Genomic DNA, 144,179 nt, shown 5'->3' with positions numbered 1-144,179 from the left:
CCATAGCTCCAGGGCTCCATAGCTCCATAGCTCCAGGGCTCCATAGCTCCATAGCTCCAGGGCTCCATAGCTCCATAGCTCCATACCTCCAGAGCTCCATACCTCCAGAGCTCCATACCTCCATAGCACCAGAGCTCCATAGCTCCATAGCTCCATACCTCCAGAGCTCCATACCTCCAGAGCTCCATAGCTCCATACTTCCAGAGCTCCATAGCTCCATAGCTCCATACTTCCATAGCTCCATAGCTCCATACTTCCATAGCACCTGAGCTCCATACCTCCAGAGCTCCATAGCTCCAGCCTGGGTGGCTGGTGGCTCCATAGCTCCATACTTCCATAGCTCTAAGTCAGAGAGTTGGCGAAAATTGCACTAAGTGCGAAAGCCCATTCATTTACAACGGCGTGTCCGCCAGGCGGCGACATTTCCCCGTTACCGGTGGCTGCGCGGCGGGTGAGTGACAGAGCTTATCCGAGCGGCTGGAACTCTGCGCCGGCGTGGTCGAGCGTGAGGCCTCGGCCCTTTGGCTGCCTGGTACCTAAAACACTTCCATTGATCCAGCCACGGAGGGTGCTGGCTGGTGGCTCCATACCTCCATAGCTCCATAGCACCAGAGCTCCATAGCTCCATAGCACCAGAGCTCCATGGCTTCAGAGCTCCATAGCACCATAGCTCCATACCTCCAGAGCTCCAGGGCTCCATAGCTCCATACCTCCAGAGCTCCATACCTCCAGAGCTCCATACCTCCAGAGCTCCATAGCACCAGAGCTCCATGGCTTCAGAGCTCCATAGCACCATAGCTCCATACCTCCAGAGCTCCAGGGCTCCATAGCTCCATACCTCCAGAGCTCCATACCTCCAGAGCTCCATACCTCCAGAGCTCCATAGCACCAGAGCTCCATGGCTTCAGAGCTCCATAGCACCATAGCTCCATACCTCCAGAGCTCCAGGGCTCCATAGCTCCATACCTCCAGAGCTCCATACCTCCAGAGCTCCATACCTCCAGAGCTCCAGAGCTCCATAGCACCAGAGCTCCATGGCTTCAGAGCTCCATAGCACCATAGCTCCATACCTCCAGAGCTCCAGGGCTCCATAGCTCCATACCTCCAGAGCTCCATACCTCCAGAGCTCCAGAGCTCCATAGCACCAGAGCTCCATGGCTTCAGAGCTCCATAGCACCATAGCTCCATACCTCCAGAGCTCCAGGGCTCCATAGCTCCATACCTCCAGAGCTCCATACCTCCAGAGCTCCATACCTCCAGAGCTCCATAGCTCCATAGCACCAGAGCTCCATAGCTCCATAGCACCAGAGCTCCATAGCACCAGAGCTCCATAGCACCAGAGCTCCATAGCTCCATAGCACCAGAGCTCCATAGCTCCATAGCACCAGAGCTCCATAGCTCCATAGCACCAGAGCTCCATACTTCCAGAGCTCCATAGCTCCATAGCTCCATAGCACCAGAGCTCCATAGCTCCATAGCACCAGAGCTCCATGGCTTCAGAGCTCCATAGCACCATAGCTCCATACCTCCAGAGCTCCAGGGCTCCATAGCTCCATACCTCCAGAGCTCCATACCTCCAGAGCTCCATACCTCCAGAGCTCCATAGCACCAGAGCTCCATAGCTCCATAGCACCAGAGCTCCATAGCACCAGAGCTCCATAGCACCAGAGCTCCATAGCTCCATAGCACCAGAGCTCCATAGCTCCATAGCACCAGAGCTCCATACTTCCAGAGCTCCATAGCTCCATAGCTCCATAGCACCAGAGCTCCATAGCTCCATAGCACCAGAGCTCCATAGCTCCATAGCACCAGAGCTCCATACTTCCATAGCTCCATAGCTCCATACCTCCAGAGCTCCATAGCTCCATAGCTCCATACCTCCAGAGCTCCATAGCTCCAGAGCTCCAGAGCTCCATAGCTCCATAGCACCAGAGCTCCATAGCTCCATAGCACCAGAGCTCCATACTTCCATAGCTCCAGGGCTCCATAGCTCCAGGGCTCCATACCTCCAGAGCTCCATAGCTCCATACTTCCAGAGCTCCATAGCTCCATACTTCCATAGCTCCATACTTCCATACCTCCATAGCTCCATACTTCCATAGCACCAGAGCTCCATACTTCCATAGCACCAGAGCTCCATACCTCCAGAGCTCCAGAGCTCCAGCCTGGGTGGCTGGTGGCTCCATAGCTCCATACTTCCATAGCTCTAAGTCAGAGAGTTGGCGAAAATTGCACTAAGTGCGAAAGCCCATTCATTTACAACGGCGTGTCCACAAGGCGGCGACATTTCCCCGTTACCGGTGGCTGCGCGGCGGGTGAGTGACAGAGCTTATCCGAGCGGCTGGAACTCTGCGCCGGCGTGGTCGAGCGTGAGGCCTCGGCCCTTTGGCTGCCTGGTACCTAAAACACTTCCATTGATCCAGCCACGGAGGGTGCTGGCTGGTGGCTCCATACCTCCATAGCTCCATAGCACCAGAGCTCCATAGCTCCATAGCACCAGAGCTCCATGGCTTCAGAGCTCCATAGCACCATAGCTCCATACCTCCAGAGCTCCAGGGCTCCATAGCTCCATACCTCCAGAGCTCCATACCTCCAGAGCTCCATACCTCCAGAGCTCCATAGCACCAGAGCTCCATGGCTTCAGAGCTCCATAGCACCATAGCTCCATACCTCCAGAGCTCCAGGGCTCCATAGCTCCATACCTCCAGAGCTCCATACCTCCAGAGCTCCATACCTCCAGAGCTCCAGAGCTCCATAGCACCAGAGCTCCATGGCTTCAGAGCTCCATAGCACCATAGCTCCATACCTCCAGAGCTCCAGGGCTCCATAGCTCCATACCTCCAGAGCTCCATACCTCCAGAGCTCCAGAGCTCCATAGCACCAGAGCTCCATGGCTTCAGAGCTCCATAGCACCATAGCTCCATACCTCCAGAGCTCCAGGGCTCCATAGCTCCATACCTCCAGAGCTCCATACCTCCAGAGCTCCAGAGCTCCATAGCACCAGAGCTCCATGGCTTCAGAGCTCCATAGCACCATAGCTCCATACCTCCAGAGCTCCAGGGTTTCAAAGCTCCATACCTCCAGAGCTCCATACCTCCAGAGCTCCATACCTCCAGAGCTCCATAGCTCCATAGCACCAGAGCTCCATAGCTCCATAGCACCAGAGCTCCATAGCACCAGAGCTCCATAGCACCAGAGCTCCATAGCTCCATAGCACCAGAGCTCCATAGCTCCATAGCACCAGAGCTCCATAGCTCCATAGCACCAGAGCTCCATACTTCCAGAGCTCCATAGCTCCATAGCTCCATAGCACCAGAGCTCCATAGCTCCATAGCACCAGAGCTCCATAGCTCCATAGCACCAGAGCTCCATACTTCCATAGCTCCATAGCTCCATACCTCCAGAGCTCCATAGCTCCATAGCTCCATACCTCCAGAGCTCCATAGCTCCAGAGCTCCATAGCTCCATAGCACCAGAGCTCCATAGCTCCATAGCACCAGAGCTCCATACTTCCATAGCTCCAGGGCTCCATAGCTCCAGGGCTCCATAGCTCCATACCTCCAGAGCTCCATAGCTCCATACTTCCAGAGCTCCATAGCTCCATAGCACCAGAGCTCCATAGCTCCATAGCACCAGAGCTCCATAGCTCCATAGCACCAGAGCTCCATAGCTCCATAGCACCAGAGCTCCATAGCTCCATAGCTCCAGGGCTCCATAGCTCCATAGCTCCAGGGCTCCATAGCTCCATAGCTCCAGGGCTCCATAGCTCCATAGCTCCATACCTCCAGAGCTCCATACCTCCAGAGCTCCATACCTCCATAGCACCAGAGCTCCATAGCTCCAGGGCTCCAGGGCTCCATAGCTCCATACCTCCAGAGCTCCATAGCTCCATACTTCCAGAGCTCCATAGCTCCATAGCTCCATACTTCCATAGCTCCATAGCTCCATACTTCCATAGCACCTGAGCTCCATACCTCCAGAGCTCCATAGCTCCAGCCTGGGTGGCTGGTGGCTCCATAGCTCCATACTTCCATAGCTCTAAGTCAGAGAGTTGGCGAAAATTGCACTAAGTGCGAAAGCCCATTCATTTACAACGGCGTGTCCGCCAGGCGGCGACATTTCCCCGTTACCGGTGGCTGCGCGGCGGGTGAGTGACAGAGCTTATCCGAGCGGCTGGAACTCTGCGCCGGCGTGGTCGAGCGTGAGGCCTCAGCCCTTTGGCTGCCTGGTACCTAAAACACTTCCATTGATCCAGCCACGGAGGGTGCTGGCTGGTGGCTCCATACCTCCATAGCTCCATAGCACCAAAGCTCCATAGCTCCATAGCACCAGAGCTCCATGGCTTCAGAGCTCCATAGCACCATAGCTCCATACCTCCAGAGCTCCAGGGCTCCATAGCTCCATACCTCCAGAACTCCATACCTCCAGAGCTCCATACCTCCAGAGCTCCATAGCACCAGAGCTCCATGGCTTCAGAGCTCCATAGCACCATAGCTCCATACCTCCAGAGCTCCAGGGCTCCATAGCTCCATACCTCCAGAGCTCCATACCTCCAGAGCTCCATACCTCCAGAGCTCCATAGCACCAGAGCTCCATGGCTTCAGAGCTCCATAGCACCATAGCTCCATACCTCCAGAGCTCCAGGGCTCCATAGCTCCATACCTCCAGAGCTCCATACCTCCAGAGCTCCATACCTCCAGAGCTCCAGAGCTCCATAGCACCAGAGCTCCATGGCTTCAGAGCTCCATAGCTCCATACCTCCAGAGCTCCAGGGCTCCATAGCTCCATACCTCCAGAGCTCCATACCTCCAGAGCTCCAGAGCTCCATAGCACCAGAGCTCCATGGCTTCAGAGCTCCATAGCACCATAGCTCCATACCTCCAGAGCTCCAGGGCTCCATAGCTCCATACCTCCAGAGCTCCATACCTCCAGAGCTCCATACCTCCAGAGCTCCATAGCTCCATAGCACCAGAGCTCCATAGCTCCATAGCACCAGAGCTCCATAGCACCAGAGCTCCATAGCACCAGAGCTCCATAGCTCCATAGCACCAGAGCTCCATAGCTCCATAGCACCAGAGCTCCATAGCTCCATAGCACCAGAGCTCCATAGCTCCATAGCACCAGAGCTCCATAGCTCCATAGCACCAGAGCTCCATAGCTCCATAGCACCAGAGCTCCATACTTCCATAGCTCCATAGCTCCATAGCTCCATACCTCCAGAGCTCCATAGCTCCATAGCTGCATACCTCCAGAGCTCCATAGCTCCAGAGCTCCATAGCTCCATAGCTCCATAGCACCAGAGCTCCATAGCTCCATAGCACCAGAGCTCCATACTTCCATAGCTCCAGGGCTCCATAGCTCCAGGGCTCCATACCTCCAGAGCTCCATAGCTCCATACTTCCAGAGCTCCATAGCTCCATACTTCCATAGCTCCATACTTCCATACCTCCATAGCTCCATACTTCCATAGCACCAGAGCTCCATACTTCCATAGCACCAGAGCTCCATACCTCCAGAGCTCCAGAGCTCCAGCCTGGGTGGCTGGTGGCTCCATAGCTCCATACTTCCATAGCTCTAAGTCAGAGAGTTGGCGAAAATTGCACTAAGTGCGAAAGCCCATTCATTTACAACGGCGTGTCCACAAGGCGGCGACATTTCCCCGTTACCGGTGGCTGCGCGGCGGGTGAGTGACAGAGCTTATCCGAGCGGCTGGAACTCTGCGCCGGCGTGGTCGAGCGTGAGGCCTCGGCCCTTTGGCTGCCTGGTACCTAAAACACTTCCATTGATCCAGCCACGGAGGGTGCTGGCTGGTGGCTCCATACCTCCATAGCTCCATAGCACCAGAGCTCCATAGCTCCATAGCACCAGAGCTCCATGGCTTCAGAGCTCCATAGCACCATAGCTCCATACCTCCAGAGCTCCAGGGCTCCATAGCTCCATAGCTCCATACCTCCAGAGCTCCAGGGCTCCATAGCTCCATACCTCCAGAGCTCCATACCTCCAGAGCTCCATACCTCCAGAGCTCCAGAGCTCCATAGCACCAGAGCTCCATGGCTTCAGAGCTCCATAGCACCATAGCTTCAGAGCTCCATAGCACCATAGCTCCATACCTCCAGAGCTCCAGGGCTCCAAAGCTCCATACCTCCAGAGCTCCATACCTCCAGAGCTCCATACCTCCAGAGCTCCATAGCTCCATAGCACCAGAGCTCCATAGCTCCATAGCACCAGAGCTCCATAGCACCAGAGCTCCATAGCTCCATAGCTCCATAGCTCCATAGCACCAGAGCTCCATAGCTCCATAGCACCAGAGCTCCATAGCTCCATAGCACCAGAGCTCCATACTTCCAGAGCTCCATAGCTCCATAGCTCCATAGCACCAGAGCTCCATAGCTCCATAGCACCAGAGCTCCATAGCTCCATAGCACCAGAGCTCCATACTTCCATAGCTCCATAGCTCCATACCTCCAGAGCTCCATAGCTCCATACCTCCAGAGCTCCATAGCTCCAGAGCTCCATAGCTCCATAGCACCAGAGCTCCATAGCTCCATAGCACCAGAGCTCCATACTTCCATAGCTCCAGGGCTCCATAGCTCCAGGGCTCCATAGCTCCATACCTCCAGAGCTCCATAGCTCCATACCTCCAGAGCTCCATAGCTCCATACTTCCAGAGCTCCATAGCTCCATAGCACCAGAGCTCCATAGCTCCATAGCACCAGAGCTCCATAGCTCCATAGCACCAGAGCTCCATAGCTCCATAGCACCAGAGCTCCATAGCTCCATAGCTCCAGGGCTCCATAGCTCCATAGCTCCAGGGCTCCATAGCTCCATAGCTCCAGGGCTCCATAGCTCCAGGGCTCCAGGGCTCCATAGCTCCATACCTCCAGAGCTCCATAGCTCCATACTTCCAGAGCTCCATAGCTCCATAGCTCCATACTTCCATAGCTCCATAGCTCCATACTTCCATAGCACCAGAGCTCCATACCTCCAGAGCTCCATAGCTCCAGCCTGGGTGGCTGGTGGCTCCATAGCTCCATACTTCCATAGCTCCAGTCAGAGAGTTGGCAAAAATTGCACTAAGTGCGAAAGCCCATTCATTTACAACGGCGTGTCCACAAGGCGGCGACATTTCCCCGTTACCGGTGGCTGCGCGGCGGGTGAGTGACAGAGCTTATCCGAGCGGCTGGAACTCTGCGCCGGCGTGGTCGAGCGTGAGGCCTAGGCCCTTTGGCTGCCTGGTACCTAAAACACTTCCATTGATCCAGCCACGGAGGGTGCTGGCTGGTGGCTCCATACCTCCATAGCTCCATAGCACCAGAGCTCCATAGCTCCATAGCACCAGAGCTCCATGGCTTCAGAGCTCCATAGCACCATAGCTCCATACCTCCAGAGCTCCAGGGCTCCATAGCTCCATACCTCCAGAGCTCCATACCTCCAGAGCTCCATACCTCCAGAGCTCCATAGCACCAGAGCTCCATGGCTTCAGAGCTCCATAGCACCATAGCTCCATACCTCCAGAGCTCCAGGGCTCCATAGCTCCATACCTCCAGAGCTCCATACCTCCAGAGCTCCATACCTCCAGAGCTCCATAGCACCAGAGCTCCATGGCTTCAGAGCTCCATAGCACCATAGCTCCATACCTCCAGAGCTCCAGGGCTCCATAGCTCCATACCTCCAGAGCTCCATACCTCCAGAGCTCCATACCTCCAGAGCTCCAGAGCTCCATAGCACCAGAGCTCCATGGCTTCAGAGCTCCATAGCACCATAGCTCCATACCTCCAGAGCTCCAGGGCTCCATAGCTCCATACCTCCAGAGCTCCATACCTCCAGAGCTCCAGAGCTCCATAGCACCAGAGCTCCATGGCTTCAGAGCTCCATAGCACCATAGCTCCATACCTCCAGAGCTCCAGGGCTCCATAGCTCCATACCTCCAGAGCTCCATACCTCCAGAGCTCCATACCTCCAGAGCTCCATAGCTCCATAGCACCAGAGCTCCATAGCTCCATAGCACCAGAGCTCCATAGCACCAGAGCTCCATAGCACCAGAGCTCCATAGCTCCATAGCACCAGAGCTCCATAGCTCCATAGCACCAGAGCTCCATACTTCCAGAGCTCCATAGCTCCATAGCTCCATAGCACCAGAGCTCCATAGCTCCATAGCACCAGAGCTCCATGGCTTCAGAGCTCCATAGCACCATAGCTCCATACCTCCAGAGCTCCAGGGCTCCATAGCTCCATACCTCCAGAGCTCCATACCTCCAGAGCTCCATACCTCCAGAGCTCCATAGCACCAGAGCTCCATAGCTCCATAGCACCAGAGCTCCATAGCACCAGAGCTCCATAGCACCAGAGCTCCATAGCTCCATAGCACCAGAGCTCCATAGCTCCATAGCACCAGAGCTCCATACTTCCAGAGCTCCATAGCTCCATAGCTCCATAGCACCAGAGCTCCATAGCTCCATAGCACCAGAGCTCCATAGCTCCATAGCACCAGAGCTCCATACTTCCATAGCTCCATAGCTCCATACCTCCAGAGCTCCATAGCTCCATAGCTCCATACCTCCAGAGCTCCATAGCTCCAGAGCTCCATAGCTCCATAGCACCAGAGCTCCATAGCTCCATAGCACCAGAGCTCCATACTTCCATAGCTCCAGGGCTCCATAGCTCCAGGGCTCCATAGCTCCATACCTCCAGAGCTCCATAGCTCCATACTTCCAGAGCTCCATAGCTCCATAGCACCAGAGCTCCATAGCTCCATAGCACCAGAGCTCCATAGCTCCATAGCACCAGAGCTCCATAGCTCCATAGCACCAGAGCTCCATAGCTCCATAGCTCCAGGGCTCCATAGCTCCATAGCTCCAGGGCTCCATAGCTCCATAGCTCCAGGGCTCCATAGCTCCATAGCTCCATACCTCCAGAGCTCCATACCTCCAGAGCTCCATACCTCCATAGCACCAGAGCTCCATAGCTCCAGGGCTCCAGGGCTCCATAGCTCCATACCTCCAGAGCTCCATAGCTCCATACTTCCAGAGCTCCATAGCTCCATAGCTCCATACTTCCATAGCTCCATAGCTCCATACTTCCATAGCACCTGAGCTCCATACCTCCAGAGCTCCATAGCTCCAGCCTGGGTGGCTGGTGGCTCCATAGCTCCATACTTCCATAGCTCTAAGTCAGAGAGTTGGCGAAAATTGCACTAAGTGCGAAAGCCCATTCATTTACAACGGCGTGTCCGCCAGGCGGCGACATTTCCCCGTTACCGGTGGCTGCGCGGCGGGTGAGTGACAGAGCTTATCCGAGCGGCTGGAACTCTGCGCCGGCGTGGTCGAGCGTGAGGCCTCGGCCCTTTGGCTGCCTGGTACCTAAAACACTTCCATTGATCCAGCCACGGAGGGTGCTGGCTGGTGGCTCCATACCTCCAGAGCTCCATAGCACCAGAGCTCCATAGCTCCATAGCACCAGAGCTCCATGGCTTCAGAGCTCCATAGCACCATAGCTCCATACCTCCAGAGCTCCAGGGCTCCATAGCTCCATACCTCCAGAGCTCCATACCTCCAGAGCTCCATACCTCCAGAGCTCCATAGCACCAGAGCTCCATAGCACCAGAGCTCCATGGCTTCAGAGCTCCATAACACCATAGCTCCATACCTCCAGAGCTCCAGGGCTCCATAGCTCCATACCTCCAGAGCTCCATACCTCCAGAGCTCCATACCTCCAGAGCTCCATAGCACCAGAGCTCCATGGCTTCAGAGCTCCATAGCACCATAGCTCCATACCTCCAGAGCTCCAGGGCTCCATAGCTCCATACCTCCAGAGCTCCATACCTCCAGAGCTCCATACCTCCAGAGCTCCAGAGCTCCATAGCACCAGAGCTCCATACTTCCAGAGCTCCATAGCTCCATAGCTCCATAGCACCAGAGCTCCATAGCTCCATAGCACCAGAGCTCCATGGCTTCAGAGCTCCATAGCACCATAGCTCCATACCTCCAGAGCTCCAGGGCTCCATAGCTCCATACCTCCAGAGCTCCATACCTCCAGAGCTCCATACCTCCAGAGCTCCATAGCACCAGAGCTCCATAGCTCCATAGCACCAGAGCTCCATAGCACCAGAGCTCCATAGCTCCATAGCACCAGAGCTCCATAGCTCCATAGCACCAGAGCTCCATACTTCCAGAGCTCCATAGCTCCATAGCTCCATAGCACCAGAGCTCCATAGCTCCATAGCACCAGAGCTCCATAGCTCCATAGCACCAGAGCTCCATACTTCCATAGCTCCATAGCTCCATACCTCCAGAGCTCCATAGCTCCATAGCTCCATACCTCCAGAGCTCCATAGCTCCAGAGCTCCATAGCTCCATAGCTCCATAGCACCAGAGCTCCATAGCTCCATAGCACCAGAGCTCCATACTTCCATAGCTCCAGGGCTCCATAGCTCCAGGGCTCCATACCTCCAGAGCTCCATAGCTCCATACTTCCAGAGCTCCATAGCTCCATACTTCCATAGCTCCATACTTCCATACCTCCATAGCTCCATACTTCCATAGCACCAGAGCTCCATACTTCCATAGCACCAGAGCTCCATACCTCCAGAGCTCCAGAGCTCCAGCCTGGGTGGCTGGTGGCTCCATAGCTCCATACTTCCATAGCTCTAAGTCAGAGAGTTGGCGAAAATTGCACTAAGTGCGAAAGCCCATTCATTTACAACGGCGTGTCCACAAGGCGGCGACATTTCCCCGTTACCGGTGGCTGCGCGGCGGGTGAGTGACAGAGCTTATCCGAGCGGCTGGAACTCTGCGCCGGCGTGGTCGAGCGTGAGGCCTCGGCCCTTTGGCTGCCTGGTACCTAAAACACTTCCATTGATCCAGCCACGGAGGGTGCTGGCTGGTGGCTCCATACCTCCATAGCTCCATAGCACCAGAGCTCCATAGCTCCATAGCACCAGAGCTCCATGGCTTCAGAGCTCCATAGCACCATAGCTCCATACCTCCAGAGCTCCAGGGCTCCATAGCTCCATACCTCCAGAGCTCCATACCTCCAGAGCTCCATACCTCCAGAGCTCCATAGCACCAGAGCTCCATGGCTTCAGAGCTCCATAGCACCATAGCTCCATACCTCCAGAGCTCCAGGGCTCCATAGCTCCATACCTCCAGAGCTCCATACCTCCAGAGCTCCATACCTCCAGAGCTCCAGAGCTCCATAGCACCAGAGCTCCATGGCTTCAGAGCTCCATAGCACCATAGCTTCAGAGCTCCATAGCACCATAGCTCCATACCTCCAGAGCTCCAGGGCTCCAAAGCTCCATACCTCCAGAGCTCCATACCTCCAGAGCTCCATACCTCCAGAGCTCCATAGCTCCATAGCACCAGAGCTCCATAGCTCCATAGCACCAGAGCTCCATAGCACCAGAGCTCCATAGCTCCATAGCTCCATAGCTCCATAGCACCAGAGCTCCATAGCTCCATAGCACCAGAGCTCCATAGCTCCATAGCACCAGAGCTCCATACTTCCAGAGCTCCATAGCTCCATAGCTCCATAGCACCAGAGCTCCATAGCTCCATAGCACCAGAGCTCCATAGCTCCATAGCACCAGAGCTCCATACTTCCATAGCTCCATAGCTCCATACCTCCAGAGCTCCATAGCTCCATACCTCCAGAGCTCCATAGCTCCAGAGCTCCATAGCTCCATAGCACCAGAGCTCCATAGCTCCATAGCACCAGAGCTCCATACTTCCATAGCTCCAGGGCTCCATAGCTCCAGGGCTCCATAGCTCCATACCTCCAGAGCTCCATAGCTCCATACCTCCAGAGCTCCATAGCTCCATACTTCCAGAGCTCCATAGCTCCATAGCACCAGAGCTCCATAGCTCCATAGCACCAGAGCTCCATAGCTCCATAGCACCAGAGCTCCATAGCTCCATAGCACCAGAGCTCCATAGCTCCATAGCTCCAGGGCTCCATAGCTCCATAGCTCCAGGGCTCCATAGCTCCATAGCTCCAGGGCTCCATAGCTCCAGGGCTCCAGGGCTCCATAGCTCCATACCTCCAGAGCTCCATAGCTCCATACTTCCAGAGCTCCATAGCTCCATAGCTCCATACTTCCATAGCTCCATAGCTCCATACTTCCATAGCACCAGAGCTCCATACCTCCAGAGCTCCATAGCTCCAGCCTGGGTGGCTGGTGGCTCCATAGCTCCATACTTCCATAGCTCCAGTCAGAGAGTTGGCAAAAATTGCACTAAGTGCGAAAGCCCATTCATTTACAACGGCGTGTCCACAAGGCGGCGACATTTCCCCGTTACCGGTGGCTGCGCGGCGGGTGAGTGACAGAGCTTATCCGAGCGGCTGGAACTCTGCGCCGGCGTGGTCGAGCGTGAGGCCTAGGCCCTTTGGCTGCCTGGTACCTAAAACACTTCCATTGATCCAGCCACGGAGGGTGCTGGCTGGTGGCTCCATACCTCCATAGCTCCATAGCACCAGAGCTCCATAGCTCCATAGCACCAGAGCTCCATGGCTTCAGAGCTCCATAGCACCATAGCTCCATACCTCCAGAGCTCCAGGGCTCCATAGCTCCATACCTCCAGAGCTCCATACCTCCAGAGCTCCATACCTCCAGAGCTCCATAGCACCAGAGCTCCATGGCTTCAGAGCTCCATAGCACCATAGCTCCATACCTCCAGAGCTCCAGGGCTCCATAGCTCCATACCTCCAGAGCTCCATACCTCCAGAGCTCCATACCTCCAGAGCTCCATAGCACCAGAGCTCCATGGCTTCAGAGCTCCATAGCACCATAGCTCCATACCTCCAGAGCTCCAGGGCTCCATAGCTCCATACCTCCAGAGCTCCATACCTCCAGAGCTCCATACCTCCAGAGCTCCAGAGCTCCATAGCACCAGAGCTCCATGGCTTCAGAGCTCCATAGCACCATAGCTCCATACCTCCAGAGCTCCAGGGCTCCATAGCTCCATACCTCCAGAGCTCCATACCTCCAGAGCTCCAGAGCTCCATAGCACCAGAGCTCCATGGCTTCAGAGCTCCATAGCACCATAGCTCCATACCTCCAGAGCTCCAGGGCTCCATAGCTCCATACCTCCAGAGCTCCATACCTCCAGAGCTCCATACCTCCAGAGCTCCATAGCTCCATAGCACCAGAGCTCCATAGCTCCATAGCACCAGAGCTCCATAGCACCAGAGCTCCATAGCACCAGAGCTCCATAGCTCCATAGCACCAGAGCTCCATAGCTCCATAGCACCAGAGCTCCATACTTCCAGAGCTCCATAGCTCCATAGCTCCATAGCACCAGAGCTCCATAGCTCCATAGCACCAGAGCTCCATGGCTTCAGAGCTCCATAGCACCATAGCTCCATACCTCCAGAGCTCCAGGGCTCCATAGCTCCATACCTCCAGAGCTCCATACCTCCAGAGCTCCATACCTCCAGAGCTCCATAGCACCAGAGCTCCATAGCTCCATAGCACCAGAGCTCCATAGCACCAGAGCTCCATAGCACCAGAGCTCCATAGCTCCATAGCACCAGAGCTCCATAGCTCCATAGCACCAGAGCTCCATACTTCCAGAGCTCCATAGCTCCATAGCTCCATAGCACCAGAGCTCCATAGCTCCATAGCACCAGAGCTCCATAGCTCCATAGCACCAGAGCTCCATACTTCCATAGCTCCATAGCTCCATACCTCCAGAGCTCCATAGCTCCATAGCTCCATACCTCCAGAGCTCCATAGCTCCAGAGCTCCATAGCTCCATAGCACCAGAGCTCCATAGCTCCATAGCACCAGAGCTCCATACTTCCATAGCTCCAGGGCTCCATAGCTCCAGGGCTCCATAGCTCCATACCTCCAGAGCTCCATAGCTCCATACTTCCAGAGCTCCATAGCTCCATAGCACCAGAGCTCCATAGCTCCATAGCACCAGAGCTCCATAGCTCCATAGCACCAGAGCTCCATAGCTCCATAGCACCAGAGCTCCATAGCTCCATAGCTCCAGGGCTCCATAGCTCCATAGCTCCAGGGCTCCATAGCTCCATAGCTCCAGGGCTCCATAGCTCCATAGCTCCATACCTCCAGAGCTCCATACCTCCAGAGCTCCATACCTCCATAGCACCAGAGCTCCATAGCTCCAGGGCTCCAGGGCTCCATAGCTCCATACCTCCAGAGCTCCATAGCTCCATACTTCCAGAGCTCCATAGCTCCATAGCTCCATACTTCCATAGCTCCATAGCTCCATACTTCCATAGCACCTGAGCTCCATACCTCCAGAGCTCCATAGCTCCAGCCTGGGTGGCTGGTGGCTCCATAGCTCCATACTTCCATAGCTCTAAGTCAGAGAGTTGGCGAAAATTGCACTAAGTGCGAAAGCCCATTCATTTACAACGGCGTGTCCGCCAGGCGGCGACATTTCCCCGTTACCGGTGGCTGCGCGGCGGGTGAGTGACAGAGCTTATCCGAGCGGCTGGAACTCTGCGCCGGCGTGGTCGAGCGTGAGGCCTCGGCCCTTTGGCTGCCTGGTACCTAAAACACTTCCATTGATCCAGCCACGGAGGGTGCTGGCTGGTGGCTCCATACCTCCAGAGCTCCATAGCACCAGAGCTCCATAGCTCCATAGCACCAGAGCTCCATGGCTTCAGAGCTCCATAGCACCATAGCTCCATACCTCCAGAGCTCCAGGGCTCCATAGCTCCATACCTCCAGAGCTCCATACCTCCAGAGCTCCATACCTCCAGAGCTCCATAGCACCAGAGCTCCATAGCACCAGAGCTCCATGGCTTCAGAGCTCCATAACACCATAGCTCCATACCTCCAGAGCTCCAGGGCTCCATAGCTCCATACCTCCAGAGCTCCATACCTCCAGAGCTCCATACCTCCAGAGCTCCATAGCACCAGAGCTCCATGGCTTCAGAGCTCCATAGCACCATAGCTCCATACCTCCAGAGCTCCAGGGCTCCATAGCTCCATACCTCCAGAGCTCCATACCTCCAGAGCTCCATACCTCCAGAGCTCCAGAGCTCCATAGCACCAGAGCTCCATACTTCCAGAGCTCCATAGCTCCATAGCTCCATAGCACCAGAGCTCCATAGCTCCATAGCACCAGAGCTCCATGGCTTCAGAGCTCCATAGCACCATAGCTCCATACCTCCAGAGCTCCAGGGCTCCATAGCTCCATACCTCCAGAGCTCCATACCTCCAGAGCTCCATACCTCCAGAGCTCCATAGCACCAGAGCTCCATAGCTCCATAGCACCAGAGCTCCATAGCACCAGAGCTCCATAGCTCCATAGCACCAGAGCTCCATAGCTCCATAGCACCAGAGCTCCATACTTCCAGAGCTCCATAGCTCCATAGCTCCATAGCACCAGAGCTCCATAGCTCCATAGCACCAGAGCTCCATAGCTCCATAGCACCAGAGCTCCATACTTCCATAGCTCCATAGCTCCATACCTCCAGAGCTCCATAGCTCCATAGCTCCATACCTCCAGAGCTCCATAGCTCCAGAGCTCCATAGCTCCATAGCTCCATAGCACCAGAGCTCCATAGCTCCATAGCACCAGAGCTCCATACTTCCATAGCTCCAGGGCTCCATAGCTCCAGGGCTCCATACCTCCAGAGCTCCATAGCTCCATACTTCCAGAGCTCCATAGCTCCATACTTCCATAGCTCCATACTTCCATACCTCCATAGCTCCATACTTCCATAGCACCAGAGCTCCATACTTCCATAGCACCAGAGCTCCATACCTCCAGAGCTCCAGAGCTCCAGCCTGGGTGGCTGGTGGCTCCATAGCTCCATACTTCCATAGCTCTAAGTCAGAGAGTTGGCGAAAATTGCACTAAGTGCGAAAGCCCATTCATTTACAACGGCGTGTCCACAAGGCGGCGACATTTCCCCGTTACCGGTGGCTGCGCGGCGGGTGAGTGACAGAGCTTATCCGAGCGGCTGGAACTCTGCGCCGGCGTGGTCGAGCGTGAGGCCTCGGCCCTTTGGCTGCCTGGTACCTAAAACACTTCCATTGATCCAGCCACGGAGGGTGCTGGCTGGTGGCTCCATACCTCCATAGCTCCATAGCACCAGAGCTCCATAGCTCCATAGCACCAGAGCTCCATGGCTTCAGAGCTCCATAGCACCATAGCTCCATACCTCCAGAGCTCCAGGGCTCCATAGCTCCATACCTCCAGAGCTCCATACCTCCAGAGCTCCATACCTCCAGAGCTCCATAGCACCAGAGCTCCATGGCTTCAGAGCTCCATAGCACCATAGCTCCATACCTCCAGAGCTCCAGGGCTCCATAGCTCCATACCTCCAGAGCTCCATACCTCCAGAGCTCCATACCTCCAGAGCTCCAGAGCTCCATAGCACCAGAGCTCCATGGCTTCAGAGCTCCATAGCACCATAGCTCCATACCTCCAGAGCTCCAGGGCTCCATAGCTCCATACCTCCAGAGCTCCATACCTCCAGAGCTCCAGAGCTCCATAGCACCAGAGCTCCATGGCTTCAGAGCTCCATAGCACCATAGCTCCATACCTCCAGAGCTCCAGGGCTCCATAGCTCCATACCTCCAGAGCTCCATACCTCCAGAGCTCCATACCTCCAGAGCTCCATAGCTCCATAGCACCAGAGCTCCATAGCTCCATAGCACCAGAGCTCCATAGCACCAGAGTTCCATAGCACCAGAGCTCCATAGCTCCATAGCACCAGAGCTCCATAGCTCCATAGCACCAGAGCTCCATAGCTCCATAGCACCAGAGCTCCATACTTCCAGAGCTCCATAGCTCCATAGCTCCATAGCACCAGAGCTCCATAGCTCCATAGCACCAGAGCTCCATGGCTTCAGAGCTCCATAGCACCATAGCTCCATACCTCCAGAGCTCCAGGGCTCCATAGCTCCATACCTCCAGAGCTCCATACCTCCAGAGCTCCATACCTCCAGAGCTCCATAGCACCAGAGCTCCATAGCTCCATAGCACCAGAGCTCCATAGCACCAGAGCTCCATAGCACCAGAGCTCCATAGCTCCATAGCACCAGAGCTCCATAGCTCCATAGCACCAGAGCTCCATACTTCCAGAGCTCCATAGCTCCATAGCTCCATAGCACCAGAGCTCCATAGCTCCATAGCACCAGAGCTCCATAGCTCCATAGCACCAGAGCTCCATACTTCCATAGCTCCATAGCTCCATACCTCCAGAGCTCCATAGCTCCATAGCTCCATACCTCCAGAGCTCCATAGCTCCAGAGCTCCATAGCTCCATAGCTCCATAGCTCCATAGCACCAGAGCTCCATAGCTCCATAGCACCAGAGCTCCATACTTCCATAGCTCCAGGGCTCCATAGCTCCAGGGCTCCATACCTCCAGAGCTCCATAGCTCCATACTTCCAGAGCTCCATAGCTCCATACTTCCATAGCTCCATACTTCCATACCTCCATAGCTCCATACTTCCATAGCACCAGAGCTCCATACTTCCATAGCACCAGAGCTCCATACCTCCAGAGCTCCAGAGCTCCAGCCTGGGTGGCTGGTGGCTCCATAGCTCCATACTTCCATAGCTCTAAGTCAGAGAGTTGGCGAAAATTGCACTAAGTGCGAAAGCCCATTCATTTACAACGGCGTGTCCACAAGGCGGCGACATTTCCCCGTTACCGGTGGCTGCGCGGCGGGTGAGTGACAGAGCTTATCCGAGCGGCTGGAACTCTGCGCCGCCGTAGTCGAGCGTGAGGCCTCGGCCCTTTGGCTGCCTGGTACCTAAAACACTTCCATTGATCCAGCCACGGAGGGTGCTGGCTGGTGGCTCCATACCTCCATAGCTCCATAGCACCAGAGCTCCATAGCTCCATAGCACCAGAGCTCCATGGCTTCAGAGCTCCATAGCACCATAGCTCCATACCTCCAGAGCTCCAGGGCTCCATAGCTCCATACCTCCAGAGCTCCATACCTCCAGAGCTCCATACCTCCAGAGCTCCATAGCACCAGAGCTCCATGGTTTCAGAGCTCCATAGCACCATAGCTCCATACCTCCAGAGCTCCAGGGCTCCATAGCTCCATACCTCCAGAGCTCCATACCTCCAGAGCTCCATACCTCCAGAGCTCCAGAGCTCCATATCACCAGAGCTCCATGGCTTCAGAGCTCCATAGCACCATAGCTCCATACCTCCAGAGCTCCAGGGCTCCATAGCTCCATACCTCCAGAGCTCCATACCTCCAGAGCTCCAGAGCTCCATAGCACCAGAGCTCCATGGCTTCAGAGCTCCATAGCACCATAGCTCCATACCTCCAGAGCTCCAGGGCTCCATAGCTCCATACCTCCAGAGCTCCATACCTCCAGAGCTCCAGAGCTCCATAGCACCAGAGCTCCATGGCTTCAGAGCTCCATAGCACCATAGCTCAATATCCTCCAGAGCTCCAGGGCTCCAAAGCTCCATACCTCCAGAGCTCCATACCTCCAGAGCTCCATACCTCCAGAGCTCCATAGCTCCATAGCACCAGAGCTCCATAGCTCCATAGCACCAGAGCTCCATAGCACCAGAGCTCCATAGCACCAGAGCTCCATAGCTCCATAGCACCAGAGCTCCATAGCTCCATAGCACCAGAGCTCCATAGCTCCATAGCACCAGAGCTCCATACTTCCAGAGCTCCATAGCTCCATAGCTCCATAGCACCAGAGCTCCATAGCTCCATAGCACCAGAGCTCCATAGCTCCATAGCACCAGAGCTCCATACTTCCATAGCTCCATAGCTCCATACCTCCAGAGCTCCATAGCTCCATAGCTCCATACCTCCAGAGCTCCATAGCTCCAGAGCTCCATAGCTCCATAGCACCAGAGCTCCATAGCTCCATAGCACCAGAGCTCCATACTTCCATAGCTCCAGGGCTCCATAGCTCCAGGGCTCCATAGCTCCATACCTCCAGAGCTCCATAGCTCCATACTTCCAGAGCTCCATAGCTCCATAGCACCAGAGCTCCATAGCTCCATAGCACCAGAGCTCCATAGCTCCATAGCACCAGAGCTCCATAGCTCCATAGCACCAGAGCTCCATAGCTCCATAGCTCCAGGGCTCCATAGCTCCATAGCTCCAGGGCTCCATAGCTCCATAGCTCCAGGGCTCCATAGCTCCATAGCTCCATACCTCCAGAGCTCCATACCTCCAGAGCTCCATACCTCCATAGCACCAGAGCTCCATAGCTCCAGGGCTCCAGGGCTCCATAGCTCCATACCTCCAGAGCTCCATAGCTCCATACTTCCAGAGCTCCATAGCTCCATAGCTCCATACTTCCATAGCTCCATAGCTCCATACTTCCATAGCACCTGAGCTCCATACCTCCAGAGCTCCATAGCTCCAGCCTGGGTGGCTGGTGGCTCCATAGCTCCATACTTCCATAGCTCTAAGTCAGAGAGTTGGCGAAAATTGCACTAAGTGCGAAAGCCCATTCATTTACAACGGCGTGTCCGCCAGGCGGCGACATTTCCCCGTTACCGGTGGCTGCGCGGCGGGTGAGTGACAGAGCTTATCCGAGCGGCTGGAACTCTGCGCCGGCGTGGTCGAGCGTGAGGCCTCGGCCCTTTGGCTGCCTGGTACCTAAAACACTTCCATTGATCCAGCCACGGAGGGTGCTGGCTGGTGGCTCCATACCTCCATAGCTCCATAGCACCAGAGCTCCATAGCTCCATAGCACCAGAGCTCCATGGCTTCAGAGCTCCATAGCACCATAGCTCCATACCTCCAGAGCTCCAGGGCTCCATAGCTCCATACCTCCAGAGCTCCATACCTCCAGAGCTCCATACCTCCAGAGCTCCATAGCACCAGAGCTCCATGGCTTCAGAGCTCCATAGCACCATAGCTCCATACCTCCAGAGCTCCAGGGCTCCATAGCTCCATACCTCCAGAGCTCCATACCTCCAGAGCTCCATACCTCCAGAGCTCCATAGCACCAGAGCTCCATGGCTTCAGAGCTCCATAGCACCATAGCTCCATACCTCCAGAGCTCCAGGGCTCCATAGTTTTATACCTCCAGAGCTCCATACCTCCAGAGCTCCATACCTCCAGAGCTCCAGAGCTCCATAGCACCAGAGCTCCATGGCTTCAGAGCTCCATAGCTCCATACCTCCAGAGCTCCAGGGCTCCATAGCTCCATACCTCCAGAGCTCCATACCTCCAGAGCTCCAGAGCTCCATAGCACCAGAGCTCCATGGCTTCAGAGCTCCATAGCACCATAGCTCCATACCTCCAGAGCTCCAGGGCTCCATAGCTCCATACCTCCAGAGCTCCATACCTCCAGAGCTCCATACCTCCAGAGCTCCATAGCTCCATAGCACCAGAGCTCCATAGCTCCATAGCACCAGAGCTCCATAGCACCAGAGCTCCATAGCTCCATAGCACCAGAGCTCCATAGCTCCATAGCACCAGAGCTCCATAGCTCCATAGCACCAGAGCTCCATACTTCCAGAGCTCCATAGCTCCATAGCTCCATAGCACCAGAGCTCCATAGCTCCATAGCACCAGAGCTCCATAGCTCCATAGCACCAGAGCTCCATACTTCCATAGCTCCATAGCTCCATACCTCCAGAGCTCCATAGCTCCATAGCTGCATACCTCCAGAGCTCCATAGCTCCAGAGCTCCATAGCTCCATAGCTCCATAGCACCAGAGCTCCATAGCTCCATAGCACCAGAGCTCCATACTTCCATAGCTCCAGGGCTCCATAGCTCCAGGGCTCCATACCTCCAGAGCTCCATAGCTCCATACTTCCAGAGCTCCATAGCTCCATACTTCCATAGCTCCATACTTCCATACCTCCATAGCTCCATACTTCCATAGCACCAGAGCTCCATACTTCCATAGCACCAGAGCTCCATACCTCCAGAGCTCCAGAGCTCCAGCCTGGGTGGCTGGTGGCTCCATAGCTCCATACTTCCATAGCTCTAAGTCAGAGAGTTGGCGAAAATTGCACTAAGTGCGAAAGCCCATTCATTTACAACGGCGTGTCCACAAGGCGGCGACATTTCCCCGTTACCGGTGGCTGCGCGGCGGGTGAGTGACAGAGCTTATCCGAGCGGCTGGAACTCTGCGCCGGCGTGGTCGAGCGTGAGGCCTCGGCCCTTTGGCTGCCTGGTACCTAAAACACTTCCATTGATCCAGCCACGGAGGGTGCTGGCTGGTGGCTCCATACCTCCATAGCTCCATAGCACCAGAGCTCCATAGCTCCATAGCACCAGAGCTCCATGGCTTCAGAGCTCCATAGCACCATAGCTCCATACCTCCAGAGCTCCAGGGCTCCATAGCTCCATACCTCCAGAGCTCCATACCTCCAGAGCTCCATACCTCCAGAGCTCCATAGCACCAGAGCTCCATGGCTTCAGAGCTCCATAGCACCATAGCTCCATACCTCCAGAGCTCCAGGGCTCCATAGCTCCATACCTCCAGAGCTCCATACCTCCAGAGCTCCATACCTCCAGAGCTCCATAGCACCAGAGCTCCATGGCTTCAGAGCTCCATAGCACCATAGCTCCATACCTCCAGAGCTCCAGGGCTCCATAGCTCCATACCTCCAGAGCTCCATACCTCCAGAGCTCCATACCTCCAGAGCTCCATAGCACCAGAGCTCCATGGCTTCAGAGCTCCATAGCACCATAGCTCCATACCTCCAGAGCTCCAGGGCTCCATAGCTCCATACCTCCAGAGCTCCATACCTCCAGAGCTCCATACCTCCAGAGCTCCAGAGCTCCATAGCACCAGAGCTCCATGGCTTCAGAGCTCCATAGCACCATAGCTCCATACCTCCAGAGCTCCAGGGCTCCATAGCTCCATACCTCCAGAGCTCCATACCTCCAGAGCTCCAGAGCTCCATAGCACCAGAGCTCCATGGCTTCAGAGCTCCATAGCACCATAGCTCCATACCTCCAGAGCTCCAGGGCTCCATAGCTCCATACCTCCAGAGCTCCATACCTCCAGAGCTCCAGAGCTCCATAGCACCAGAGCTCCATGGCTTCAGAGCTCCATAGCACCATAGCTCCATACCTCCAGAGCTCCAGGGCTCCAAAGCTCCATACCTCCAGAGCTCCATACCTCCAGAGCTCCATACCTCCAGAGCTCCATAGCTCCATAGCACCAGAGCTCCATAGCTCCATAGCACCAGAGCTCCATAGCACCAGAGCTCCATAGCTCCATAGCACCAGAGCTCCATAGCTCCATAGCACCAGAGCTCCATAGCTCCATAGCACCAGAGCTCCATACTTCCATAGCTCCATAGCTCCATAGCTCCATAGCACCAGAGCTCCATAGCTCCATAGCACCAGAGCTCCATAGCTCCATAGCACCAGAGCTCCATACTTCCATAGCTCCATAGCTCCATACCTCCAGAGCTCCATAGCTCCATAGCTCCATACCTCCAGAGCTCCATAGCTCCATAGCTCCATAGCACCAGAGCTCCATAGCTCCATAGCACCAGAGCTCCATACTTCCATAGCTCCAGGGCTCCATAGTTCCAGGGCTCCATAGCTCCATACCTCCAGAGCTCCATAGCTCCATACTTCCAGAGCTCCATAGCTCCATAGCACCAGAGCTCCATAGCTCCATAGCACCAGAGCTCCATAGCTCCATAGCACCAGAGCTCCATAGCTCCATAGCACCAGAGCTCCATAGCTCCATAGCTCCAGGGCTCCATAGCTCCATAGCTCCAGGGCTCCATAGCTCCATAGCTCCAGGGCTCCATAGCTCCATAGCTCCATACCTCCAGAGCTCCATACCTCCAGAGCTCCATACCTCCATAGCACCAGAGCTCCATAGCTCCAGGGCTCCATAGCACCATAGCTCCATACCTCCAGAGCTCCAGGGCTCCATAGCTCCATACCTCCAGAGCTCCATACCTCCAGAGCTCCAGAGCTCCATAGCACCAGAGCTCCATGGCTTCAGAGCTCCATAGCACCATAGCTCCATACCTCCAGAGCTCCAGGGCTCCAAAGCTCCATACCTCCAGAGCTCCATACCTCCAGAGCTCCATACCTCCAGAGCTCCATAGCTCCATAGCACCAGAGCTCCATAGCTCCATAGCACCAGAGCTCCATAGCACCAGAGCTCCATAGCTCCATAGCACCAGAGCTCCATAGCTCCATAGCACCAGAGCTCCATAGCTCCATAGCACCAGAGCTCCATACTTCCATAGCTCCATAGCTCCATAGCTCCATAGCACCAGAGCTCCATAGCTCCATAGCACCAGAGCTCCATAGCTCCATAGCACCAGAGCTCCATACTTCCATAGCTCCATAGCTCCATACCTCCAGAGCTCCATAGCTCCATAGCTCCATACCTCCAGAGCTCCATAGCTCCATAGCTCCATAGCACCAGAGCTCCATAGCTCCATAGCACCAGAGCTCCATACTTCCATAGCTCCAGGGCTCCATAGTTCCAGGGCTCCATAGCTCCATACCTCCAGAGCTCCATAGCTCCATACTTCCAGAGCTCCATAGCTCCATAGCACCAGAGCTCCATAGCTCCATAGCACCAGAGCTCCATAGCTCCATAGCACCAGAGCTCCATAGCTCCATAGCACCAGAGCTCCATAGCTCCATAGCTCCAGGGCTCCATAGCTCCATAGCTCCAGGGCTCCATAGCTCCATAGCTCCAGGGCTCCATAGCTCCATAGCTCCATACCTCCAGAGCTCCATACCTCCAGAGCTCCATACCTCCATAGCACCAGAGCTCCATAGCTCCAGGGCTCCAGGGCTCCATAGCTCCATACCTCCAGAGCTCCATAGCTCCATACTTCCAGAGCTCCATAGCTCCATAGCTCCATACTTCCATAGCTCCATAGCTCCATACTTCCATAGCACCTGAGCTCCATACCTCCAGAGCTCCATAGCTCCAGCCTGGGTGGCTGGTGGCTCCATAGCTCCATACTTCCATAGCTCTAAGTCAGAGAGTTGGCGAAAATTGCACTAAGTGCGAAAGCCCATTCATTTACAACGGCGTGTCCGCCAGGCGGCGACATTTCCCCGTTACCGGTGGCTGCGCGGCGGGTGAGTGACAGAGCTTATCCGAGCGGCTGGAACTCTGCGCCGGCGTGGTCGAGCGTGAGGCCTCGGCCCTTTGGCTGCCTGGTACCTAAAACACTTCCATTGATCCAGCCACGGAGGGTGCTGGCTGGTGGCTCCATACCTCCATAGCTCCATAGCACCAGAGCTCCATAGCTCCATAGCACCAGAGCTCCATGGCTTCAGAGCTCCATAGCACCATAGCTCCATACCTCCAGAGCTCCAGGGCTCCATAGCTCCATACCTCCAGAGCTCCATACCTCCAGAGCTCCATACCTCCAGAGCTCCATAGCACCAGAGCTCCATAGCACCAGAGCTCCATGGCTTCAGAGCTCCATAGCACCATAGCTCCATACCTCCAGAGCTCCAGGGCTCCATAGCTCCATACCTCCAGAGCTCCATACCTCCAGAGCTCCATACCTCCAGAGCTCCATAGCACCAGAGCTCCATGGCTTCAGAGCTCCATAGCACCATAGCTCCATACCTCCAGAGCTCCAGGGCTCCATAGCTCCATACCTCCAGAGCTCCATACCTCCAGAGCTCCATACCTCCAGAGCTCCAGAGCTCCATAGCACCAGAGCTCCATGGCTTCAGAGCTCCATAGCACCATAGCTCCATACCTCCAGAGCTCCAGGGCTCCATAGCTCCATACCTCCAGAGCTCCATACCTCCAGAGCTCCAGAGCTCCATAGCACCAGAGCTCCATGGCTTCAGAGCTCCATAGCACCATAGCTCCATACCTCCAGAGCTCCAGGGCTCCATAGCTCCATACCTCCAGAGCTCCATACCTCCAGAGCTCCATACCTCCAGAGCTCCATAGCTCCATAGCACCAGAGCTCCATAGCACCAGAGCTCCATAGCACCAGAGCTCCATAGCTCCATAGCACCAGAGCTCCATAGCTCCATAGCACCAGAGCTCCATAGCTCCATAGCACCAGAGCTCCATACTTCCAGAGCTCCATAGCTCCATAGCTTCATAGCACCAGAGCTCCATAGCTCCATAGCACCAGAGATCCATGGCTTCAGAGCTCCATAGCACCATAGCTCCATACCTCCAGAGCTCCAGGGCTCCATAGCTCCATACCTCCAGAGCTCCATACCTCCAGAGCTCCATAGCACCAGAGCTCCATAGCTACATAGCACCAGAGCTCCATAGCACCAGAGCTCCATAGCACCAGAGCTCCATAGCTCCATAGCACCAGAGCTCCATAGCTCCATAGCACCAGAGCTCCATACTTCCAGAGCTCCATAGCTCCATAGCTCCATAGCACCAGAGTTCCATAGCTCCATAGCACCAGAGCTCCATAGCTCCATAGCACCAGAGCTCCATACTTCCATAGCTCCATAGCTCCATACCTCCAGAGCTCCATAGCTCCATAGCTCCATACCTCCAGAGCTCCATAGCTCCAGAGCTCCATAGCTCCATAGCTCCATAGCACCAGAGCTCCATAGCTCCATAGCACCAGAGCTCCATACTTCCATAGCTCCAGGGCTCCATAGCTCCAGGGCTCCATACCTCCAGAGCTCCATAGCTCCATACTTCCAGAGCTCCATAGCTCCATACTTCCATAGCTCCATACTTCCATACCTCCATAGCTCCATACTTCCATAGCACCAGAGCTCCATACTTCCATAGCACCAGAGCTCCATACCTCCAGAGCTCCAGAGCTCCAGCCTGGGTGGCTGGTGGCTCCATAGCTCCATACTTCCATAGCTCTAAGTCAGAGAGTTGGCGAAAATTGCACTAAGTGCGAAAGCCCATTCATTTACAACGGCGTGTCCACAAGGCGGCGACATTTCCCCGTTACCGGTGGCTGCGCGGCGGGTGAGTGACAGAGCTTATCCGAGCGGCTGGAACTCTGCGCCGGCGTGGTCGAGCGTGAGGCCTCGGCCCTTTGGCTGCCTGGTACCTAAAACACTTCCATTGATCCAGCCACGGAGGGTGCTGGCTGGTGGCTCCATACCTCCATAGCTCCATAGCACCAGAGCTCCATAGCTCCATAGCACCAGAGCTCCATGGCTTCAGAGCTCCATAGCACCATAGCTCCATACCTCCAGAGCTCCAGGGCTCCATAGCTCCATACCTCCAGAGCTCCATACCTCCAGAGCTCCATACCTCCAGAGCTCCATAGCACCAGAGCTCCATGGCTTCAGAGCTCCATAGCACCATAGCTCCATACCTCCAGAGCTCCAGGGCTCCATAGCTCCATACCTCCAGAGCTCCATACCTCCAGAGCTCCATACCTCCAGAGCTCCATAGCACCAGAGCTCCATGGCTTCAGAGCTCCATAGCACCATAGCTCCATACCTCCAGAGCTCCAGGGCTCCATAGCTCCATACCTCCAGAGCTCCATACCTCCAGAGCTCCATACCTCCAGAGCTCCATAGCACCAGAGCTCCATGGCTTCAGAGCTCCATAGCACCATAGCTCCATACCTCCAGAGCTCCAGGGCTCCATAGCTCCATACCTCCAGAGCTCCATACCTCCAGAGCTCCATACCTCCAGAGCTCCAGAGCTCCATAGCACCAGAGCTCCATGGCTTCAGAGCTCCATAGCACCATAGCTCCATACCTCCAGAGCTCCAGGGCTCCATAGCTCCATACCTCCAGAGCTCCATACCTCCAGAGCTCCAGAGCTCCATAGCACCAGAGCTCCATGGCTTCAGAGCTCCATAGCACCATAGCTCCATACCTCCAGAGCTCCAGGGCTCCATAGCTCCATACCTCCAGAGCTCCATACCTCCAGAGCTCCAGAGCTCCATAGCACCAGAGCTCCATGGCTTCAGAGCTCCATAGCACCATAGCTCCATACCTCCAGAGCTCCAGGGCTCCAAAGCTCCATACCTCCAGAGCTCCATACCTCCAGAGCTCCATACCTCCAGAGCTCCATAGCTCCATAGCACCAGAGCTCCATAGCTCCATAGCACCAGAGCTCCATAGCACCAGAGCTCCATAGCTCCATAGCACCAGAGCTCCATAGCTCCATAGCACCAGAGCTCCATAGCTCCATAGCACCAGAGCTCCATACTTCCAGAGCTCCATAGCTCCATAGCTCCATAGCACCAGAGCTCCATAGCTCCATAGCACCAGAGCTCCATAGCTCCATAGCACCAGAGCTCCATACTTCCATAGCTCCATAGCTCCATACCTCCAGAGCTCCATAGCTCCATAGCTCCATACCTCCAGAGCTCCATAGCTCCAGAGCTCCATAGCTCCATAGCACCAGAGCTCCATAGCTCCATAGCACCAGAGCTCCATACTTTCATAGCTCCAGGGCTCCATAGCTCCAGGGCTCCATAGCTCCATACCTCCAGAGCTCCATAGCTCCATACTTCCAGAGCTCCATAGCTCCATAGCACCAGAGCTCCATAGCTCCATAGCACCAGAGCTCCATAGCTCCATAGCACCAGAGCTCCATAGCTCCTTAGCACCAGAGCTCCATAGCTCCATAGCTCCAGGGCTCCATAGCTCCATAGCTCCAGGGCTCCATAGCTCCATAGCTCCAGGGCTCCATAGCTCCATAGCTCCATACCTCCAGAGCTCCATACCTCCAGAGCTCCATACCTCCATAGCACCAGAGCTCCATAGCTCCATAGCTCCATACCTCCAGAGCTCCATACCTCCAGAGCTCCATAGCTCCATACTTCCAGAGCTCCATAGCTCCATAGCTCCATACTTCCATAGCTCCATAGCTCCATACTTCCATAGCACCTGAGCTCCATACCTCCAGAGCTCCATAGCTCCAGCCTGGGTGGCTGGTGGCTCCATAGCTCCATACTTCCATAGCTCTAAGTCAGAGAGTTGGCGAAAATTGCACTAAGTGCGAAAGCCCATTCATTTACAACGGCGTGTCCGCCAGGCGGCGACATTTCCCCGTTACCGGTGGCTGCGCGGCGGGTGAGTGACAGAGCTTATCCGAGCGGCTGGAACTCTGCGCCGGCGTGGTCGAGCGTGAGGCCTCGGCCCTTTGGCTGCCTGGTACCTAAAACACTTCCATTGATCCAGCCACGGAGGGTGCTGGCTGGTGGCTCCATACCTCCATAGCTCCATAGCACCAGAGCTCCATAGCTCCATAGCACCAGAGCTCCATGGCTTCAGAGCTCCATAGCACCATAGCTCCATACCTCCAGAGCTCCAGGGCTCCATAGCTCCATACCTCCAGAGCTCCATACCTCCAGAGCTCCATACCTCCAGAGCTCCATAGCACCAGAGCTCCATGGCTTCAGAGCTCCATAGCACCATAGCTCCATACCTCCAGAGCTCCAGGGCTCCATAGCTCCATACCTCCAGAGCTCCATACCTCCAGAGCTCCATACCTCCAGAGCTCCATAGCACCAGAGCTCCATGGCTTCAGAGCTCCATAGCACCATAGCTCCATACCTCCAGAGCTCCAGGGCTCCATAGCTCCATACCTCCAGAGCTCCATACCTCCAGAGCTCCATACCTCCAGAGCTCCAGAGCTCCATAGCACCAGAGCTCCATGGCTTCAGAGCTCCATAGCACCATAGCTCCATACCTCCAGAGCTCCAGGGCTCCATAGCTCCATACCTCCAGAGCTCCATACCTCCAGAGCTCCAGAGCTCCATAGCACCAGAGCTCCATGGCTTCAGAGCTCCATAGCACCATAGCTCCATACCTCCAGAGCTCCAGGGCTCCATAGCTCCATAGCTCCATACCTCCAGAGCTCCATACCTCCAGAGCTCCATACCTCCAGAGCTCCATAGCTCCATAGCACCAGAGCTCCATAGCTCCATAGCACCAGAGCTCCATAGCACCAGAGCTCCATAGCACCAGAGCTCCATAGCTCCATAGCACCAGAGCTCCATAGCTCCATAGCACCAGAGCTCCATAGCTCCATAGCACCAGAGCTCCATACTTCCAGAGCTCCATAGCTCCATAGCTCCATAGCACCAGAGCTCCATAGCTCCATAGCACCAGAGCTCCATGGCTTCAGAGCTCCATAGCACCATAGCTCCATACCTCCAGAGCTCCAGGGCTCCATAGCTCCATACCTCCAGAGCTCCATACCTCCAGAGCTCCATACCTCCAGAGCTCCATAGCACCAGAGCTCCATAGCTCCATAGCACCAGAGCTCCATAGCACCAGAGCTCCATAGCACCAGAGCTCCATAGCTCCATAGCACCAGAGCTCCGTAGCTCCATAGCACCAGAGCTCCATACTTCCAGAGCTCCATAGCTCCATAGCTCCATAGCACCAGAGCTCCATAGCTCCATAGCACCAGAGCTCCATAGCTCCATAGCACCAGAGCTCCATACTTCCATAGCTCCATAGCTCCATACCTCCAGAGCTCCATAGCTCCATAGCTCCATACCTCCAGAGCTCCATAGCTCCAGAGCTCCATAGCTCCATAGCTCCATAGCACCAGAGCTCCATAGCTCCATAGCACCAGAGCTCCATACTTCCATAGCTCCAGGGCTCCATAGCTCCAGGGCTCCATACCTCCAGAGCTCCATAGCTCCATACTTCCAGAGCTCCATAGCTCCATACTTCCATAGCTCCATACTTCCATACCTCCATAGCTCCATACTTCCATAGCACCAGAGCTCCATACTTCCATAGCACCTGAGCTCCATACCTCCAGAGCTCCATAGCTCCAGCCTGGGTGGCTGGTGGCTCCATAGCTCCATACTTCCATAGCTCTAAGTCAGAGAGTTGGCGAAAATTGCACTAAGTGCGAAAGCCCATTCATTTACAACGGCGTGTCCGCCAGGCGGCGACATTTCCCCGTTACCGGTGGCTGCGCGGCGGGTGAGTGACAGAGCTTATCCGAGCGGCTGGAACTCTGCGCCGGCGTGGTCGAGCGTGAGGCCTCGGCCCTTTGGCTGCCTGGTACCTAAAACACTTCCATTGATCCAGCCACGGAGGGTGCTGGCTGGTGGCTCCATACCTCCATAGCTCCATAGCACCAGAGCTCCATAGCTCCATAGCACCAGAGCTCCATGGCTTCAGAGCTCCATAGCACCATAGCTCCATACCTCCAGAGCTCCAGGGCTCCATAGCTCCATACCTCCAGAGCTCCATACCTCCAGAGCTCCATACCTCCAGAGCTCCATAGCACCAGAGCTCCATGGCTTCAGAGCTCCATAGCACCATAGCTCCATACCTCCAGAGCTCCAGGGCTCCATAGCTCCATACCTCCAGAGCTCCATACCTCCAGAGCTCCATACCTCCAGAGCTCCAGAGCTCCATATCACCAGAGCTCCATGGCTTCAGAGCTCCATAGCACCATAGCTCCATACCTCCAGAGCTCCAGGGCTCCATAGCTCCATACCTCCAGAGCTCCATACCTCCAGAGCTCCAGAGCTCCATAGCACCAGAGCTCCATGGCTTCAGAGCTCCATAGCACCATAGCTCCATACCTCCAGAGCTCCAGGGCTCCATAGCTCCATACCTCCAGAGCTCCATACCTCCAGAGCTCCAGAGCTCCATAGCACCAGAGCTCCATGGCTTCAGAGCTCCATAGCACCATAGCTCCATACCTCCAGAGCTCCAGGGTTTCAAAGCTCCATACCTCCAGAGCTCCATACCTCCAGAGCTCCATACCTCCAGAGCTCCATAGCTCCATAGCACCAGAGCTCCATAGCTCCATAGCACCAGAGCTCCATAGCACCAGAGCTCCATAGCACCAGAGCTCCATAGCTCCATAGCACCAGAGCTCCATAGCTCCATAGCACCAGAGCTCCATAGCTCCATAGCACCAGAGCTCCATACTTCCAGAGCTCCATAGCTCCATAGCTCCATAGCACCAGAGCTCCATAGCTCCATAGCACCAGAGCTCCATAGCTCCATAGCACCAGAGCTCCATACTTCCATAGCTCCATAGCTCCATACCTCCAGAGCTCCATAGCTCCATAGCTCCATACCTCCAGAGCTCCATAGCTCCAGAGCTCCATAGCTCCATAGCACCAGAGCTCCATAGCTCCATAGCACCAGAGCTCCATACTTCCATAGCTCCAGGGCTCCATAGCTCCAGGGCTCCATAGCTCCATACCTCCAGAGCTCCATAGCTCCATACTTCCAGAGCTCCATAGCTCCATAGCACCAGAGCTCCATAGCTCCATAGCACCAGAGCTCCATAGCTCCATAGCACCAGAGCTCCATAGCTCCATAGCACCAGAGCTCCATAGCTCCATAGCTCCAGGGCTCCATAGCTCCATAGCTCCAGGGCTCCATAGCTCCATAGCTCCAGGGCTCCATAGCTCCATAGCTCCATACCTCCAGAGCTCCATACCTCCAGAGCTCCATACCTCCATAGCACCAGAGCTCCATAGCTCCAGGGCTCCAGGGCTCCATAGCTCCATACCTCCAGAGCTCCATAGCTCCATACTTCCAGAGCTCCATAGCTCCATAGCTCCATACTTCCATAGCTCCATAGCTCCATACTTCCATAGCACCTGAGCTCCATACCTCCAGAGCTCCATAGCTCCAGCCTGGGTGGCTGGTGGCTCCATAGCTCCATACTTCCATAGCTCTAAGTCAGAGAGTTGGCGAAAATTGCACTAAGTGCGAAAGCCCATTCATTTACAACGGCGTGTCCGCCAGGCGGCGACATTTCCCCGTTACCGGTGGCTGCGCGGCGGGTGAGTGACAGAGCTTATCCGAGCGGCTGGAACTCTGCGCCGGCGTGGTCGAGCGTGAGGCCTCGGCCCTTTGGCTGCCTGGTACCTAAAACACTTCCATTGATCCAGCCACGGAGGGTGCTGGCTGGTGGCTCCATACCTCCATAGCTCCATAGCACCAAAGCTCCATAGCTCCATAGCACCAGAGCTCCATGGCTTCAGAGCTCCATAGCACCATAGCTCCATACCTCCAGAGCTCCAGGGCTCCATAGCTCCATACCTCCAGAGCTCCATACCTCCAGAGCTCCATACCTCCAGAGCTCCATAGCACCAGAGCTCCATGGCTTCAGAGCTCCATAGCACCATAGCTCCATACCTCCAGAGCTCCAGGGCTCCATAGCTCCATACCTCCAGAGCTCCATACCTCCAGAGCTCCATACCTCCAGAGCTCCATAGCACCAGAGCTCCATGGCTTCAGAGCTCCATAGCACCATAGCTCCATACCTCCAGAGCTCCAGGGCTCCATAGCTCCATACCTCCAGAGCTCCATACCTCCAGAGCTCCATACCTCCAGAGCTCCATAGCACCAGAGCTCCATGGCTTCAGAGCTCCATAGCACCATAGCTCCATACCTCCAGAGCTCCAGGGCTCCATAGCTCCATACCTCCAGAGCTCCATACCTCCAGAGCTCCATACCTCCAGAGCTCCAGAGCTCCATAGCACCAGAGCTCCATGGCTTCAGAGCTCCATAGCACCATAGCTCCATACCTCCAGAGCTCCAGGGCTCCATAGCTCCATACCTCCAGAGCTCCATACCTCCAGAGCTCCAGAGCTCCATAGCACCAGAGCTCCATGGCTTCAGAGCTCCATAGCACCATAGCTCCATACCTCCAGAGCTCCAGGGCTCCATAGCTCCATACCTCCAGAGCTCCATACCTCCAGAGCTCCAGAGCTCCATAGCACCAGAGCTCCATGGCTTCAGAGCTCCATAGCACCATAGCTCCATACCTCCAGAGCTCCAGGGCTCCAAAGCTCCATACCTCCAGAGCTCCATACCTCCAGAGCTCCATACCTCCAGAGCTCCATAGCTCCATAGCACCAGAGCTCCATAGCTCCATAGCACCAGAGCTCCATAGCACCAGAGCTCCATAGCTCCATAGCACCAGAGCTCCATAGCTCCATAGCACCAGAGCTCCATAGCTCCATAGCACCAGAGCTCCATACTTCCATAGCTCCATAGCTCCATAGCTCCATAGCACCAGAGCTCCATAGCTCCATAGCACCAGAGCTCCATAGCTCCATAGCACCAGAGCTCCATACTTCCATAGCTCCATAGCTCCATACCTCCAGAGCTCCATAGCTCCATAGCTCCATACCTCCAGAGCTCCATAGCTCCATAGCTCCATAGCACCAGAGCTCCATAGCTCCATAGCACCAGAGCTCCATACTTCCATAGCTCCAGGGCTCCATAGTTCCAGGGCTCCATAGCTCCATACCTCCAGAGCTCCATAGCTCCATACTTCCAGAGCTCCATAGCTCCATAGCACCAGAGCTCCATAGCTCCATAGCACCAGAGCTCCATAGCTCCATAGCACCAGAGCTCCATAGCTCCATAGCACCAGAGCTCCATAGCTCCATAGCTCCAGGGCTCCATAGCTCCATAGCTCCAGGGCTCCATAGCTCCATAGCTCCAGGGCTCCATAGCTCCATAGCTCCATACCTCCAGAGCTCCATACCTCCAGAGCTCCATACCTCCATAGCACCAGAGCTCCATAGCTCCAGGGCTCCAGGGCTCCATAGCTCCATACCTCCAGAGCTCCATAGCTCCATACTTCCAGAGCTCCATAGCTCCATAGCTCCATACTTCCATAGCTCCATAGCTCCATACTTCCATAGCACCTGAGCTCCATACCTCCAGAGCTCCATAGCTCCAGCCTGGGTGGCTGGTGGCTCCATAGCTCCATACTTCCATAGCTCTAAGTCAGAGAGTTGGCGAAAATTGCACTAAGTGCGAAAGCCCATTCATTTACAACGGCGTGTCCGCCAGGCGGCGACATTTCCCCGTTACCGGTGGCTGCGCGGCGGGTGAGTGACAGAGCTTATCCGAGCGGCTGGAACTCTGCGCCGGCGTGGTCGAGCGTGAGGCCTCGGCCCTTTGGCTGCCTGGTACCTAAAACACTTCCATTGATCCAGCCACGGAGGGTGCTGGCTGGTGGCTCCATACCTCCATAGCTCCATAGCACCAGAGCTCCATAGCTCCATAGCACCAGAGCTCCATGGCTTCAGAGCTCCATAGCACCATAGCTCCATACCTCCAGAGCTCCAGGGCTCCATAGCTCCATACCTCCAGAGCTCCATACCTCCAGAGCTCCATACCTCCAGAGCTCCATAGCACCAGAGCTCCATAGCACCAGAGCTCCATGGCTTCAGAGCTCCATAGCACCATAGCTCCATACCTCCAGAGCTCCAGGGCTCCATAGCTCCATACCTCCAGAGCTCCATACCTCCAGAGCTCCATACCTCCAGAGCTCCATAGCACCAGAGCTCCATGGCTTCAGAGCTCCATAGCACCATAGCTCCATACCTCCAGAGCTCCAGGGCTCCATAGCTCCATACCTCCAGAGCTCCATACCTCCAGAGCTCCATACCTCCAGAGCTCCAGAGCTCCATAGCACCAGAGCTCCATGGCTTCAGAGCTCCATAGCACCATAGCTCCATACCTCCAGAGCTCCAGGGCTCCATAGCTCCATACCTCCAGAGCTCCATACCTCCAGAGCTCCAGAGCTCCATAGCACCAGAGCTCCATGGCTTCAGAGCTCCATAGCACCATAGCTCCATACCTCCAGAGCTCCAGGGCTCCATAGCTCCATACCTCCAGAGCTCCATACCTCCAGAGCTCCATACCTCCAGAGCTCCATAGCTCCATAGCACCAGAGCTCCATAGCACCAGAGCTCCATAGCACCAGAGCTCCATAGCTCCATAGCACCAGAGCTCCATAGCTCCATAGCACCAGAGCTCCATAGCTCCATAGCACCAGAGCTCCATACTTCCAGAGCTCCATAGCTCCATAGCTCCATAGCACCAGAGCTCCATAGCTCCATAGCACCAGAGATCCATGGCTTCAGAGCTCCATAGCACCATAGCTCCATACCTCCAGAGCTCCAGGGCTCCATAGCTCCATACCTCCAGAGCTCCATACCTCCAGAGCTCCATAGCACCAGAGCTCCATAGCTACATAGCACCAGAGCTCCATAGCACCAGAGCTCCATAGCACCAGAGCTCCATAGCTCCATAGCACCAGAGCTCCATAGCTCCATAGCACCAGAGCTCCATACTTCCAGAGCTCCATAGCTCCATAGCTCCATAGCACCAGAGTTCCATAGCTCCATAGCACCAGAGCTCCATAGCTCCATAGCACCAGAGCTCCATACTTCCATAGCTCCATAGCTCCATACCTCCAGAGCTCCATAGCTCCATAGCTCCATACCTCCAGAGCTCCATAGCTCCAGAGCTCCATAGCTCCATAGCTCCATAGCACCAGAGCTCCATAGCTCCATAGCACCAGAGCTCCATACTTCCATAGCTCCAGGGCTCCATAGCTCCAGGGCTCCATACCTCCAGAGCTCCATAGCTCCATACTTCCAGAGCTCCATAGCTCCATACTTCCATAGCTCCATACTTCCATACCTCCATAGCTCCATACTTCCATAGCACCAGAGCTCCATACTTCCATAGCACCAGAGCTCCATACCTCCAGAGCTCCAGAGCTCCAGCCTGGGTGGCTGGTGGCTCCATAGCTCCATACTTCCATAGCTCTAAGTCAGAGAGTTGGCGAAAATTGCACTAAGTGCGAAAGCCCATTCATTTACAACGGCGTGTCCACAAGGCGGCGACATTTCCCCGTTACCGGTGGCTGCGCGGCGGGTGAGTGACAGAGCTTATCCGAGCGGCTGGAACTCTGCGCCGGCGTGGTCGAGCGTGAGGCCTCGGCCCTTTGGCTGCCTGGTACCTAAAACACTTCCATTGATCCAGCCACGGAGGGTGCTGGCTGGTGGCTCCATACCTCCATAGCTCCATAGCACCAGAGCTCCATAGCTCCATAGCACCAGAGCTCCATGGCTTCAGAGCTCCATAGCACCATAGCTCCATACCTCCAGAGCTCCAGGGCTCCATAGCTCCATACCTCCAGAGCTCCATACCTCCAGAGCTCCATACCTCCAGAGCTCCATAGCACCAGAGCTCCATGGCTTCAGAGCTCCATAGCACCATAGCTCCATACCTCCAGAGCTCCAGGGCTCCATAGCTCCATACCTCCAGAGCTCCATACCTCCAGAGCTCCATACCTCCAGAGCTCCATAGCACCAGAGCTCCATGGCTTCAGAGCTCCATAGCACCATAGCTCCATACCTCCAGAGCTCCAGGGCTCCATAGCTCCATACCTCCAGAGCTCCATACCTCCAGAGCTCCATACCTCCAGAGCTCCATAGCACCAGAGCTCCATGGCTTCAGAGCTCCATAGCACCATAGCTCCATACCTCCAGAGCTCCAGGGCTCCATAGCTCCATACCTCCAGAGCTCCATACCTCCAGAGCTCCAGAGCTCCATAGCACCAGAGCTCCATGGCTTCAGAGCTCCATAGCACCATAGCTCCATACCTCCAGAGCTCCAGGGCTCCATAGCTCCATACCTCCAGAGCTCCATACTTCCAGAGCTCCAGAGCTCCATAGCACCAGAGCTCCATGGCTTCAGAGCTCCATAGCACCATAGCTCCATACCTCCAGAGCTCCAGGGCTCCATAGCTCCATACCTCCAGAGCTCCATACCTCCAGAGCTCCAGAGCTCCATACCTCCATAGCTCCATAGCTCCATACTTCCATAGCTCCATAGCTCCAGAGCTCCATAGCTCCATACTTCCATAGCTCCATAGCTCCATACTTCCATAGCTCCATAGCTCCATAGCTCCAGGCACGGAGGGTGCTGGAGCTCCACACTTCCATAGGCACGGAGGGTGCTGGAGCTCCACACTTCCATAGGCACGGAGGGTGCTGGAGCTCCACACTTCCATAGGCACGGAGGGTGCTGGAGCTCCACACTTCCATAGGCACGGAGGGTGCTGGAGCTCCACACTTCCATAGGCAGGGAGGGTGCTGGAGCTCCACACTTCCATATGCACGGAGGGTGCTGGAGCTCCACACTTCCATAGGCACGGAGGGTGCTGGAGCTCCACACTTCCATAGGCAGGGAGGGTGCTGGAGCTCCACACTTCCATAGGCAGGGAGGGTGCTGGAGCTCCACACTTCCATAGGCAGGGAGGGTGCTGGAGCTCCACACTTCCATAGGCAGGGAGGGTGCTGGAGCTCCACACTTCCATAGGCAGGGAGGGTGCTGGAGCTCCACACTTCCATAGGCAGGGAGGGTGCTGGAGCTCCACACTTCCATAGGCAGGGAGGGTGCTGGAGCTCCACACTTCCATAGGCAGGGAGGGTGCTGGAGCTCCACACTTCCATAGGCAGGGAGGGTGCTGGAGCTCCACACTTCCATAGGCAGGGAGGGTGCTGGAGCTCCACACTTCCATAGGCAGGGAGGGTGCTGGAGCTCCACACTTCCATAGGCAGGGAGGGTGCTGGAGCTCCACACTTCCATAGGCAGGGAGGGTGCTGGAGCTCCACACTTCCATAGGCACGGAGGGTGCTGGAGCTCCACACTTCCATAGGCAGGGAGGGTGCTGGAGCTCCACACTTCCATAGGCAGGGAGGGTGCTGGAGCTCCACACTTCCATAGGCACGGAGGGTGCTGGAGCTCCACACTTCCATAGCTCCAGGCACGGATGGTGCTGGCACATCCACACTTCCAGCCACGGAGCATGCTGGCACTTCCACCTTGCTTGCTAAGTCGGCGTGATCTTGCCCAAAAAGTCCATCCCGAGCTCCAGCTGGAAGTGTAAAAAGAACCGGGCTGGATAAAAAAAAGAACCGGGCTGGATAAAAAAAGAAGCGGGCGACCCGTTAAAATTGCTTAGCCGAGGTCCTGGAAGCCTAACACGGCGTGATCTTGTGCAAAAAGCCGCTCCCGAGCTCCAGCTGGAAGTGTAAAAAGAACCGGGCTGGATAAAAAAAGAACCGGGCTGGATAAAAAAAAGAACCGGGCGGCCCGTTAAAATTGCTTAGCCGAGGTCCTGGAAGCCTAACACGGCGTGATCTTGTGCAAAAAGCCGCTCCCGAGCTCCAGCTGGAAGTGTAAAAAGAACCGGGCTGGATAAAAAAAAGAACCGGGCGGCCCGTTAAAATTGCTTAGCCGAGGTCCTGGAAGCCTAACACGGCGTGATCTTGTGCAAAAAGCCGCTCCCGAGCTCCAGCTGGAAGTGTAAAAAGAACCGGGCTGGATAAAAAAAAGAACCGGGCGGCCCGTTAAAATTGCTTAGCCGAGGTCCTGGAAGCCTAACACGGCGTGATCTTGTGCAAAAAGCCGCTCCCGAGCTCCAGCTGGAAGTGTAAAAAGAACCGGGCTGGATAAAAAAAAGAACCGGGCGGCCCGTTAAAATTGCTTAGCCGAGGTCCTGGAAGCCTAACCCGGCGTGATCTTGTGCAAATAGCCGCTGCCGAGCTCCAGCTGGAAGTGTGAAAAGAACCGGGCTGGATAAAAAAAAGAACCGGGCTGGATCAAAAAAGAACCGGGCGACCCGTTAAAATTGCTTAGCTGAGGTCCTGGAAGCCTAACACGGCGTGATCTTGTGCAAAAAGCCGCTCCCGAGCTCCAGCTGGAAGTGTAAAAAGAACCGGGCTGGATAAAAAAAGAACCGGGCTGGATAAAAAAAAGAACCGGGCGGCCCGTTAAAATTGCTTAGCCGAGGTCCTGGAAGCCTAACACGGCGTGATCTTGTGCAAAAAGCCGCTCCCGAGCTCCAGCTGGAAGTGTAAAAAGAACCGGGCTGGATAAAAAAAAGAACCGGGCGGCCCGTTAAAATTGCTTAGCCGAGGTCCTGGAAGCCTAACCCGGCGTGATCTTGTGCAAATAGCCGCTGCCGAGCTCCAGCTGGAAGTGTGAAAAGAACCGGGCTGGATAAAAAAAAGAACCGGGCTGGATCAAAAAAGAACCGGGCGACCCGTTAAAATTGCTTAGCCGAGGTCCTGGAAGCCTAACACGGCGTGATCTTGTGCAAAAAGCCGCTTTCGAGCTCCAGCTGGAAGTGTAAAAAGAACCGGGCTGGATAAAAAAAGAACCGGGCTGGATCAAAAAAAGAACCGGGCGACCCGTTAAAATTGCTTAGCCGAGGTCCTGGAAGCCTAACCCGGCGTGATCTTGTGCAAAAAGCCGCTCCCGAGCTCCAGCTGGAAGTGTAAAAAAAACCGGGCTGGATAAAAAAAAGAACCGGGCGGCCCGTTAAAATTGCTTAGCCGAGGTCCTGGAAGCCTAACCCGGCGTGATCTTGTGCAAAAAGCCGCTCCCGAGCTCCAGCTGGAAGTGTAAAAAGAACCGGGCTGGATAAAAAAAAAGAACCGGGCTGGATCAAAAAAGAACCGGGCGACCCGTTAAAATTGCTTAGCCGAGGTCCTGGAAGCCTAACCCGGCGTGATCTTGTGCAAATAGCCGCTGCCGAGCTCCAGCTGGAAGTGTGAAAAGAACCGGGCTGGATAAAAAAAAGAACCGGGCTGGATCAAAAAAGAACCGGGCGACCCGTTAAAATTGCTTAGCCGAGGTCCTGGAAGCCTAACACGGCGTGATCTTGTGCAAAAAGCCGCTCCCGAGCTCCAGCTGGAAGTGTAAAAAGAACCGGGCTGGATAAAAAAAGAACCGGGCTGGATCAAAAAAGAACCGGGCGACCCGTTAAAATTGCTTAGCCGAGGTCCTGGAAGCCTAACCCGGCGTGATCTTGTGCAAAAAGCCGCTCCCGAGCTCCAGCTGGAAGTGTAAAAAGAACCAGGCTGGATAAAAAAAAGAACCGGGCTGGATCAAAAAAGAACCGGGCGGCCCGTTAAAATTGCTTAGCCGAGGTCCTGGAAGCCTAACACGGCGTGATCTTGTGCAAAAAGCCGCTCCCGAGCTCCAGCTGGAAGTGTAAAAAGAACCGGGCTGGATAAAAAAAGAACCGGGCTGGATCAAAAAAGAACCGGGCGACCCGTTAAAATTGCTTAGCCGAGGTCCTGGAAGCCTAACACGGCGTGATCTTGCCCGAAAGTCGGCCTCTATACTTCCATTTTAGGTACCAGGCGCTCATAGTGTGTTGGTCCCACTAGTCAGTGTACTGGTCCCACTCGCTAGTGTACTGGTCCCCCTAGTCAGTGTACTCATCCAGTTACCCCCCGTTTTCCAAAACACAATCGGCACGTATAAGGGGGGGACTCCTGAGAGAGATGAGGTATATGCCAGCGCAACACCAATCCGCTCCGCGCTGGTTCCCATGTCGGCTGCGGATGAATAAAACCAGCCTGTCCCCCCTGGAGCTCACGAGACACGGAATTTTTTCTAAGTGCCAACGGCTCTTCCGAGCAAACGTGTCCGCTCCGGCTGGTTCCCCCGTCGGCCTCGAATGACGAAAAATGCCGGTCTCCGCCCGGAGCTCATGACAAACGAAAAATTTTCTAAGTGCCAACGGCACTTGCGAGCGAATGTGTCCGCTCGGCGCTGGTTCCCGGGTCGAACCCGGAAGACGAAAAACGCCAGTCTCCGCCCGGAGCTCATGACAAACGAAAAATTTTCTAAGTGCCAACGGCACTTGCGAGCGAATGTGTCCGCTCGGCGCTGGTTCCCGGGTCGAACCCGGAAGACGAAAAACGCCGGTCCTCGCCCGGAGCTCATGACAAACGAAAAATTTTCTAAGTGCCAACGGCACTTGCGAGCGAATGTGTCCGCTCGGCGCTGGTTCCCGGGTCGAACCCGGAAGACGAAAAACGCCGGTCTCCGCCCGGAGCTCATGACAAACGAAAAATTTTCCAAGTGCCAACGGCACTTGCGAGCGAATGTGTCCGCTCGGCGCTGGTTCCCGGGTCGAACCCGGAAGACGAAAAACGCCGGTCCTCGCCCGGAGCTCATGACAAACGAAAAATTTTCTAAGTGCCAACGGCACTTGCGAGCGAATGTGTCCGCTCGGCGCTGGTTCCCGGGTCGGACCCGGAAGACGAAAAACGCCGGTCTCCGCCCGGAGCTCATGACAAACGAAAAATTTTCTAAGTGCCAACGGCACTTGCGAGCGAATGTGTCCGCTCGGCGCTGGTTCCCGGGTCGAACCCGGAAGACGAAAAACGCCGGTCCTCGCCCGGAGCTCATGACAAACGAAAAATTTTCTAAGTGCCAACGGCACTTGCGAGCGAATGTGTCCGCTCGGCGCTGGTTCCCGGGTCGGACCCGGAAGACGAAAAACGCCGGTCCTCGCCTGGAGGTCCCAGCAAAATCGGCGAAAAAACGACTAAGTGTCAACTTTCGAAAAAACGGCTAAGTGTCGACTTTCGAAAAAACGGCTAAGTGTCAACTTTCGAAAAAACGGCTAAGTGTCAACTTTCGAAAAAACGACTAAGTGTCGCCTCTCTGAAAAAACGGCAGAGTGCCCACGGCTCTGCGGGGCTTGTGAGTCCGCCCCGCGCCGGTTCGGCGGTCGGCCTCAAAAAGCGAAAAATCAGCCTCTCTCCCTGGAGCTCACCAAAAATTTGTCGAAATTTTTCTAAGTTCTCCTCGAGGTACCAGGGGGTGAGGTACCCGGGCTAAGATGCAGTACCTTTTTTGGTCTTCAGGTGCGCCAGAGTACAATGAAATGGTCCCAGTAGTCAGTGTACTCATCGACTTTCCCCCCGTTTTCCAAAGCACCTCGTTTACGAGTATGGAGGAGATGGTGCTGGTCTCCCCACGGCGTCGGACACGCCGTCCTCGACAGCACAAGGTCGGATAGAAGACCTGGAAAGCGCCGTGGCACGCGCTGGAGGTGGGCACTGTGGCGAAAAAACGACTAAGTGTCAACTTTCGAAAAAACGACTAAGTGTCAACTTTCGAAAAAACGGCTAAGTGTCAACTTTCGAAAAAACGACTAAGTGTCACCTCTCTGAAAAAATGGCAAAGTGTCGCCTCTCTGAAAATTTTCTAAGTGCCCACGGCTCTGCGGGCTCGTGCATCCGAGCCGCGCCGGTTCTGCAACCGGCCTAGAATGACGAAAAATAACGGTCTCCTCCTGGAGCTCACAGCCAATTGTGGCGAAAAAGTGGCAAAGTGCCCACGGCTCTGCGGGCTCGTGCATCCGACCCGCGCCGGTTCTGCAGCCGGCCTCGAATGACGAAAAATGACGGTCTCCTCCTGGAGCTCACAGCCAACTTGGCAAAAAGTTTCTAAGTGCCCACGGCCCTGCCGAGCTTTGGCGTCCGCCCAGCGCCGGTTCCGCAGTCGGCCTCGAATGACGAAAAATAACGGTCTCCTCCTGGAGCTCACAGCCAACTTGGCAAAAAGTTTCTAAGTGCCCACGGCCCTGCCGAGCTTTGGCGTCCGCCGAGCGCCGGTTCCGCAGTCGGCCTCGAATGACGAAAAATAACGGTCTCCTCCTGGAGCTCACAGCCAACTTGGCAAAAAGTTTCTAAGTGCCCACGGCCCTGCCGAGCTTTGGCGTCCGCCCAGCGCCGGTTCCGCAGTCGGCCTCGAATGACGAAAAATAACGGTCTCCTCCTGGAGCTCACAGCCAACTTGGCAAAAAGTTTCTAAGTGCCCACGGCCCTGCCGAGCTTTGGCGTCCGCCCAGCGCCGGTTCCGCAGTCGGCCTCGAATGACGAAAAATAACGGTCTCCTCCTGGAGCTCACAGCCAACTTGGCAAAAAGTTTCTAAGTGCCCACGGCCCTGCCGAGCTTTGGCGTCCGCCCAGCGCCGGTTCCGCAGTCGGCCTCGAATGACGAAAAATAACGGTCTCCTCCTGGAGCTCACAGCCAACTTGGCAAAAAGTTTCTAAGTGCCCACGGCCCTGCCGAGCTTTGGCGTCCGCCCAGCGCCGGTTCCGCAGTCGGCCTCGAATGACGAAAAATAACGGTCTCCTCCTGGAGCTCACAGCCAACTTGGCAAAAAGTTTCTAAGTGCCCACGGCCCTGCCGAGCTTTGGCGTCCGCCCAGCGCCGGTTCCGCAGTCGGCCTCGAATGACGAAAAATAACGGTCTCCTCCTGGAGCTCACAGCCAACTTGGCAAAAAGTTTCTAAGTGCCCACGGCCCTGCCGAGCTTTGGCGTCCGCCCAGCGCCGGTTCCGCAGTCGGCCTCGAATGACGAAAAATAACGGTCTCCTCCTGGAGCTCACAGCCAACTTGGCAAAAAGTTTCTAAGTGTCACATCTCTGAAAAAACGGCTAAGTGTCGACTTTCGAAAAAACGGCAAAGTGTCACATCTCTGAAAAAACGGCTAAGTGTCGACTTTCGAAAAAACGGCTAAGTGTCAACTTTCGAAAAAACGGCTAAGTGTCGCCTCTCTGAAAAAACGGCAAAGTGTCAACTTTCGAAAAAACGACAGAGTGTCGCCTCTCTGAAAAAACGACTAAGTGTCGACTCTGAGAAAATGGCAAAGTGCCCACGGCTCTGCGGGCTCGTGCATCCGACCCGCGCCGGTTCCCCAGCCGGCCTGAAATAAGGCAAAACCAGCCTCTCCGCCTGGAGCTCAGAGCCAACTTGGCGAATATTTTCTAAGTGCCCACGGCTCTGCGTGGCTACGGCGTCTGCCCAGCGCCGGTTCCTGGGTCGAACCCCGAGGACGAGGAATGCCGGTCTCCGCCTGGAGGTCCCAGCTTAATCGGCGAAAATTTTCTAAGTGCCCACGGCTCTGCCGGGCTCGTGCATCCGACCCGCGCCGGTTCCCCAGCCGGCCTGAAATAAGGCAAAACCAGCCTCTCCCCCTGGAGCTCAGAGCCAATTGTGGCGAAAAAACGACTAAGTGTCAACTTTCGAAAAAACGACTAAGTGTCAACTTTCCAAAAAAACGGCTAAGTGTCGACTTTCGAAAAAACGGCTAAGTGTCAACTTTCGAAAAAACGACTAAGTGTCGCCTCCGAAAAAACGACTAAGTGTCGCCTCTCTGAAAAAACGACTAAGTGCCCACGGCTCTGCGGGGCTTGTGGTGTCCGCCCCGCGCCGGTTCGGCGGTCGGCCTCAAAAAGCGAAAAATCAGCCTCTCTCCCTGGAGCTCACCAAAAATTTGTCGAAATTTTTCTAAGTTCTCCTCGAGGTACCAGGGGGTGAGGTACCCGGGCTAAGATGCAGTACCTTTTTTGGTCTTCAGGTGCGCCAGAGTACAATGAAATGGTCCCAGTAGTCAGTGTACTCATCGACTTTCCCCCCGTTTTCCAAAGCACCTCGTTTACGAGTATGGAGGAGATGGTGCTGGTCTCCCCACGGCGTCGGACACGCCGTCCTCGACAGCACAAGGTCGGATAGAAGACCTGAAAAGCGCCGTGGCACGCGCTGGAGGTGTCACTGTGGCGAAAAAGTGACTAAGTGTCAACTTTCGAAAAAACGGCTAAGTGTCAACTTTCGAAAAAACGGCTAAGTGTCAACTTTCGAAAAAACGACAAAGTGTCACCTCTCTGAAAAAACGGCAAAGTGTCAACTTTTGAAAAAAACGACTAAGTGTCAACTTTTGAAAAAACGACTAAGTGTCACCTCTCTGAAAAAATGGCAAAGTGTCAACTGCGAATGTGGTGGTGCATGGAAGGAAGTGGAGGACGGCCGCCTCCTTAAACACAGGCCGAAGAGGAGCGTCAGGGCCGGCTCCTTAAACACGGACCGAGTGTCGCCCTTAACACAGACCAAGCGGAGGACGGCCGCCTCCCTAAATACAGGCCGAACCGGAGCGCGAGGGCCGCTCCTTAAACACGGACCGAGTGTCGCCCTTAACACAGACCAAGCGGAGGACGGCCGCCTCCCTAAATACAGGCCGAACCGGAGCGCGAGGGCCGCTCCTTAAACACGGACCGAGTGTCGCCCTTAACACAGACCAAGGGGAGGACGGCCGCCTCCTTAAACACAGGCCGGAGAGGAGCGTCAGGGCCAGGCTCCTTAAACACGGACCGAGTGTCGCCCTTAACACAGACCAAGCGGAGGACGGCCGCCTCCCTAAATACAGGCCGAACCGGAGCGCGAGGGCCAGGCTCCTTAAACACGGACCGAGTGTCGCCCTTAACACAGACCAAGGGGAGGACGGCCGCCTCCTTAAACACAGGCCGGAGAGGAGCGTCAGGGCCAGGCTCCTTAAACACGGACCGAGTGTCGCCCTTAACACAGACCAAGCGGAGGACGGCCGCCTCCCTAAATACAGGCCGAACCGGAGCGCGAGGGCCAGGCTCCTTAAACACGGACCGAGTGTCGCCCTTAACACAGACCAAGGGGAGGACGGCCGCCTCCTTAAACACAGGCCGAACCGGAGCGCGAGTGTTGCTCCTTAAACACGGACCGAGTGGAGGACGGCCGCCTCCTTAAACACAGGCCGAACAAAATGACACAAAGTGTCAACTGCGAATGTTGTCCATCCAAGGAAGGAGCGTGATGCCCGGCCGGCTCCTTAAACACAGGCCGAGAGTCGCCCCGGACGGTCCGCCTCGCGGCGCCCGTCTGCTCGGATAAAATGACACAAAGTGTCAACTGCGAATGTTGTCCATCCAAGGAAGGAGCGTGATGCCCGGCCGGCTCCTTAAACACAGGCCGAGAGTCGCCCCGGACGGTCCGCCTCGCGGCGCCCGCCCGCTCGGATAAAATGACACAAAGTGTCAACTACGAATGTTGTCCATCCAAGGAAGGAGCGTGATGCCCGGCCGGCTCCTTAAACACAGGCCGAGAGTCGCCCCGGACGGTCCGCCTCGCGGCGCCCGTCTGCTCGGATAAAATGACACAAAGTGTCAACTGCGAATGTTGTCCATCCAAGGAAGGAGCGTGATGCCCGGCCGGCTCCTTAAACACAGGCCGAGAGTCGCCCCGGACGGTCCGCCTCGCGGCGCCCGTCTGCTCGGATAAAATGACACAAAGTGTCAACTGCGAATGTTGTCCATCCAAGGAAGGAGCGTGATGCCCGGCCGGCTCCTTAAACACAGGCCGAGAGTCGCCCCGGACGGTCCGCCTCGCGGCGCCCGCCCGCTCGGATAAAATGACACAAAGTGTCAACTACGAATGTTGTCCATCCAAGGAAGGAGCGTGATGCCCGGCCGGCTCCTTAAACACAGGCCGAGAGTCGCCCCGGACGGTCCGCCTCGCGGCGCCCGTCCGCTCGGATAAAATGACACAAAGTGTCAACTGCGAATGTTGTCCATCCAAGGAAGGAGCGTGATGCCCGGCCGGCTCCTTAAACACAGGCCGAGAGTCGCCCCGGACGGTCCGCCTCGCGGCGCCCGCCCGCTCGGATAAAATGACACAAAGTGTCAACTACGAATGTTGTCCATCCAAGGAAGGAGCGTGATGCCCGGCCGGCTCCTTAAACACAGGCCGAGAGTCGCCCCGGACGGTCCGCCTCGCGGCGCCCGTCCGCTCGGATAAAATGACACAAAGTGTCAACTGCGAATGTTGTCCATCCAAGGAAGGAGCGTGATGCCCGGCCGGCTCCTTAAACACAGGCCGAGAGTCGCCCCGGACGGTCCGCCTCGCGGCGCCCGCCCGCTCGGATAAAATGACACAAAGTGTCAACTATGAATGTTGTCCATCCAAGGAGGGAGCGTGAGGCCCGGCCGGCTCCGAAAACACAGGCCGAGAGTCGCCCCGGACGGTCCGCCTCGCGGCGCCCGTCTGCTCGGATAAAATGACACAAAGTGTCAACTGCGAATGTTGTCCATCCAAGGAAGGAGCGTGATGCCCGGCCGGCTCCTTAAACACAGGCCGAGAGTCGCCCCGGACGGTCCGCCTCGCGGCGCCCGCCCGCTCGGATAAAATGACACAAAGTGTCAACTACGAATGTTGTCCATCCAAGGAGGGAGCGTGAGGCCCGGCCGGCTCCGAAAACACAGGCCGAGAGTCGCCCCGGACGGTCCGCCTCGCGGCGCCCGTCTGCTCGGATAAAATGACACAAAGTGTCAACTGCGAATGTTGTCCATCCAAGGAAGGAGCGTGATGCCCGGCCGGCTCCTTAAACACAGGCCGAGAGTCGCCCCGGACGGTCCGCCTCGCGGCGCCCGCCCGCTCGGATAAAATGACACAAAGTGTCAACTACGAATGTTGTCCATCCAAGGAAGGAGCGTGATGCCCGGCTCCATAGCTCCATACCTCCAGAGCTCCATACCTCCAGAGCTCCATACCTCCAGAGCTCCATAGCACCAGAGCTCCATGGCTTCAGAGCTCCATAGCACCATAGCTCCATACCTCCAGAGCTCCAGGGCTCCATAGCTCCATACCTCCAGAGCTCCATACCTCCAGAGCTCCATACCTCCAGAGCTCCATAGCACCAGAGCTCCATGGCTTCAGAGCTCCATAGCACCATAGCTCCATACCTCCAGAGCTCCAGGGCTCCATAGCTCCATACCTCCAGAGCTCCATACCTCCAGAGCTCCATAGCACCAGAGCTCCATGGCTTCAGAGCTCCATAGCACCATAGCTCCATACCTCCAGAGCTCCAGGGCTCCATAGCTCCATACCTCCAGAGCTCCATACCTCCAGAGCTCCATACCTCCAGAGCTCCAGAGCTCCATAGCACCAGAGCTCCATGGCTTCAGAGCTCCATAGCACCATAGCTCCATACCTCCAGAGCTCCAGGGCTCCATAGCTCCATACCTCCAGAGCTCCAGAGCTCCATAGCACCAGAGCTCCATGGCTTCAGAGCTCCATAGCACCATAGCTCCATACCTCCAGAGCTCCAGGGCTCCATAGCTCCATACCTCCAGAGCTCCATACCTCCAGAGCTCCAGAGCTCCATAGCACCAGAGCTCCATGGCTTCAGAGCTCCATAGCACCATAGCTCCATACCTCCAGAGCTCCAGGGCTCCAAAGCTCCATACCTCCAGAGCTCCATACCTCCAGAGCTCCATACCTCCAGAGCTCCATAGCTCCATAGCACCAGAGCTCCATAGCTCCATAGCACCAGAGCTCCATAGCACCAGAGCTCCATAGCACCAGAGCTCCATAGCTCCATAGCACCAGAGCTCCATAGCTCCATAGCACCAGAGCTCCATAGCTCCATAGCACCAGAGCTCCATACTTCCAGAGCTCCATAGCTCCATAGCACCAGAGCTCCATAGCTCCATAGCACCAGAGCTCCATAGCTCCATAGCACCAGAGCTCCATACTTCCATAGCTCCATAGCTCCATACCTCCAGAGCTCCATAGCTCCATAGCTCCATACCTCCAGAGCTCCATAGCTCCAGAGCTCCATAGCTCCATAGCACCAGAGCTCCATAGCTCCATAGCACCAGAGCTCCATACTTCCATAGCTCCAGGGCTCCATAGCTCCAGGGCTCCATAGCTCCATACCTCCAGAGCTCCATAGCTCCATACTTCCAGAGCTCCATAGCTCCATAGCACCAGAGCTCCATAGCTCCATAGCACCAGAGCTCCATAGCTCCATAGCACCAGAGCTCCATAGCTCCATAGCACCAGAGCTCCATAGCTCCATAGCTCCAGGGCTCCATAGCTCCATAGCTCCAGGGCTCCATAGCTCCATAGCTCCAGGGCTCCATAGCTCCATAGCTCCATACCTCCAGAGCTCCATACCTCCAGAGCTCCATACCTCCATAGCACCAGAGCTCCATAGCTCCAGGGCTCCAGGGCTCCATAGCTCCATACCTCCAGAGCTCCATAGCTCCATACTTCCAGAGCTCCATAGCTCCATAGCTCCATACTTCCATAGCTCCATAGCTCCATACTTCCATAGCACCTGAGCTCCATACCTCCAGAGCTCCATAGCTCCAGCCTGGGTGGCTGGTGGCTCCATAGCTCCATACTTCCATAGCTCTAAGTCAGAGAGTTGGCGAAAATTGCACTAAGTGCGAAAGCCCATTCATTTACAACGGCGTGTCCGCCAGGCGGCGACATTTCCCCGTTACCGGTGGCTGCGCGGCGGGTGAGTGACAGAGCTTATCCGAGCGGCTGGAACTCTGCGCCGGCGTGGTCGAGCGTGAGGCCTCGGCCCTTTGGCTGCCTGGTACCTAAAACACTTCCATTGATCCAGCCACGGAGGGTGCTGGCTGGTGGCTCCATACCTCCATAGCTCCATAGCACCAGAGCTCCATAGCTCCATAGCACCAGAGCTCCATGGCTTCAGAGCTCCATAGCACCATAGCTCCATACCTCCAGAGCTCCAGGGCTCCATAGCTCCATACCTCCAGAGCTCCATACCTCCAGAGCTCCATACCTCCAGAGCTCCATAGCACCAGAGCTCCATGGCTTCAGAGCTCCATAGCACCATAGCTCCATACCTCCAGAGCTCCAGGGCTCCATAGCTCCATACCTCCAGAGCTCCATACCTCCAGAGCTCCATACCTCCAGAGCTCCATAGCACCAGAGCTCCATGGCTTCAGAGCTCCATAGCACCATAGCTCCATACCTCCAGAGCTCCAGGGCTCCATAGCTCCATACCTCCAGAGCTCCATACCTCCAGAGCTCCATACCTCCAGAGCTCCAGAGCTCCATAGCACCAGAGCTCCATGGCTTCAGAGCTCCATAGCACCAGAGCTCCATACCTCCAGAGCTCCAGGGCTCCATAGCTCCATACCTCCAGAGCTCCATACCTCCAGAGCTCCAGAGCTCCATAGCACCAGAGCTCCATGGCTTCAGAGCTCCATAGCACCATAGCTCCATACCTCCAGAGCTCCAGGGCTCCATAGCTCCATACCTCCAGAGCTCCATACCTCCAGAGCTCCATACCTCCAGAGCTCCATAGCTCCATAGCACCAGAGCTCCATAGCTCCATAGCACCAGAGCTCCATAGCACCAGAGCTCCATAGCACCAGAGCTCCATAGCTCCATAGCACCAGAGCTCCATAGCTCCATAGCACCAGAGCTCCATAGCTCCATAGCACCAGAGCTCCATACTTCCAGAGCTCCATAGCTCCATAGCTCCATAGCACCAGAGCTCCATAGCTCCATAGCACCAGAGCTCCATGGCTTCAGAGCTCCATAGCACCATAGCTCCATACCTCCAGAGCTCCAGGGCTCCATAGCGCCATACCTCCAGAGCTCCATACCTCCAGAGCTCCATACCTCCAGAGCTCCATAGCACCAGAGCTCCATAGCTCCATAGCACCAGAGCTCCATAGCACCAGAGCTCCATAGCACCAGAGCTCCATAGCTCCATAGCACCAGAGCTCCATAGCTCCATAGCACCAGAGCTCCATACTTCCAGAGCTCCATAGCTCCATAGCTCCATAGCACCAGAGCTCCATAGCTCCATAGCACCAGAGCTCCATAGCTCCATAGCACCAGAGCTCCATACTTCCATAGCTCCATAGCTCCATACCTCCAGAGCTCCATAGCTCCATAGCTCCATACCTCCAGAGCTCCATAGCTCCAGAGCTCCAGAGCTCCATAGCTCCATAGCTCCATAGCACCAGAGCTCCATAGCTCCATAGCACCAGAGCTCCATACTTCCATAGCTCCAGGGCTCCATAGCTCCAGGGCTCCATACCTCCAGAGCTCCATAGCTCCATAGCTCCATACTTCCAGAGCTCCATAGCTCCATACTTCCATAGCTCCATACTTCCATACCTCCATAGCTCCATACTTCCATAGCACCAGAGCTCCATACTTCCATAGCACCAGAGCTCCATAGCTCCATAGCACCAGAGCTCCATGGCTTCAGAGCTCCATAGCACCATAGCTCCATACCTCCAGAGCTCCAGGGCTCCATAGCTCCATACCTCCAGAGCTCCATACCTCCAGAGCTCCATACCTCCAGAGCTCCATAGCACCAGAGCTCCATGGCTTCAGAGCTCCATAGCACCATAGCTCCATACCTCCAGAGCTCCAGGGCTCCATAGCTCCATACCTCCAGAGCTCCATACCTCCAGAGCTCCATACCTCCAGAGCTCCATAGCACCAGAGCTCCATGGCTTCAGAGCTCCATAGCACCATAGCTCCATACCTCCAGAGCTCCAGGGCTCCATAGCTCCATACCTCCAGAGCTCCATACCTCCAGAGCTCCATACCTCCAGAGCTCCAGAGCTCCATAGCACCAGAGCTCCATGGCTTCAGAGCTCCATAGCACCATAGCTCCATACCTCCAGAGCTCCAGGGCTCCATAGCTCCATACCTCCAGAGCTCCATACCTCCAGAGCTCCAGAGCTCCATAGCACCAGAGCTCCATGGCTTCAGAGCTCCATAGCACCATAGCTCCATACCTCCAGAGCTCCAGGGCTCCATAGCTCCATACCTCCAGAGCTCCATACCTCCAGAGCTCCAGAGCTCCATAGCACCAGAGCTCCATGGCTTCAGAGCTCCATAGCACCATAGCTCCATACCTCCAGAGCTCCAGGGCTCCAAAGCTCCATACCTCCAGAGCTCCATACCTCCAGAGCTCCATACCTCCAGAGCTCCATAGCTCCATAGCACCAGAGCTCCATAGCTCCATAGCACCAGAGCTCCATAGCACCAGAGCTCCATAGCACCAGAGCTCCATAGCTCCATAGCACCAGAGCTCCATAGCTCCATAGCACCAGAGCTCCATAGCTCCATAGCACCAGAGCTCCATACTTCCAGAGCTCCATAGCTCCATAGCTCCATAGCACCAGAGCTCCATAGCTCCATAGCACCAGAGCTCCATAGCTCCATAGCACCAGAGCTCCATACTTCCATAGCTCCATAGCTCCATACCTCCAGAGCTCCATAGCTCCATAGCTCCATACCTCCAGAGCTCCATAGCTCCAGAGCTCCATAGCTCCATAGCACCAGAGCTCCATAGCTCCATAGCACCAGAGCTCCATACTTCCATAGCTCCAGGGCTCCATAGCTCCAGGGCTCCATAGCTCCATACCTCCAGAGCTCCATAGCTCCATACTTCCAGAGCTCCATAGCTCCATAGCACCAGAGCTCCATAGCTCCATAGCACCAGAGCTCCATAGCTCCATAGCACCAGAGCTCCATAGCTCCATAGCACCAGAGCTCCATAGCTCCATAGCTCCAGGGCTCCATAGCTCCATAGCTCCAGGGCTCCATAGCTCCATAGCTCCAGGGCTCCATAGCTCCATAGCTCCATACCTCCAGAGCTCCATACCTCCAGAGCTCCATACCTCCATAGCACCAGAGCTCCATAGCTCCAGGGCTCCAGGGCTCCATAGCTCCATACCTCCAGAGCTCCATAGCTCCATACTTCCAGAGCTCCATAGCTCCATAGCTCCATACTTCCATAGCTCCATAGCTCCATACTTCCATAGCACCTGAGCTCCATACCTCCAGAGCTCCATAGCTCCAGCCTGGGTGGCTGGTGGCTCCATAGCTCCATACTTCCATAGCTCTAAGTCAGAGAGTTGGCGAAAATTGCACTAAGTGCGAAAGCCCATTCATTTACAACGGCGTGTCCGCCAGGCGGCGACATTTCCCCGTTACCGGTGGCTGCGCGGCGGGTGAGTGACAGAGCTTATCCGAGCGGCTGGAACTCTGCGCCGGCGTGGTCGAGCGTGAGGCCTCGGCCCTTTGGCTGCCTGGTACCTAAAACACTTCCATTGATCCAGCCACGGAGGGTGCTGGCTGGTGGCTCCATACCTCCATAGCTCCATAGCACCAGAGCTCCATAGCTCCATAGCACCAGAGCTCCATGGCTTCAGAGCTCCATAGCACCATAGCTCCATACCTCCAGAGCTCCAGGGCTCCATAGCTCCATACCTCCAGAGCTCCATACCTCCAGAGCTCCATACCTCCAGAGCTCCATAGCACCAGAGCTCCATGGCTTCAGAGCTCCATAGCACCATAGCTCCATACCTCCAGAGCTCCAGGGCTCCATAGCTCCATACCTCCAGAGCTCCATACCTCCAGAGCTCCATACCTCCAGAGCTCCATAGCACCAGAGCTCCATGGCTTCAGAGCTCCATAGCACCATAGCTCCATACCTCCAGAGCTCCAGGGCTCCATAGCTCCATACCTCCAGAGCTCCATACCTCCAGAGCTCCATACCTCCAGAGCTCCAGAGCTCCATAGCACCAGAGCTCCATGGCTTCAGAGCTCCATAGCACCATAGCTCCATACCTCCAGAGCTCCAGGGCTCCATAGCTCCATACCTCCAGAGCTCCATACCTCCAGAGCTCCAGAGCTCCATAGCACCAGAGCTCCATGGCTTCAGAGCTCCATAGCACCATAGCTCCATACCTCCAGAGCTCCAGGGCTCCATAGCTCCATACCTCCAGAGCTCCATACCTCCAGAGCTCCATACCTCCAGAGCTCCATAGCTCCATAGCACCAGAGCTCCATAGCTCCATAGCACCAGAGCTCCATAGCACCAGAGCTCCATAGCACCAGAGCTCCATAGCTCCATAGCACCAGAGCTCCATAGCTCCATAGCACCAGAGCTCCATAGCTCCATAGCACCAGAGCTCCATACTTCCAGAGCTCCATAGCTCCATAGCTCCATAGCACCAGAGCTCCATAGCTCCATAGCACCAGAGCTCCATGGCTTCAGAGCTCCATAGCACCATAGCTCCATACCTCCAGAGCTCCAGGGCTCCATAGCTCCATACCTCCAGAGCTCCATACCTCCAGAGCTCCATACCTCCAGAGCTCCATAGCACCAGAGCTCCATAGCTCCATAGCACCAGAGCTCCATAGCACCAGAGCTCCATAGCACCAGAGCTCCATAGCTCCATAGCACCAGAGCTCCATAGCTCCATAGCACCAGAGCTCCATACTTCCAGAGCTCCATAGCTCCATAGCTCCATAGCACCAGAGCTCCATAGCTCCATAGCACCAGAGCTCCATAGCTCCATAGCACCAGAGCTCCATACTTCCATAGCTCCATAGCTCCATACCTCCAGAGCTCCATAGCTCCATAGCTCCATACCTCCAGAGCTCCATAGCTCCAGAGCTCCATAGCTCCATAGCTCCATAGCACCAGAGCTCCATAGCTCCATAGCACCAGAGCTCCATACTTCCATAGCTCCAGGGCTCCATAGCTCCAGGGCTCCATACCTCCAGAGCTCCATAGCTCCATACTTCCAGAGCTCCATAGCTCCATACTTCCATAGCTCCATACTTCCATACCTCCATAGCTCCATACTTCCATAGCACCAGAGCTCCATACTTCCATAGCACCAGAGCTCCATACCTCCAGAGCTCCAGAGCTCCAGCCTGGGTGGCTGGTGGCTCCATAGCTCCATACTTCCATAGCTCTAAGTCAGAGAGTTGGCGAAAATTGCACTAAGTGCGAAAGCCCATTCATTTACAACGGCGTGTCCACAAGGCGGCGACATTTCCCCGTTACCGGTGGCTGCGCGGCGGGTGAGTGACAGAGCTTATCCGAGCGGCTGGAACTCTGCGCCGGCGTGGTCGAGCGTGAGGCCTCGGCCCTTTGGCTGCCTGGTACCTAAAACACTTCCATTGATCCAGCCACGGAGGGTGCTGGCTGGTGGCTCCATACCTCCATAGCTCCATAGCACCAGAGCTCCATAGCTCCATAGCACCAGAGCTCCATGGCTTCAGAGCTCCATAGCACCATAGCTCCATACCTCCAGAGCTCCAGGGCTCCATAGCTCCATACCTCCAGAGCTCCATACCTCCAGAGCTCCATACCTCCAGAGCTCCATAGCACCAGAGCTCCATGGCTTCAGAGCTCCATAGCACCATAGCTCCATACCTCCAGAGCTCCAGGGCTCCATAGCTCCATACCTCCAGAGCTCCATACCTCCAGAGCTCCATACCTCCAGAGCTCCAGAGCTCCATAGCACCAGAGCTCCATGGCTTCAGAGCTCCATAGCACCATAGCTCCATACCTCCAGAGCTCCAGGGCTCCATAGCTCCATACCTCCAGAGCTCCATACCTCCAGAGCTCCAGAGCTCCATAGCACCAGAGCTCCATGGCTTCAGAGCTCCATAGCACCATAGCTCCATACCTCCAGAGCTCCAGGGCTCCATAGCTCCATACCTCCAGAGCTCCATACCTCCAGAGCTCCAGAGCTCCATAGCACCAGAGCTCCATGGCTTCAGAGCTCCATAGCACCATAGCTCCATACCTCCAGAGCTCCAGGGCTCCAAAGCTCCATACCTCCAGAGCTCCATACCTCCAGAGCTCCATACCTCCAGAGCTCCATAGCTCCATAGCACCAGAGCTCCATAGCTCCATAGCACCAGAGCTCCATAGCACCAGAGCTCCATAGCACCAGAGCTCCATAGCTCCATAGCACCAGAGCTCCATAGCTCCATAGCACCAGAGCTCCATAGCTCCATAGCACCAGAGCTCCATACTTCCAGAGCTCCATAGCTCCATAGCTCCATAGCACCAGAGCTCCATAGCTCCATAGCACCAGAGCTCCATAGCTCCATAGCACCAGAGCTCCATACTTCCATAGCTCCATAGCTCCATACCTCCAGAGCTCCATAGCTCCATAGCTCCATACCTCCAGAGCTCCATAGCTCCAGAGCTCCATAGCTCCATAGCACCAGAGCTCCATAGCTCCATAGCACCAGAGCTCCATACTTCCATAGCTCCAGGGCTCCATAGCTCCAGGGCTCCATAGCTCCATACCTCCAGAGCTCCATAGCTCCATACTTCCAGAGCTCCATAGCTCCATAGCACCAGAGTTCCATAGCTCCATAGCACCAGAGCTCCATAGCTCCATAGCACCAGAGCTCCATAGCTCCATAGCACCAGAGCTCCATAGCTCCATAGCTCCAGGGCTCCATAGCTCCATAGCTCCAGGGCTCCATAGCTCCATAGCTCCAGGGCTCCATAGCTCCATAGCTCCATACCTCCAGAGCTCCATACCTCCAGAGCTCCATACCTCCATAGCACCAGAGCTCCATAGCTCCAGGGCTCCAGGGCTCCATAGCTCCATACCTCCAGAGCTCCATAGCTCCATACTTCCAGAGCTCCATAGCTCCATAGCTCCATACTTCCATAGCTCCATAGCTCCATACTTCCATAGCACCTGAGCTCCATACCTCCAGAGCTCCATAGCTCCAGCCTGGGTGGCTGGTGGCTCCATAGCTCCATACTTCCATAGCTCTAAGTCAGAGAGTTGGCGAAAATTGCACTAAGTGCGAAAGCCCATTCATTTACAACGGCGTGTCCGCCAGGCGGCGACATTTCCCCGTTACCGGTGGCTGCGCGGCGGGTGAGTGACAGAGCTTATCCGAGCGGCTGGAACTCTGCGCCGGCGTGGTCGAGCGTGAGGCCTCGGCCCTTTGGCTGCCTGGTACCTAAAACACTTCCATTGATCCAGCCACGGAGGGTGCTGGCTGGTGGCTCCATACCTCCATAGCTCCATAGCACCAGAGCTCCATAGCTCCATAGCACCAGAGCTCCATGGCTTCAGAGCTCCATAGCACCATAGCTCCATACCTCCAGAGCTCCAGGGCTCCATAGCTCCATACCTCCAGAGCTCCATACCTCCAGAGCTCCATACCTCCAGAGCTCCATAGCACCAGAGCTCCATGGCTTCAGAGCTTCATAGCACCATAGCTCCATACCTCCAGAGCTCCAGGGCTCCATAGCTCCATACCTCCAGAGCTCCATACCTCCAGAGCTCCATACCTCCAGAGCTCCATAGCACCAGAGCTCCATGGCTTCAGAGCTCCATAGCACCATAGCTCCATACCTCCAGAGCTCCAGGGCTCCATAGCTCCATACCTCCAGAGCTCCATACCTCCAGAGCTCCATACCTCCAGAGCTCCAGAGCTCCATAGCACCAGAGCTCCATGGCTTCAGAGCTCCATAGCACCATAGCTCCATACCTCCAGAGCTCCAGGGCTCCATAGCTCCATACCTCCAGAGCTCCATACCTCCAGAGCTCCAGAGCTCCATAGCACCAGAGCTCCATGGCTTCAGAGCTCCATAGCACCATAGCTCCATACCTCCAGAGCTCCAGGGCTCCATAGCTCCATACCTCCAGAGCTCCATACCTCCAGAGCTCCATACCTCCAGAGCTCCATAGCTCCATAGCACCAGAGCTCCATAGCTCCATAGCACCAGAGCTCCATAGCACCAGAGCTCCATAGCACCAGAGCTCCATAGCTCCATAGCACCAGAGCTCCATAGCTCCATAGCACCAGAGCTCCATAGCTCCATAGCACCAGAGCTCCATACTTCCAGAGCTCCATAGCTCCATAGCTCCATAGCACCAGAGCTCCATAGCTCCATAGCACCAGAGCTCCATGGCTTCAGAGCTCCATAGCACCATAGCTCCATACCTCCAGAGCTCCAGGGCTCCATAGCTCCATACCTCCAGAGCTCCATACCTCCAGAGCTCCATACCTCCAGAGCTCCATAGCACCAGAGCTCCATAGCTCCATAGCACCAGAGCTCCATAGCACCAGAGCTCCATAGCACCAGAGCTCCATAGCTCCATAGCACCAGAGCTCCATAGCTCCATAGCACCAGAGCTCCATACTTCCAGAGCTCCATAGCTCCATAGCTCCATAGCACCAGAGCTCCATAGCTCCATAGCACCAGAGCTCCATAGCTCCATAGCACCAGAGCTCCATACTTCCATAGCTCCATAGCTCCATACCTCCAGAGCTCCATAGCTCCATAGCTCCATACCTCCAGAGCTCCATAGCTCCAGAGCTCCATAGCTCCATAGCTCCATAGCACCAGAGCTCCATAGCTCCATAGCACCAGAGCTCCATACTTCCATAGCTCCAGGGCTCCATAGCTCCAGGGCTCCATACCTCCAGAGCTCCATAGCTCCATACTTCCAGAGCTCCATAGCTCCATACTTCCATAGCTCCATACTTCCATACCTCCATAGCTCCATACTTCCATAGCACCAGAGCTCCATACTTCCATAGCACCAGAGCTCCATACCTCCAGAGCTCCAGAGCTCCAGCCTGGGTGGCTGGTGGCTCCATAGCTCCATACTTCCATAGCTCTAAGTCAGAGAGTTGGCGAAAATTGCACTAAGTGCGAAAGCCCATTCATTTACAACGGCGTGTCCACAAGGCGGCGACATTTCCCCGTTACCGGTGGCTGCGCGGCGGGTGAGTGACAGAGCTTATCCGAGCGGCTGGAACTCTGCGCCGGCGTGGTCGAGCGTGAGGCCTCGGCCCTTTGGCTGCCTGGTACCTAAAACACTTCCATTGATCCAGCCACGGAGGGTGCTGGCTGGTGGCTCCATACCTCCATAGCTCCATAGCACCAGAGCTCCATAGCTCCATAGCACCAGAGCTCCATGGCTTCAGAGCTCCATAGCACCATAGCTCCATACCTCCAGAGCTCCAGGGCTCCATAGCTCCATACCTCCAGAGCTCCATACCTCCAGAGCTCCATACCTCCAGAGCTCCATAGCACCAGAGCTCCATGGCTTCAGAGCTCCATAGCACCATAGCTCCATACCTCCAGAGCTCCAGAGCTCCATAGCTCCATAGCACCAGAGCTCCATAGCTCCATAGCACCAGAGCTCCATACTTCCAGAGCTCCATAGCTCCATAGCTCCATAGCACCAGAGCTCCATAGCTCCATAGCACCAGAGCTCCATAGCTCCATAGCACCAGAGCTCCATACTTCCATAGCTCCATAGCTCCATACCTCCAGAGCTCCATAGCTCCATAGCTCCATACCTCCAGAGCTCCATAGCTCCAGAGCTCCATAGCTCCATAGCACCAGAGCTCCATAGCTCCATAGCACCAGAGCTCCATACTTCCATAGCTCCAGGGCTCCATAGCTCCAGGGCTCCATAGCTCCATACCTCCAGAGCTCCATAGCTCCATACTTCCAGAGCTCCATAGCTCCATAGCACCAGAGCTCCATAGCTCCATAGCACCAGAGCTCCATAGCTCCATAGCACCAGAGCTCCATAGCTCCATAGCACCAGAGCTCCATAGCTCCATAGCTCCAGGGCTCCATAGCTCCATAGCTCCAGGGCTCCATAGCTCCATAGCTCCAGGGCTCCATAGCTCCATAGCTCCATACCTCCAGAGCTCCATACCTCCAGAGCTCCATACCTCCATAGCACCAGAGCTCCATAGCTCCAGGGCTCCAGGGCTCCATAGCTCCATACCTCCAGAGCTCCATAGCTCCATACTTCCAGAGCTCCATAGCTCCATAGCTCCATACTTCCATAGCTCCATAGCTCCATACTTCCATAGCACCTGAGCTCCATACCTCCAGAGCTCCATAGCTCCAGCCTGGGTGGCTGGTGGCTCCATAGCTCCATACTTCCATAGCTCTAAGTCAGAGAGTTGGCGAAAATTGCACTAAGTGCGAAAGCCCATTCATTTACAACGGCGTGTCCGCCAGGCGGCGACATTTCCCCGTTACCGGTGGCTGCGCGGCGGGTGAGTGACAGAGCTTATCCGAGCGGCTGGAACTCTGCGCCGGCGTGGTCGAGCGTGAGGCCTCGGCCCTTTGGCTGCCTGGTACCTAAAACACTTCCATTGATCCAGCCACGGAGGGTGCTGGCTGGTGGCTCCATACCTCCATAGCTCCATAGCACCAGAGCTCCATAGCTCCATAGCACCAGAGCTCCATGGCTTCAGAGCTCCATAGCACCATAGCTCCATACCTCCAGAGCTCCAGGGCTCCATAGCTCCATACCTCCAGAGCTCCATACCTCCAGAGCTCCATACCTCCAGAGCTCCATAGCACCAGAGCTCCATGGCTTCAGAGCTCCATAGCACCATAGCTCCATACCTCCAGAGCTCCAGGGCTCCATAGCTCCATACCTCCAGAGCTCCATACCTCCAGAGCTCCATACCTCCAGAGCTCCATAGCACCAGAGCTCCATGGCTTCAGAGCTCCATAGCACCATAGCTCCATACCTCCAGAGCTCCAGGGCTCCATAGCTCCATACCTCCAGAGCTCCATACTTTCAGAGCTCCATACCTCCAGAGCTCCAGAGCTCCATAGCACCAGAGCTCCATGGCTTCAGAGCTCCATAGCTCCATACCTCCAGAGCTCCAGGGCTCCATAGCTCCATACCTCCAGAGCTCCATACCTCCAGAGCTCCAGAGCTCCATAGCACCAGAGCTCCATGGCTTCAGAGCTCCATAGCACCATAGCTCCATACCTCCAGAGCTCCAGGGCTCCATAGCTCCATACCTCCAGAGCTCCATACCTCCAGAGCTCCATACCTCCAGAGCTCCATAGCTCCATAGCACCAGAGCTCCATAGCTCCATAGCACCAGAGCTCCATAGCACCAGAGCTCCATAGCACCAGAGCTCCATAGCTCCATAGCACCAGAGCTCCATAGCTCCATAGCACCAGAGCTCCATACTTCCAGAGCTCCATAGCTCCATAGCTCCATAGCACCAGAGCTCCATAGCTCCATAGCACCAGAGCTCCATAGCTCCATAGCACCAGAGCTCCATACTTCCATAGCTCCATAGCTCCATACCTCCAGAGCTCCATAGCTCCATAGCTCCATACCTCCAGAGCTCCATAGCTCCAGAGCTCCATAGCTCCATAGCTCCATAGCACCAGAGCTCCATAGCTCCATAGCACCAGAGCTCCATACTTCCATAGCTCCAGGGCTCCATAGCTCCAGGGCTCCATACCTCCAGAGCTCCATAGCTCCATACTTCCAGAGCTCCATAGCTCCATACTTCCATAGCTCCATACTTCCATACCTCCATAGCTCCATACTTCCATAGCACCAGAGCTCCATACTTCCATAGCACCAGAGCTCCATACCTCCAGAGCTCCAGAGCTCCAGCCTGGGTGGCTGGTGGCTCCATAGCTCCATACTTCCATAGCTCTAAGTCAGAGAGTTGGCGAAAATTGCACTAAGTGCGAAAGCCCATTCATTTACAACGGCGTGTCCACAAGGCGGCGACATTTCCCCGTTACCGGTGGCTGCGCGGCGGGTGAGTGACAGAGCTTATCCGAGCGGCTGGAACTCTGCGCCGGCGTGGTCGAGCGTGAGGCCTCGGCCCTTTGGCTGCCTGGTACCTAAAACACTTCCATTGATCCAGCCACGGAGGGTGCTGGCTGGTGGCTCCATACCTCCATAGCTCCATAGCACCAGAGCTCCATAGCTCCATAGCACCAGAGCTCCATGGCTTCAGAGCTCCATAGCACCATAGCTCCATACCTCCAGAGCTCCAGGGCTCCAAAGCTCCATACCTCCAGAGCTCCATACCTCCAGAGCTCCATACCTCCAGAGCTCCATAGCTCCATAGCACCAGAGCTCCATAGCTCCATAGCACCAGAGCTCCATAGCACCATAGCTCCATAGCACCAGAGCTCCATAGCTCCATAGCACCAGAGCTCCATAGCTCCATAGCACCAGAGCTCCATAGCTCCATAGCACCAGAGCTCCATACTTCCAGAGCTCCATAGCTCCATAGCTCCATAGCACCAGAGCTCCATAGCTCCATAGCACCAGAGCTCCATAGCTCCATAGCACCAGAGCTCCATACTTCCATAGCTCCATAGCTCCATACCTCCAGAGCTCCATAGCTCCATACCTCCAGAGCTCCATAGCTCCAGAGCTCCATAGCTCCATAGCACCAGAGCTCCATAGCTCCATAGCACCAGAGCTCCATACTTCCATAGCTCCAGGGCTCCATAGCTCCAGGGCTCCATAGCTCCATACCTCCAGAGCTCCATAGCTCCATACCTCCAGAGCTCCATAGCTCCATAGCACCAGAGCTCCATAGCTCCATAGCACCAGAGCTCCATAGCTCCATAGCTCCAGGGCTCCATAGCTCCATAGCTCCAGGGCTCCATAGCTCCATAGCTCCAGGGCTCCATAGCTCCAAGGCTCCAGGGCTCCATAGCTCCATACCTCCAGAGCTCCATAGCTCCATACTTCCAGAGCTCCATAGCTCCATAGCTCCATACTTCCATAGCTCCATAGCTCCATACTTCCATAGCACCAGAGCTCCATACCTCCAGAGCTCCATAGCTCCAGCCTGGGTGGCTGGTGGCTCCATAGCTCCATACTTCCATAGCTCCAGTCAGAGAGTTGGCAAAAATTGCACTAAGTGCGAAAGCCCATTCATTTACAACGGCGTGTCCACAAGGCGGCGACATTTCCCCGTTACCGGTGGCTGCGCGGCGGGTGAGTGACAGAGCTTATCCGAGCGGCTGGAACTCTGCGCCGGCGTGGTCGAGCGTGAGGCCTCGGCCCTTTGGCTGCCTGGTACCTAAAACACTTCCATTGATCCAGCCACGGAGGGTGCTGGCTGGTGGCTCCATACCTCCATAGCTCCATAGCACCAGAGCTCCATAGCTCCATAGCACCAGAGCTCCATGGCTTCAGAGCTCCATAGCACCATAGCTCCATACCTCCAGAGCTCCAGGGCTCCATAGCTCCATACCTCCAGAGCTCCATACCTCCAGAGCTCCATACCTCCAGAGCTCCATAGCACCAGAGCTCCATGGCTTCAGAGCTCCATAGCACCATAGCTCCATACCTCCAGAGCTCCAGGGCTCCATAGCTCCATACCTCCAGAGCTCCATACCTCCAGAGCTCCATACCTCCAGAGCTCCATAGCACCAGAGCTCCATGGCTTCAGAGCTCCATAGCACCATAGCTCCATACCTCCAGAGCTCCAGGGCTCCATAGCTCCATACCTCCAGAGCTCCATACCTCCAGAGCTCCATACCTCCAGAGCTCCAGAGCTCCATAGCACCAGAGCTCCATGGCTTCAGAGCTCCATAGCACCATAGCACCATACCTCCAGAGCTCCAGGGCTCCATAGCTCCATACCTCCAGAGCTCCATACCTCCAGAGCTCCAGAGCTCCATAGCACCAGAGCTCCATGGCTTCAGAGCTCCATAGCACCATAGCTCCATACCTCCAGAGCTCCAGGGCTCCATAGCTCCATACCTCCAGAGCTCCATACCTCCAGAGCTCCATACCTCCAGAGCTCCAGAGCTCCATAGCACCAGAGCTCCATAGCTCCATAGCACCAGAGCTCCATAGCACCAGAGCTCCATAGCACCAGAGCTCCATAGCTCCATAGCACCAGAGCTCCATAGCTCCATAGCACCAGAGCTCCATAGCTCCATAGCACCAGAGCTCCATACTTCCAGAGCTCCATAGCTCCATAGCTCCATAGCACCAGAGCTCCATAGCTCCATAGCACCAGAGCTCCATGGCTTCAGAGCTCCATAGCACCATAGCTCCATACCTCCAGAGCTCCAGGGCTCCATAGCTCCATACCTCCAGAGCTCCATACCTCCAGAGCTCCATACCTCCAGAGCTCCATAGCACCAGAGCTCCATAGCTCCATAGCACCAGAGCTCCATAGCACCAGAGCTCCATAGCACCAGAGCTCCATAGCTCCATAGCACCAGAGCTCCATAGCTCCATAGCACCAGAGCTCCATACTTCCAGAGCTCCATAGCTCCATAGCTCCATAGCACCAGAGCTCCATAGCTCCATAGCACCAGAGCTCCATAGCTCCATAGCACCAGAGCTCCATACTTCCATAGCTCCATAGCTCCATACCTCCAGAGCTCCATAGCTCCATAGCTCCATACCTCCAGAGCTCCATAGCTCCAGAGCTCCATAGCTCCATAGCTCCATAGCACCAGAGCTCCATAGCTCCATAGCACCAGAGCTCCATACTTCCATAGCTCCAGGGCTCCATAGCTCCAGGGCTCCATACCTCCAGAGCTCCATAGCTCCATACTTCCAGAGCTCCATAGCTCCATACTTCCATAGCTCCATACTTCCATACCTCCATAGCTCCATACTTCCATAGCACCAGAGCTCCATACTTCCATAGCACCAGAGCTCCATACCTCCAGAGCTCCAGAGCTCCAGCCTGGGTGGCTGGTGGCTCCATAGCTCCATACTTCCATAGCTCTAAGTCAGAGAGTTGGCGAAAATTGCACTAAGTGCGAAAGCCCATTCATTTACAACGGCGTGTCCACAAGGCGGCGACATTTCCCCGTTACCGGTGGCTGCGCGGCGGGTGAGTGACAGAGCTTATCCGAGCGGCTGGAACTCTGCGCCGGCGTGGTCGAGCGTGAGGCCTCGGCCCTTTGGCTGCCTGGTACCTAAAACACTTCCATTGATCCAGCCACGGAGGGTGCTGGCTGGTGGCTCCATACCTCCATAGCTCCATAGCACCAGAGCTCCATAGCTCCATAGCACCAGAGCTCCATGGCTTCAGAGCTCCATACCACCATAGCTCCATACCTCCAGAGCTCCAGGGCTCCATAGCTCCATACCTCCAGAGCTCCATACCTCCAGAGCTCCATACCTCCAGAGCTCCATAGCACCAGAGCTCCATGGCTTCAGAGCTCCATAGCACCATAGCTCCATACCTCCAGAGCTCCAGGGCTCCATAGCTCCATACCTCCAGAGCTCCATACCTCCAGAGCTCCATACCTCCAGAGCTCCAGAGCTCCATAGCACCAGAGCTCCATGGCTTCAGAGCTCCATAGCACCATAGCTCCATACCTCCAGAGCTCCAGGGCTCCATAGCTCCATACCTCCAGAGCTCCATACCTCCAGAGCTCCAGAGCTCCATAGCACCAGAGCTCCATGGCTTCAGAGCTCCATAGCACCATAGCTCCATACCTCCAGAGCTCCAGGGCTCCATAGCTCCATACCTCCAGAGCTCCATACCTCCAGAGCTCCAGAGCTCCATAGCACCAGAGCTCCATGGCTTCAGAGCTCCATAGCACCATAGCTCCATACCTCCAGAGCTCCAGGGCTCCAAAGCTCCATACCTCCAGAGCTCCATACCTCCAGAGCTCCATACCTCCAGAGCTCCATAGCTCCATAGCACCAGAGCTCCATAGCTCCATAGCACCAGAGCTCCATAGCACCAGAGCTCCATAGCACCATAGCTCCAGGGCTCCATAGCTCCAGGGCTCCATAGCTCCATACCTCCAGAGCTCCATAGCTCCATACTTCCAGAGCTCCATAGCTCCATAGCACCAGAGCTCCATAGCTCCATAGCACCAGAGCTCCATAGCTCCATAGCACCAGAGCTCCATAGCTCCATAGCACCAGAGCTCCATAGCTCCATAGCTCCAGGGCTCCATAGCTCCATAGCTCCAGGGCTCCATAGCTCCATAGCTCCAGGGCTCCATAGCTCCATAGCTCCATACCTCCAGAGCTCCATACCTCCAGAGCTCCATACCTCCATAGCACCAGAGCTCCATAGCTCCAGGGCTCCAGGGCTCCATAGCTCCATACCTCCAGAGCTCCATAGCTCCATACTTCCAGAGCTCCATAGCTCCATAGCTCCATACTTCCATAGCTCCATAGCTCCATACTTCCATAGCACCTGAGCTCCATACCTCCAGAGCTCCATAGCTCCATACCTCCAGAGCTCCAGGGCTCCATAGCTCCATACCTCCAGAGCTCCATACCTCCAGAGCTCCAGAGCTCCATAGCACCAGAGCTCCATGGCTTCAGAGCTCCATAGCACCATAGCTCCATACCTCCAGAGCTCCAGGGCTCCATAGCTCCATACCTCCAGAGCTCCATACCTCCAGAGCTCCATACCTCCAGAGCTCCATAGCTCCATAGCACCAGAGCTCCATAGCTCCATAGCACCAGAGCTCCATAGCACCAGAGCTCCATAGCTCCAGGGCTCCATAGCTCCATACCTCCAGAGCTCCATACCTCCAGAGCTCCAGAGCTCCATAGCACCAGAGCTCCATACTTCCAGAGCTCCATAGCTCCATAGCTCCATAGCACCAGAGCTCCATAGCTCCATAGCACCAGAGCTCCATGGCTTCAGAGCTCCATAGCACCATAGCTCCATACCTCCAGAGCTCCAGGGCTCCATAGCTCCATACCTCCAGAGCTCCATACCTCCAGAGCTCCATACCTCCAGAGCTCCATAGCACCAGAGCTCCATAGCTCCATAGCACCAGAGCTCCATAGCACCAGAGCTCCATAGCTCCATAGCACCAGAGCTCCATAGCTCCATAGCACCAGAGCTCCATACTTCCAGAGCTCCATAGCTCCATAGCTCCATAGCACCAGAGCTCCATAGCTCCATAGCACCAGAGCTCCATAGCTCCATAGCACCAGAGCTCCATACTTCTATAGCTCCATAGCTCCATACCTCCAGAGCTCCATAGCTCCATAGCTCCATACCTCCAGAGCTCCATAGCTCCAGAGCTCCATAGCTCCATAGCTCCATAGCACCAGAGCTCCATAGCTCCATAGCACCAGAGCTCCATACTTCCATAGCTCCAGGGCTCCATAGCTCCAGGGCTCCATACCTCCAGAGCTCCATAGCTCCATACTTCCAGAGCTCCATAGCTCCATACTTCCATAGCTCCATACTTCCATACCTCCATAGCTCCATACTTCCATAGCACCAGAGCTCCATACTTCCATAGCACCAGAGCTCCATACCTCCAGAGCTCCAGAGCTCCAGCCTGGGTGGCTGGTGGCTCCATAGCTCCATACTTCCATAGCTCTAAGTCAGAGAGTTGGCGAAAATTGCACACTTGTGCGAAAGCCCATTCATTTACAACGGCGTGTCCACAAGGCGGCGACATTTCCCCGTTACCGGTGGCTGCGCGGCGGGTGAGTGACAGAGCTTATCCGAGCGGCTGGAACTCTGCGCCGGCGTGGTCGAGCGTGAGGCCTCGGCCCTTTGGCTGCCTGGTACCTAAAACACTTCCATTGATCCAGCCACGGAGGGTGCTGGCTGGTGGCTCCATACCTCCATAGCTCCATAGCACCAGAGCTCCATAGCTCCATAGCACCAGAGCTCCATGGCTTCAGAGCTCCATAGCACCATAGCTCCATACCTCCAGAGCTCCAGGGCTCCATAGCTCCATACCTCCAGAGCTCCATACCTCCAGAGCTCCATACCTCCAGAGCTCCATAGCACCAGAGCTCCATGGCTTCAGAGCTCCATAGCACCATAGCTCCATACCTCCAGAGCTCCAGGGCTCCATAGCTCCATACCTCCAGAGCTCCATACCTCCAGAGCTCCATAGCACCAGAGCTCCATGGCTTCAGAGCTCCATAGCACCATAGCTCCATACCTCCAGAGCTCCAGGGCTCCATAGCTCCATACCTCCAGAGCTCCATACCTCCAGAGCTCCATACCTCCAGAGCTCCATAGCACCAGAGCTCCATGGCTTCAGAGCTCCATAGCACCATAGCTCCATACCTCCAGAGCTCCAGGGCTCCATAGCTCCATACCTCCAGAGCTCCATACCTCCAGAGCTCCATACCTCCAGAGCTCCAGAGCTCCATAGCACCAGAGCTCCATGGCTTCAGAGCTCCATAGCACCATAGCTCCATACCTCCAGAGCTCCAGGGCTCCATAGCTCCATACCTCCAGAGCTCCATACCTCCAGAGCTCCAGAGCTCCATAGCACCAGAGCTCCATGGCTTCAGAGCTCCATAGCACCATAGCTCCATACCTCCAGAGCTCCAGGGCTCCATAGCTCCATACCTCCAGAGCTCCATAGCTCCATAGCTCCATACCTCCAGAGCTCCATAGCTCCAGAGCTCCATAGCTCCATAGCTCCATAGCACCAGAGCTCCATAGCTCCATAGCACCAGAGCTCCATACTTCCATAGCTCCAGGGCTCCATAGCTCCAGGGCTCCATACCTCCAGAGCTCCATAGCTCCATACTTCCAGAGCTCCATAGCTCCATACTTCCATAGCTCCATACTTCCATACCTCCATAGCTCCATACTTCCATAGCACCAGAGCTCCATACTTCCATAGCACCAGAGCTCCATACCTCCAGAGCTCCAGAGCTCCAGCCTGGGTGGCTGGTGGCTCCATAGCTCCATACTTCCATAGCTCTAAGTCAGAGAGTTGGCGAAAATTGCACTAAGTGCGAAAGCCCATTCATTTACAACGGCGTGTCCACAAGGCGGCGACATTTCCCCGTTACCGGTGGCTGCGCGGCGGGTGAGTGACAGAGCTTATCCGAGCGGCTGGAACTCTGCGCCGGCGTGGTCGAGCGTGAGGCCTCGGCCCTTTGGCTGCCTGGTACCTAAAACACTTCCATTGATCCAGCCACGGAGGGTGCTGGCTGGTGGCTCCATACCTCCATAGCTCCATAGCACCAGAGCTCCATAGCTCCATAGCACCAGAGCTCCATGGCTTCAGAGCTCCATAGCACCATAGCTCCATACCTCCAGAGCTCCAGGGCTCCATAGCTCCATACCTCCAGAGCTCCATACCTCCAGAGCTCCATACCTCCAGAGCTCCATAGCACCAGAGCTCCATGGCTTCAGAGCTCCATAGCACCATAGCTCCATACCTCCAGAGCTCCAGGGCTCCATAGCTCCATACCTCCAGAGCTCCATACCTCCAGAGCTCCATACCTCCAGAGCTCCAGAGCTCCATAGCACCAGAGCTCCATGGCTTCAGAGCTCCATAGCACCATAGCTCCATACCTCCAGAGCTCCAGGGCTCCATAGCTCCATACCTCCAGAGCTCCATACCTCCAGAGCTCCAGAGCTCCATAGCACCAGAGCTCCATGGCTTCAGAGCTCCATAGCACCATAGCTCCATACCTCCAGAGCTCCAGGGCTCCATAGCTCCATACCTCCAGAGCTCCATACCTCCAGAGCTCCAGAGCTCCATAGCACCAGAGCACCATGGCTTCAGAGCTCCATAGCACCATAGCTCCATACCTCCAGAGCTCCAGGGCTCCAAAGCTCCATACCTCCAGAGCTCCATACCTCCAGAGCTCCATACCTCCAGAGCTCCATAGCTCCATAGCACCAGAGCTCCATAGCTCCATAGCACCAGAGCTCCATAGCACCAGAGCTCCATAGCACCAGAGCTCCATAGCTCCATAGCACCAGAGCTCCATAGCTCCATAGCACCAGAGCTCCATAGCTCCATAGCACCAGAGCTCCATACTTCCAGAGCTCCATAGCTCCATAGCTCCATAGCACCAGAGCTCCATAGCTCCATAGCACCAGAGCTCCATAGCTCCATAGCACCAGAGCTCCATACTTCCATAGCTCCATAGCTCCATACCTCCAGAGCTCCATAGCTCCATAGCTCCATACCTCCAGAGCTCCATAGCTCCAGAGCTCCATAGCTCCATAGCACCAGAGCTCCATAGCTCCATAGCACCAGAGCTCCATACTTCCATAGCTCCAGGGCTCCATAGCTCCAGGGCTCCATAGCTCCATACCTCCAGAGCTCCATAGCTCCATACTTCCAGAGCTCCATAGCTCCATAGCACCAGAGCTCCATAGCTCCATAGCACCAGAGCTCCATAGCTCCATAGCACCAGAGCTCCATAGCTACATAGCACCAGAGCTCCATAGCTCCATAGCTCCAGGGCTCCATAGCTCCATAGCTCCAGGGCTCCATAGCTCCATAGCTCCAGGGCTCCATAGCTCCATAGCTCCATACCTCCAGAGCTCCATACCTCCAGAGCTCCATACCTCCATAGCACCAGAGCTCCATAGCTCCAGGGCTCCAGGGCTCCAGGGCTCCATAGCTCCATACCTCCAGAGCTCCATAGCTCCATACTTCCAGAGCTCCATAGCTCCATAGCTCCATACTTCCATAGCTCCATAGCTCCATACTTCCATAGCACCTGAGCTCCATACCTCCAGAGCTCCATAGCTCCAGCCTGGGTGGCTGGTGGCTCCATAGCTCCATACTTCCATAGCTCTAAGTCAGAGAGTTGGCGAAAATTGCACTAAGTGCGAAAGCCCATTCATTTACAACGGCGTGTCCGCCAGGCGGCGACATTTCCCCGTTACCGGTGGCTGCGCGGCGGGTGAGTGACAGAGCTTATCCGAGCGGCTGGAACTCTGCGCCGGCGTGGTCGAGCGTGAGGCCTCGGCCCTTTGGCTGCCTGGTACCTAAAACACTTCCATTGATCCAGCCACGGAGGGTGCTGGCTGGTGGCTCCATACCTCCATAGCTCCATAGCACCAAAGCTCCATAGCTCCATAGCACCAGAGCTCCATGGCTTCAGAGCTCCATAGCACCATAGCTCCATACCTCCAGAGCTCCAGGGCTCCATAGCTCCATACCTCCAGAACTCCATACCTCCAGAGCTCCATACCTCCAGAGCTCCATAGCACCAGAGCTCCATGGCTTCAGCGCTCCATAGCACCATAGCTCCATACCTCCAGAGCTCCAGGGCTCCATAGCTCCATACCTCCAGAGCTCCATACCTCCAGAGCTCCATACCTCCAGAGCTCCATAGCACCAGAGCTCCATGGCTTCAGAGCTCCATAGCACCATAGCTCCATACCTCCAGAGCTCCAGGGCTCCATAGCTCCATACCTCCAGAGCTCCATACCTCCAGAGCTCCATACCTCCAGAGCTCCAGAGCTCCATAGCACCAGAGCTCCATGGCTTCAGAGCTCCATAGCTCCATACCTCCAGAGCTCCAGGGCTCCATAGCTCCATACCTCCAGAGCTCCATACCTCCAGAGCTCCAGAGCTCCATAGCACCAGAGCTCCATGGCTTCAGAGCTCCATAGCACCATAGCTCCATACCTCCAGAGCTCCAGGGCTCCATAGCTCCATACCTCCAGAGCTCCATACTTCCAGAGCTCCATACCTCCAGAGCTCCATAGCTCCATAGCACCAGAGCTCCATAGCTCCATAGCACCAGAGCTCCATAGCACCAGAGCTCCATAGCACCAGAGCTCCATAGCTCCATAGCACCAGAGCTCCATAGCTCCATAGCACCAGAGCTCCATAGCTCCATAGCACCAGAGCTCCATACTTCCAGAGCTCCATAGCTCCATAGCTCCATAGCTCCATAGCACCAGAGCTCCATAGCTCCATAGCACCAGAGCTCCATAGCTCCATAGCACCAGAGCTCCATACTTCCATAGCTCCATAGCTCCATACCTCCAGAGCTCCATAGCTCCATAGCTGCATACCTCCAGAGCTCCATAGCTCCAGAGCTCCATAGCTCCATAGCTCCATAGCACCAGAGCTCCATAGCTCCATAGCACCAGAGCTCCATACTTCCATAGCTCCAGGGCTCCATAGCTCCAGGGCTCCATACCTCCAGAGCTCCATAGCTCCATACTTCCAGAGCTCCATAGCTCCATACTTCCATAGCTCCATACTTCCATACCTCCATAGCTCCATACTTCCATAGCACCAGAGCTCCATACTTCCATAGCACCAGAGCTCCATACCTCCAGAGCTCCAGAGCTCCAGCCTGGGTGGCTGGTGGCTCCATAGCTCCATACTTCCATAGCTCTAAGTCAGAGAGTTGGCGAAAATTGCACTAAGTGCGAAAGCCCATTCATTTACAACGGCGTGTCCACAAGGCGGCGACATTTCCCCGTTACCGGTGGCTGCGCGGCGGGTGAGTGACAGAGCTTATCCGAGCGGCTGGAACTCTGCGCCGGCGTGGTCGAGCGTGAGGCCTCGGCCCTTTGGCTGCCTGGTACCTAAAACACTTCCATTGATCCAGCCACGGAGGGTGCTGGCTGGTGGCTCCATACCTCCATAGCTCCATAGCACCAGAGCTCCATAGCTCCATAGCACCAGAGCTCCATGGCTTCAGAGCTCCATAGCACCATAGCTCCATACCTCCAGAGCTCCAGGGCTCCATAGCTCCATACCTCCAGAGCTCCATACCTCCAGAGCTCCATACCTCCAGAGCTCCATAGCACCAGAGCTCCATGGCTTCAGAGCTCCATAGCACCATAGCTCCATACCTCCAGAGCTCCAGGGCTCCATAGCTCCATACCTCCAGAGCTCCATACCTCCAGAGCTCCATACCTCCAGAGCTCCATAGCACCAGAGCTCCATGGCTTCAGAGCTCCATAGCACCATAGCTCCATACCTCCAGAGCTCCAGGGCTCCATAGCTCCATACCTCCAGAGCTCCATACCTCCAGAGCTCCATACCTCCAGAGCTCCATAGCACCAGAGCTCCATGGCTTCAGAGCTCCATAGCACCATAGCTCCATACCTCCAGAGCTCCAGGGCTCCATAGCTCCATACCTCCAGAGCTCCATACCTCCAGAGCTCCATACCTCCAGAGCTCCAGAGCTCCATAGCACCAGAGCTCCATGGCTTCAGAGCTCCATAGCACCATAGCTCCATACCTCCAGAGCTCCAGGGCTCCATAGCTCCATACCTCCAGAGCTCCATACCTCCAGAGCTCCAGAGCTCCATAGCACCAGAGCTCCATGGCTTCAGAGCTCCATAGCACCATAACTCCATACCTCCAGAGCTCCAGGGCTCCATAGCTCCATACCTCCAGAGCTCCATACCTCCAGAGCTCCAGAGCTCCATAGCACCAGAGCTCCATGGCTTCAGAGCTCCATAGCACCATAGCTCCATACCTCCAGAGCTCCAGGGCTCCAAAGCTCCATACCTCCAGAGCTCCATACCTCCAGAGCTCCATACCTCCAGAGCTCCATAGCTCCATAGCACCAGAGCTCCATAGCTCCATAGCACCGGAGCTCCATAGCACCAGAGCTCCATAGCTCCATAGCACCAGAGCTCCATAGCTCCATAGCACCAGAGCTCCATAGCTCCATAGCACCAGAGCTCCATACTTCCAGAGCTCCATAGCTCCATAGCTCCATAGCACCAGAGCTCCATAGCTCCATAGCACCAGAGCTCCATAGCTCCATAGCACCAGAGCTCCATACTTCCATAGCTCCATAGCTCCATACCTCCAGAGCTCCATAGCTCCATAGCTCCATACCTCCAGAGCTCCATAGCTCCAGAGCTCCATAGCTCCATAGCACCAGAGCTCCATAGCTCCATAGCACCAGAGCTCCATACTTCCATAGCTCCAGGGCTCCATAGCTCCAGGGCTCCATAGCTCCATACCTCCAGAGCTCCATAGCTCCATACTTCCAGAGCTCCATAGCTCCATAGCACCAGAGCTCCATAGCTCCATAGCACCAGAGCTCCATAGCTCCATAGCACCAGAGCTCCATAGCTCCATAGCACCAGAGCTCCATAGCTCCATAGCTCCAGGGCTCCATAGCTCCATAGCTCCAGGGCTCCATAGCTCCATAGCTCCAGGGCTCCATAGCTCCATAGCTCCATACCTCCAGAGCTCCATACCTCCAGAGCTCCATACCTCCATAGCACCAGAGCTCCATAGCTCCAGGGCTCCAGGGCTCCATAGCTCCATACCTCCAGAGCTCCATAGCTCCATACTTCCAGAGCTCCATAGCTCCATAGCTCCATACTTCCATAGCTCCATAGCTCCATACTTCCATAGCACCTGAGCTCCATACCTCCAGAGCTCCATAGCTCCAGCCTGGGTGGCTGGTGGCTCCATACTTCCATAGCTCTAAGTCAGAGAGTTGGCGAAAATTGCACTAAGTGCGAAAGCCCATTCATTTACAACGGCGTGTCCGCCAGGCGGCGACATTTCCCCGTTACCGGTGGCTGCGCGGCGGGTGAGTGACAGAGCTTATCCGAGCGGCTGGAACTCTGCGCCGGCGTGGTCGAGCGTGAGGCCTCGGCCCTTTGGCTGCCTGGTACCTAAAACACTTCCATTGATCCAGCCACGGAGGGTGCTGGCTGGTGGCTCCATACCTCCATAGCTCCATAGCACCAGAGCTCCATAGCTCCATAGCACCAGAGCTCCATGGCTTCAGAGCTCCATAGCACCATAGCTCCATACCTCCAGAGCTCCAGGGCTCCATAGCTCCATACCTCCAGAGCTCCATACCTCCAGAGCTCCATACCTCCAGAGCTCCATAGCACCAGAGCTCCATGGCTTCAGAGCTCCATAGCACCATAGCTCCATACCTCCAGAGCTCCAGGGCTCCATAGCTCCATACCTCCAGAGCTCCATACCTCCAGAGCTCCATACCTCCAGAGCTCCATAGCACCAGAGCTCCATGGCTTCAGAGCTCCATAGCACCATAGCTCCATACCTCCAGAGCTCCAGGGCTCCATAGCTCCATACCTCCAGAGCTCCATACCTCCAGAGCTCCATACCTCCAGAGCTCCAGAGCTCCATAGCACCAGAGCTCCATGGCTTCAGAGCTCCATAGCTCCATACCTCCAGAGCTCCAGGGCTCCATAGCTCCATACCTCCAGAGCTCCATACCTCCAGAGCTCCAGAGATCCATAGCACCAGAGCTCCATGGCTTCAGAGCTCCATAGCACCATAGCTCCATACCTCCAGAGCTCCAGGGCTCCATAGCTCCATACCTCCAGAGCTCCATACCTCCAGAGCTCCATACCTCCAGAGCTCCATAGCTCCATAGCACCAGAGCTCCATAGCTCCATAGCACCAGAGCTCCATAGCACCAGAGCTCCATAGCACCAGAGCTCCATAGCTCCATAGCACCAGAGCTCCATAGCTCCATAGCACCAGAGCTCCATAGCTCCATAGCACCAGAGCTCCATACTTCCAGAGCTCCATAGCTCCATAGCTCCATAGCACCAGAGCTCCATAGCTCCATAGCACCAGAGCTCCATAGCTCCATAGCACCAGAGCTCCATACTTCCATAGCTCCATAGCTCCATACCTCCAGAGCTCCATAGCTCCATAGCTGCATACCTCCAGAGCTCCATAGCTCCAGAGCTCCATAGCTCCATAGCTCCATAGCACCAGAGCTCCATAGCTCCATAGCACCAGAGCTCCATACTTCCATAGCTCCAGGGCTCCATAGCTCCAGGGCTCCATACCTCCAGAGCTCCATAGCTCCATACTTCCAGAGCTCCATAGCTCCATACTTCCATAGCTCCATACTTCCATACCTCCATAGCTCCATACTTCCATAGCACCAGAGCTCCATACTTCCATAGCACCAGAGCTCCATACCTCCAGAGCTCCAGAGCTCCAGCCTGGGTGGCTGGTAACTCCATAGCTCCATACTTCCATAGCTCTAAGTCAGAGAGTTGGCGAAAATTGCACTAAGTGCGAAAGCCCATTCATTTACAACGGCGTGTCCACAAGGCGGCGACATTTCCCCGTTACCGGTGGCTGCGCGGCGGGTGAGTGACAGAGCTTATCCGAGCGGCTGGAACTCTGCGCCGGCGTGGTCGAGCGTGAGGCCTCGGCCCTTTGGCTGCCTGGTACCTAAAACACTTCCATTGATCCAGCCACGGAGGGTGCTGGCTGGTGGCTCCATACCTCCATAGCTCCATAGCACCAGAGCTCCATAGCTCCATAGCACCAGAGCTCCATGGCTTCAGAGCTCCATAGCACCATAGCTCCATACCTCCAGAGCTCCAGGGCTCCATAGCTCCATACCTCCAGAGCTCCATACCTCCAGAGCTCCATACCTCCAGAGCTCCATAGCACCAGAGCTCCATGGCTTCAGAGCTCCATAGCACCATAGCTCCATACCTCCAGAGCTCCAGGGCTCCATAGCTCCATACCTCCAGAGCTCCATACCTCCAGAGCTCCATACCTCCAGAGCTCCATAGCACCAGAGCTCCATGGCTTCAGAGCTCCATAGCACCATAGCTCCATACCTCCAGAGCTCCAGGGCTCCATAGCTCCATACCTCCAGAGCTCCATACCTCCAGAGCTCCATACCTCCAGAGCTCCATAGCACCAGAGCTCCATGGCTTCAGAGCTCCATAGCACCATAGCTCCATACCTCCAGAGCTCCAGGGCTCCATAGCTCCATACCTCCAGAGCTCCATACCTCCAGAGCTCCATACCTCCAGAGCTCCAGAGCTCCATAGCACCAGAGCTCCATGGCTTCAGAGCTCCATAGCACCATAGCTCCATACCTCCAGAGCTCCAGGGCTCCATAGCTCCATACCTCCAGAGCTCCATACCTCCAGAGCTCCAGAGCTCCATAGCACCAGAGCTCCATGGCTTCAGAGCTCCATAGCACCATAGCTCCATACCTCCAGAGCTCCAGGGCTCCATAGCTCCATACCTCCAGAGCTCCATACCTCCAGAGCTCCAGAGCTCCATAGCACCAGAGCTCCATGGCTTCAGAGCTCCATAGCACCATAGCTCCATACCTCCAGAGCTCCAGGGCTCCAAAGCTCCATACCTCCAGAGCTCCATACCTCCAGAGCTCCATACCTCCAGAGCTCCATAGCTCCATAGCACCAGAGCTCCATAGCTCCATAGCACCAGAGCTCCATAGCACCAGAGCTCCATAGCTCCATAGCACCAGAGCTCCATAGCTCCATAGCACCAGAGCTCCATAGCTCCATAGCACCAGAGCTCCATACTTCCAGAGCTCCATAGCTCCATAGCTCCATAGCACCAGAGCTCCATAGCTCCATAGCACCAGAGCTCCATAGCTCCATAGCACCAGAGCTCCATACTTCCATAGCTCCATAGCTCCATACCTCCAGAGCTCCATAGCTCCATAGCTCCATACCTCCAGAGCTCCATAGCTCCAGAGCTCCATAGCTCCATAGCACCAGAGCTCCATAGCTCCATAGCACCAGAGCTCCATACTTCCATAGCTCCAGGGCTCCATAGCTCCAGGGCTCCATAGCTCCATACCTCCAGAGCTCCATAGCTCCATACTTCCAGAGCTCCATAGCTCCATAGCACCAGAGCTCCATAGCTCCATAGCACCAGAGCTCCATAGCTCCATAGCACCAGAGCTCCATAGCTCCATAGCACCAGAGCTCCATAGCTCCATAGCTCCAGGGCTCCATAGCTCCATAGCTCCAGGGCTCCATAGCTCCATAGCTCCAGGGCTCCATAGCTCCATAGCTCCATACCTCCAGAGCTCCATACCTCCAGAGCTCCATACCTCCATAGCACCAGAGCTCCATAGCACCAGAGCTCCATAGCTCCAGGGCTCCATACCTCCAGAGCTCCATAGCTCCATACTTCCAGAGCTCCATAGCTCCATAGCTCCATACTTCCATAGCTCCATAGCTCCATACTTCCATAGCACCTGAGCTCCATACCTCCAGAGCTCCATAGCTCCAGCCTGGGTGGCTGGTGGCTCCATAGCTCCATACTTCCATAGCTCTAAGTCAGAGAGTTGGCGAAAATTGCACTAAGTGCGAAAGCCCATTCATTTACAACGGCGTGTCCGCCAGGCGGCGACATTTCCCCGTTACCGGTGGCTGCGCGGCGGGTGAGTGACAGAGCTTATCCGAGCGGCTGGAACTCTGCGCCGGCGTGGTCGAGCGTGAGGCCTCGGCCCTTTGGCTGCCTGGTACCTAAAACACTTCCATTGATCCAGCCACGGAGGGTGCTGGCTGGTGGCTCCATACCTCCATAGCTCCATAGCACCAGAGCTCCATAGCTCCATAGCACCAGAGCTCCATGGCTTCAGAGCTCCATAGCACCATAGCTCCATACCTCCAGAGCTCCAGGGCTCCATAGCTCCATACCTCCAGAGCTCCATACCTCCAGAGCTCCATACCTCCAGAGCTCCAGAGCTCCATAGCACCAGAGCTCCATGGCTTCAGAGCTCCATAGCACCATAGCTCCATACCTCCAGAGCTCCAGGGCTCCATAGCTCCATACCTCCAGAGCTCCATACCTCCAGAGCTCCAGAGCTCCATAGCACCAGAGCTCCATGGCTTCAGAGCTCCATAGCACCATAGCTCCATACCTCCAGAGCTCCAGGGCTCCATAGCTCCATACCTCCAGAGCTCCATACCTCCAGAGCTCCAGAGCTCCATAGCACCAGAGCTCCATGGCTTCAGAGCTCCATAGCACCATAGCTCCATACCTCCAGAGCTCCAGGGTTCCAAAGCTCCATACCTCCAGAGCTCCATACCTCCAGAGCTCCATACCTCCAGAGCTCCATAGCTCCATAGCACCAGAGCTCCATAGCTCCATAGCACCAGAGCTCCATAGCACCAGAGCTCCATAGCTCCATAGCACCAGAGCTCCATAGCTCCATAGCACCAGAGCTCCATAGCTCCATAGCACCAGAGCTCCATACTTCCATAGCTCCATAGCTCCATAGCTCCATAGCACCAGAGCTCCATAGCTCCATAGCACCAGAGCTCCATAGCTCCATAGCACCAGAGCTCCATACTTCCATAGCTCCATAGCTCCATACCTCCAGAGCTCCATAGCTCCATAGCTCCATACCTCCAGAGCTCCATAGCTCCAGAGCTCCATAGCTCCATAGCACCAGAGCTCCATAGCTCCATAGCACCAGAGCTCCATACTTCCATAGCTCCAGGGCTCCATAGCTCCAGGGCTCCATAGCTCCATACCTCCAGAGCTCCATAGCTCCATACTTCCAGAGCTCCATAGCTCCATAGCACCAGAGCTCCATAGCTCCATAGCACCAGAGCTCCATAGCTCCATAGCACCAGAGCTCCATAGCTCCATAGCACCAGAGCTCCATAGCTCCATAGCTCCAGGGCTCCATAGCTCCATAGCTCCAGGGCTCCATAGCTCCATAGCTCCAGGGCTCCATAGCTCCATAGCTCCATACCTCCAGAGCTCCATACCTCCAGAGCTCCATACCTCCATAGCACCAGAGCTCCATAGCTCCAGGGCTCCAGGGCTCCATAGCTCCATACCTCCAGAGCTCCATAGCTCCATACTTCCAGAGCTCCATAGCTCCATAGCTCCATACTTCCATAGCTCCATAGCTCCATACTTCCATAGCACCTGAGCTCCATACCTCCAGAGCTCCATAGCTCCAGCCTGGGTGGCTGGTGGCTCCATAGCTCCATACTTCCATAGCTCTAAGTCAGAGAGTTGGCGAAAATTGCACTAAGTGCGAAAGCCCATTCATTTACAACGGCGTGTCCGCCAGGCGGCGACATTTCCCCGTTACCGGTGGCTGCGCGGCGGGTGAGTGACAGAGCTTATCCGAGCGGCTGGAACTCTGCGCCGGCGTGGTCGAGCGTGAGGCCTCGGCCCTTTGGCTGCCTGGTACCTAAAACACTTCCATTGATCCAGCCACGGAGGGTGCTGGCTGGTGGCTCCATACCTCCATAGCTCCATAGCACCAGAGCTCCATAGCTCCATAGCACCAGAGCTCCATGGCTTCAGAGCTCCATAGCACCATAGCTCCATACCTCCAGAGCTCCAGGGCTCCATAGCTCCATACCTCCAGAGCTCCATACCTCCAGAGCTCCATAGCACCAGAGCTCCATAGCACCAGAGCTCCATGGCTTCAGAGCTCCATAGCACCATAGCTCCATACCTCCAGAGCTCCAGGGCTCCATAGCTCCATACCTCCAGAGCTCCATACCTCCAGAGCTCCATACCTCCAGAGCTCCATAGCACCAGAGCTCCATGGCTTCAGAGCTCCATAGCACCATAGCTCCATACCTCCAGAGCTCCAGGGCTCCATAGCTCCATACCTCCAGAGCTCCATACCTCCAGAGCTCCATACCTCCAGAGCTCCAGAGCTCCATAGCACCAGAGCTCCATGGCTTCAGAGCTCCATAGCACCATAGCTCCATACCTCCAGAGCTCCAGGGCTCCATAGCTCCATACCTCCAGAGCTCCATACCTCCAGAGCTCCAGAGCTCCATAGCACCAGAGCTCCATGGCTTCAGAGCTCCATAGCACCATAGCTCCATACCTCCAGAGCTCCAGGGCTCCATAGCTCCATACCTCCAGAGCTCCATACCTCCAGAGCTCCATACCTCCAGAGCTCCATAGCTCCATAGCACCAGAGCTCCATAGCACCAGAGCTCCATAGCACCAGAGCTCCATAGCTCCATAGCACCAGAGCTCCATAGCTCCATAGCACCAGAGCTCCATAGCTCCATAGCACCAGAGCTCCATACTTCCAGAGCTCCATAGCTCCATAGCTCCATAGCACCAGAGCTCCATAGCTCCATAGCACCAGAGCTCCATGGCTTCAGAGCTCCATAGCACCAGAGCTCCATACCTCCAGAGCTCCAGGGCTCCATAGCTCCATACCTCCAGAGCTCCATACCTCCAGAGCTCCATAGCACCAGAGCTCCATAGCTCCATAGCACCAGAGCTCCATAGCACCAGAGCTCCATAGCACCAGAGCTCCATAGCTCCATAGCACCAGAGCTCCATAGCTCCATAGCACCAGAGCTCCATACTTCCAGAGTTCCATAGCTCCATAGCTCCATAGCACCAGAGCTCCATAGCTCCATAGCACCAGAGCTCCATAGCTCCATAGCACCAGAGCTCCATACTTCCATAGCTCCATAGCTCCATACCTCCAGAGCTCCATAGCTCCATAGCTCCATACCTCCAGAGCTCCATAGCTCCAGAGCTCCATAGCTCCATAGCTCCATAGCACCAGAGCTCCATAGCTCCATAGCACCAGAGCTCCATACTTCCATAGCTCCAGGGCTCCATAGCTCCAGGGCTCCATACCTCCAGAGCTCCATAGCTCCATACTTCCAGAGCTCCATAGCTCCATACTTCCATAGCTCCATACTTCCATACCTCCATAGCTCCATACTTCCATAGCACCAGAGCTCCATACTTCCATAGCACCAGAGCTCCATACCTCCAGAGCTCCAGAGCTCCAGCCTGGGTGGCTGGTGGCTCCATAGCTCCATACTTCCATAGCTCTAAGTCAGAGAGTTGGCGAAAATTGCACTAAGTGCGAAAGCCCATTCATTTACAACGGCGTGTCCACAAGGCGGCGACATTTCCCCGTTACCGGTGGCTGCGCGGCGGGTGAGTGACAGAGCTTATCCGAGCGGCTGGAACTCTGCGCCGGCGTGGTCGAGCGTGAGGCCTCGGCCCTTTGGCTGCCTGGTACCTAAAACACTTCCATTGATCCAGCCACGGAGGGTGCTGGCTGGTGGCTCCATACCTCCATAGCTCCATAGCACCAGAGCTCCATAGCTCCATAGCACCAGAGCTCCATGGCTTCAGAGCTCCATAGCACCATAGCTCCATACCTCCAGAGCTCCAGGGCTCCATAGCTCCATACCTCCAGAGCTCCATACCTCCAGAGCTCCATACCTCCAGAGCTCCATAGCACCAGAGCTCCATGGCTTCAGAGCTCCATAGCACCATAGCTCCATACCTCCAGAGCTCCAGGGCTCCATAGCTCCATACCTCCAGAGCTCCATACCTCCAGAGCTCCATACCTCCAGAGCTCCAGAGCTCCATAGCACCAGAGCTCCATGGCTTCAGAGCTCCATAGCACCATAGCTCCATACCTCCAGAGCTCCAGGGCTCCATAGCTCCATACCTCCAGAGCTCCATACCTCCAGAGCTCCAGAGCTCCATAGCACCAGAGCTCCATGGCTTCAGAGCTCCATAGCACCATAGCTCCATACCTCCAGAGCTCCAGGGCTCCATAGCTCCATACCTCCAGAGCTCCATACCTCCAGAGCTCCAGAGCTCCATAGCACCAGAGCTCCATGGCTTCAGAGCTCCATAGCACCATAGCTCCATACCTCCAGAGCTCCAGGGCTCCAAAGCTCCATACCTCCAGAGCTCCATACCTCCAGAGCTCCATACCTCCAGAGCTCCATAGCTCCATAGCACCAGAGCTCCATAGCTCCATAGCACCAGAGCTCCATAGCACCAGAGCTCCATAGCACCAGAGCTCCATAGCTCCATAGCACCAGAGCTCCATAGCTCCATAGCACCAGAGCTCCATAGCTCCATAGCACCAGAGCTCCATACTTCCAGAGCTCCATAGCTCCATAGCTCCATAGCACCAGAGCTCCATAGCTCCATAGCACCAGAGCTCCATAGCTCCATAGCACCAGAGCTCCATACTTCCATAGCTCCATAGCTCCATACCTCCAGAGCTCCATAGCTCCATAGCTCCATACCTCCAGAGCTCCATAGCTCCAGAGCTCCATAGCTCCATAGCACCAGAGCTCCATAGCTCCATAGCACCAGAGCTCCATACTTCCATAGCTCCAGGGCTCCATAGCTCCAGGGCTCCATAGCTCCATACCTCCAGAGCTCCATAGCTCCATACTTCCAGAGCTCCATAGCTCCATAGCACCAGAGCTCCATAGCTCCATAGCACCAGAGCTCCATAGCTCCATAGCACCAGAGCTCCATAGCTCCATAGCACCAGAGCTCCATAGCTCCATAGCTCCAGGGCTCCATAGCTCCATAGCTCCAGGGCTCCATAGCTCCATAGCTCCAGGGCTCCATAGCTCCATAGCTCCATACCTCCAGAGCTCCATACCTCCAGAGCTCCATACCTCCATAGCACCAGAGCTCCATAGCTCCAGGGCTCCAGGGCTCCATAGCTCCATACCTCCAGAGCTCCATAGCTCCATACTTCCAGAGCTCCATAGCTCCATAGCTCCATACTTCCATAGCTCCATAGCTCCATACTTCCATAGCACCTGAGCTCCATACCTCCAGAGCTCCATAGCTCCAGCCTGGGTGGCTGGTGGCTCCATAGCTCCATACTTCCATAGCTCTAAGTCAGAGAGTTGGCGAAAATTGCACTAAGTGCGAAAGCCCATTCATTTACAACGGCGTGTCCGCCAGGCGGCGACATTTCCCCGTTACCGGTGGCTGCGCGGCGGGTGAGTGACAGAGCTTATCCGAGCGGCTGGAACTCTGCGCCGGCGTGGTCGAGCGTGAGGCCTCGGCCCTTTGGCTGCCTGGTACCTAAAACACTTCCATTGATCCAGCCACGGAGGGTGCTGGCTGGTGGCTCCATACCTCCATAGCTCCATAGCACCAAAGCTCCATAGCTCCATAGCACCAGAGCTCCATGGCTTCAGAGCTCCATAGCACCATAGCTCCATACCTCCAGAGCTCCAGGGCTCCATAGCTCCATACCTCCAGAACTCCATACCTCCAGAGCTCCATACCTCCAGAGCTCCATAGCACCAGAGCTCCATGGCTTCAGAGCTCCATAGCACCATAGCTCCATACCTCCAGAGCTCCAGGGCTCCATAGCTCCATACCTCCAGAGCTCCATACCTCCAGAGCTCCATACCTCCAGAGCTCCATAGCACCAGAGCTCCATGGCTTCAGAGCTCCATAGCACCATAGCTCCATACCTCCAGAGCTCCAGGGCTCCATAGCTCCATACCTCCAGAGCTCCATACCTCCAGAGCTCCATACCTCCAGAGCTCCAGAGCTCCATAGCACCAGAGCTCCATGGCTTCAGAGCTCCATAGCTCCATACCTCCAGAGCTCCAGGGCTCCATAGCTCCATACCTCCAGAGCTCCATACCTCCAGAGCTCCAGAGCTCCATAGCACCAGAGCTCCATGGCTTCAGAGCTCCATAGCACCATAGCTCCATACCTCCAGAGCTCCAGGGCTCCATAGCTCCATACCTCCAGAGCTCCATACTTCCAGAGCTCCATACCTCCAGAGCTCCATAGCTCCATAGCACCAGAGCTCCATAGCTCCATAGCACCAGAGCTCCATAGCACCAGAGCTCCATAGCACCAGAGCTCCATAGCTCCATAGCACCAGAGCTCCATAGCTCCATAGCACCAGAGCTCCATAGCTCCATAGCACCAGAGCTCCATACTTCCAGAGCTCCATAGCTCCATAGCTCCATAGCTCCATAGCACCAGAGCTCCATAGCTCCATAGCACCAGAGCTCCATAGCTCCATAGCACCAGAGCTCCATACTTCCATAGCTCCATAGCTCCATACCTCCAGAGCTCCATAGCTCCATAGCTGCATACCTCCAGAGCTCCATAGCTCCAGAGCTCCATAGCTCCATAGCTCCATAGCACCAGAGCTCCATAGCTCCATAGCACCAGAGCTCCATACTTCCATAGCTCCAGGGCTCCATAGCTCCAGGGCTCCATACCTCCAGAGCTCCATAGCTCCATACTTCCAGAGCTCCATAGCTCCATACTTCCATAGCTCCATACTTCCATACCTCCATAGCTCCATACTTCCATAGCACCAGAGCTCCATACTTCCATAGCACCAGAGCTCCATACCTCCAGAGCTCCAGAGCTCCAGCCTGGGTGGCTGGTGGCTCCATAGCTCCATACTTCCATAGCTCTAAGTCAGAGAGTTGGCGAAAATTGCACTAAGTGCGAAAGCCCATTCATTTACAACGGCGTGTCCACAAGGCGGCGACATTTCCCCGTTACCGGTGGCTGCGCGGCGGGTGAGTGACAGAGCTTATCCGAGCGGCTGGAACTCTGCGCCGGCGTGGTCGAGCGTGAGGCCTCGGCCCTTTGGCTGCCTGGTACCTAAAACACTTCCATTGATCCAGCCACGGAGGGTGCTGGCTGGTGGCTCCATACCTCCATAGCTCCATAGCACCAGAGCTCCATAGCTCCATAGCACCAGAGCTCCATGGCTTCAGAGCTCCATAGCACCATAGCTCCATACCTCCAGAGCTCCAGGGCTCCATAGCTCCATACCTCCAGAGCTCCATACCTCCAGAGCTCCATACCTCCAGAGCTCCATAGCACCAGAGCTCCATGGCTTCAGAGCTCCATAGCACCATAGCTCCATACCTCCAGAGCTCCAGGGCTCCATAGCTCCATACCTCCAGAGCTCCATACCTCCAGAGCTCCATACCTCCAGAGCTCCATAGCACCAGAGCTCCATGGCTTCAGAGCTCCATAGCACCATAGCTCCATACCTCCAGAGCTCCAGGGCTCCATAGCTCCATACCTCCAGAGCTCCATACCTCCAGAGCTCCATACCTCCAGAGCTCCATAGCACCAGAGCTCCATGGCTTCAGAGCTCCATAGCACCATAGCTCCATACCTCCAGAGCTCCAGGGCTCCATAGCTCCATACCTCCAGAGCTCCATACCTCCAGAGCTCCATACCTCCAGAGCTCCAGAGCTCCATAGCACCAGAGCTCCATGGCTTCAGAGCTCCATAGCACCATAGCTCCATACCTCCAGAGCTCCAGGGCTCCATAGCTCCATACCTCCAGAGCTCCATACCTCCAGAGCTCCAGAGCTCCATAGCACCAGAGCTCCATGGCTTCAGAGCTCCATAGCACCATAACTCCATACCTCCAGAGCTCCAGGGCTCCATAGCTCCATACCTCCAGAGCTCCATACCTCCAGAGCTCCAGAGCTCCATAGCACCAGAGCTCCATGGCTTCAGAGCTCCATAGCACCATAGCTCCATACCTCCAGAGCTCCAGGGCTCCAAAGCTCCATACCTCCAGAGCTCCATACCTCCAGAGCTCCATACCTCCAGAGCTCCATAGCTCCATAGCACCAGAGCTCCATAGCTCCATAGCACCAGAGCTCCATAGCACCAGAGCTCCATAGCTCCATAGCACCAGAGCTCCATAGCTCCATAGCACCAGAGCTCCATAGCTCCATAGCACCAGAGCTCCATACTTCCAGAGCTCCATAGCTCCATAGCTCCATAGCACCAGAGCTCCATAGCTCCATAGCACCAGAGCTCCATAGCTCCATAGCACCAGAGCTCCATACTTCCATAGCTCCATAGCTCCATACCTCCAGAGCTCCATAGCTCCATAGCTCCATACCTCCAGAGCTCCATAGCTCCAGAGCTCCATAGCTCCATAGCACCAGAGCTCCATAGCTCCATAGCACCAGAGCTCCATACTTCCATAGCTCCAGGGCTCCATAGCTCCAGGGCTCCATAGCTCCATACCTCCAGAGCTCCATAGCTCCATACTTCCAGAGCTCCATAGCTCCATAGCACCAGAGCTCCATAGCTCCATAGCACCAGAGCTCCATAGCTCCATAGCACCAGAGCTCCATAGCTCCATAGCACCAGAGCTCCATAGCTCCATAGCTCCAGGGCTCCATAGCTCCATAGCTCCAGGGCTCCATAGCTCCATAGCTCCAGGGCTCCATAGCTCCATAGCTCCATACCTCCAGAGCTCCATACCTCCAGAGCTCCATACCTCCATAGCACCAGAGCTCCATAGCTCCAGGGCTCCAGGGCTCCATAGCTCCATACCTCCAGAGCTCCATAGCTCCATACTTCCAGAGCTCCATAGCTCCATAGCTCCATACTTCCATAGCTCCATAGCTCCATACTTCCATAGCACCTGAGCTCCATACCTCCAGAGCTCCATAGCTCCAGCCTGGGTGGCTGGTGGCTCCATACTTCCATAGCTCTAAGTCAGAGAGTTGGCGAAAATTGCACTAAGTGCGAAAGCCCATTCATTTACAACGGCGTGTCCGCCAGGCGGCGACATTTCCCCGTTACCGGTGGCTGCGCGGCGGGTGAGTGACAGAGCTTATCCGAGCGGCTGGAACTCTGCGCCGGCGTGGTCGAGCGTGAGGCCTCGGCCCTTTGGCTGCCTGGTACCTAAAACACTTCCATTGATCCAGCCACGGAGGGTGCTGGCTGGTGGCTCCATACCTCCATAGCTCCATAGCACCAGAGCTCCATAGCTCCATAGCACCAGAGCTCCATGGCTTCAGAGCTCCATAGCACCATAGCTCCATACCTCCAGAGCTCCAGGGCTCCATAGCTCCATACCTCCAGAGCTCCATACCTCCAGAGCTCCATACCTCCAGAGCTCCATAGCACCAGAGCTCCATGGCTTCAGAGCTCCATAGCACCATAGCTCCATACCTCCAGAGCTCCAGGGCTCCATAGCTCCATACCTCCAGAGCTCCATACCTCCAGAGCTCCATACCTCCAGAGCTCCATAGCACCAGAGCTCCATGGCTTCAGAGCTCCATAGCACCATAGCTCCATACCTCCAGAGCTCCAGGGCTCCATAGCTCCATACCTCCAGAGCTCCATACCTCCAGAGCTCCATACCTCCAGAGCTCCAGAGCTCCATAGCACCAGAGCTCCATGGCTTCAGAGCTCCATAGCTCCATACCTCCAGAGCTCCAGGGCTCCATAGCTCCATACCTCCAGAGCTCCATACCTCCAGAGCTCCAGAGATCCATAGCACCAGAGCTCCATGGCTTCAGAGCTCCATAGCACCATAGCTCCATACCTCCAGAGCTCCAGGGCTCCATAGCTCCATACCTCCAGAGCTCCATACCTCCAGAGCTCCATACCTCCAGAGCTCCATAGCTCCATAGCACCAGAGCTCCATAGCTCCATAGCACCAGAGCTCCATAGCACCAGAGCTCCATAGCACCAGAGCTCCATAGCTCCATAGCACCAGAGCTCCATAGCTCCATAGCACCAGAGCTCCATAGCTCCATAGCACCAGAGCTCCATACTTCCAGAGCTCCATAGCTCCATAGCTCCATAGCACCAGAGCTCCATAGCTCCATAGCACCAGAGCTCCATAGCTCCATAGCACCAGAGCTCCATACTTCCATAGCTCCATAGCTCCATACCTCCAGAGCTCCATAGCTCCATAGCTGCATACCTCCAGAGCTCCATAGCTCCAGAGCTCCAGAGCTCCATAGCTCCATAGCTCCATAGCTCCATAGCACCAGAGCTCCATTGCTCCATAGCACCAGAGCTCCATACTTCCATAGCTCCAGGGCTCCATAGCTCCAGGGCTCCATACCTCCAGAGCTCCATAGCTCCATACTTCCAGAGCTCCATAGCTCCATACTTCCATAGCTCCATACTTCCATACCTCCATAGCTCCATACTTCCATAGCACCAGAGCTCCATACTTCCATAGCACCAGAGCTCCATACCTCCAGAGCTCCAGAGCTCCAGCCTGGGTGGCTGGTGGCTCCATAGCTCCATACTTCCATAGCTCTAAGTCAGAGAGTTGGCGAAAATTGCACTAAGTGCGAAAGCCCATTCATTTACAACGGCGTGTCCACAAGGCGGCGACATTTCCCCGTTACCGGTGGCTGCGCGGCGGGTGAGTGACAGAGCTTATCCGAGCGGCTGGAACTCTGCGCCGGCGTGGTCGAGCGTGAGGCCTCGGCCCTTTGGCTGCCTGGTACCTAAAACACTTCCATTGATCCAGCCACGGAGGGTGCTGGCTGGTGGCTCCATACCTCCATAGCTCCATAGCACCAGAGCTCCATAGCTCCATAGCACCAGAGCTCCATGGCTTCAGAGCTCCATAGCACCATAGCTCCATACCTCCAGAGCTCCAGGGCTCCATAGCTCCATACCTCCAGAGCTCCATACCTCCAGAGCTCCATACCTCCAGAGCTCCATAGCACCAGAGCTCCATGGCTTCAGAGCTCCATAGCACCATAGCTCCATACCTCCAGAGCTCCAGGGCTCCATAGCTCCATACCTCCAGAGCTCCATACCTCCAGAGCTCCATACCTCCAGAGCTCCATAGCACCAGAGCTCCATGGCTTCAGAGCTCCATAGCACCATAGCTCCATACCTCCAGAGCTCCAGGGCTCCATAGCTCCATACCTCCAGAGCTCCATACCTCCAGAGCTCCATACCTCCAGAGCTCCATAGCACCAGAGCTCCATGGCTTCAGAGCTCCATAGCACCATAGCTCCATACCTCCAGAGCTCCAGGGCTCCATAGCTCCATACCTCCAGAGCTCCATACCTCCAGAGCTCCATACCTCCAGAGCTCCAGAGCTCCATAGCACCAGAGCTCCATGGCTTCAGAGCTCCATAGCACCATAGCTCCATACCTCCAGAGCTCCAGGGCTCCATAGCTCCATACCTCCAGAGCTCCATACCTCCAGAGCTCCAGAGCTCCATAGCACCAGAGCTCCATGGCTTCAGAGCTCCATAGCACCATAGCTCCATACCTCCAGAGCTCCAGGGCTCCATAGCTCCATACCTCCAGAGCTCCATACCTCCAGAGCTCCAGAGCTCCATAGCACCAGAGCTCCATGGCTTCAGAGCTCCATAGCACCATAGCTCCATACCTCCAGAGCTCCAGGGCTCCAAAGCTCCATACCTCCAGAGCTCCATACCTCCAGAGCTCCATACCTCCAGAGCTCCATAGCTCCATAGCACCAGAGCTCCATAGCTCCATAGCACCAGAGCTCCATAGCACCAGAGCTCCATAGCTCCATAGCACCAGAGCTCCATAGCTCCATAGCACCAGAGCTCCATAGCTCCATAGCACCAGAGCTCCATACTTCCAGAGCTCCATAGCTCCATAGCTCCATAGCACCAGAGCTCCATAGCTCCATAGCACCAGAGCTCCATAGCTCCATAGCACCAGAGCTCCATACTTCCATAGCTCCATAGCTCCATACCTCCAGAGCTCCATAGCTCCATAGCTCCATACCTCCAGAGCTCCATAGCTCCAGAGCTCCATAGCTCCATAGCACCAGAGCTCCATAGCTCCATAGCACCAGAGCTCCATACTTCCATAGCTCCAGGGCTCCATAGCTCCAGGGCTCCATAGCTCCATACCTCCAGAGCTCCATAGCTCCATACTTCCAGAGCTCCATAGCTCCATAGCACCAGAGCTCCATAGCTCCATAGCACCAGAGCTCCATAGCTCCATAGCACCAGAGCTCCATAGCTCCATAGCACCAGAGCTCCATAGCTCCATAGCTCCAGGGCTCCATAGCTCCATAGCTCCAGGGCTCCATAGCTCCATAGCTCCAGGGCTCCATAGCTCCATAGCTCCATACCTCCAGAGCTCCATACCTCCAGAGCTCCATACCTCCATAGCACCAGAGCTCCATAGCACCAGAGCTCCATAGCTCCAGGGCTCCATACCTCCAGAGCTCCATAGCTCCATACTTCCAGAGCTCCATAGCTCCATAGCTCCATACTTCCATAGCTCCATAGCTCCATACTTCCATAGCACCTGAGCTCCATACCTCCAGAGCTCCATAGCTCCAGCCTGGGTGGCTGGTGGCTCCATAGCTCCATACTTCCATAGCTCTAAGTCAGAGAGTTGGCGAAAATTGCACTAAGTGCGAAAGCCCATTCATTTACAACGGCGTGTCCGCCAGGCGGCGACATTTCCCCGTTACCGGTGGCTGCGCGGCGGGTGAGTGACAGAGCTTATCCGAGCGGCTGGAACTCTGCGCCGGCGTGGTCGAGCGTGAGGCCTCGGCCCTTTGGCTGCCTGGTACCTAAAACACTTCCATTGATCCAGCCACGGAGGGTGCTGGCTGGTGGCTCCATACCTCCATAGCTCCATAGCACCAGAGCTCCATAGCTCCATAGCACCAGAGCTCCATGGCTTCAGAGCTCCATAGCACCATAGCTCCATACCTCCAGAGCTCCAGGGCTCCATAGCTCCATACCTCCAGAGCTCCATACCTCCAGAGCTCCATACCTCCAGAGCTCCAGAGCTCCATAGCACCAGAGCTCCATGGCTTCAGAGCTCCATAGCACCATAGCTCCATACCTCCAGAGCTCCAGGGCTCCATAGCTCCATACCTCCAGAGCTCCATACCTCCAGAGCTCCAGAGCTCCATAGCACCAGAGCTCCATGGCTTCAGAGCTCCATAGCACCATAGCTCCATACCTCCAGAGCTCCAGGGCTCCATAGCTCCATACCTCCAGAGCTCCATACCTCCAGAGCTCCAGAGCTCCATAGCACCAGAGCTCCATGGCTTCAGAGCTCCATAGCACCATAGCTCCATACCTCCAGAGCTCCAGGGTTCCAAAGCTCCATACCTCCAGAGCTCCATACCTCCAGAGCTCCATACCTCCAGAGCTCCATAGCTCCATAGCACCAGAGCTCCATAGCTCCATAGCACCAGAGCTCCATAGCACCAGAGCTCCATAGCTCCATAGCACCAGAGCTCCATAGCTCCATAGCACCAGAGCTCCATAGCTCCATAGCACCAGAGCTCCATACTTCCATAGCTCCATAGCTCCATAGCTCCATAGCACCAGAGCTCCATAGCTCCATAGCACCAGAGCTCCATAGCTCCATAGCACCAGAGCTCCATACTTCCATAGCTCCATAGCTCCATACCTCCAGAGCTCCATAGCTCCATAGCTCCATACCTCCAGAGCTCCATAGCTCCAGAGCTCCATAGCTCCATAGCACCAGAGCTCCATAGCTCCATAGCACCAGAGCTCCATACTTCCATAGCTCCAGGGCTCCATAGCTCCAGGGCTCCATAGCTCCATACCTCCAGAGCTCCATAGCTCCATACTTCCAGAGCTCCATAGCTCCATAGCACCAGAGCTCCATAGCTCCATAGCACCAGAGCTCCATAGCTCCATAGCACCAGAGCTCCATAGCTCCATAGCACCAGAGCTCCATAGCTCCATAGCTCCAGGGCTCCATAGCTCCATAGCTCCAGGGCTCCATAGCTCCATAGCTCCAGGGCTCCATAGCTCCATAGCTCCATACCTCCAGAGCTCCATACCTCCAGAGCTCCATACCTCCATAGCACCAGAGCTCCATAGCTCCAGGGCTCCAGGGCTCCATAGCTCCATACCTCCAGAGCTCCATAGCTCCATACTTCCAGAGCTCCATAGCTCCATAGCTCCATACTTCCATAGCTCCATAGCTCCATACTTCCATAGCACCTGAGCTCCATACCTCCAGAGCTCCATAGCTCCAGCCTGGGTGGCTGGTGGCTCCATAGCTCCATACTTCCATAGCTCTAAGTCAGAGAGTTGGCGAAAATTGCACTAAGTGCGAAAGCCCATTCATTTACAACGGCGTGTCCGCCAGGCGGCGACATTTCCCCGTTACCGGTGGCTGCGCGGCGGGTGAGTGACAGAGCTTATCCGAGCGGCTGGAACTCTGCGCCGGCGTGGTCGAGCGTGAGGCCTCGGCCCTTTGGCTGCCTGGTACCTAAAACACTTCCATTGATCCAGCCACGGAGGGTGCTGGCTGGTGGCTCCATACCTCCATAGCTCCATAGCACCAGAGCTCCATAGCTCCATAGCACCAGAGCTCCATGGCTTCAGAGCTCCATAGCACCATAGCTCCATACCTCCAGAGCTCCAGGGCTCCATACCTCCAGAGCTCCATACCTCCAGAGCTCCATACCTCCAGAGCTCCATAGCACCAGAGCTCCATAGCACCAGAGCTCCATGGCTTCAGAGCTCCATAGCACCATAGCTCCATACCTCCAGAGCTCCAGGGCTCCATAGCTCCATACCTCCAGAGCTCCATACCTCCAGAGCTCCATACCTCCAGAGCTCCATAGCACCAGAGCTCCATGGCTTCAGAGCTCCATAGCACCATAGCTCCATACCTCCAGAGCTCCAGGGCTCCATAGCTCCATACCTCCAGAGCTCCATACCTCCAGAGCTCCATACCTCCAGAGCTCCAGAGCTCCATAGCACCAGAGCTCCATGGCTTCAGAGCTCCATAGCACCATAGCTCCATACCTCCAGAGCTCCAGGGCTCCATAGCTCCATACCTCCAGAGCTCCATACCTCCAGAGCTCCAGAGCTCCATAGCACCAGAGCTCCATGGCTTCAGAGCTCCATAGCACCATAGCTCCATACCTCCAGAGCTCCAGGGCTCCATAGCTCCATACCTCCAGAGCTCCATACCTCCAGAGCTCCATACCTCCAGAGCTCCATAGCTCCATAGCACCAGAGCTCCATAGCACCAGAGCTCCATAGCACCAGAGCTCCATAGCTCCATAGCACCAGAGCTCCATAGCTCCATAGCACCAGAGCTCCATAGCTCCATAGCACCAGAGCTCCATACTTCCAGAGCTCCATAGCTCCATAGCTCCATAGCACCAGAGCTCCATAGCTCCATAGCACCAGAGCTCCATGGCTTCAGAGCTCCATAGCACCATAGCTCCATACCTCCAGAGCTCCAGGGCTCCATAGCTCCATACCTCCAGAGCTCCATACCTCCAGAGCTCCATAGCACCAGAGCTCCATAGCTCCATAGCACCAGAGCTCCATAGCACCAGAGCTCCATAGCACCAGAGCTCCATAGCTCCATAGCACCAGAGCTCCATAGCTCCATAGCACCAGAGCTCCATACTTCCAGAGTTCCATAGCTCCATAGCTCCATAGCACCAGAGCTCCATAGCTCCATAGCACCAGAGCTCCATAGCTCCATAGCACCAGAGCTCCATACTTCCATAGCTCCATAGCTCCATACCTCCAGAGCTCCATAGCTCCATAGCTCCATACCTCCAGAGCTCCATAGCTCCAGAGCTCCATAGCTCCATAGCTCCATAGCACCAGAGCTCCATAGCTCCATAGCACCAGAGCTCCATACTTCCATAGCTCCAGGGCTCCATAGCTCCAGGGCTCCATACCTCCAGAGCTCCATAGCTCCATACTTCCAGAGCTCCATAGCTCCATACTTCCATAGCTCCATACTTCCATACCTCCATAGCTCCATACTTCCATAGCACCAGAGCTCCATACTTCCATAGCACCAGAGCTCCATACCTCCAGAGCTCCAGAGCTCCAGCCTGGGTGGCTGGTGGCTCCATAGCTCCATACTTCCATAGCTCTAAGTCAGAGAGTTGGCGAAAATTGCACTAAGTGCGAAAGCCCATTCATTTACAACGGCGTGTCCACAAGGCGGCGACATTTCCCCGTTACCGGTGGCTGCGCGGCGGGTGAGTGACAGAGCTTATCCGAGCGGCTGGAACTCTGCGCCGGCGTGGTCGAGCGTGAGGCCTCGGCCCTTTGGCTGCCTGGTACCTAAAACACTTCCATTGATCCAGCCACGGAGGGTGCTGGCTGGTGGCTCCATACCTCCATAGCTCCATAGCACCAGAGCTCCATAGCTCCATAGCACCAGAGCTCCATGGCTTCAGAGCTCCATAGCACCATAGCTCCATACCTCCAGAGCTCCAGGGCTCCATAGCTCCATACCTCCAGAGCTCCATACCTCCAGAGCTCCATACCTCCAGAGCTCCATAGCACCAGAGCTCCATGGCTTCAGAGCTCCATAGCACCATAGCTCCATACCTCCAGAGCTCCAGGGCTCCATAGCTCCATACCTCCAGAGCTCCATACCTCCAGAGCTCCATACCTCCAGAGCTCCAGAGCTCCATAGCACCAGAGCTCCATGGCTTCAGAGCTCCATAGCACCATAGCTCCATACCTCCAGAGCTCCAGGGCTCCATAGCTCCATACCTCCAGAGCTCCATACCTCCAGAGCTCCAGAGCTCCATAGCACCAGAGCTCCATGGCTTCAGAGCTCCATAGCACCATAGCTCCATACCTCCAGAGCTCCAGGGCTCCATAGCTCCATACCTCCAGAGCTCCATACCTCCAGAGCTCCAGAGCTCCATACCTCCATAGCTCCATAGCTCCATACTTCCATAGCTCCATAGCTCCAGAGCTCCATAGCTCCATACTTCCATAGCTCCATAGCTCCATACTTCCATAACTCCATAGCTCCATAGCTCCAGGCACGGAGGGTGCTGGAGCTCCACACTTCCATAGGCACGGAGGGTGCTGGAGCTCCACACTTCCATAGGCACGGAGGGTGCTGGAGCTCCACACTTCCATAGGCACGGAGGGTGCTGGAGCTCCACACTTCCATAGGCAGGGAGGGTGCTGGAGCTCCACACTTCCATAGGCAGGGAGGGTGCTGGAGCTCCACACTTCCATAGGCAGGGAGGGTGCTGGAGCTCCACACTTCCATAGGCAGGGAGGGTGCTGGAGCTCCACACTTCCATAGGCAGGGAGGGTGCTGGAGCTCCACACTTCCATAGGCAGGGAGGGTGCTGGAGCTCCACACTTCCATAGGCAGGGAGGGTGCTGGAGCTCCACACTTCCATAGGCAGGGAGGGTGCTGGAGCTCCACACTTCCATAGGCAGGGAGGGTGCTGGAGCTCCACACTTCCATAGGCAGAGAGGGTGCTGGAGCTCCACACTTCCATAGGCAGGGAGGGTGCTGGAGCTCCACACTTCCATAGGCAGGGAGGGTGCTGGAGCTCCACACTTCCATAGGCACGGAGGGTGCTGGAGCTCCACACTTCCATAGGCAGGGAGGGTGCTGGAGCTCCACACTTCCATAGGCAGGGAGGGTGCTGGAGCTCCACACTTCCATAGGCACGGAGGGTGCCGGAGCTCCACACTTCCATAGCTCCAGGCACGGAGGGTGCTGGCACATCCACACTTCCAGCCACGGAGCATGCTGGCACTTCCACCTTGCTTGCTAAGTCGGCGTGATCTTGCCCAAAAAGTCCATCCCGAGCTCCAGCTGGAAGTGTAAAAAGAACCGGGCTGGATAAAAAAAAGAACCGGGCTGGATAAAAAAAGAAGCGGGCGACCCGTTAAAATTGCTTAGCCGAGGTCCTGGAAGCCTAACACGGCGTGATCTTGTGCAAAAAGCCGCTCCCGAGCTCCAGCTGGAAGTGTAAAAAGAACCGGGCTGGATAAAAAAAGAACCGGGCTGGATAAAAAAAAGAACCGGGCGGCCCGTTAAAATTGCTTAGCCGAGGTCCTGGAAGCCTAACACGGCGTGATCTTGTGCAAAAAGCCGCTCCCGAGCTCCAGCTGGAAGTGTAAAAAGAACCGGGCTGGATAAAAAAAAGAACCGGGCGGCCCGTTAAAATTGCTTAGCCGAGGTCCTGGAAGCCTAACACGGCGTGATCTTGTGCAAAAAGCCGCTCCCGAGCTCCAGCTGGAAGTGTAAAAAGAACCGGGCTGGATAAAAAAAAGAACCGGGCGGCCCGTTAAAATTGCTTAGCCGAGGTCCTGGAAGCCTAACACGGCGTGATCTTGTGCAAAAAGCCGCTCCCGAGCTCCAGCTGGAAGTGTAAAAAGAACCGGGCTGGATAAAAAAAAGAACCGGGCGGCCCGTTAAAATTGCTTAGCCGAGGTCCTGGAAGCCTAACCCGGCGTGATCTTGTGCAAATAGCCGCTGCCGAGCTCCAGCTGGAAGTGTGAAAAGAACCGGGCTGGATAAAAAAAAGAACCGGGCTGGATCAAAAAAGAACCGGGCGACCCGTTAAAATTGCTTAGCCGAGGTCCTGGAAGCCTAACACGGCGTGATCTTGTGCAAAAAGCCGCTCCCGAGCTCCAGCTGGAAGTGTAAAAAGAACCGGGCTGGATAAAAAAAGAACCGGGCTGGATAAAAAAAAGAACCGGGCGGCCCGTTAAAATTGCTTAGCCGAGGTCCTGGAAGCCTAACACGGCGTGATCTTGTGCAAAAAGCCGCTCCCGAGCTCCAGCTGGAAGTGTAAAAAGAACCGGGCTGGATAAAAAAAAGAACCGGGCGGCCCGTTAAAATTGCTTAGCCGAGGTCCTGGAAGCCTAACCCGGCGTGATCTTGTGCAAATAGCCGCTGCCGAGCTCCAGCTGGAAGTGTGAAAAGAACCGGGCTGGATAAAAAAAAGAACCGGGCTGGATCAAAAAAGAACCGGGCGACCCGTTAAAATTGCTTAGCCGAGGTCCTGGAAGCCTAACACGGCGTGATCTTGTGCAAAAAGCCGCTCCCGAGCTCCAGCTGGAAGTGTAAAAAGAACCGGGCTGGATAAAAAAAGAACCGGGCTGGATAAAAAAAAGAACCGGGCGGCCCGTTAAAATTGCTTAGCCGAGGTCCTGGAAGCCTAACACGGCGTGATCTTGTGCAAAAAGCCGCTCCCGAGCTCCAGCTGGAAGTGTAAAAAGAACCCGGCTGGATAAAAAAAAGAACCGGGCGGCCCGTTAAAATTGCTTAGCCGAGGTCCTGGAAGCCTAACCCGGCGTGATCTTGTGCAAATAGCCGCTGCCGAGCTCCAGCTGGAAGTGTGAAAAGAACCGGGCTGGATAAAAAAAAGAACCGGGCTGGATCAAAAAAGAACCGGGCGACCCGTTAAAATTGCTTAGCCGAGGTCCTGGAAGCCTAACACGGCGTGATCTTGTGCAAAAAGCCGCTCCCGAGCTCCAGCTGGAAGTGTAAAAAGAACCGGGCTGGATAAAAAAAGAACCGGGCTGGATCAAAAAAAGAACCGGGCGACCCGTTAAAATTGCTTAGCCGAGGTCCTGGAAGCCTAACCCGGCGTGATCTTGTGCAAAAAGCCGCTCCCGAGCTCCAGCTGGAAGTGTAAAAAGAACCGGGCTGGATAAAAAAAAGAACCGGGCGGCCCGTTAAAATTGCTTAGCCGAGGTCCTGGAAGCCTAACCCGGCGTGATCTTGTGCAAAAAGCCGCTCCCGAGCTCCAGCTGGAAGTGTAAAAAGAACCGGGCTGGATAAAAAAAAAGAACCGGGCTGGATCAAAAAAGAACCGGGCGACCCGTTAAAATTGCTAAGCCGAGGTCCTGGAATTCTAACCCGGCGTGATCTTGTGCAAATAGCCGCTGCCGAGCTCCAGCTGGAAGTGTGAAAAGAACCGGGCTGGATAAAAAAAAGAACCGGGCTGGATCAAAAAAGAACCGGGCGACCCGTTAAAATTGCTTAGCCGAGGTCCTGGAAGCCTAACACGGCGTGATCTTGTGCAAAAAGCCGCTCCCGAGCTCCAGCTGGAAGTGTAAAAAGAACCGGGCTGGATAAAAAAAGAACCGGGCTGGATCAAAAAAGAACCGGGCGACCCGTTAAAATTGCTTAGCCGAGGTCCTGGAAGCCTAACCCGGCGTGATCTTGTGCAAAAAGCCGCTCCCGAGCTCCAGCTGGAAGTGTAAAAAGAACCAGGCTGGATAAAAAAAAGAACCGGGCTGGATCAAAAAAGAACCGGGCGGCCCGTTAAAATTGCTTAGCCGAGGTCCTGGAAGCCTAACACGGCGTGATCTTGTGCAAAAAGCCGCTCCCGAGCTCCAGCTGGAAGTGTAAAAAGAACCGGGCTGGATAAAAAAAGAACCGGGCTGGATCAAAAAAGAACCGGGCGACCCGTTAAAATTGCTTAGCCGAGGTCCTGGAAGCCTAACACGGCGTGATCTTGCCCGAAAGTCGGCCTCTATACTTCCATTTTAGGTACCAGGCGCTCATAGTGTGTTGGTCCCACTAGTCAGTGTACTGGTCCCACTCGCTAGTGTACTGGTCCCCCTAGTCAGTGTACTCATCCAGTTACCCCCCGTTTTCCAAAACACAATCGGCACGTATAAGGGGGGGACTCCTGAGAGAGATGAGGTATATGCCAGCGCAACACCAATCCGCTCCGCGCTGGTTCCCATGTCGGCTACGGATGAATAAAACCAGCCTGTCCCCCCTGGAGCTCACGAGACACGGAATTTTTTCTAAGTGCCAACGGCTCTTCCGAGCAAACGTGTCCGCTCCGGCTGGTTCCCCCGTCGGCCTCGAATGACGAAAAATGCCGGTCTCCGCCCGGAGCTCATGACAAACGAAAAATTTTCTAAGTGCCAACGGCACTTGCGAGCGAATGTGTCCGCTCGGCGCTGGTTCCCGGGTCGAACCCGGAAGACGAAAAACGCCGGTCCTCGCCCGGAGCTCATGACAAACGAAAAATTTTCTAAGTGCCAACGGCACTTGCGAGCGAATGTGTCCGCTCGGCGCTGGTTCCCGGGTCGGACCCGGAAGACGAAAAACGCCGGTCCTCGCCTGGAGGTCCCAGCAAAATCGGCGAAAAAACGACTAAGTGTCAACTTTCGAAAAAACGGCTAAGTGTCGACTTTCGAAAAAACGGCTAAGTGTCAACTTTCGAAAAAACGGCTAAGTGTCAACTTTCGAAAAAACGACTAAGTGTCGCCTCTCTGAAAAAACGGCAGAGTGCCCACGGCTCTGCGGGGCTTGTGAGTCCGCCCCGCGCCGGTTCGGCGGTCGGCCTCAAAAAGCGAAAAATCAGCCTCTCTCCCTGGAGCTCACCAAAAATTTGTCGAAATTTTTCTAAGTTCTCCTCGAGGTACCAGGGGGTGAGGTACCCGGGCTAAGATGCAGTACCTTTTTTGGTCTTCAGGTGCGCCAGAGTACAATGAAATGGTCCCAGTAGTCAGTGTACTCATCGACTTTCCCCCCGTTTTCCAAAGCACCTCGTTTACGAGTATGGAGGAGATGGTGCTGGTCTCCCCACGGCGTCGGACACGCCGTCCTCGACAGCACAAGGTCGGATAGAAGACCTGGAAAGCGCCGTGGCACGCGCTGGAGGTGGGCACTGTGGCGAAAAAACGACTAAGTGTCAACTTTCGAAAAAACGACTAAGTGTCAACTTTCGAAAAAACGGCTAAGTGTCAACTTTCGAAAAAACGACTAAGTGTCACCTCTCTGAAAAAATGGCAAAGTGTCGCCTCTCTGAAAATTTTCTAAGTGCCCACGGCTCTGCGGGCTCGTGCATCCGAGCCGCGCCGGTTCTGCAACCGGCCTAGAATGACGAAAAATAACGGTCTCCTCCTGGAGCTCACAGCCAATTGTGGCGAAAAAGTGGCAAAGTGCCCACGGCTCTGCGGGCTCGTGCATCCGACCCGCGCCGGTTCTGCAGCCGGCCTCGAATGACGAAAAATGACGGTCTCCTCCTGGAGCTCACAGCCAACTTGGCAAAAAGTTTCTAAGTGCCCACGGCCCTGCCGAGCTTTGGCGTCCGCCCAGCGCCGGTTCCGCAGTCGGCCTCGAATGACGAAAAATAACGGTCTCCTCCTGGAGCTCACAGCCAACTTGGCAAAAAGTTTCTAAGTGCCCACGGCCCTGCCGAGCTTTGGCGTCCGCCGAGCGCCGGTTCCGCAGTCGGCCTCGAATGACGAAAAATAACGGTCTCCTCCTGGAGCTCACAGCCAACTTGGCAAAAAGTTTCTAAGTGCCCACGGCCCTGCCGAGCTTTGGCGTCCGCCCAGCGCCGGTTCCGCAGTCGGCCTCGAATGACGAAAAATAACGGTCTCCTCCTGGAGCTCACAGCCAACTTGGCAAAAAGTTTCTAAGTGCCCACGGCCCTGCCGAGCTTTGGCGTCCGCCCAGCGCCGGTTCCGCAGTCGGCCTCGAATGACGAAAAATAACGGTCTCCTCCTGGAGCTCACAGCCAACTTGGCAAAAAGTTTCTAAGTGCCCACGGCCCTGCCGAGCTTTGGCGTCCGCCCAGCGCCGGTTCCGCAGTCGGCCTCGAATGACGAAAAATAACGGTCTCCTCCTGGAGCTCACAGCCAACTTGGCAAAAAGTTTCTAAGTGTCACATCTCTGAAAAAACGGCTAAGTGTCGACTTTCGAAAAAACGGCAAAGTGTCACATCTCTGAAAAAACGGCTAAGTGTCGACTTTCGAAAAAACGGCTAAGTGTCAACTTTCGAAAAAACGGCTAAGTGTCGCCTCTCTGAAAAAACGGCAAAGTGTCAACTTTCGAAAAAACGACAGAGTGTCGCCTCTCTGAAAAAACGACTAAGTGTCGACTCTGAGAAAATGGCAAAGTGCCCACGGCTCTGCGGGCTCGTGCATCCGACCCGCGCCGGTTCCCCAGCCGGCCTGAAATAAGGCAAAACCAGCCTCTCCGCCTGGAGCTCAGAGCCAACTTGGCGAATATTTTCTAAGTGCCCACGGCTCTGCGTGGCTACGGCGTCTGCCCAGCGCCGGTTCCTGGGTCGAACCCCGAGGACGAGGAATGCCGGTCTCCGCCTGGAGGTCCCAGCTTAATCGGCGAAAATTTTCTAAGTGCCCACGGCTCTGCCGGGCTCGTGCATCCGACCCGCGCCGGTTCCCCAGCCGGCCTGAAATAAGGCAAAACCAGCCTCTCCCCCTGGAGCTCAGAGCCAATTGTGGCGAAAAAACGACTAAGTGTCAACTTTCGAAAAAACGACTAAGTGTCAACTTTCCAAAAAAACGGCTAAGTGTCGACTTTCGAAAAAACGGCTAAGTGTCAACTTTCGAAAAAACGACTAAGTGTCGCCTCCGAAAAAACGACTAAGTGTCGCCTCTCTGAAAAAACGACTAAGTGCCCACGGCTCTGCGGGGCTTGTGAGTCCGCCCCGCGCCGGTTCGGCGGTCGGCCTCAAAAAGCGAAAAATCAGCCTCTCTCCCTGGAGCTCACCAAAAATTTGTCGAAATTTTTCTAAGTTCTCCTCGAGGTACCAGGGGGTGAGGTACCCGGGCTAAGATGCAGTACCTTTTTTGGTCTTCAGGTGCGCCAGAGTACAATGAAATGGTCCCAGTAGTCAGTGTACTCATCGACTTTCCCCCCGTTTTCCAAAGCACCTCGTTTACGAGTATGGAGGAGATGGTGCTGGTCTCCCCACGGCGTCGGACACGCCGTCCTCGACAGCACAAGGTCGGATAGAAGACCTGAAAAGCGCCGTGGCACGCGCTGGAGGTGTCACTGTGGCGAAAAAGTGACTAAGTGTCAACTTTCGAAAAAACGGCTAAGTGTCAACTTTCGAAAAAACGGCTAAGTGTCAACTTTCGAAAAAACGACAAAGTGTCACCTCTCTGAAAAAACGGCAAAGTGTCAACTTTTGAAAAAAACGACTAAGTGTCAACTTTCGAAAAAACGACTAAGTGTCACCTCTCTGAAAAAATGGCAAAGTGTCAACTGCGAATGTGGTGGTGCATGGAAGGAAGTGGAGGACGGCCGCCTCCTTAAACACAGGCCGAAGAGGAGCGTCAGGGCCGGCTCCTTAAACACGGACCGAGTGTCGCCCTTAACACAGACCAAGCGGAGGACGGCCGCCTCCCTAAATACAGGCCGAACCGGAGCGCGAGGGCCGCTCCTTAAACACGGACCGAGTGTCGCCCTTAACACAGACCAAGCGGAGGACGGCCGCCTCCCTAAATACAGGCCGAACCGGAGCGCGAGGGCCGCTCCTTAAACACGGACCGAGTGTCGCCCTTAACACAGACCAAGGGGAGGACGGCCGCCTCCTTAAACACAGGCCGGAGAGGAGCGTCAGGGCCAGGCTCCTTAAACACGGACCGAGTGTCGCCCTTAACACAGACCAAGCGGAGGACGGCCGCCTCCCTAAATACAGGCCGAACCGGAGCGCGAGGGCCAGGCTCCTTAAACACGGACCGAGTGTCGCCCTTAACACAGACCAAGGGGAGGACGGCCGCCTCCTTAAACACAGGCCGGAGAGGAGCGTCAGGGCCAGGCTCCTTAAACACGGACCGAGTGTCGCCCTTAACACAGACCAAGCGGAGGACGGCCGCCTCCCTAAATACAGGCCGAACCGGAGCGCGAGGGCCAGGCTCCTTAAACACGGACCGAGTGTCGCCCTTAACACAGACCAAGGGGAGGACGGCCGCCTCCTTAAACACAGGCCGAACCGGAGCGCGAGTGTTGCTCCTTAAACACGGACCGAGTGGAGGACGGCCGCCTCCTTAAACACAGGCCGAACAAAATGACACAAAGTGTCAACTGCGAATGTTGTCCATCCAAGGAAGGAGCGTGATGCCCGGCCGGCTCCTTAAACACAGGCCGAGAGTCGCCCCGGACGGTCCGCCTCGCGGCGCCCGTCTGCTCGGATAAAATGACACAAAGTGTCAACTGCGAATGTTGTCCATCCAAGGAAGGAGCGTGATGCCCGGCCGGCTCCTTAAACACAGGCCGAGAGTCGCCCCGGACGGTCCGCCTCGCGGCGCCCGCCCGCTCGGATAAAATGACACAAAGTGTCAACTACGAATGTTGTCCATCCAAGGAAGGAGCGTGATGCCCGGCCGGCTCCTTAAACACAGGCCGAGAGTCGCCCCGGACGGTCCGCCTCGCGGCGCCCGTCTGCTCGGATAAAATGACACAAAGTGTCAACTGCGAATGTTGTCCATCCAAGGAAGGAGCGTGATGCCCGGCCGGCTCCTTAAACACAGGCCGAGAGTCGCCCCGGACGGTCCGCCTCGCGGCGCCCGTCTGCTCGGATAAAATGACACAAAGTGTCAACTGCGAATGTTGTCCATCCAAGGAAGGAGCGTGATGCCCGGCCGGCTCCTTAAACACAGGCCGAGAGTCGCCCCGGACGGTCCGCCTCGCGGCGCCCGCCCGCTCGGATAAAATGACACAAAGTGTCAACTACGAATGTTGTCCATCCAAGGAAGGAGCGTGATGCCCGGCCGGCTCCTTAAACACAGGCCGAGAGTCGCCCCGGACGGTCCGCCTCGCGGCGCCCGTCCGCTCGGATAAAATGACACAAAGTGTCAACTGCGAATGTTGTCCATCCAAGGAAGGAGCGTGATGCCCGGCCGGCTCCTTAAACACAGGCCGAGAGTCGCCCCGGACGGTCCGCCTCGCGGCGCCCGCCCGCTCGGATAAAATGACACAAAGTGTCAACTACGAATGTTGTCCATCCAAGGAAGGAGCGTGATGCCCGGCCGGCTCCTTAAACACAGGCCGAGAGTCGCCCCGGACGGTCCGCCTCGCGGCGCCCGTCCGCTCGGATAAAATGACACAAAGTGTCAACTGCGAATGTTGTCCATCCAAGGAAGGAGCGTGATGCCCGGCCGGCTCCTTAAACACAGGCCGAGAGTCGCCCCGGACGGTCCGCCTCGCGGCGCCCGCCCGCTCGGATAAAATGACACAAAGTGTCAACTATGAATGTTGTCCATCCAAGGAGGGAGCGTGAGGCCCGGCCGGCTCCGAAAACACAGGCCGAGAGTCGCCCCGGACGGTCCGCCTCGCGGCGCCCGTCTGCTCGGATAAAATGACACAAAGTGTCAACTGCGAATGTTGTCCATCCAAGGAAGGAGCGTGATGCCCGGCCGGCTCCTTAAACACAGGCCGAGAGTCGCCCCGGACGGTCCGCCTCGCGGCGCCCGCCCGCTCGGATAAAATGACACAAAGTGTCAACTACGAATGTTGTCCATCCAAGGAGGGAGCGTGAGGCCCGGCCGGCTCCGAAAACACAGGCCGAGAGTCGCCCCGGACGGTCCGCCTCGCGGCGCCCGTCTGCTCGGATAAAATGACACAAAGTGTCAACTGCGAATGTTGTCCATCCAAGGAAGGAGCGTGATGCCCGGCCGGCTCCTTAAACACAGGCCGAGAGTCGCCCCGGACGGTCCGCCTCGCGGCGCCCGCCCGCTCGGATAAAATGACACAAAGTGTCAACTACGAATGTTGTCCATCCAAGGAAGGAGCGTGATGCCCGGCTCCATAGCTCCATACCTCCAGAGCTCCATACCTCCAGAGCTCCATACCTCCAGAGCTCCATAGCACCAGAGCTCCATGGCTTCAGAGCTCCATAGCACCATAGCTCCATACCTCCAGAGCTCCAGGGCTCCATAGCTCCATACCTCCAGAGCTCCATACCTCCAGAGCTCCATACCTCCAGAGCTCCATAGCACCAGAGCTCCATGGCTTCAGAGCTCCATAGCACCATAGCTCCATACCTCCAGAGCTCCAGGGCTCCATAGCTCCATACCTCCAGAGCTCCATACCTCCAGAGCTCCATACCTCCAGAGCTCCATAGCACCAGAGCTCCATGGCTTCAGAGCTCCATAGCACCATAGCTCCATACCTCCAGAGCTCCAGGGCTCCATAGCTCCATACCTCCAGAGCTCCATACCTCCAGAGCTCCATACCTCCAGAGCTCCATAGCACCAGAGCTCCATGGCTTCAGAGCTCCATAGCACCATAGCTCCATACCTCCAGAGCTCCAGGGCTCCATAGCTCCATACCTCCAGAGCTCCATACCTCCAGAGCTCCATACCTCCAGAGCTCCAGAGCTCCATAGCACCAGAGCTCCATGGCTTCAGAGCTCCATAGCTCCATACCTCCAGAGCTCCAGGGCTCCATAGCTCCATACCTCCAGAGCTCCATACCTCCAGAGCTCCAGAGCTCCATAGCACCAGAGCTCCATGGCTTCAGAGCTCCATAGCACCATAGCTCCATACCTCCAGAGCTCCAGGGCTCCATAGCTCCATACCTCCAGAGCTCCATACCTCCAGAGCTCCATACCTCCAGAGCTCCATAGCTCCATAGCACCAGAGCTCCATAGCTCCATAGCACCAGAGCTCCATAGCACCAGAGCTCCATAGCACCAGAGCTCCATAGCTCCATAGCACCAGAGGTCCATAGCTCCATAGCACCAGAGCTCCATAGCTCCATAGCACCAGAGCTCCATACTTCCAGAGCTCCATAGCTCCATAGCTCCATAGCACCAGAGCTCCATAGCTCCATAGCACCAGAGCTCCATAGCTCCATAGCACCAGAGCTCCATACTTCCATAGCTCCATAGCTCCATACCTCCAGAGCTCCATAGCTCCATAGCTGCATACCTCCAGAGCTCCATAGCTCCAGAGCTCCATAGCTCCATAGCTCCATAGCACCAGAGCTCCATAGCTCCATAGCACCAGAGCTCCATACTTCCATAGCTCCAGGGCTCCATAGCTCCAGGGCTCCATACCTCCAGAGCTCCATAGCTCCATACTTCCAGAGCTCCATAGCTCCATACTTCCATACCTCCATAGCTCCATACTTCCATAGCACCAGAGCTCCATACTTCCATAGCACCAGAGCTCCATACCTCCAGAGCTCCAGAGCTCCAGCCTGGGTGGCTGGTGGCTCCATAGCTCCATACTTCCATAGCTCTAAGTCAGAGAGTTGGCGAAAATTGCACTAAGTGCGAAAGCCCATTCATTTACAACGGCGTGTCCACAAGGCGGCGACATTTCCCCGTTACCGGTGGCTGCGCGGCGGGTGAGTGACAGAGCTTATCCGAGCGGCTGGAACTCTGCGCCGGCGTGGTCGAGCGTGAGGCCTCGGCCCTTTGGCTGCCTGGTACCTAAAACACTTCCATTGATCCAGCCACGGAGGGTGCTGGCTGGTGGCTCCATACCTCCATAGCTCCATAGCACCAGAGCTCCATAGCTCCATAGCACCAGAGCTCCATGGCTTCAGAGCTCCATAGCACCATAGCTCCATACCTCCAGAGCTCCAGGGCTCCATAGCTCCATACCTCCAGAGCTCCATACCTCCAGAGCTCCATACCTCCAGAGCTCCATAGCACCAGAGCTCCATGGCTTCAGAGCTCCATAGCACCATAGCTCCATACCTCCAGAGCTCCAGGGCTCCATAGCTCCATACCTCCAGAGCTCCATACCTCCAGAGCTCCATACCTCCAGAGCTCCATAGCACCAGAGCTCCATGGCTTCAGAGCTCCATAGCACCATAGCTCCATACCTCCAGAGCTCCAGGGCTCCATAGCTCCATACCTCCAGAGCTCCATACCTCCAGAGCTCCATACCTCCAGAGCTCCATAGCACCAGAGCTCCATGGCTTCAGAGCTCCATAGCACCATAGCTCCATACCTCCAGAGCTCCAGGGCTCCATAGCTCCATACCTCCAGAGCTCCATACCTCCAGAGCTCCATACCTCCAGAGCTCCAGAGCTCCATAGCACCAGAGCTCCATGGCTTCAGAGCTCCATAGCACCATAGCTCCATACCTCCAGAGCTCCAGGGCTCCATAGCTCCATACCTCCAGAGCTCCATACCTCCAGAGCTCCAGAGCTCCATAGCACCAGAGCTCCATGGCTTCAGAGCTCCATAGCACCATAGCTCCATACCTCCAGAGCTCCAGGGCTCCATAGCTCCTTACCTCCAGAGCTCCATACCTCCAGAGCTCCAGAGCTCCATAGCACCAGAGCTCCATGGCTTCAGAGCTCCATAGCACCATAGCTCCATACCTCCAGAGCTCCAGGGCTCCAAAGCTCCATACCTCCAGAGCTCCATACCTCCAGAGCTCCATACCTCCAGAGCTCCATAGCTCCATAGCACCAGAGCTCCATAGCTCCATAGCACCAGAGCTCCATAGCACCAGAGCTCCATAGCTCCATAGCACCAGAGCTCCATAGCTCCATAGCACCAGAGCTCCATAGCTCCATAGCACCAGAGCTCCATACTTCCATAGCTCCATAGCTCCATAGCTCCATAGCACCAGAGCTCCATAGCTCCATAGCACCAGAGCTCCATAGCTCCATAGCACCAGAGCTCCATACTTCCATAGCTCCATAGCTCCATACCTCCAGAGCTCCATAGCTCCATAGCTCCATACCTCCAGAGCTCCATAGCTCCAGAGCTCCATAGCTCCATAGCACCAGAGCTCCATAGCTCCATAGCACCAGAGCTCCATACTTCCATAGCTCCAGGGCTCCATAGCTCCAGGGCTCCATAGCTCCATACCTCCAGAGCTCCATAGCTCCATACTTCCAGAGCTCCATAGCTCCATAGCACCAGAGCTCCATAGCTCCATAGCACCAGAGCTCCATAGCTCCATAGCACCAGAGCTCCATAGCTCCATAGCACCAGAGCTCCATAGCTCCATAGCTCCAGGGCTCCATAGCTCCATAGCTCCAGGGCTCCATAGCTCCATAGCTCCAGGGCTCCATAGCTCCATAGCTCCATACCTCCAGAGCTCCATACCTCCAGAGCTCCATACCTCCATAGCACCAGAGCTCCATAGCTCCAGGGCTCCAGGGCTCCATAGCTCCATACCTCCAGAGCTCCATAGCTCCATACTTCCAGAGCTCCATAGCTCCATAGCTCCATACTTCCATAGCTCCATAGCTCCATACTTCCATAGCACCTGAGCTCCATACCTCCAGAGCTCCATAGCTCCAGCCTGGGTGGCTGGTGGCTCCATAGCTCCATACTTCCATAGCTCTAAGTCAGAGAGTTGGCGAAAATTGCACTAAGTGCGAAAGCCCATTCATTTACAACGGCGTGTCCGCCAGGCGGCGACATTTCCCCGTTACCGGTGGCTGCGCGGCGGGTGAGTGACAGAGCTTATCCGAGCGGCTGGAACTCTGCGCCGGCGTGGTCGAGCGTGAGGCCTCGGCCCTTTGGCTGCCTGGTACCTAAAACACTTCCATTGATCCAGCCACGGAGGGTGCTGGCTGGTGGCTCCATACCTCCATAGCTCCATAGCACCAGAGCTCCATAGCTCCATAGCACCAGAGCTCCATGGCTTCAGAGCTCCATAGCACCATAGCTCCATACCTCCAGAGCTCCAGGGCTCCATAGCTCCATACCTCCAGAGCTCCATACCTCCAGAGCTCCATACCTCCAGAGCTCCATAGCACCAGAGCTCCATAGCACCAGAGCTCCATGGCTTCAGAGCTCCATAGCACCATAGCTCCATACCTCCAGAGCTCCAGGGCTCCATAGCTCCATACCTCCAGAGCTCCATACCTCCAGAGCTCCATACCTCCAGAGCTCCATAGCACCAGAGCTCCATGGCTTCAGAGCTCCATAGCACCATAGCTCCATACCTCCAGAGCTCCAGGGCTCCATAGCTCCATACCTCCAGAGCTCCATACCTCCAGAGCTCCATACCTCCAGAGCTCCAGAGCTCCATAGCACCAGAGCTCCATGGCTTCAGAGCTCCATAGCACCATAGCTCCATACCTCCAGAGCTCCAGGGCTCCATAGCTCCATACCTCCAGAGCTCCATACCTCCAGAGCTCCAGAGCTCCATAGCACCAGAGCTCCATGGCTTCAGAGCTCCATAGCACCATAGCTCCATACCTCCAGAGCTCCAGGGCTCCATAGCTCCATACCTCCAGAGCTCCATACCTCCAGAGCTCCATACCTCCAGAGCTCCATAGCTCCATAGCACCAGAGCTCCATAGCACCAGAGCTCCATAGCACCAGAGCTCCATAGCTCCATAGCACCAGAGCTCCATAGCTCCATAGCACCAGAGCTCCATAGCTCCATAGCACCAGAGCTCCATACTTCCAGAGCTCCATAGCTCCATAGCTCCATAGCACCAGAGCTCCATAGCTCCATAGCACCAGAGCTCCATGGCTTCAGAGCTCCATAGCACCATAGCTCCATACCTCCAGAGCTCCAGGGCTCCATAGCTCCATACCTCCAGAGCTCCATACCTCCAGAGCTCCATAGCACCAGAGCTCCATAGCTCCATAGCACCAGAGCTCCATAGCACCAGAGCTCCATAGCACCAGAGCTCCATAGCTCCATAGCACCAGAGCTCCATAGCTCCATAGCACCAGAGCTCCATACTTCCAGAGCTCCATAGCTCCATAGCTCCATAGCACCAGAGCTCCATAGCTCCATAGCACCAGAGCTCCATAGCTCCATAGCACCAGAGCTCCATACTTCCATAGCTCCATAGCTCCATACCTCCAGAGCTCCATAGCTCCATAGCTCCATACCTCCAGAGCTCCATAGCTCCAGAGCTCCATAGCTCCATAGCTCCATAGCACCAGAGCTCCATAGCTCCATAGCACCAGAGCTCTATACTTCCATAGCTCCAGGGCTCCATAGCTCCAGGGCTCCATACCTCCAGAGCTCCATAGCTCCATACTTCCAGAGCTCCATAGCTCCATACTTCCATAGCTCCATACTTCCATACCTCCATAGCTCCATACTTCCATAGCACCAGAGCTCCATACTTCCATAGCACCAGAGCTCCATACCTCCAGAGCTCCAGAGCTCCAGCCTGGGTGGCTGGTGGCTCCATAGCTCCATACTTCCATAGCTCTAAGTCAGAGAGTTGGCGAAAATTGCACTAAGTGCGAAAGCCCATTCATTTACAACGGCGTGTCCACAAGGCGGCGACATTTCCCCGTTACCGGTGGCTGCGCGGCGGGTGAGTGACAGAGCTTATCCGAGCGGCTGGAACTCTGCGCCGGCGTGGTCGAGCGTGAGGCCTCGGCCCTTTGGCTGCCTGGTACCTAAAACACTTCCATTGATCCAGCCACGGAGGGTGCTGGCTGGTGGCTCCATACCTCCATAGCTCCATAGCACCAGAGCTCCATAGCTCCATAGCACCAGAGCTCCATGGCTTCAGAGCTCCATAGCACCATAGCTCCATACCTCCAGAGCTCCAGGGCTCCATAGCTCCATACCTCCAGAGCTCCATACCTCCAGAGCTCCATACCTCCAGAGCTCCATAGCACCAGAGCTCCATGGCTTCAGAGCTCCATAGCACCATAGCTCCATACCTCCAGAGCTCCAGGGCTCCATAGCTCCATACCTCCAGAGCTCCATACCTCCAGAGCTCCATACCTCCAGAGCTCCATAGCACCAGAGCTCCATGGCTTCAGAGCTCCATAGCACCATAGCTCCATACCTCCAGAGCTCCAGGGCTCCATAGCTCCATACCTCCAGAGCTCCATACCTCCAGAGCTCCATACCTCCAGAGCTCCATAGCACCAGAGCTCCATGGCTTCAGAGCTCCATAGCACCATAGCTCCATACCTCCAGAGCTCCAGGGCTCCATAGCTCCATACCTCCAGAGCTCCATACCTCCAGAGCTCCATACCTCCAGAGCTCCAGAGCTCCATAGCACCAGAGCTCCATGGCTTCAGAGCTCCATAGCACCATAGCTCCATACCTCCAGAGCTCCAGGGCTCCATAGCTCCATACCTCCAGAGCTCCATACCTCCAGAGCTCCAGAGCTCCATAGCACCAGAGCTCCATGGCTTCAGAGCTCCATAGCACCATAGCTCCATACCTCCAGAGCTCCAGGGCTCCATAGCTCCTTACCTCCAGAGCTCCATACCTCCAGAGCTCCAGAGCTCCATAGCACCAGAGCTCCATGGCTTCAGAGCTCCATAGCACCATAGCTCCATACCTCCAGAGCTCCAGGGCTCCAAAGCTCCATACCTCCAGAGCTCCATACCTCCAGAGCTCCATACCTCCAGAGCTCCATAGCTCCATAGCACCAGAGCTCCATAGCTCCATAGCACCAGAGCTCCATAGCACCAGAGCTCCATAGCTCCATAGCACCAGAGCTCCATAGCTCCATAGCACCAGAGCTCCATAGCTCCATAGCACCAGAGCTCCATACTTCCATAGCTCCATAGCTCCATAGCTCCATAGCACCAGAGCTCCATAGCTCCATAGCACCAGAGCTCCATAGCTCCATAGCACCAGAGCTCCATACTTCCATAGCTCCATAGCTCCATACCTCCAGAGCTCCATAGCTCCATAGCTCCATACCTCCAGAGCTCCATAGCTCCAGAGCTCCATAGCTCCATAGCACCAGAGCTCCATAGCTCCATAGCACCAGAGCTCCATACTTCCATAGCTCCAGGGCTCCATAGCTCCAGGGCTCCATAGCTCCATACCTCCAGAGCTCCATAGCTCCATACTTCCAGAGCTCCATAGCTCCATAGCACCAGAGCTCCATAGCTCCATAGCACCAGAGCTCCATAGCTCCATAGCACCAGAGCTCCATAGCTCCATAGCACCAGAGCTCCATAGCTCCATAGCTCCAGGGCTCCATAGCTCCATAGCTCCAGGGCTCCATAGCTCCATAGCTCCAGGGCTCCATAGCTCCATAGCTCCATACCTCCAGAGCTCCATACCTCCAGAGCTCCATACCTCCATAGCACCAGAGCTCCATAGCTCCAGGGCTCCAGGGCTCCATAGCTCCATACCTCCAGAGCTCCATAGCTCCATACTTCCAGAGCTCCATAGCTCCATAGCTCCATACTTCCATAGCTCCATAGCTCCATACTTCCATAGCACCTGAGCTCCATACCTCCAGAGCTCCATAGCTCCAGCCTGGGTGGCTGGTGGCTCCATAGCTCCATACTTCCATAGCTCTAAGTCAGAGAGTTGGCGAAAATTGCACTAAGTGCGAAAGCCCATTCATTTACAACGGCGTGTCCGCCAGGCGGCGACATTTCCCCGTTACCGGTGGCTGCGCGGCGGGTGAGTGACAGAGCTTATCCGAGCGGCTGGAACTCTGCGCCGGCGTGGTCGAGCGTGAGGCCTCGGCCCTTTGGCTGCCTGGTACCTAAAACACTTCCATTGATCCAGCCACGGAGGGTGCTGGCTGGTGGCTCCATACCTCCATAGCTCCATAGCACCAGAGCTCCATAGCTCCATAGCACCAGAGCTCCATGGCTTCAGAGCTCCATAGCACCATAGCTCCATACCTCCAGAGCTCCAGGGCTCCATAGCTCCATACCTCCAGAGCTCCATACCTCCAGAGCTCCATACCTCCAGAGCTCCATAGCACCAGAGCTCCATAGCACCAGAGCTCCATGGCTTCAGAGCTCCATAGCACCATAGCTCCATACCTCCAGAGCTCCAGGGCTCCATAGCTCCATACCTCCAGAGCTCCATACCTCCAGAGCTCCATACCTCCAGAGCTCCATAGCACCAGAGCTCCATGGCTTCAGAGCTCCATAGCACCATAGCTCCATACCTCCAGAGCTCCAGGGCTCCATAGCTCCATACCTCCAGAGCTCCATACCTCCAGAGCTCCATACCTCCAGAGCTCCAGAGCTCCATAGCACCAGAGCTCCATGGCTTCAGAGCTCCATAGCACCATAGCTCCATACCTCCAGAGCTCCAGGGCTCCATAGCTCCATACCTCCAGAGCTCCATACCTCCAGAGCTCCAGAGCTCCATAGCACCAGAGCTCCATGGCTTCAGAGCTCCATAGCACCATAGCTCCATACCTCCAGAGCTCCAGGGCTCCATAGCTCCATACCTCCAGAGCTCCATACCTCCAGAGCTCCATACCTCCAGAGCTCCATAGCTCCATAGCACCAGAGCTCCATAGCACCAGAGCTCCATAGCACCAGAGCTCCATAGCTCCATAGCACCAGAGCTCCATAGCTCCATAGCACCAGAGCTCCATAGCTCCATAGCACCAGAGCTCCATACTTCCAGAGCTCCATAGCTCCATAGCTCCATAGCACCAGAGCTCCATAGCTCCATAGCACCAGAGCTCCATGGCTTCAGAGCTCCATAGCACCATAGCTCCATACCTCCAGAGCTCCAGGGCTCCATAGCTCCATACCTCCAGAGCTCCATACCTCCAGAGCTCCATAGCACCAGAGCTCCATAGCTCCATAGCACCAGAGCTCCATAGCACCAGAGCTCCATAGCACCAGAGCTCCATAGCTCCATAGCACCAGAGCTCCATAGCTCCATAGCACCAGAGCTCCATACTTCCAGAGCTCCATAGCTCCATAGCTCCATAGCACCAGAGCTCCATAGCTCCATAGCACCAGAGCTCCATAGCTCCATAGCACCAGAGCTCCATACTTCCATAGCTCCATAGCTCCATACCTCCAGAGCTCCATAGCTCCATAGCTCCATACCTCCAGAGCTCCATAGCTCCAGAGCTCCATAGCTCCATAGCTCCATAGCACCAGAGCTCCATAGCTCCATAGCACCAGAGCTCTATACTTCCATAGCTCCAGGGCTCCATAGCTCCAGGGCTCCATACCTCCAGAGCTCCATAGCTCCATACTTCCAGAGCTCCATAGCTCCATACTTCCATAGCTCCATACTTCCATACCTCCATAGCTCCATACTTCCATAGCACCAGAGCTCCATACTTCCATAGCACCAGAGCTCCATACCTCCAGAGCTCCAGAGCTCCAGCCTGGGTGGCTGGTGGCTCCATAGCTCCATACTTCCATAGCTCTAAGTCAGAGAGTTGGCGAAAATTGCACTAAGTGCGAAAGCCCATTCATTTACAACGGCGTGTCCACAAGGCGGCGACATTTCCCCGTTACCGGTGGCTGCGCGGCGGGTGAGTGACAGAGCTTATCCGAGCGGCTGGAACTCTGCGCCGGCGTGGTCGAGCGTGAGGCCTCGGCCCTTTGGCTGCCTGGTACCTAAAACACTTCCATTGATCCAGCCACGGAGGGTGCTGGCTGGTGGCTCCATACCTCCATAGCTCCATAGCACCAGAGCTCCATAGCTCCATAGCACCAGAGCTCCATGGCTTCAGAGCTCCATAGCACCATAGCTCCATACCTCCAGAGCTCCAGGGCTCCATAGCTCCATACCTCCAGAGCTCCATACCTCCAGAGCTCCATACCTCCAGAGCTCCATAGCACCAGAGCTCCATGGCTTCAGAGCTCCATAGCACCATAGCTCCATACCTCCAGAGCTCCAGGGCTCCATAGCTCCATACCTCCAGAGCTCCATACCTCCAGAGCTCCATACCTCCAGAGCTCCATAGCACCAGAGCTCCATGGCTTCAGAGCTCCATAGCACCATAGCTCCATACCTCCAGAGCTCCAGGGCTCCATAGCTCCATACCTCCAGAGCTCCATACCTCCAGAGCTCCATACCTCCAGAGCTCCATAGCACCAGAGCTCCATGGCTTCAGAGCTCCATAGCACCATAGCTCCATACCTCCAGAGCTCCAGGGCTCCATAGCTCCATACCTCCAGAGCTCCATACCTCCAGAGCTCCATACCTCCAGAGCTCCAGAGCTCCATAGCACCAGAGCTCCATGGCTTCAGAGCTCCATAGCACCATAGCTCCATACCTCCAGAGCTCCAGGGCTCCATAGCTCCATACCTCCAGAGCTCCATACCTCCAGAGCTCCAGAGCTCCATAGCACTAGAGCTCCATGGCTTCAGAGCTCCATAGCACCATAGCTCCATACCTCCAGAGCTCCAGGGCTCCATAGCTCCATACCTCCAGAGCTCCATACCTCCAGAGCTCCAGAGCTCCATACCTCCATAGCTCCATAGCTCCATACTTCCATAGCTCCATAGCTCCAGAGCTCCATAGCTCCATACTTCCATAGCTCCATAGCTCCATACTTCCATAGCTCCATAGCTCCATAGCTCCAGGCACGGAGGGTGCTGGAGCTCCACACTTCCATAGGCACGGAGGGTGCTGGAGCTCCACACTTCCATAGGCACGGAGGGTGCTGGAGCTCCACACTTCCATAGGCACGGAGGGTGCTGGAGCTCCACACTTCCATAGGCACGGAGGGTGCTGGAGCTCCACACTTCCATAGGCAGGGAGGGTGCTGGAGCTCCACACTTCCATAGGCACGGAGGGTGCTGGAGCTCCACACTTCCATAGGCACGGAGGGTGCTGGAGCTCCACACTTCCATAGGCAGGGAGGGTGCTGGAGCTCCACACTTCCATAGGCAGGGAGGGTGCTGGAGCTCCACACTTCCATAGGCAGGGAGGGTGCTGGAGCTCCACACTTCCATAGGCAGGGAGGGTGCTGGAGCTCCACACTTCCATAGGCAGGGAGGGTGCTGGAGCTCCACACTTCCATAGGCAGGGAGGGTGCTGGAGCTCCACACTTCCATAGGCAGGGAGGGTGCTGGAGCTCCACACTTCCATAGGCAGGGAGGGTGCTGGAGCTCCACACTTCCATAGGCAGGGAGGGTGCTGGAGCTCCACACTTCCATAGGCAGGGAGGGTGCTGGAGCTCCACACTTCCATAGGCAGGGAGGGTGCTGGAGCTCCACACTTCCATAGGCAGGGAGGGTGCTGGAGCTCCACACTTCCATAGGCAGGGAGGGTGCTGGAGCTCCACACTTCCATAGGCACGGAGGGTGCTGGAGCTCCACACTTCCATAGGCAGGGAGGGTGCTGGAGCTCCACACTTCCATAGGCAGGGAGGGTGCTGGAGCTCCACACTTCCATAGGCACGGAGGGTGCTGGAGCTCCACACTTCCATAGCTCCAGGCACGGAGGGTGCTGGCACATCCACACTTCCAGCCACGGAGCATGCTGGCACTTCCACCTTGCTTGCTAAGTCGGCGTGATCTTGCCCAAAAAGTCCATCCCGAGCTCCAGCTGGAAGTGTAAAAAGAACCGGGCTGGATAAAAAAAAGAACCGGGCTGGATAAAAAAAGAAGCGGGCGACCCGTTAAAATTGCTTAGCCGAGGTCCTGGAAGCCTAACACGGCGTGATCTTGTGCAAAAAGCCGCTCCCGAGCTCCAGCTGGAAGTGTAAAAAGAACCGGGCTGGATAAAAAAAGAACCGGGCTGGATAAAAAAAAGAACCGGGCGGCCCGTTAAAATTGCTTAGCCGAGGTCCTGGAAGCCTAACACGGCGTGATCTTGTGCAAAAAGCCGCTCCCGAGCTCCAGCTGGAAGTGTAAAAAGAACCGGGCTGGATAAAAAAAAGAACCGGGCGGCCCGTTAAAATTGCTTAGCCGAGGTCCTGGAAGCCTAACACGGCGTGATCTTGTGCAAAAAGCCGCTCCCGAGCTCCAGCTGGAAGTGTAAAAAGAACCGGGCTGGATAAAAAAAAGAACCGGGCGGCCCGTTAAAATTGCTTAGCCGAGGTCCTGGAAGCCTAACACGGCGTGATCTTGTGCAAAAAGCCGCTCCCGAGCTCCAGCTGGAAGTGTAAAAAGAACCGGGCTGGATAAAAAAAAGAACCGGGCGGCCCGTTAAAATTGCTTAGCCGAGGTCCTGGAAGCCTAACCCGGCGTGATCTTGTGCAAATAGCCGCTGCCGAGCTCCAGCTGGAAGTGTGAAAAGAACCGGGCTGGATAAAAAAAAGAACCGGGCTGGATCAAAAAAGAACCGGGCGACCCGTTAAAATTGCTTAGCCGAGGTCCTGGAAGCCTAACACGGCGTGATCTTGTGCAAAAAGCCGCTCCCGAGCTCCAGCTGGAAGTGTAAAAAGAACCGGGCTGGATAAAAAAAGAACCGGGCTGGATAAAAAAAAGAACCGGGCGGCCCGTTAAAATTGCTTAGCCGAGGTCCTGGAAGCCTAACACGGCGTGATCTTGTGCAAAAAGCCGCTCCCGAGCTCCAGCTGGAAGTGTAAAAAGAACCGGGCTGGATAAAAAAAAGAACCGGGCGGCCCGTTAAAATTGCTTAGCCGAGGTCCTGGAAGCCTAACCCGGCGTGATCTTGTGCAAATAGCCGCTGCCGAGCTCCAGCTGGAAGTGTGAAAAGAACCGGGCTGGATAAAAAAAAGAACCGGGCTGGATCAAAAAAGAACCGGGCGACCCGTTAAAATTGCTTAGCCGAGGTCCTGGAAGCCTAACACGGCGTGATCTTGTGCAAAAAGCCGCTCCCGAGCTCCAGCTGGAAGTGTAAAAAGAACCGGGCTGGATAAAAAAAGAACCGGGCTGGATCAAAAAAAGAACCGGGCGACCCGTTAAAATTGCTTAGCCGAGGTCCTGGAAGCCTAACCCGGCGTGATCTTGTGCAAAAAGCCGCTCCCGAGCTCCAGCTGGAAGTGTAAAAAGAACCGGGCTGGATAAAAAAAAGAACCGGGCGGCCCGTTAAAATTGCTTAGCCGAGGTCCTGGAAGCCTAACCCGGCGTGATCTTGTGCAAAAAGCCGCTCCCGAGCTCCAGCTGGAAGTGTAAAAAGAACCGGGCTGGATAAAAAAAAAGAACCGGGCTGGATCAAAAAAGAACCGGGCGACCCGTTAAAATTGCTTAGCCGAGGTCCTGGAAGCCTAACCCGGCGTGATCTTGTGCAAATAGCCGCTGCCGAGCTCCAGCTGGAAGTGTGAAAAGAACCGGGCTGGATAAAAAAAAGAACCGGGCTGGATCAAAAAAGAACCGGGCGACCCGTTAAAATTGCTTAGCCGAGGTCCTGGAAGCCTAACACGGCGTGATCTTGTGCAAAAAGCCGCTCCCGAGCTCCAGCTGGAAGTGTAAAAAGAACCGGGCTGGATAAAAAAAGAACCGGGCTGGATCAAAAAAGAACCGGGCGACCCGTTAAAATTGCTTAGCCGAGGTCCTGGAAGCCTAACCCGGCGTGATCTTGTGCAAAAAGCCGCTCCCGAGCTCCAGCTGGAAGTGTAAAAAGAACCAGGCTGGATAAAAAAAAGAACCGGGCTGGATCAAAAAAGAACCGGGCGGCCCGTTAAAATTGCTTAGCCGAGGTCCTGGAAGCCTAACACGGCGTGATCTTGTGCAAAAAGCCGCTCCCGAGCTCCAGCTGGAAGTGTAAAAAGAACCGGGCTGGATAAAAAAAGAACCGGGCTGGATCAAAAAAGAACCGGGCGACCCGTTAAAATTGCTTAGCCGAGGTCCTGGAAGCCTAACACGGCGTGATCTTGCCCGAAAGTCGGCCTCTATACTTCCATTTTAGGTACCAGGCGCTCATAGTGTGTTGGTCCCACTAGTCAGTGTACTGGTCCCACTCGCTAGTGTACTGGTCCCCTTAGTCAGTGTACTCATCCAGTTACCCCCCGTTTTCCAAAACACAATCGGCACGTATAAGGGGGGGACTCCTGAGAGAGATGAGGTATATGCCAGCGCAACACCAATCCGCTCCGCGCTGGTTCCCATGTCGGCTACGGATGAATAAAACCAGCCTGTCCCCCCTGGAGCTCACGAGACACGGAATTTTTTCTAAGAGCCAACGGCTCTTCCGAGCAAACGTGTCCGCTCCGGCTGGTTCCCCCGTCGGCCTCGAATGACGAAAAATGCCGGTCTCCGCCCGGAGCTCATGACAAACGAAAAATTTTCTAAGTGCCAACGGCACTTGCGAGCGAATGTGTCCGCTCGGCGCTGGTTCCCGGGTCGAACCCGGAAGACGAAAAACGCCGGTCTCCGCCCGGAGCTCATGACAAACGAAAAATTTTCTAAGTGCCAACGGCACTTGCGAGCGAATGTGTCCGCTCGGCGCTGGTTCCCGGGTCGAACCCGGAAGACGAAAAACGCCGGTCCTCGCCCGGAGCTCATGACAAACGAAAAATTTTCTAAGTGCCAACGGCACTTGCGAGCGAATGTGTCCGCTCGGCGCTGGTTCCCGGGTCGAACCCGGAAGACGAAAAACGCCGGTCTCCGCCCGGAGCTCATGACAAACGAAAAATTTTCCAAGTGCCAACGGCACTTGCGAGCGAATGTGTCCGCTCGGCGCTGGTTCCCGGGTCGAACCCGGAAGACGAAAAACGCCGGTCCTCGCCCGGAGCTCATGACAAACGAAAAATTTTCTAAGTGCCAACGGCACTTGCGAGCGAATGTGTCCGCTCGGCGCTGGTTCCCGGGTCGGACCCGGAAGACGAAAAACGCCGGTCTCCGCCCGGAGCTCATGACAAACGAAAAATTTTCTAAGTGCCAACGGCACTTGCGAGCGAATGTGTCCGCTCGGCGCTGGTTCCCGGGTCGAACCCGGAAGACGAAAAACGCCGGTCCTCGCCCGGAGCTCATGACAAACGAAAAATTTTCTAAGTGCCAACGGCACTTGCGAGCGAATGTGTCCGCTCGGCGCTGGTTCCCGGGTCGGACCCGGAAGACGAAAAACGCCGGTCCTCGCCTGGAGGTCCCAGCAAAATCGGCGAAAAAACGACTAAGTGTCAACTTTCGAAAAAACGGCTAAGTGTCGACTTTCGAAAAAACGGCTAAGTGTCAACTTTCGAAAAAACGGCTAAGTGTCAACTTTCGAAAAAACGACTAAGTGTCGCCTCTCTGAAAAAACGGCAGAGTGCCCACGGCTCTGCGGGGCTTGTGAGTCCGCCCCGCGCCGGTTCGGCGGTCGGCCTCAAAAAGCGAAAAATCAGCCTCTCTCCCTGGAGCTCACCAAAAATTTGTCGAAATTTTTCTAAGTTCTCCTCGAGGTACCAGGGGGTGAGGTACCCGGGCTAAGATGCAGTACCTTTTTTGGTCTTCAGGTGCGCCAGAGTACAATGAAATGGTCCCAGTAGTCAGTGTACTCATCGACTTTCCCCCCGTTTTCCAAAGCACCTCGTTTACGAGTATGGAGGAGATGGTGCTGGTCTCCCCACGGCGTCGGACACGCCGTCCTCGACAGCACAAGGTCGGATAGAAGACCTGGAAAGCGCCGTGGCACGCGCTGGAGGTGGGCACTGTGGCGAAAAAACGACTAAGTGTCAACTTTCGAAAAAACGACTAAGTGTCAACTTTCGAAAAAACGGCTAAGTGTCAACTTTCGAAAAAACGACTAAGTGTCACCTCTCTGAAAAAATGGCAAAGTGTCGCCTCTCTGAAAATTTTCTAAGTGCCCACGGCTCTGCGGGCTCGTGCATCCGAGCCGCGCCGGTTCTGCAACCGGCCTAGAATGACGAAAAATAACGGTCTCCTCCTGGAGCTCACAGCCAATTGTGGCGAAAAAGTGGCAAAGTGCCCACGGCTCTGCGGGCTCGTGCATCCGACCCGCGCCGGTTCTGCAGCCGGCCTCGAATGACGAAAAATGACGGTCTCCTCCTGGAGCTCACAGCCAACTTGGCAAAAAGTTTCTAAGTGCCCACGGCCCTGCCGAGCTTTGGCGTCCGCCCAGCGCCGGTTCCGCAGTCGGCCTCGAATGACGAAAAATAACGGTCTCCTCCTGGAGCTCACAGCCAACTTGGCAAAAAGTTTCTAAGTGCCCACGGCCCTGCCGAGCTTTGGCGTCCGCCGAGCGCCGGTTCCGCAGTCGGCCTCGAATGACGAAAAATAACGGTCTCCTCCTGGAGCTCACAGCCAACTTGGCAAAAAGTTTCTAAGTGCCCACGGCCCTGCCGAGCTTTGGCGTCCGCCCAGCGCCGGTTCCGCAGTCGGCCTCGAATGACGAAAAATAACGGTCTCCTCCTGGAGCTCACAGCCAACTTGGCAAAAAGTTTCTAAGTGCCCACGGCCCTGCCGAGCTTTGGCGTCCGCCCAGCGCCGGTTCCGCAGTCGGCCTCGAATGACGAAAAATAACGGTCTCCTCCTGGAGCTCACAGCCAACTTGGCAAAAAGTTTCTAAGTGCCCACGGCCCTGCCGAGCTTTGGCGTCCGCCCAGCGCCGGTTCCGCAGTCGGCCTCGAATGACGAAAAATAACGGTCTCCTCCTGGAGCTCACAGCCAACTTGGCAAAAAGTTTCTAAGTGCCCACGGCCCTGCCGAGCTTTGGCGTCCGCCCAGCGCCGGTTCCGCAGTCGGCCTCGAATGACGAAAAATAACGGTCTCCTCCTGGAGCTCACAGCCAACTTGGCAAAAAGTTTCTAAGTGCCCACGGCCCTGCCGAGCTTTGGCGTCCGCCCAGCGCCGGTTCCGCAGTCGGCCTCGAATGACGAAAAATAACGGTCTCCTCCTGGAGCTCACAGCCAACTTGGCAAAAAGTTTCTAAGTGCCCACGGCCCTGCCGAGCTTTGGCGTCCGCCCAGCGCCGGTTCCGCAGTCGGCCTCGAATGACGAAAAATAACGGTCTCCTCCTGGAGCTCACAGCCAACTTGGCAAAAAGTTTCTAAGTGCCCACGGCCCTGCCGAGCTTTGGCGTCCGCCCAGCGCCGGTTCCGCAGTCGGCCTCGAATGACGAAAAATAACGGTCTCCTCCTGGAGCTCACAGCCAACTTGGCAAAAAGTTTCTAAGTGTCACATCTCTGAAAAAACGGCTAAGTGTCGACTTTCGAAAAAACGGCAAAGTGTCACATCTCTGAAAAAACGGCTAAGTGTCGACTTTCGAAAAAACGGCTAAGTGTCAACTTTCGAAAAAACGGCTAAGTGTCGCCTCTCTGAAAAAACGGCAAAGTGTCAACTTTCGAAAAAACGACAGAGTGTCGCCTCTCTGAAAAAACGACTAAGTGTCGACTCTGAGAAAATGGCAAAGTGCCCACGGCTCTGCGGGCTCGTGCATCCGACCCGCGCCGGTTCCCCAGCCGGCCTGAAATAAGGCAAAACCAGCCTCTCCGCCTGGAGCTCAGAGCCAACTTGGCGAATATTTTCTAAGTGCCCACGGCTCTGCGTGGCTACGGCGTCTGCCCAGCGCCGGTTCCTGGGTCGAACCCCGAGGACGAGGAATGCCGGTCTCCGCCTGGAGGTCCCAGCTTAATCGGCGAAAATTTTCTAAGTGCCCACGGCTCTGCCGGGCTCGTGCATCCGACCCGCGCCGGTTCCCCAGCCGGCCTGAAATAAGGCAAAACCAGCCTCTCCCCCTGGAGCTCAGAGCCAATTGTGGCGAAAAAACGACTAAGTGTCAACTTTCGAAAAAACGACTAAGTGTCAACTTTCCAAAAAAACGGCTAAGTGTCGACTTTCGAAAAAACGGCTAAGTGTCAACTTTCGAAAAAACGACTAAGTGTCGCCTCCGAAAAAACGACTAAGTGTCGCCTCTCTGAAAAAACGACTAAGTGCCCACGGCTCTGCGGGGCTTGTGAGTCCGCCCCGCGCCGGTTCGGCGGTCGGCCTCAAAAAGCGAAAAATCAGCCTCTCTCCCTGGAGCTCACCAAAAATGTGTCGAAATTTTTCTAAGTTCTCCTCGAGGTACCAGGGGGTGAGGTACCCGGGCTAAGATGCAGTACCTTTTTTGGTCTTCAGGTGCGCCAGAGTACAATGAAATGGTCCCAGTAGTCAGTGTACTCATCGACTTTCCCCCCGTTTTCCAAAGCACCTCGTTTACGAGTATGGAGGAGATGGTGCTGGTCTCCCCACGGCGTCGGACACGCCGTCCTCGACAGCACAAGGTCGGATAGAAGACCTGAAAAGCGCCGTGGCACGCGCTGGAGGTGTCACTGTGGCGAAAAAGTGACTAAGTGTCAACTTTCGAAAAAACGGCTAAGTGTCAACTTTCGAAAAAACGGCTAAGTGTCAACTTTCGAAAAAACGACAAAGTGTCACCTCTGTGAAAAAACGGCAAAGTGTCAACTTTTGAAAAAAACGACTAAGTGTCAACTTTCGAAAAAACGACTAAGTGTCACCTCTCTGAAAAAATGGCAAAGTGTCAACTGCGAATGTGGTGGTGCATGGAAGGAAGTGGAGGACGGCCGCCTCCTTAAACACAGGCCGAAGAGGAGCGTCAGGGCCGGCTCCTTAAACACGGACCGAGTGTCGCCCTTAACACAGACCAAGCGGAGGACGGCCGCCTCCCTAAATACAGGCCGAACCGGAGCGCGAGGGCCGCTCCTTAAACACGGACCGAGTGTCGCCCTTAACACAGACCAAGCGGAGGACGGCCGCCTCCCTAAATACAGGCCGAACCGGAGCGCGAGGGCCGCTCCTTAAACACGGACCGAGTGTCGCCCTTAACACAGACCAAGGGGAGGACGGCCGCCTCCTTAAACACAGGCCGGAGAGGAGCGTCAGGGCCAGGCTCCTTAAACACGGACCGAGTGTCGCCCTTAACACAGACCAAGCGGAGGACGGCCGCCTCCCTAAATACAGGCCGAACCGGAGCGCGAGGGCCAGGCTCCTTAAACACGGACCGAGTGTCGCCCTTAACACAGACCAAGGGGAGGACGGCCGCCTCCTTAAACACAGGCCGGAGAGGAGCGTCAGGGCCAGGCTCCTTAAACACGGACCGAGTGTCGCCCTTAACACAGACCAAGCGGAGGACGGCCGCCTCCCTAAATACAGGCCGAACCGGAGCGCGAGGGCCAGGCTCCTTAAACACGGACCGAGTGTCGCCCTTAACACAGACCAAGGGGAGGACGGCCGCCTCCTTAAACACAGGCCGAACCGGAGCGCGAGTGTTGCTCCTTAAACACGGACCGAGTGGAGGACGGCCGCCTCCTTAAACACAGGCCGAACAAAATGACACAAAGTGTCAACTGCGAATGTTGTCCATCCAAGGAAGGAGCGTGATGCCCGGCCGGCTCCTTAAACACAGGCCGAGAGTCGCCCCGGACGGTCCGCCTCGCGGCGCCCGTCTGCTCGGATAAAATGACACAAAGTGTCAACTGCGAATGTTGTCCATCCAAGGAAGGAGCGTGATGCCCGGCCGGCTCCTTAAACACAGGCCGAGAGTCGCCCCGGACGGTCCGCCTCGCGGCGCCCGCCCGCTCGGATAAAATGACACAAAGTGTCAACTACGAATGTTGTCCATCCAAGGAAGGAGCGTGATGCCCGGCCGGCTCCTTAAACACAGGCCGAGAGTCGCCCCGGACGGTCCGCCTCGCGGCGCCCGTCTGCTCGGATAAAATGACACAAAGTGTCAACTGCGAATGTTGTCCATCCAAGGAAGGAGCGTGATGCCCGGCCGGCTCCTTAAACACAGGCCGAGAGTCGCCCCGGACGGTCCGCCTCGCGGCGCCCGCCCGCTCGGATAAAATGACACAAAGTGTCAACTGCGAATGTTGTCCATCCAAGGAAGGAGCGTGATGCCCGGCCGGCTCCTTAAACAAAGGCCGAGAGTCGCCCCGGACGGTCCGCCTCGCGGCGCCCGCCCGCTCGGATAAAATGACACAAAGTGTCAACTACGAATGTTGTCCATCCAAGGAAGGAGCGTGATGCCCGGCCGGCTCCTTAAACACAGGCCGAGAGTCGCCCCGGACGGTCCGCCTCGCGGCGCCCGTCTGCTCGGATAAAATGACACAAAGTGTCAACTGCGAATGTTGTCCATCCAAGGAAGGAGCGTGATGCCCGGCCGGCTCCTTAAACACAGGCCGAGAGTCGCCCCGGACGGTCCGCCTCGCGGCGCCCGCCCGCTCGGATAAAATGACACAAAGTGTCAACTACGAATGTTGTCCATCCAAGGAAGGAGCGTGATGCCCGGCCGGCTCCTTAAACACAGGCCGAGAGTCGCCCCGGACGGTCCGCCTCGCGGCGCCCGTCCGCTCGGATAAAATGACACAAAGTGTCAACTGCGAATGTTGTCCATCCAAGGAAGGAGCGTGATGCCCGGCCGGCTCCTTAAACACAGGCCGAGAGTCGCCCCGGACGGTCCGCCTCGCGGCGCCCGCCCGCTCGGATAAAATGACACAAAGTGTCAACTACGAATGTTGTCCATCCAAGGAAGGAGCGTGATGCCCGGCCGGCTCCTTAAACACAGGCCGAGAGTCGCCCCGGACGGTCCGCCTCGCGGCGCCCGTCCGCTCGGATAAAATGACACAAAGTGTCAACTGCGAATGTTGTCCATCCAAGGAAGGAGCGTGATGCCCGGCCGGCTCCTTAAACACAGGCCGAGAGTCGCCCCGGACGGTCCGCCTCGCGGCGCCCGCCCGCTCGGATAAAATGACACAAAGTGTCAACTATGAATGTTGTCCATCCAAGGAGGGAGCGTGAGGCCCGGCCGGCTCCGAAAACACAGGCCGAGAGTCGCCCCGGACGGTCCGCCTCGCGGCGCCCGTCTGCTCGGATAAAATGACACAAAGTGTCAACTGCGAATGTTGTCCATCCAAGGAAGGAGCGTGATGCCCGGCCGGCTCCTTAAACACAGGCCGAGAGTCGCCCCGGACGGTCCGCCTCGCGGCGCCCGCCCGCTCGGATAAAATGACACAAAGTGTCAACTACGAATGTTGTCCATCCAAGGAGGGAGCGTGAGGCCCGGCCGGCTCCGAAAACACAGGCCGAGAGTCGCCCCGGACGGTCCGCCTCGCGGCGCCCGTCTGCTCGGATAAAATGACACAAAGTGTCAACTGCGAATGTTGTCCATCCAAGGAAGGAGCTCCATACCTCCAGAGCTCCATACCTCCAGAGCTCCATACCTCCAGAGCTCCAGGGCTCCATAGCTCCATACCTCCAGAGCTCCATACCTCCAGAGCTCCATACCTCCAGAGCTCCATAACACCAGAGCTCCATGGCTTCAGAGCTCCATAGCACCATAGCTCCATACCTCCAGAGCTCCAGGGCTCCATAGCTCCATACCTCCAGAGCTCCATACCTCCAGAGCTCCATAGCACCAGAGCTCCATGGCTTCAGAGCTCCATAGCACCATAGCTCCATACCTCCAGAGCTCCAGGGCTCCATAGCTCCATACCTCCAGAGCTCCATACCTCCAGAGCTCCATACCTCCAGAGCTCCAGAGCTCCATAGCACCAGAGCTCCATGGCTTCAGAGCTCCATAGCACCATAGCTCCATACCTCCAGAGCTCCAGGGCTCCATAGCTCCATACCTCCAGAGCTCCATACCTCCAGAGCTCCAGAGCTCCATAGCACCAGAGCTCCATGGCTTCAGAGCTCCATAGCACCATAGCTCCATACCTCCAGAGCTCCAGGGCTCCATAGCTCCATACCTCCAGAGCTCCATACCTCCAGAGCTCCAGAGCTCCATAGCACCAGAGCTCCATGGCTTCAGAGCTCCATAGCACCATAGCTCCATACCTCCAGAGCTCCAGGGCTCCAAAGCTCCATACCTCCAGAGCTCCATACCTCCAGAGCTCCATACCTCCAGAGCTCCATAGCTCCATAGCACCAGAGCTCCATAGCTCCATAGCACCAGAGCTCCATAGCACCAGAGCTCCATAGCACCAGAGCTCCATAGCTCCATAGCACCAGAGCTCCATAGCTCCATAGCACCAGAGCTCCATAGCTCCATAGCACCAGAGCTCCATACTTCCAGAGCTCCATAGCTCCATAGCACCAGAGCTCCATAGCTCCATAGCACCAGAGCTCCATAGCTCCATAGCACCAGAGCTCCATACTTCCATAGCTCCATAGCTCCATACCTCCAGAGCTCCATAGCTCCATAGCTCCATACCTCCAGAGCTCCATAGCTCCAGAGCTCCATAGCTCCATAGCACCAGAGCTCCATAGCTCCATAGCACCAGAGCTCCATACTTCCATAGCTCCAGGGCTCCATAGCTCCAGGGCTCCATAGCTCCATACCTCCAGAGCTCCATAGCTCCATACTTCCAGAGCTCCATAGCTCCATAGCACCAGAGCTCCATAGCTCCATAGCACCAGAGCTCCATAGCTCCATAGCACCAGAGCTCCATAGCTCCATAGCACCAGAGCTCCATAGCTCCATAGCTCCAGGGCTCCATAGCTCCATAGCTCCAGGGCTCCATAGCTCCATAGCTCCAGGGCTCCATAGCTCCATAGCTCCATACCTCCAGAGCTCCATACCTCCAGAGCTCCATACCTCCATAGCACCAGAGCTCCATAGCTCCAGGGCTCCAGGGCTCCATAGCTCCATACCTCCAGAGCTCCATAGCTCCATACTTCCAGAGCTCCATAGCTCCATAGCTCCATACTTCCATAGCTCCATAGCTCCATACTTCCATAGCACCTGAGCTCCATACCTCCAGAGCTCCATAGCTCCAGCCTGGGTGGCTGGTGGCTCCATAGCTCCATACTTCCATAGCTCTAAGTCAGAGAGTTGGCGAAAATTGCACTAAGTGCGAAAGCCCATTCATTTACAACGGCGTGTCCGCCAGGCGGCGACATTTCCCCGTTACCGGTGGCTGCGCGGCGGGTGAGTGACAGAGCTTATCCGAGCGGCTGGAACTCTGCGCCGGCGTGGTCGAGCGTGAGGCCTCGGCCCTTTGGCTGCCTGGTACCTAAAACACTTCCATTGATCCAGCCACGGAGGGTGCTGGCTGGTGGCTCCATACCTCCATAGCTCCATAGCACCAGAGCTCCATAGCTCCATAGCACCAGAGCTCCATGGCTTCAGAGCTCCATAGCACCATAGCTCCATACCTCCAGAGCTCCAGGGCTCCATAGCTCCATACCTCCAGAGCTCCATACCTCCAGAGCTCCATACCTCCAGAGCTCCATAGCACCAGAGCTCCATGGCTTCAGAGCTCCATAGCACCATAGCTCCATACCTCCAGAGCTCCAGGGCTCCATAGCTCCATACCTCCAGAGCTCCATACCTCCAGAGCTCCATACCTCCAGAGCTCCATAGCACCAGAGCTCCATGGCTTCAGAGCTCCATAGCACCATAGCTCCATACCTCCAGAGCTCCAGGGCTCCATAGCTCCATACCTCCAGAGCTCCATACCTCCAGAGCTCCATACCTCCAGAGCTCCAGAGCTCCATAGCACCAGAGCTCCATGGCTTCAGAGCTCCATAGCACCATAGCTCCATACCTCCAGAGCTCCAGGGCTCCATAGCTCCATACCTCCAGAGCTCCATACCTCCAGAGCTCCAGAGCTCCATAGCACCAGAGCTCCATGGCTTCAGAGCTCCATAGCACCATAGCTCCATACCTCCAGAGCTCCAGGGCTCCATAGCTCCATACCTCCAGAGCTCCATACCTCCAGAGCTCCATACCTCCAGAGCTCCATAGCTCCATAGCACCAGAGCTCCATAGCTCCATAGCACCAGAGCTCCATAGCACCAGAGCTCCATAGCACCAGAGCTCCATAGCTCCATAGCACCAGAGCTCCATAGCTCCATAGCACCAGAGCTCCATAGCTCCATAGCACCAGAGCTCCATACTTCCAGAGCTCCATACCTCCATAGCTCCATAGCACCAGAGCTCCATAGCTCCATAGCACCAGAGCTCCATGGCTTCAGAGCTCCATAGCACCATAGCTCCATACCTCCAGAGCTCCAGGGCTCCATAGCTCCATACCTCCAGAGCTCCATACCTCCAGAGCTCCATACCTCCAGAGCTCCATAGCACCAGAGCTCCATGGCTTCAGAGCTCCATAGCACCATAGCTCCATACCTCCAGAGCTCCAGGGCTCCATAGCTCCATACCTCCAGAGCTCCATACCTCCAGAGCTCCATACCTCCAGAGCTCCATAGCACCAGAGCTCCATGGCTTCAGAGCTCCATAGCACCATAGCTCCATACCTCCAGAGCTCCAGGGCTCCATAGCTCCATACCTCCAGAGCTCCATACCTCCAGAGCTCCATACCTCCAGAGCTCCAGAGCTCCATAGCACCAGAGCTCCATGGCTTCAGAGCTCCATAGCACCATAGCTCCATACCTCCAGAGCTCCAGGGCTCCATAGCTCCATACCTCCAGAGCTCCATACCTCCAGAGCTCCAGAGCTCCATAGCACCAGAGCTCCATGGCTTCAGAGCTCCATAGCACCATAGCTCCATACCTCCAGAGCTCCAGGGCTCCATAGCTCCATACCTCCAGAGCTCCATACCTCCAGAGCTCCAGAGCTCCATAGCACCAGAGCTCCATGGCTTCAGAGCTCCATAGCACCATAGCTCCATACCTCCAGAGCTCCAGGGCTCCAAAGCTCCATACCTCCAGAGCTCCATACCTCCAGAGCTCCATACCTCCAGAGCTCCATAGCTCCATAGCACCAGAGCTCCATAGCTCCATAGCACCAGAGCTCCATAGCACCAGAGCTCCATAGCACCAGAGCTCCATAGCTCCATAGCACCAGAGCTCCATAGCTCCATAGCACCAGAGCTCCATAGCTCCATAGCACCAGAGCTCCATACTTCCAGAGCTCCATAGCTCCATAGCACCAGAGCTCCATAGCTCCATAGCACCAGAGCTCCATAGCTCCATAGCACCAGAGCTCCATACTTCCATAGCTCCATAGCTCCATACCTCCAGAGCTCCATAGCTCCATAGCTCCATACCTCCAGAGCTCCATAGCTCCAGAGCTCCATAGCTCCATAGCACCAGAGCTCCATAGCTCCATAGCACCAGAGCTCCATACTTCCATAGCTCCAGGGCTCCATAGCTCCAGGGCTCCATAGCTCCATACCTCCAGAGCTCCATAGCTCCATAGCACCAGAGCTCCATAGCTCCATAGCACCAGAGCTCCATAGCTCCATAGCACCAGAGCTCCATAGCTCCATAGCACCAGAGCTCCATAGCTCCATAGCTCCAGGGCTCCATAGCTCCATAGCTCCAGGGCTCCATAGCTCCATAGCTCCAGGGCTCCATAGCTCCATAGCTCCATACCTCCAGAGCTCCATACCTCCAGAGCTCCATACCTCCATAGCACCAGAGCTCCATAGCTCCAGGGCTCCAGGGCTCCATAGCTCCATACCTCCAGAGCTCCATAGCTCCATACTTCCAGAGCTCCATAGCTCCATAGCTCCATACTTCCATAGCTCCATAGCTCCATACTTCCATAGCACCTGAGCTCCATACCTCCAGAGCTCCATAGCTCCAGCCTGGGTGGCTGGTGGCTCCATAGCTCCATACTTCCATAGCTCTAAGTCAGAGAGTTGGCGAAAATTGCACTAAGTGCGAAAGCCCATTCATTTACAACGGCGTGTCCGCCAGGCGGCGACATTTCCCCGTTACCGGTGGCTGCGCGGCGGGTGAGTGACAGAGCTTATCCGAGCGGCTGGAACTCTGCGCCGGCGTGGTCGAGCGTGAGGCCTCGGCCCTTTGGCTGCCTGGTACCTAAAACACTTCCATTGATCCAGCCACGGAGGGTGCTGGCTGGTGGCTCCATACCTCCATAGCTCCATAGCACCAGAGCTCCATAGCTCCATAGCACCAGAGCTCCATGGCTTCAGAGCTCCATAGCACCATAGCTCCATACCTCCAGAGCTCCAGGGCTCCATAGCTCCATACCTCCAGAGCTCCATACCTCCAGAGCTCCATACCTCCAGAGCTCCATAGCACCAGAGCTCCATGGCTTCAGAGCTCCATAGCACCATAGCTCCATACCTCCAGAGCTCCAGGGCTCCATAGCTCCATACCTCCAGAGCTCCATACCTCCAGAGCTCCATACCTCCAGAGCTCCATAGCACCAGAGCTCCATGGCTTCAGAGCTCCATAGCACCATAGCTCCATACCTCCAGAGCTCCAGGGCTCCATAGCTCCATACCTCCAGAGCTCCATACCTCCAGAGCTCCATACCTCCAGAGCTCCAGAGCTCCATAGCACCAGAGCTCCATGGCTTCAGAGCTCCATAGCACCATAGCTCCATACCTCCAGAGCTCCAGGGCTCCATAGCTCCATACCTCCAGAGCTCCATACCTCCAGAGCTCCAGAGCTCCATAGCACCAGAGCTCCATGGCTTCAGAGCTCCATAGCACCATAGCTCCATACCTCCAGAGCTCCAGGGCTCCATAGCTCCATACCTCCAGAGCTCCATACCTCCAGAGCTCCATACCTCCAGAGCTCCATAGCTCCATAGCACCAGAGCTCCATAGCTCCATAGCACCAGAGCTCCATAGCACCAGAGCTCCATAGCACCAGAGCTCCATAGCTCCATAGCACCAGAGCTCCATAGCTCCATAGCACCAGAGCTCCATAGCTCCATAGCACCAGAGCTCCATACTTCCAGAGCTCCATACCTCCATAGCTCCATAGCACCAGAGCTCCATAGCTCCATAGCACCAGAGCTCCATGGCTTCAGAGCTCCATAGCACCATAGCTCCATACCTCCAGAGCTCCAGGGCTCCATAGCTCCATACCTCCAGAGCTCCATACCTCCAGAGCTCCATACCTCCAGAGCTCCATAGCACCAGAGCTCCATGGCTTCAGAGCTCCATAGCACCATAGCTCCATACCTCCAGAGCTCCAGGGCTCCATAGCTCCATACCTCCAGAGCTCCATACCTCCAGAGCTCCATACCTCCAGAGCTCCATAGCACCAGAGCTCCATGGCTTCAGAGCTCCATAGCACCATAGCTCCATACCTCCAGAGCTCCAGGGCTCCATAGCTCCATACCTCCAGAGCTCCATACCTCCAGAGCTCCATACCTCCAGAGCTCCATAGCACCAGAGCTCCATGGCTTCAGAGCTCCATAGCACCATAGCTCCATACCTCCAGAGCTCCAGGGCTCCATAGCTCCATACCTCCAGAGCTCCATACCTCCAGAGCTCCATACCTCCAGAGCTCCATAGCACCAGAGCTCCATGGCTTCAGAGCTCCATAGCACCATAGCTCCATACCTCCAGAGCTCCAGGGCTCCATAGCTCCATACCTCCAGAGCTCCATACCTCCAGAGCTCCATACCTCCAGAGCTCCAGAGCTCCATAGCACCAGAGCTCCATGGCTTCAGAGCTCCATAGCACCATAGCTCCATACCTCCAGAGCTCCAGGGCTCCATAGCTCCATACCTCCAGAGCTCCAGGGCTCCATAGCTCCATACCTCCAGAGCTCCATACCTCCAGAGCTCCATACCTCCAGAGCTCCAGAGCTCCATAGCACCAGAGCTCCATGGCTTCAGAGCTCCATAGCACCATAGCTCCATACCTCCAGAGCTCCAGGGCTCCATAGCTCCATACCTCCAGAGCTCCATACCTCCAGAGCTCCAGAGCTCCATAGCACCAGAGCTCCATGGCTTCAGAGCTCCATAGCACCATAGCTCCATACCTCCAGAGCTCCAGGGCTCCATAGCTCCATACCTCCAGAGCTCCATACCTCCAGAGCTCCATACCTCCAGAGCTCCATAGCTCCATAGCACCAGAGCTCCATAGCTCCATAGCACCAGAGCTCCATAGCACCAGAGCTCCATAGCACCAGAGCTCCATAGCTCCATAGCACCAGAGCTCCATAGCTCCATAGCACCAGAGCTCCATAGCTCCATAGCACCAGAGCTCCATACTTCCAGAGCTCCATAGCTCCATAGCTCCATAGCACCAGAGCTCCATAGCTCCATAGCACCAGAGCTCCATGGCTTCAGAGCTCCATAGCACCATAGCTCCATACCTCCAGAGCTCCAGGGCTCCATAGCTCCATACCTCCAGAGCTCCATACCTCCAGAGCTCCATACCTCCAGAGCTCCATAGCACCAGAGCTCCATAGCTCCATAGCACCAGAGCTCCATAGCACCAGAGCTCCATAGCACCAGAGCTCCATAGCTCCATAGCACCAGAGCTCCATAGCTCCATAGCACCAGAGCTCCATACTTCCAGAGCTCCATAGCTCCATAGCTCCATAGCACCAGAGCTCCATAGCTCCATAGCACCAGAGCTCCATAGCTCCATAGCACCAGAGCTCCATACTTCCATAGTTCCATAGCTCCATACCTCCAGAGCTCCATAGCTCCATAGCTCCATACCTCCAGAGCTCCATAGCTCCAGAGCTCCATAGCTCCATAGCTCCATAGCACCAGAGCTCCATAGCTCCATAGCACCAGAGCTCCATACTTCCATAGCTCCAGGGCTCCATAGCTCCAGGGCTCCATACCTCCAGAGCTCCATAGCTCCATACTTCCAGAGCTCCATAGCTCCATACTTCCATAGCTCCATACTTCCATACCTCCATAGCTCCATACTTCCATAGCACCAGAGCTCCATACTTCCATAGCACCAGAGCTCCATACCTCCAGAGCTCCAGAGCTCCAGCCTGGGTGGCTGGTGGCTCCATAGCTCCATACTTCCATAGCTCTAAGTCAGAGAGTTGGCGAAAATTGCACTAAGTGCGAAAGCCCATTCATTTACAACGGCGTGTCCACAAGGCGGCGACATTTCCCCGTTACCGGTGGCTGCGCGGCGGGTGAGTGACAGAGCTTATCCGAGCGGCTGGAACTCTGCGCCGGCGTGGTCGAGCGTGAGGCCTCGGCCCTTTGGCTTCCTGGTACCTAAAACACTTCCATTGATCCAGCCACGGAGGGTGCTGGCTGGTGGCTCCATACCTCCATAGCTCCATAGCACCAGAGCTCCATAGCTCCATAGCACCAGAGCTCCATGGCTTCAGAGCTCCATAGCACCATAGCTCCATACCTCCAGAGCTCCAGGGCTCCATAGCTCCATACCTCCAGAGCTCCATACCTCCAGAGCTCCATACCTCCAGAGCTCCATAGCACCAGAGCTCCATGGCTTCAGAGCTCCATAGCACCATAGCTCCATACCTCCAGAGCTCCAGGGCTCCATAGCTCCATACCTCCAGAGCTCCATACCTCCAGAGCTCCATACCTCCAGAGCTCCATAGCACTAGAGCTCCATGGCTTCAGAGCACCAGAGCTCCATAGCTCCATAGCACCAGAGCTCCAGGTTTCCATAGCACCAGAGCTCCATAGCTCCATAGCTCCAGGGCTCCATAGCTCCATAGCTCCAGGGCTCCATAGCTCCATAGCTCCAGGGCTCCATAGCTCCATAGCTCCATACCTCCAGAGCTCCATACCTCCAGAGCTCCATACCTCCATAGCACCAGAGCTCCATAGCTCCAGGGCTCCAGGGCTCCATAGCTCCATACCTCCAGAGCTCCATAGCTCCATACTTCCAGAGCTCCATAGCTCCATAGCTCCATACTTCCATAGCTCCATAGCTCCATACTTCCATAGCACCTGAGCTCCATACCTCCAGAGCTCCATAGCTCCAGCCTGGGTGGCTGGTGGCTCCATAGCTCCATACTTCCATAGCTCTAAGTCAGAGAGTTGGCGAAAATTGCACTAAGTGCGAAAGCCCATTCATTTACAACGGCGTGTCCACAAGGCGGCGACATTTCCCCGTTACCGGTGGCTGCGCGGCGGGTGAGTGACAGAGCTTATCCGAGCGGCTGGAACTCTGCGCCGGCGTGGTCGAGCGTGAGGCCTCGGCCCTTTGGCTGCCTGGTACCTAAAACACTTCCATTGATCCAGCCACGGAGGGTGCTGGCTGGTGGCTCCATACCTCCATAGCTCCATAGCACCAGAGCTCCATAGCTCCATAGCACCAGAGCTCCATGGCTTCAGAGCTCCATAGCACCATAGCTCCATACCTCCAGAGCTCCAGGGCTCCATAGCTCCATACCTCCAGAGCTCCATACCTCCAGAGCTCCATACCTCCAGAGCTCCATAGCACCAGAGCTCCATGGCTTCAGAGCTCCATAGCACCATAGCTCCATACCTCCAGAGCTCCAGGGCTCCATAGCTCCATACCTCCAGAGCTCCATACCTCCAGAGCTCCATACCTCCAGAGCTCCATAGCACCAGAGCTCCATGGCTTCAGAGCTCCATAGCACCATAGCTCCATACCTCCAGAGCTCCAGGGCTCCATAGCTCCATACCTCCAGAGCTCCATACCTCCAGAGCTCCATACCTCCAGAGCTCCATAGCACCAGAGCTCCATGGCTTCAGAGCTCCATAGCACCATAGTTCCATACCTCCAGAGCTCCAGGGCTCCATAGCTCCATACCTCCAGAGCTCCATACCTCCAGAGCTCCATACCTCCAGAGCTCCATAGCACCAGAGCTCCATGGCTTCAGAGCTCCATAGCACCATAGCTCCATACCTCCAGAGCTCCAGGGCTCCATAGCTCCATACCTCCATAGCTCCATAGCACCAGAGCTCCATAGCTCCATAGCACCAGAGCTCCATGGCTTCAGAGCTCCATAGCACCATAGCTCCATACCTCCAGAGCTCCAGGGCTCCATAGCTCCATACCTCCAGAGCTCCATACCTCCAGAGCTCCATACCTCCAGAGCTCCATAGCTCCATAGCACCAGAGCTCCATAGCTCCATAGCACCAGAGCTCCATAGCACCAGAGCTCCATAGCACCAGAGCTCCATAGCTCCATAGCACCAGAGCTCCATAGCTCCATAGCACCAGAGCTCCATAGCTCCATAGCACCAGAGCTCCAGGGCTCCATAGCGCCATACCTCCAGAGCTCCATACCGCCAGAGCTCCATACCTCCAGAGCTCCATAGCACCAGAGCTCCATAGCTCCATAGCACCAGAGCTCCATAGCACCAGAGCTCCATAGCACCAGAGCTCCATAGCTCCATAGCACCAGAGCTCCATAGCTCCATAGCACCAGAGCTCCATACTTCCAGAGCTCCATAGCTCCATAGCTCCATAGCACCAGAGCTCCATAGCTCCATAGCACCAGAGCTCCATAGCTCCATAGCACCAGAGCTCCATACTTCCATAGCTCCATAGCTCCATACCTCCAGAGCTCCATAGCTCCATAGCTCCATACCTCCAGAGCTCCATAGCTCCAGAGCTCCATAGCTCCATAGCTCCATAGCACCAGAGCTCCATAGCTCCATAGCACCAGAGCTCCATACTTCCATAGCTCCAGGGCTCCATAGCTCCAGGGCTCCATACCTCCAGAGCTCCATAGCTCCATACTTCCAGAGCTCCATAGCTCCATACTTCCATAGCTCCATACTTCCATACCTCCATAGCTCCATACTTCCATAGCACCAGAGCTCCATACTTCCATAGCACCAGAGCTCCATACCTCCAGAGCTCCAGAGCTCCAGCCTGGGTGGCTGGTGGCTCCATAGCTCCATACTTCCATAGCTCTAAGTCAGAGAGTTGGCGAAAATTGCACTAAGTGCGAAAGCCCATTCATTTACAACGGCGTGTCCACAAGGCGGCGACATTTCCCCGTTACCGGTGGCTGCGCGGCGGGTGAGTGACAGAGCTTATCCGAGCGGCTGGAACTCTGCGCCGGCGTGGTCGAGCGTGAGGCCTCGGCCCTTTGGCTGCCTGGTACCTAAAACACTTCCATTGATCCAGCCACGGAGGGTGCTGGCTGGTGGCTCCATACCTCCATAGCTCCATAGCACCAGAGCTCCATAGCTCCATAGCACCAGAGCTCCATGGCTTCAGAGCTCCATAGCACCATAGCTCCATACCTCCAGAGCTCCAGGGCTCCATAGCTCCATACCTCCAGAGCTCCATACCTCCAGAGCTCCATACCTCCAGAGCTCCATAGCACCAGAGCTCCATGGCTTCAGAGCTCCATAGCACCATAGCTCCATACCTCCAGAGCTCCAGGGCTCCATAGCTCCATACCTCCAGAGCTCCATACCTCCAGAGCTCCATACCTCCAGAGCTCCATAGCACCAGAGCTCCATGGCTTCAGAGCTCCATAGCACCATAGCTCCATACCTCCAGAGCTCCAGGGCTCCATAGCTCCATACCTCCAGAGCTCCATACCTCCAGAGCTCCATACCTCCAGAGCTCCATAGCACCAGAGCTCCATGGCTTCAGAGCTCCATAGCACCATAGCTCCATACCTCCAGAGCTCCAGGGCTCCATAGCTCCATACCTCCAGAGCTCCATACCTCCAGAGCTCCATACCTCCAGAGCTCCAGAGCTCCATAGCACCAGAGCTCCATGGCTTCAGAGCTCCATAGCACCATAGCTCCATACCTCCAGAGCTCCAGGGCTCCATAGCTCCATACCTCCAGAGCTCCATACCTCCAGAGCTCCAGAGCTCCATAGCACCAGAGCTCCATGGCTTCAGAGCTCCATAGCACCATAGCTCCATACCTCCAGAGCTCCAGGGCTCCATAGCTCCATACCTCCAGAGCTCCATACCTCCAGAGCTCCAGAGCTCCATAGCACCAGAGCTCCATGGCTTCAGAGCTCCATAGCACCATAGCTCCATACCTCCAGAGCTCCAGGGCTCCAAAGCTCCATACCTCCAGAGCTCCATACCTCCAGAGCTCCATACCTCCAGAGCTCCATAGCTCCATAGCACCAGAGCTCCATAGCTCCATAGCACCAGAGCTCCATAGCACCAGAGCTCCATAGCTCCATAGCACCAGAGCTCCATAGCTCCATAGCACCAGAGCTCCATAGCTCCATAGCACCAGAGCTCCATACTTCCAGAGCTCCATAGCTCCATAGCTCCATAGCACCAGAGCTCCATAGCTCCATAGCACCAGAGCTCCATAGCTCCATAGCACCAGAGCTCCATACTTCCATAGATCCATAGCTCCATACCTCCAGAGCTCCATAGCTCCATAGCTCCATACCTCCAGAGCTCCATAGCTCCAGAGCTCCATAGCTCCATAGCACCAGAGCTCCATAGCTCCATAGCACCAGAGCTCCATACTTCCATAGCTCCAGGGCTCCATAGCTCCAGGGCTCCATAGCTCCATACCTCCAGAGCTCCATAGCTCCATACTTCCAGAGCTCCATAACTCCATAGCACCAGAGCTCCATAGCTCCATAGCACCAGAGCTCCATAGCTCCATAGCACCAGAGCTCCATAGCTCCATAGCACCAGAGCTCCATAGCTCCATAGCTCCAGGGCTCCATAGCTCCATAGCTCCAGGGCTCCATAGCTCCATAGCTCCAGGGCTCCATAGCTCCATAGCTCCATACCTCCAGAGCTCCATACCTCCAGAGCTCCATACCTCCATAGCACCAGAGCTCCATAGCTCCAGGGCTCCAGGGCTCCATAGCTCCATACCTCCAGAGCTCCATAGCTCCATACTTCCAGAGCTCCATAGCTCCATAGCTCCATACTTCCATAGCTCCATAGCTCCATACTTCCATAGCACCTGAGCTCCATACCTCCAGAGCTCCATAGCTCCAGCCTGGGTGGCTGGTGGCTCCATAGCTCCATACTTCCATAGCTCTAAGTCAGAGAGTTGGCGAAAATTGCACTAAGTGCGAAAGCCCATTCATTTACAACGGCGTGTCCGCCAGGCGGCGACATTTCCCCGTTACCGGTGGCTGCGCGGCGGGTGAGTGACAGAGCTTATCCGAGCGGCTGGAACTCTGCGCCGGCGTGGTCGAGCGTGAGGCCTCGGCCCTTTGGCTGCCTGGTACCTAAAACACTTCCATTGATCCAGCCACGGAGGGTGCTGGCTGGTGGCTCCATACCTCCATAGCTCCATAGCACCAGAGCTCCATAGCTCCATAGCACCAGAGCTCCATGGCTTCAGAGCTCCATAGCACCATAGCTCCATACCTCCAGAGCTCCAGGGCTCCATAGCTCCATACCTCCAGAGCTCCATACCTCCAGAGCTCCATACCTCCAGAGCTCCATAGCACCAGAGCTCCATGGCTTCAGAGCTCCATAGCACCATAGCTCCATACCTCCAGAGCTCCAGGGCTCCATAGCTCCATACCTCCAGAGCTCCATACCTCCAGAGCTCCATACCTCCAGAGCTCCATAGCACCAGAGCTCCATGGCTTCAGAGCTCCATAGCACCATAGCTCCATACCTCCAGAGCTCCAGGGCTCCATAGCTCCATACCTCCAGAGCTCCATACCTCCAGAGCTCCATACCTCCAGAGCTCCAGAGCTCCATAGCACCAGAGCTCCATGGCTTCAGAGCTCCATAGCACCATAGCTCCATACCTCCAGAGCTCCAGGGCTCCATAGCTCCATACCTCCAGAGCTCCATACCTCCAGAGCTCCAGAGCTCCATAGCACCAGAGCTCCATGGCTTCAGAGCTCCATAGCACCATAGCTCCATACCTCCATAGCACCAGAGCTCCATAGCACCAGAGCTCCATAGCTCCATAGCACCAGAGCTCCATAGCTCCATAGCACCAGAGCTCCATAGCACCAGAGCTCCATAGCTCCATAGCACCAGAGCTCCATAGCACCAGAGCTCCATAGCACCAGAGCTCCATAGCTCCATAGCACCAGAGCTCCATAGCTCCATACTTCCATAGCTCCATAGCTCCATACCTCCAGAGCTCCAGGGCTCCATAGCTCCAGGGCTCCATACCTCCAGAGCTCCATAGCTCCATACTTCCAGAGCTCCATAGCTCCATACTTCCATAGCTCCATACTTCCATACCTCCATAGCTCCATACTTCCATAGCACCAGAGCTCCATACTTCCATAGCACCAGAGCTCCATACCTCCAGAGCTCCAGAGCTCCAGCCTGGGTGGCTGGTGGCTCCATAGCTCCATACTTCCATAGCTCTAAGTCAGAGAGTTGGCGAAAATTGCACTAAGTGCGAAAGCCCATTCATTTACAACGGCGTGTCCACAAGGCGGCGACATTTCCCCGTTACCGGTGGCTGCGCGGCGGGTGAGTGACAGAGCTTATCCGAGCGGCTGGAACTCTGCGCCGGCGTGGTCGAGCGTGAGGCCTCGGCCCTTTGGCTGCCTGGTACCTAAAACACTTCCATTGATCCAGCCACGGAGGGTGCTGGCTGGTGGCTCCATACCTCCATAGCTCCATAGCACCAGAGCTCCATAGCTCCATAGCACCAGAGCTCCATGGCTTCAGAGCTCCATAGCACCATAGCTCCATACCTCCAGAGCTCCAGGGCTCCATAGCTCCATACCTCCAGAGCTCCATACCTCCAGAGCTCCATACCTCCAGAGCTCCATAGCACCAGAGCTCCATGGCTTCAGAGCTCCATAGCACCATAGCTCCATACCTCCAGAGCTCCAGGGCTCCATAGCTCCATACCTCCAGAGCTCCATACCTCCAGAGCTCCATACCTCCAGAGCTCCAGAGCTCCATAGCACCAGAGCTCCATGGCTTCAGAGCTCCATAGCACCATAGCTCCATACCTCCAGAGCTCCAGGGCTCCATAGCTCCATACCTCCAGAGCTCCATACCTCCAGAGCTCCAGAGCTCCATAGCACCAGAGCTCCATGGCTTCAGAGCTCCATAGCACCATAGCTCCATACCTCCAGAGCTCCAGGGCTCCATAGCTCCATACCTCCAGAGCTCCATACCTCCAGAGCTCCAGAGCTCCATAGCACCAGAGCTCCATGGCTTCAGAGCTCCATAGCACCATAGCTCCATACCTCCAGAGCTCCAGGGCTCCAAAGCTTCATACCTCCAGAGCTCCATACCTCCAGAGCTCCATACCTCCAGAGCTCCATAGCTCCATAGCACCAGAGCTCCATAGCTCCATAGCACCAGAGCTCCATAGCACCAGAGCTCCATAGCTCCATAGCACCAGAGCTCCATAGCTCCATAGCACCAGAGCTCCATAGCTCCATAGCACCAGAGCTCCATAGCTCCATAGCACCAGAGCTCCATACTTCCAGAGCTCCATAGCTCCATAGCTCCATAGCACCAGAGCTCCATAGCTCCATAGCACCAGAGCTCCATAGCTCCATAGCACCAGAGCTCCATACTTCCATAGCTCCATAGCTCCATACCTCCAGAGCTCCATAGCTCCATAGCTCCATACCTCCAGAGCTCCATAGCTCCAGAGCTCCATAGCTCCATAGCACCAGAGCTCCATAGCTCCATAGCACCAGAGCTCCATACTTCCATAGCTCCAGGGCTCCATAGCTCCAGGGCTCCATAGCTCCATACCTCCAGAGCTCCATAGCTCCATACTTCCAGAGCTCCATAGCTCCATAGCACCAGAGCTCCATAGCTCCATAGCACCAGAGCTCCATAGCTCCATAGCACCAGAGCTCCATAGCTCCATAGCACCAGAGCTCCATAGCTCCATAGCTCCAGGGCTCCATAGCTCCATAGCTCCAGGGCTCCATAGCTCCATAGCTCCAGGGCTCCATAGCTCCATAGCTCCATACCTCCAGAGCTCCATACCTCCAGAGCTCCATACCTCCATAGCACCAGAGCTCCATAGCTCCAGGGCTCCAGGGCTCCATAGCTCCATACCTCCAGAGCTCCATAGCTCCATACTTCCAGAGCTCCATAGCTCCATACTTCCATAGCTCCATAGCTCCATACTTCCATAGCACCTGAGCTCCATACCTCCAGAGCTCCATAGCTCCAGCCTGGGTGGCTGGTGGCTCCATAGCTCCATACTTCCATAGCTCTAAGTCAGAGAGTTGGCGAAAATTGCACTAAGTGCGAAAGCCCATTCATTTACAACGGCGTGTCCGCCAGGCGGCGACATTTCCCCGTTACCGGTGGCTGCGCGGCGGGTGAGTGACAGAGCTTATCCGAGCGGCTGGAACTCTGCGCCGGCGTGGTCGAGCGTGAGGCCTCGGCCCTTTGGCTGCCTGGTACCTAAAACACTTCCATTGATCCAGCCACGGAGGGTGCTGGCTGGTGGCTCCATACCTCCATAGCTCCATAGCACCAGAGCTCCATAGCTCCATAGCACCAGAGCTCCATGGCTTCAGAGCTCCATACTTCCATAGCTCCATAGCTCCATACCTCCAGAGCTCCATAGCTCCATAGCTCCATACCTCCAGAGCTCCATAGCTCCAGAGCTCCATAGCTCCATAGCACCAGAGCTCCATAGCTCCATAGCACCAGAGCTCCATACTTCCATAGCTCCAGGGCTCCATAGCTCCAGGGCTCCATAGCTCCATACCTCCAGAGCTCCATAGCTCCATACTTCCAGAGCTCCATAGCTCCATAGCACCAGAGCTCCATAGCTCCATAGCACCAGAGCTCCATAGCTCCATAGCAACAGAGCTCCATAGCTCCATAGCACCAGAGCTCCATAGCTCCATAGCTCCAGGGCTCCATAGCTCCATAGCTCCAGGGCTCCATAGCTCCATAGCTCCAGGGCTCCATAGCTCCATAGCTCCATACCTCCAGAGTTCCATACCTCCAGAGCTCCATACCTCCATAGCACCAGAGCTCCATAGCTCCAGGGCTCCAGGGCTCCATAGCTCCATACCTCCAGAGCTCCATAGCTCCATACTTCCAGAGCTCCATAGCTCCATAGCTCCATACTTCCATAGCTCCATAGCTCCATACTTCCATAGCACCTGAGCTCCATACCTCCAGAGCTCCATAGCTCCAGCCTGGGTGGCTGGTGGCTCCATAGCTCCATACTTCCATAGCTCTAAGTCAGAGAGTTGGCGAAAATTGCACTAAGTGCGAAAGCCCATTCATTTACAACGGCGTGTCCGCCAGGCGGCGACATTTCCCCGTTACCGGTGGCTGCGCGGCGGGTGAGTGACAGAGCTTATCCGAGCGGCTGGAACTCTGCGCCGGCGTGGTCGAGCGTGAGGCCTCGGCCCTTTGGCTGCCTGGTACCTAAAACACTTCCATTGATCCAGCCACGGAGGGTGCTGGCTGGTGGCTCCATACCTCCATAGCTCCATAGCACCAGAGCTCCATAGCTCCATAGCACCAGAGCTCCATGGCTTCAGAGCTCCATAGCACCATAGCTCCATACCTCCAGAGCTCCAGGGCTCCATAGCTCCATACCTCCAGAGCTCCATACCTCCAGAGCTCCATACCTCCAGAGCTCCATAGCACCAGAGCTCCATGGCTTCAGAGCTCCATAGCACCATAGCTCCATACCTCCAGAGCTCCAGGGCTCCATAGCTCCATACCTCCAGAGCTCCATACCTCCAGAGCTCCATACCTCCAGAGCTCCATAGCACCAGAGCTCCATGGCTTCAGAGCTCCATAGCACCATAGCTCCATACCTCCAGAGCTCCAGGGCTCCATAGCTCCATACCTCCAGAGCTCCATACCTCCAAAGCTCCATACCTCCAGAGCTCCAGAGCTCCATAGCACCAGAGCTCCATGGCTTCAGAGCTCCATAGCTCCATACCTCCAGAGCTCCAGGGCTCCATAGCTCCATACCTCCAGAGCTCCATACCTCCAGAGCTCCAGAGCTCCATAGCACCAGAGCTCCATGGCTTCAGAGCTCCATAGCACCATAGCTCCATACCTCCAGAGCTCCAGGGCTCCATAGTTCCATACCTCCAGAGCTCCATACCTCCAGAGCTCCATACCTCCAGAGCTCCATAGCTCCATAGCACCAGAGCTCCATAGCTCCATAGCACCAGAGCTCCATAGCACCAGAGCTCCATAGCACCAGAGCTCCATAGCTCCATAGCACCAGAGCTCCATAGCTCCATAGCACCAGAGCTCCATAGCTCCATAGCACCAGAGCTCCATACTTCCAGAGCTCCATAGCTCCATAGCTCCATAGCACCAGAGCTCCATAGCTCCATAGCACCAGAGCTCCATAGCTCCATAGCACCAGAGCTCCATACTTCCATAGCTCCATAGCTCCATACCTCCAGAGCTCCATAGCTCCATAGCTGCATACCTCCAGAGCTCCATAGCTCCAGAGCTCCATAGCTCCATAGCTCCATAGCACCAGAGCTCCATAGCTCCATAGCACCAGAGCTCCATACTTCCATAGCTCCAGGGCTCCATAGCTCCAGGGCTCCATACCTCCAGAGCTCCATAGCTCCATACTTCCAGAGCTCCATAGCTCCATACTTCCATAGCTCCATACTTCCATACCTCCATAGCTCCATACTTCCATAGCACCAGAGCTCCATACTTCCATAGCACCAGAGCTCCATACCTCCAGAGCTCCAGAGCTCCAGCCTGGGTGGCTGGTGGCTCCATAGCTCCATACTTCCATAGCTCTAAGTCAGAGAGTTGGCGAAAATTGCACTAAGTGCGAAAGCCCATTCATTTACAACGGCGTGTCCACAAGGCGGCGACATTTCCCCGTTACCGGTGGCTGCGCGGCGGGTGAGTGACAGAGCTTATCCGAGCGGCTGGAACTCTGCGCCGGCGTGGTCGAGCGTGAGGCCTCGGCCCTTTGGCTGCCTGGTACCTAAAACACTTCCATTGATCCAGCCACGGAGGGTGCTGGCTGGTGGCTCCATACCTCCATAGCTCCATAGCACCAGAGCTCCATAGCTCCATAGCACCAGAGCTCCATGGCTTCAGAGCTCCATAGCACCATAGCTCCATACCTCCAGAGCTCCAGGGCTCCATAGCTCCATACCTCCAGAGCTCCATACCTCCAGAGCTCCATACCTCCAGAGCTCCATAGCACCAGAGCTCCATGGCTTCAGAGCTCCATAGCACCATAGCTCCATACCTCCAGAGCTCCAGGGCTCCATAGCTCCATACCTCCAGAGCTCCATACCTCCAGAGCTCCATACCTCCAGAGCTCCATAGCACCAGAGCTCCATGGCTTCAGAGCTCCATAGCACCATAGCTCCATACCTCCAGAGCTCCAGGGCTCCATAGCTCCATACCTCCAGAGCTCCATACCTCCAGAGCTCCATACCTCCAGAGCTCCATAGCACCAGAGCTCCATGGCTTCAGAGCTCCATAGCACCATAGCTCCATACCTCCAGAGCTCCAGGGCTCCATAGCTCCATACCTCCAGAGCTCCATACCTCCAGAGCTCCATACCTCCAGAGCTCCAGAGCTCCATAGCACCAGAGCTCCATGGCTTCAGAGCTCCATAGCACCATAGCTCCATACCTCCAGAGCTCCAGGGCTCCATAGCTCCATACCTCCAGAGCTCCATACCTCCAGAGCTCCAGAGCTCCATAGCACCAGAGCTCCATGGCTTCAGAGCTCCATAGCACCATAGCTCCATACCTCCAGAGCTCCAGGGCTCCATAGCTCCTTACCTCCAGAGCTCCATACCTCCAGAGCTCCAGAGCTCCATAGCACCAGAGCTCCATGGCTTCAGAGCTCCATAGCACCATAGCTCCATACCTCCAGAGCTCCAGGGCTCCAAAGCTCCATACCTCCAGAGCTCCATACCTCCAGAGCTCCATACCTCCAGAGCTCCATAGCTCCATAGCACCAGAGCTCCATAGCTCCATAGCACCAGAGCTCCATAGCACCAGAGCTCCATAGCTCCATAGCACCAGAGCTCCATAGCTCCATAGCACCAGAGCTCCATAGCTCCATAGCACCAGAGCTCCATACTTCCATAGCTCCATAGCTCCATAGCTCCATAGCACCAGAGCTCCATAGCTCCATAGCACCAGAGCTCCATAGCTCCATAGCACCAGAGCTCCATACTTCCATAGCTCCATAGCTCCATACCTCCAGAGCTCCATAGCTCCATAGCTCCATACCTCCAGAGCTCCATAGCTCCAGAGCTCCATAGCTCCATAGCACCAGAGCTCCATAGCTCCATAGCACCAGAGCTCCATACTTCCATAGCTCCAGGGCTCCATAGCTCCAGGGCTCCATAGCTCCATACCTCCAGAGCTCCATAGCTCCATACTTCCAGAGCTCCATAGCTCCATAGCACCAGAGCTCCATAGCTCCATAGCACCAGAGCTCCATAGCTCCATAGCACCAGAGCTCCATAGCTCCATAGCACCAGAGCTCCATAGCTCCATAGCTCCAGGGCTCCATAGCTCCATAGCTCCAGGGCTCCATAGCTCCATAGCTCCAGGGCTCCATAGCTCCATAGCTCCATACCTCCAGAGCTCCATACCTCCAGAGCTCCATACCTCCATAGCACCAGAGCTCCATAGCTCCAGGGCTCCAGGGCTCCATAGCTCCATACCTCCAGAGCTCCATAGCTCCATACTTCCAGAGCTCCAGAGCTCCATAGCTCCATACTTCCATAGCTCCATAGCTCCATACTTCCATAGCACCTGAGCTCCATACCTCCAGAGCTCCATAGCTCCAGCCTGGGTGGCTGGTGGCTCCATAGCTCCATACTTCCATAGCTCTAAGTCAGAGAGTTGGCGAAAATTGCACTAAGTGCGAAAGCCCATTCATTTACAACGGCGTGTCCGCCAGGCGGCGACATTTCCCCGTTACCGGTG

Source organism: Syngnathus leptorhynchus, unplaced genomic scaffold (genome assembly GCF_054491065.1).
Source record: "Syngnathus leptorhynchus isolate UIUO unplaced genomic scaffold, UIUO_Slep HiC_scaffold_29, whole genome shotgun sequence".
Classification (NCBI taxonomy): Eukaryota; Metazoa; Chordata; class Actinopteri; order Syngnathiformes; family Syngnathidae; genus Syngnathus; species Syngnathus leptorhynchus.
Note: the sequence above shows the minus strand (reverse complement) of the source record.